The sequence below is a fragment of the Pimephales promelas genome, chromosome 5, assembly GCF_988280905.1.
Source record: "Pimephales promelas chromosome 5, fPimPro1.hap1.1, whole genome shotgun sequence".
In the NCBI taxonomy this organism is placed as follows: Eukaryota; Metazoa; Chordata; class Actinopteri; order Cypriniformes; family Leuciscidae; genus Pimephales; species Pimephales promelas.
In genome coordinates this window covers 13,691,837-13,836,015 of record NC_142773.1, presented here as the reverse complement: position 1 = coordinate 13,836,015, position 144,179 = coordinate 13,691,837, and the positions used below count along the sequence as shown (strand labels likewise).

The 144,179-nt window shown below is 38.4% G+C and overlaps 2 protein-coding genes across 3 annotated transcripts; both read right to left on the bottom strand.

Annotated features, from left to right (window-relative positions):
• Positions 1 to 23,460: 23,460 nt before the first annotated feature.
• npc1 (Niemann-Pick disease, type C1) lies at positions 23,461 to 57,084 on the bottom strand. Its single transcript, XM_039651885.2, has 25 exons — positions 56,926 to 57,084; positions 51,632 to 51,757; positions 49,828 to 49,934; positions 49,435 to 49,598; positions 48,106 to 48,273; positions 47,689 to 47,938; positions 43,927 to 44,012; positions 43,159 to 43,526; positions 40,010 to 40,236; positions 39,478 to 39,578; positions 37,700 to 37,802; positions 37,394 to 37,583; positions 35,059 to 35,241; positions 34,724 to 34,838; positions 34,294 to 34,421; positions 32,318 to 32,452; positions 32,078 to 32,167; positions 31,772 to 31,962; positions 31,198 to 31,313; positions 28,336 to 28,465; positions 27,662 to 27,862; positions 26,871 to 27,102; positions 26,406 to 26,519; positions 26,151 to 26,313; positions 23,461 to 24,720 (listed from the first exon to the last, which is right to left on the bottom strand). The coding sequence occupies exons 1-25, from the start codon at positions 57,031 to 57,033 to the stop codon at positions 24,641 to 24,643; spliced, it is 3,876 nt and encodes a 1,291-aa protein (XP_039507819.2). The 5' UTR covers positions 57,034 to 57,084; the 3' UTR covers positions 23,461 to 24,640.
• A 950-nt stretch (positions 57,085 to 58,034) lies between these two features.
• On the bottom strand, positions 58,035 to 133,574 carry egfra (epidermal growth factor receptor a (erythroblastic leukemia viral (v-erb-b) oncogene homolog, avian)). Of its 2 annotated transcripts, none has more exons than XM_039652360.2 (28): positions 133,310 to 133,574; positions 97,402 to 97,553; positions 97,103 to 97,283; positions 96,699 to 96,842; positions 96,523 to 96,591; positions 95,527 to 95,645; positions 91,280 to 91,421; positions 90,836 to 90,952; positions 84,441 to 84,567; positions 83,053 to 83,126; positions 82,865 to 82,955; positions 79,895 to 80,094; positions 78,760 to 78,892; positions 77,908 to 77,998; positions 77,526 to 77,683; positions 77,348 to 77,389; positions 76,072 to 76,213; positions 75,584 to 75,706; positions 74,011 to 74,109; positions 70,998 to 71,183; positions 68,522 to 68,677; positions 66,172 to 66,247; positions 65,742 to 65,888; positions 65,555 to 65,652; positions 65,312 to 65,476; positions 62,634 to 62,672; positions 61,916 to 62,018; positions 58,035 to 60,581 (listed from the first exon to the last, which is right to left on the bottom strand). In XM_039652360.2, exons 1-28 carry the CDS (start codon positions 133,386 to 133,388, stop codon positions 60,229 to 60,231), a joined length of 3,606 nt encoding a protein of 1,201 aa, XP_039508294.2. In that variant the 5' UTR covers positions 133,389 to 133,574; the 3' UTR covers positions 58,035 to 60,228. The 2 variants fall into 2 exon arrangements, with proteins under 2 accessions (XP_039508294.2, XP_039508295.2); XM_039652361.2 differs by having other exon boundaries at positions 61,925 to 62,018.
• Positions 133,575 to 144,179: the final 10,605 nt, after the last annotated feature.

The following is a 144,179-nucleotide window of genomic DNA, read 5'->3' as shown; positions in this document are numbered from 1 at the left end:
AGTGCAAAAATGGAGGCTCTAGCCCCTTCCAGAGCTGAGATATCGAAACTCAAAAATTCGGCCCGAAAAAAAAAACGACTTTGGTACCCCTTACGGTTTTTTTTTTTTTGGGGCGAAAAATTAAGTTTCTCCAATCTTCCCAAAACTCTGGATTCTGATAGAGGGCCATGAGACTTAGACATGAGTGCAAAAATGGAGGCTCTAGCCCCTTCCAGAGCTGAGATATCGAAACTCAAAAATTCGGCCCGAAAAAAAAAACGACAGTGGTACCCCTTACGTTTTTTTTTTTGGAGCGAAAAATTAAGTTTCTCCAATCTTCCCAAATTCTGATAGAGGGCCATGAGACTTAGACCTGAGTGCAAAAATGGAGGCTCTAGCCCCTTCCAGAGCTGAGATATCGAAACTCAAAAATTCGGCCCGAAAAAAAAAACGACAGTGGTACCCCTTACGTTTTTTTTTTTGGGCGAAAAATTAAGTTTCTCCAATCTTCCCAAATTCTGATAGAGGGCCATGAGACTTAGACCCGAGTGCAAAAATGGAGGCTCTAGCCCCTTCCAGAGCTGAGATATCGAAACTCAAAAATTCGGCCCGAAAAAAAAACGACAGTGGTACCCCTTACGTTTTTTTTTTGGGCGAAAATTAAGTTTCTCCAATCTTCCCAAATTCTGATAGAGGGCCATGAGACTTAGACCTGAGTGCAAAAATGGAGGCTCTAGCCCCTTCCAGAGCTGAGATATCGAAACTCAAAAATTCGGCCCGAAAAAAAAACGACAGTGGTACCCCTTACGTTTTTTTTTTTGGGGCGAAAAATTAAGTTTCTCCAATCTTCCCAAAACTCTGGATTCTGATAGAGGGCCATGAGACTTAGACCTGAGTGCAAAAATGGAGGCTCTAGCCCCTTCCAGAGCTGAGATATCGAAACTCAAAAATTCGGCCCGAAAAAAAAAAACGACAGTGGTACCCCTTACCTTTTTTTTTTGGGGCGAAAAATTAAGTTTCTCCAATCTTCCCAAATTCTGATAGAGGGCCATGAGACTTAGACCTGAGTGCAAAAATGGAGGCTCTAGCCCCTTCCAGAGCTGAGATATCGAAACTCAAAAATTCGGCCCGAAAAAAAAACGACAGTGGTACCCCTTACGTTTTTTTTTTGGGCGAAAAATTAAGTTTCTCCAATCTTCCCAAATTCTGATAGAGGGCGATGAGACTTAGACCTGAGTGCAAAAATGGAGGCTCTAGCCCCTTGCAGAGCTGAGATATCAAAACTCAAAAATTCGGCCCGAAAAAAAAAACGACAGTGGTACCCCTTACGTTTCTTTTTTTTGGGGCGAAAAATTAAGTTTCTCCAATCTTCCCAAATTCTGATAGAGGGCCATGAGACTTAGACCTGAGTGCAAAAATGGAGGCTCTAGCCCCTTCCAGAGCTGAGATATCGAAACTCAAAAATTCGGCCCGAAAAAAAAAACGACAGTGGTACCCCTTACGTTTTTTTTTTGGGCAAAAAATTAGGTTTCTCCAATCTTCCCAAATTCTGATAGAGGGCCATGAGACTTAGACCTGAGTGCAAAAATGGAGGCTCTAGCCCCTTCCAGAGCTGAGATATCAAAACTCAAAAATTCGGCCCGAAAAAAAAAACGACTTTGGTACCCCTTACGGGTTTTTTTTTTGGGGCGAAAAATTAAGTTTCTCCAATCTTCCCAAAACTCTGGATTCTGATAGAGGGCCATGAGACTTAGACATGAGTGCAAAAATGGAGGCTCTAGCCCCTTCCAGAGCTGAGATATCGAAACTCAAAAATTCGGCCCGAAAAAAAAAAACGACAGTGGTACCCCTTACGTTTTTTTTTTTTGGGGCGAAAAATTAAGTTTCTCCAATCTTCCCAAATTCTGATAGAGGGCCATGAGACTTAGACCTGAGTGCAAAAATGGAGGCTCTAGCCCCTTCCAGAGCTGAGATATCGAAACTCAAAAATTCGGCCCGAAAAAAAAACGACAGTGGTACCCCTTACGTTTTTTTTTTGGGCGAAAAATTAAGTTTCTCCAATCTTCCCAAATTCTGATAGAGGGCCATGAGACTTAGACCCGAGTGCAAAAATGGAGGCTCTAGCCCCTTCCAGAGCTGAGATATCGAAACTCAAAAATTCGGCCCGAAAAAAAAACGACAGTGGTACCCCTTACGTTTTTTTTTTTGGGCGAAAAATTAAGTTTCTCCAATCTTCCCAAATTCTGATAGAGGGCCATGAGACTTAGACCTGAGTGCAAAAATGGAGGCTCTAGCCCCTTCCAGAGCTGAGATATCGAAACTCAAAAATTCGGCCCGAAAAAAAAAACGACAGTGGTACCCCTTACGTTTTTTTTTTGGGCGAAAAATTAAGTTTCTCCAATCTTCCCAAATTCTGATAGAGGGCCATGAGACTTAGACATGAGTGAAAAAATGGAGGCTCTAGCCCCTTTCAGAGCTGAGATATCGAAACTCAAAAATTCGGCCCGAAAAAAAACCGACAGTGGTACCCCTTAGGTTTTTTTTTTTGGGCGAAAAATTAAGTTTCTCCAATCTTCCCAAATTCTGATAGAGGGCCATGAGACTTAGACCTGAGTGCAAAAATGGAGGCTCTAGCCCCTTCCAGAGCTGAGATATCGAAACTCAAAAATTCGGCCCGAAAAAAAAAAACGACAGTGGTACCCCTTACGTTTTTTTTTTGGGCGAAAAATTACGTTTCTCCAATATTCCCAAATTCAAATAGAGGGCCATGAGACTTAGACCTGAGTGCAAAAATGGAGGCTCTAGCCCCTTCCAGAGCTGAGATATCGAAACTCAAAAATGCGGCCCGAAAAAAAAAACGACTTTGGTACCCCTTACGGTTTTTTTTTTTGGGGCGAAAAATTAAGTTTCTCCAATCTTCCCAAAACTCTGGATTCTGATAGAGGGCCATGAGACTTAGACATGAGTGCAAAAATGGAGGCTCTAGCCCCTTCCAGAGCTGAGATATCGAAACTCAAAAATTCGGCCCGAAAAAAAAAACGACAGTGGTACCCCTTACGTTGTTTTTTTTGGGCGAAAAATTAAGTTTCTCCAATCTTCCCAAATTCTGATAGAGGGCCATGAGACTTAGACCTGAGTGCAAAAATGGAGGCTCTAGCCCCTTCCAGAGCTGAGATATCGAAACTCAAAAATTCGGCCCGAAAAAAAAAACGACAGTGGTACCCCTTACGTTTTTTTTTTGGGGGCGAAAAATTAAGTTTCTCCAATCTTCCCAAAACTCTGGATTCTGATAGAGGGCCATGAGACTTAGACCTGAGTGCAAAAATGGAGGCTCTAGCCCCTTCCAGAGCTGAGATATCGAAACTCAAAAATTCGGCCCGAAAAAAAAAACGACAGTGGTACCCCTTACCTTTTTTTTTTGGGGCGAAAAATTAAGTTTCTCCAATCTTCCCAAATTCTGATAGAGGGCCATGAGACTTAGACCTGAGTGCAAAAATGGAGGCTCTAGCCCCTTCCAGAGCTGAGATATCGAAACTCAAAAATTCGGCCCGAAAAAAAAACGACAGTGGTACCCGTTACGTTTTTTTTTTGGGCGAAAAATTAAGTTTCTCCAATCTTCCCAAATTCTGATAGAGGGCCATGAGACTTAGACCTGAGTGCAAAAATGGAGGCTCTAGCCCCTTCCAGAGCTGAGATATCAAAACTCAAAAATTCGGCCCGAAAAAAAAAAACGACAGTGGTACCCCTTACGTTTCTTTTTTTGGGGCGAAAAATTAAGTTTCTCGAATCTTCCCAAATTCTGATAGAGGGCCATGAGACTTAGACCTGAGTGCAAAAATGGAGGCTCTAGCCCCTTCCAGAGCTGAGATATCGAAACTCAAAAATTCGGTCCGAAAAAAAAAAACGACAGTGGTACCCCTTACGTTTTTTTTTTTGGGCAAAAAATTAGGTTTCTCCAATCTTCCCAAATTCTGATAGAGGGCCATGAGACTTAGACCTGAGTGCAAAAATGGAGGCTCTAGCCCCTTCCAGAGCTGAGATATCGAAACTCAAAAATTCGGCCCGAAAAAAAAAACGACTTTGGTACCCCTTACGGTTTTTTTTTTTGGGGCGAAAAATTAAGTTTCTCCAATCTTCCCAAAACTCTGGATTCTGATAGAGGGCCATGAGACTTAGACATGAGTGCAAAAATGGAGGCTCTAGCCCCTTCCAGAGCTGAGATATCGAAACTCAAAAATTCGGCCCGAAAAAAAAAACGACAGTGGTACCCCTTACGTTTTTTTTTTTTGTGGCGAAAAATTAAGTTTCTCCAATCTTCCCAAATTCTGATAGAGGGCCATGAGACTTAGACCTGAGTGCAAAAATGGAGGCTCTAGCCCCTTCCAGAGCTGAGATATCGAAACTCAAAAATTCGGCCCGAAAAAAAAACGACAGTGGTACCCCTTACGTTTTTTTTTTTGGGCGAAAAATTAAGTTTCTCCAATCTTCCCAAATTCTGATAGAGGGCCATGAGACTTAGACCCGAGTGCAAAAATGGAGGCTCTAGCCCCTTCCAGAGCTGAGATATCGAAACTCAAAAATTCGGCCCGAAAAAAAAACGACAGTGGTACCCCTTACGTTTTTTTTTTGGGCGAAAAATTAAGTTTCTCCAATCTTCCCAAATTCTGATAGAGGGCCATGAGACTTAGACCAGAGTGCAAAAATGGAGGCTCTAGCCCCTTCCAGAGCTGAGATATCGAAACTCAAAAATTCGGCCCGAAAAAAAAACGACAGTGGTACCCCTTACGGTTTTTTTTTTTGGGGCGAAAAATTAAGTTTCTCCAATCTTCCCAAATTCTGATAGAGGGCCATGAGACTTAGACCTGAGTGCAAAAATGGAGGCTCTAGCCCCTTCCAGAGCTGAGATATCGAAACTCAAAAATTCGGCCCGAAAAAAAAAACGACAGTGGTACCCCTTACCTTTTTTTTTGGGGGCGAAAAATTAAGTTTCTCCAATCTTCCCAAATTCTGATAGAGGGCCATGAGACTTAGACCTGAGTGCAAAAATGGAGGCTCTAGCCCCTTCCAGAGCTGAGATATCGAAACTCAAAAATTCGGCCCGAAAAAAAAAAACGACTTTGGTACCCCTTACGGTTTTTTTTTTTGGGGCGAAAAATTAAGTTTCTCGAATCTTCCCAAATTCTGATAGAGGGCCATGAGACTTAGACCTGAGTGCAAAAATGGAGGCTCTAGCCCCTTCCAGAGCTGAGATATCGAAACTCAAAAATTCGGCCCGAAAAAAAAAACGACAGTGGTACCCCTTACGTTTTTTTTTTGGGCAAAAAATTAGGTTTCTCCAATCTTCCCAAATTCTGATAGAGGGCCATGAGACTTAGACCTGAGTGCAAAAATGGAGGCTCTAGCCCCTTCCAGAGCTGAGATATCGAAACTCAAAAATTCGGCCCGAAAAAAAAAACGACAGTGGTACCCCTTACGTTTTTTTTTTGGGCAAAAAATTAGGTTTCTCCAATCTTCCCAAATTCTGATAGAGGGCCATGAGACTTAGACCTGAGTGCAAAAATGGAGGCTCTAGCCCCTTCCAGAGCTGAGATATCGAAACTCAAAAATTCGGCACGAAAAAAAAAACGACAGTGGTACCCCTTACGTTTTTTTTTTGGGCAAAAAATTAGGTTTCTCCAATCTTCCCAAATTCTGATAGAGGGCCATGAGACTTAGACCTGAGTGCAAAAATGGAGGCTCTAGCCCCTTCCAGAGCTGAGATATCGAAACTCAAAAATTCGGCACGAAAAAAAAAAACGACAGTGGTACCCCTTACGTTTTTTTTTTGGGCAAAAAATTAGGTTTCTCCAATCTTCCCAAATTCTGATAGAGGGCCATGAGACTTAGACCTGAGTGCAAAAATGGAGGCTCTAGCCCCTTCCAGAGCTGAGATATCGAAACTCAAAAATTCGGCCCGAAAAAAAAACGACAGTGGTACAATTCGGCCCGAAAAAAAAACGACAGTGGTACCCCTTACGTTGTTTTTTTTGGGCGAAAAATTACGTTTCTCCAATCTTCCCAAATTCAGATAGAGGGCCATGAGACTTAGACCTGAGTGCAAAAATGGAGGCTCTAGCCCCTTCCAGAGCTGAGATATCGAAACTCAAAAATGCGGCCCGAAAAAAAAAACGACTTTGGTACCCCTTACGGTTTTTTTTTTTTGGGGAAGAAAAATTAAGTTTCTCCAATCTTCCCAAAACTCTGGATTCTGATAGAGGGCCATGAGACTTAGACATGAGTGCAAAAATGGAGGCTCTAGCCCCTTCCAGAGCTGAGATATCGAAACTCAAAAATTCGGCCCGAAAAAAAAAACGACAGTGGTACCCCTTACGTTTTTTTTTTTGGGCGAAAAATTAAGTTTCTCCAATCTTCCCAAATTCTGATAGAGGGCCATGAGACTTAGACCTGAGTGCAAAAATGGAGGCTCTAGCCCCTTCCAGAGCTGAGATATCGAAACTCAAAAATTCGGCCCGAAAAAAAAAACGACAGTGGTACCCCTTACCTTTTTTTTTTGGGGCGAAAAATTAAGTTTCTCCAATCTTCCCAAATTCTGATAGAGGGCCATGAGACTTAGACCTGAGTGCAAAAATGGAGGCTCTAGCCCCTTCCAGAGCTGAGATATCGAAACTCAAAAATTCGGCCCGAAAAAAAAAACGACAGTGGTACCCGTTACGTTTTTTTTTTGGGCGAAAAATTAAGTTTCTCCAATCTTCCCAAATTCTGATAGAGGGCCATGAGACTTAGACCTGAGTGCAAAAATGGAGGCTCTAGCCCCTTCCAGAGCTGAGATATCAAAACTCAAAAATTCGGCCCGAAAAAAAAAAACGACAGTGGTACCCCTTACGTTTCTTTTTTTTGGGGCGAAAAATTAAGTTTCTCGAATCTTCCCAAATTCTGATAGAGGGCCATGAGACTTAGACCTGAGTGCAAAAATGGAGGCTCTAGCCCCTTCCAGAGCTGAGATATCGAAACTCAAAAATTCGGCCCGAAAAAAAAAACGACTTTGGTACCCCTTACGGTTTTTTTTTTTGGGGCGAAAAATTAAGTTTCTCCAATCTTCCCAAAACTCTGGATTCTGATAGAGGGCCATGAGACTTAGACATGAGTGCAAAAATGGAGGCTCTAGCCCCTTCCAGAGCTGAGATATCGAAACTCAAAAATTCGGCCCGAAAAAAAAAACGACAGTGGTACCCCTTACGTTTTTTTTTTTTGGGGCGAAAAATTAAGTTTCTCCAATCTTCCCAAATTCTGATAGAGGGCCATGAGACTTAGACCTGAGTGCAAAAATGGAGGCTCTAGCCCCTTCCAGAGCTGAGATATCGAAACTCAAAAATTCGGCCCGAAAAAAAAACGACAGTGGTACCCCTTACGTTTTTTTTTTGGGCGAAAAATTAAGTTTCTCCAATCTTCCCAAATTCTGATAGAGGGCCATGAGACTTAGACCTGAGTGCAAAAATGGAGGCTCTAGCCCCTTCCAGAGCTGAGATATCAAAACTCAAAAATTCGGCCCGAAAAAAAAAAAACGACAGTGGTACCCCTTACGTTTTTTTTTTTTGGGCGAAAAATTAAGTTTCTCCAATCTTCCCAAATTCTGATAGAGGGCCATGAGACTTAGACCTGAGTGCAAAAATGGAGGCTCTAGCCCCTTCCAGAGCTGAGATATCGAAACTCAAAAATTCGGCCCGAAAAAAAAACGACAGTGGTACCCCTTACGTTTTTTTTTTTGGGCGAAAAATTAAGTTTCTCCAATCTTCCCAAATTCTGATAGAGGGCCATGAGACTTAGACCCGAGTGCAAAAATGGAGGCTCTAGCCCCTTCCAGAGCTGAGATATCGAAACTCAAAAATTCGGCCCGAAAAAAAAACGACAGTGGTACCCCTTACGTTTTTTTTTTGGGCGAAAAATTAAGTTTCTCCAATCTTCCCAAATTCTGATAGAGGGCCATGAGACTTAGACCTGAGTGCAAAAATGGAGGCTCTAGCCCCTTCCAGAGCTGAGATATCGAAACTCAAAAATTCGGCCCGAAAAAAAAACGACAGTGGTACCCCTTACGGTTTTTTTTTTGGGGCGAAAAATTAAGTTTCTCCAATCTTCCCAAATTCTGATAGAGGGCCATGAGACTTAGACCCGAGTGCAAAAATGGAGGCTCTAGCCCCTTCCAGAGCTGAGATATCGAAACTCAAAAATTCGGCCCGAAAAAAAAAACGACAGTGGTACCCCTTACGTTTTTTTTTTTGGGCGAAAAATTAAGTTTCTCCAATCTTCCCAAATTCTGATAGAGGGCCATGAGACTTAGACCTGAGTGCAAAAATGGAGGCTCTAGCCCCTTCCAGAGCTGAGATATCGAAACTCAAAAATTCGGCCCGAAAAAAAAAAACGACAGTGGTACAATTCGGCCCGAAAAAAAAACGACAGTGGTACCCCTTACGTTTTTTTTTTTGGGCGAAAAATTAAGTTTCTCCAATCTTCCCAAATTCTGATAGAGGGCCATGAGACTTAGACCCGAGTGCAAAAATGGAGGCTCTAGCCCCTTCCAGAGCTGAGATATCGAAACTCAAAAATTCGGCCCGAAAAAAAAACGACAGTGGTACCCCTTACGTTTTTTTTTTGGGCGAAAAATTAAGTTTCTCCAATCTTCCCAAATTCTGATAGAGGGCCATGAGACTTAGACCTGAGTGCAAAAATGGAGGCTCTAGCCCCTTCCAGAGCTGAGATATCGAAACTCAAAAATTCGGCCCGAAAAAAAAACGACAGTGGTACCCCTTACGTTTTTTTTTTGGGCGAAAAATTAAGTTTCTCCAATCTTCCCAAATTCTGATAGAGGGCCATGAGACTTAGAGCTGAGTGCAAAAATGGAGGCTCTAGCCCCTTCCAGAGCTGAGATATCGAAACTCAAAAATTCGGCCCGAAAAAAAAAAACGACAGTGGTACCCCTTACCTTTTTTTTTTGGGGCGAAAAATTAAGTTTCTCCAATCTTCCCAAATTCTGATAGAGGGCCATGAGACTTAGACCTGAGTGCAAAAATGGAGGCTCTAGCCCCTTCCAGAGCTGAGATATCGAAACTCAAAAATTCGGCCCGAAAAAAAAACGACAGTGGTACCCCTTACGTTTTTTTTTTGGGCGAAAAATTAAGTTTCTCCAATCTTCCCAAATTCTGATAGAGGGCGATGAGACTTAGACCTGAGTGCAAAAATGGAGGCTCTAGCCCCTTGCAGAGCTGAGATATCAAAACTCAAAAATTCGGCCCGAAAAAAAAAACGACAGTGGTACCCCTTACGTTTCTTTTTTTTGGGGCGAAAAATTAAGTTTCTCCAATCTTCCCAAATTCTGATAGAGGGCCATGAGACTTAGACCTGAGTGCAAAAATGGAGGCTCTAGCCCCTTCCAGAGCTGAGATATCGAAACTCAAAAATTCGGCCCGAAAAAAAAAACGACAGTGGTACCCCTTACGTTTTTTTTTTGGGCAAAAAATTAGGTTTCTCCAATCTTCCCAAATTCTGATAGAGGGCCATGAGACTTAGACCTGAGTGCAAAAATGGAGGCTCTAGCCCCTTCCAGAGCTGAGATATCAAAACTCAAAAATTCGGCCCGAAAAAAAAAACGACTTTGGTACCCCTTACGGGTTTTTTTTTTGGGGCGAAAAATTAAGTTTCTCCAATCTTCCCAAAACTCTGGATTCTGATAGAGGGCCATGAGACTTAGACATGAGTGCAAAAATGGAGGCTCTAGCCCCTTCCAGAGCTGAGATATCGAAACTCAAAAATTCGGCCCGAAAAAAAAAAACGACAGTGGTACCCCTTACGTTTTTTTTTTTTGGGGCGAAAAATTAAGTTTCTCCAATCTTCCCAAATTCTGATAGAGGGCCATGAGACTTAGACCTGAGTGCAAAAATGGAGGCTCTAGCCCCTTCCAGAGCTGAGATATCGAAACTCAAAAATTCGGCCCGAAAAAAAAACGACAGTGGTACCCCTTACGTTTTTTTTTTGGGCGAAAAATTAAGTTTCTCCAATCTTCCCAAATTCTGATAGAGGGCCATGAGACTTAGACCCGAGTGCAAAAATGGAGGCTCTAGCCCCTTCCAGAGCTGAGATATCGAAACTCAAAAATTCGGCCCGAAAAAAAAACGACAGTGGTACCCCTTACGTTTTTTTTTTTGGGCGAAAAATTAAGTTTCTCCAATCTTCCCAAATTCTGATAGAGGGCCATGAGACTTAGACCTGAGTGCAAAAATGGAGGCTCTAGCCCCTTCCAGAGCTGAGATATCGAAACTCAAAAATTCGGCCCGAAAAAAAAAACGACAGTGGTACCCCTTACGTTTTTTTTTTGGGCGAAAAATTAAGTTTCTCCAATCTTCCCAAATTCTGATAGAGGGCCATGAGACTTAGACATGAGTGAAAAAATGGAGGCTCTAGCCCCTTTCAGAGCTGAGATATCGAAACTCAAAAATTCGGCCCGAAAAAAAACCGACAGTGGTACCCCTTAGGTTTTTTTTTTTGGGCGAAAAATTAAGTTTCTCCAATCTTCCCAAATTCTGATAGAGGGCCATGAGACTTAGACCTGAGTGCAAAAATGGAGGCTCTAGCCCCTTCCAGAGCTGAGATATCGAAACTCAAAAATTCGGCCCGAAAAAAAAAAACGACAGTGGTACCCCTTACGTTTTTTTTTTGGGCGAAAAATTACGTTTCTCCAATATTCCCAAATTCAAATAGAGGGCCATGAGACTTAGACCTGAGTGCAAAAATGGAGGCTCTAGCCCCTTCCAGAGCTGAGATATCGAAACTCAAAAATGCGGCCCGAAAAAAAAAACGACTTTGGTACCCCTTACGGTTTTTTTTTTTGGGGCGAAAAATTAAGTTTCTCCAATCTTCCCAAAACTCTGGATTCTGATAGAGGGCCATGAGACTTAGACATGAGTGCAAAAATGGAGGCTCTAGCCCCTTCCAGAGCTGAGATATCGAAACTCAAAAATTCGGCCCGAAAAAAAAAACGACAGTGGTACCCCTTACGTTGTTTTTTTTGGGCGAAAAATTAAGTTTCTCCAATCTTCCCAAATTCTGATAGAGGGCCATGAGACTTAGACCTGAGTGCAAAAATGGAGGCTCTAGCCCCTTCCAGAGCTGAGATATCGAAACTCAAAAATTCGGCCCGAAAAAAAAAACGACAGTGGTACCCCTTACGTTTTTTTTTTGGGGGCGAAAAATTAAGTTTCTCCAATCTTCCCAAAACTCTGGATTCTGATAGAGGGCCATGAGACTTAGACCTGAGTGCAAAAATGGAGGCTCTAGCCCCTTCCAGAGCTGAGATATCGAAACTCAAAAATTCGGCCCGAAAAAAAAAACGACAGTGGTACCCCTTACCTTTTTTTTTTGGGGCGAAAAATTAAGTTTCTCCAATCTTCCCAAATTCTGATAGAGGGCCATGAGACTTAGACCTGAGTGCAAAAATGGAGGCTCTAGCCCCTTCCAGAGCTGAGATATCGAAACTCAAAAATTCGGCCCGAAAAAAAAACGACAGTGGTACCCGTTACGTTTTTTTTTTGGGCGAAAAATTAAGTTTCTCCAATCTTCCCAAATTCTGATAGAGGGCCATGAGACTTAGACCTGAGTGCAAAAATGGAGGCTCTAGCCTCTTCCAGAGCTGAGATATCAAAACTCAAAAATTCGGCCCGAAAAAAAAAAACGACAGTGGTACCCCTTACGTTTCTTTTTTTGGGGCGAAAAATTAAGTTTCTCGAATCTTCCCAAATTCTGATAGAGGGCCATGAGACTTAGACCTGAGTGCAAAAATGGAGGCTCTAGCCCCTTCCAGAGCTGAGATATCGAAACTCAAAAATTCGGTCCGAAAAAAAAAACGACAGTGGTACCCCTTACGTTTTTTTTTTTGGGCAAAAAATTAGGTTTCTCCAATCTTCCCAAATTCTGATAGAGGGCCATGAGACTTAGACCTGAGTGCAAAAATGGAGGCTCTAGCCCCTTCCAGAGCTGAGATATCGAAACTCAAAAATTCGGCCCGAAAAAAAAAACGACTTTGGTACCCCTTACGGTTTTTTTTTTTGGGGCGAAAAATTAAGTTTCTCCAATCTTCCCAAAACTCTGGATTCTGATAGAGGGCCATGAGACTTAGACATGAGTGCAAAAATGGAGGCTCTAGCCCCTTCCAGAGCTGAGATATCGAAACTCAAAAATTCGGCCCGAAAAAAAAAACGACAGTGGTACCCCTTACGTTTTTTTTTTTTGTGGCGAAAAATTAAGTTTCTCCAATCTTCCCAAATTCTGATAGAGGGCCATGAGACTTAGACCTGAGTGCAAAAATGGAGGCTCTAGCCCCTTCCAGAGCTGAGATATCGAAACTCAAAAATTCGGCCCGAAAAAAAAACGACAGTGGTACCCCTTACGTTTTTTTTTTTGGGCGAAAAATTAAGTTTCTCCAATCTTCCCAAATTCTGATAGAGGGCCATGAGACTTAGACCCGAGTGCAAAAATGGAGGCTCTAGCCCCTTCCAGAGCTGAGATATCGAAACTCAAAAATTCGGCCCGAAAAAAAAACGACAGTGGTACCCCTTACGTTTTTTTTTTGGGCGAAAAATTAAGTTTCTCCAATCTTCCCAAATTCTGATAGAGGGCCATGAGACTTAGACCAGAGTGCAAAAATGGAGGCTCTAGCCCCTTCCAGAGCTGAGATATCGAAACTCAAAAATTCGGCCCGAAAAAAAAACGACAGTGGTACCCCTTACGGTTTTTTTTTTTTGGGGCGAAAAATTAAGTTTCTCCAATCTTCCCAAATTCTGATAGAGGGCCATGAGACTTAGACCTGAGTGCAAAAATGGAGGCTCTAGCCCCTTCCAGAGCTGAGATATCGAAACTCAAAAATTCGGCCCGAAAAAAAAAACGACAGTGGTACCCCTTACCTTTTTTTTTGGGGGCGAAAAATTAAGTTTCTCCAATCTTCCCAAATTCTGATAGAGGGCCATGAGACTTAGACCTGAGTGCAAAAATGGAGGCTCTAGCCCCTTCCAGAGCTGAGATATCGAAACTCAAAAATTCGGCCCGAAAAAAAAAACGACTTTGGTACCCCTTACGGTTTTTTTTTTTGGGGCGAAAAATTAAGTTTCTCGAATCTTCCCAAATTCTGATAGAGGGCCATGAGACTTAGACCTGAGTGCAAAAATGGAGGCTCTAGCCCCTTCCAGAGCTGAGATATCGAAACTCAAAAATTCGGCCCGAAAAAAAAACGACAGTGGTACCCCTTACGTTTTTTTTTTGGGCGAAAAATTAAGTTTCTCCAATCTTCCCAAATTCTGATAGAGGGCCATGAGACTTAGACCAGAGTGCAAAAATGGAGGCTCTAGCCCCTTCCAGAGCTGAGATATCGAAACTCAAAAATTCGGCCCGAAAAAAAAACGACAGTGGTACCCCTTACGGTTTTTTTTTTTTGGGGCGAAAAATTAAGTTTCTCCAATCTTCCCAAATTCTGATAGAGGGCCATGAGACTTAGACCTGAGTGCAAAAATGGAGGCTCTAGCCCCTTCCAGAGCTGAGATATCGAAACTCAAAAATTCGGCCCGAAAAAAAAAACGACAGTGGTACCCCTTACCTTTTTTTTTGGGGGCGAAAAATTAAGTTTCTCCAATCTTCCCAAATTCTGATAGAGGGCCATGAGACTTAGACCTGAGTGCAAAAATGGAGGCTCTAGCCCCTTCCAGAGCTGAGATATCGAAACTCAAAAATTCGGCCCGAAAAAAAAAAACGACTTTGGTACCCCTTACGGTTTTTTTTTTTGGGGCGAAAAATTAAGTTTCTCGAATCTTCCCAAATTCTGATAGAGGGCCATGAGACTTAGACCTGAGTGCAAAAATGGAGGCTCTAGCCCCTTCCAGAGCTGAGATATCGAAACTCAAAAATTCGGCCCGAAAAAAAAAACGACAGTGGTACCCCTTACGTTTTTTTTTTGGGCAAAAAATTAGGTTTCTCCAATCTTCCCAAATTCTGATAGAGGGCCATGAGACTTAGACCTGAGTGCAAAAATGGAGGCTCTAGCCCCTTCCAGAGCTGAGATATCGAAACTCAAAAATTCGGCCCGAAAAAAAAAACGACAGTGGTACCCCTTACGTTTTTTTTTTGGGCAAAAAATTAGGTTTCTCCAATCTTCCCAAATTCTGATAGAGGGCCATGAGACTTAGACCTGAGTGCAAAAATGGAGGCTCTAGCCCCTTCCAGAGCTGAGATATCGAAACTCAAAAATTCGGCACGAAAAAAAAAACGACAGTGGTACCCCTTACGTTTTTTTTTTTGGGCAAAAAATTAGGTTTCTCCAATCTTCCCAAATTCTGATAGAGGGCCATGAGACTTAGACCTGAGTGCAAAAATGGAGGCTCTAGCCCCTTCCAGAGCTGAGATATCGAAACTCAAAAATTCGGCACGAAAAAAAAAAACGACAGTGGTACCCCTTACGTTTTTTTTTTGGGCAAAAAATTAGGTTTCTCCAATCTTCCCAAATTCTGATAGAGGGCCATGAGACTTAGACCTGAGTGCAAAAATGGAGGCTCTAGCCCCTTCCAGAGCTGAGATATCGAAACTCAAAAATTCGGCCCGAAAAAAAAACGACAGTGGTACAATTCGGCCCGAAAAAAAAACGACAGTGGTACCCCTTACGTTGTTTTTTTTGGGCGAAAAATTACGTTTCTCCAATCTTCCCAAATTCAGATAGAGGGCCATGAGACTTAGACCTGAGTGCAAAAATGGAGGCTCTAGCCCCTTCCAGAGCTGAGATATCGAAACTCAAAAATGCGGCCCGAAAAAAAAAACGACTTTGGTACCCCTTACGGTTTTTTTTTTTTGGGGAAGAAAAATTAAGTTTCTCCAATCTTCCCAAAACTCTGGATTCTGATAGAGGGCCATGAGACTTAGACATGAGTGCAAAAATGGAGGCTCTAGCCCCTTCCAGAGCTGAGATATCGAAACTCAAAAATTCGGCCCGAAAAAAAAAACGACAGTGGTACCCCTTACGTTTTTTTTTTTGGGCGAAAAATTAAGTTTCTCCAATCTTCCCAAATTCTGATAGAGGGCCATGAGACTTAGACCTGAGTGCAAAAATGGAGGCTCTAGCCCCTTCCAGAGCTGAGATATCGAAACTCAAAAATTCGGCCCGAAAAAAAAAAACGACAGTGGTACCCCTTACCTTTTTTTTTTGGGGCGAAAAATTAAGTTTCTCCAATCTTCCCAAATTCTGATAGAGGGCCATGAGACTTAGACCTGAGTGCAAAAATGGAGGCTCTAGCCCCTTCCAGAGCTGAGATATCGAAACTCAAAAATTCGGCCCGAAAAAAAAAACGACAGTGGTACCCGTTACGTTTTTTTTTTGGGCGAAAAATTAAGTTTCTCCAATCTTCCCAAATTCTGATAGAGGGCCATGAGACTTAGACCTGAGTGCAAAAATGGAGGCTCTAGCCCCTTCCAGAGCTGAGATATCAAAACTCAAAAATTCGGCCCGAAAAAAAAAAACGACAGTGGTACCCCTTACGTTTCTTTTTTTTGGGGCGAAAAATTAAGTTTCTCGAATCTTCCCAAATTCTGATAGAGGGCCATGAGACTTAGACCTGAGTGCAAAAATGGAGGCTCTAGCCCCTTCCAGAGCTGAGATATCGAAACTCAAAAATTCGGCCCGAAAAAAAAAACGACTTTGGTACCCCTTACGGTTTTTTTTTTTGGGGCGAAAAATTAAGTTTCTCCAATCTTCCCAAAACTCTGGATTCTGATAGAGGGCCATGAGACTTAGACATGAGTGCAAAAATGGAGGCTCTAGCCCCTTCCAGAGCTGAGATATCGAAACTCAAAAATTCGGCCCAAAAAAAAAAACGACAGTGGTACCCCTTACGTTTTTTTTTTTTGGGGCGAAAAATTAAGTTTCTCCAATCTTCCCAAATTCTGATAGAGGGCCATGAGACTTAGACCTGAGTGCAAAAATGGAGGCTCTAGCCCCTTCCAGAGCTGAGATATCGAAACTCAAAAATTCGGCCCGAAAAAAAAACGACAGTGGTACCCCTTACGTTTTTTTTTTGGGCGAAAAATTAAGTTTCTCCAATCTTCCCAAATTCTGATAGAGGGCCATGAGACTTAGACCTGAGTGCAAAAATGGAGGCTCTAGCCCCTTCCAGAGCTGAGATATCAAAACTCAAAAATTCGGCCCGAAAAAAAAAAAACGACAGTGGTACCCCTTACGTTTTTTTTTTTTGGGCGAAAAATTAAGTTTCTCCAATCTTCCCAAATTCTGATAGAGGGCCATGAGACTTAGACCTGAGTGCAAAAATGGAGGCTCTAGCCCCTTCCAGAGCTGAGATATCGAAACTCAAAAATTCGGCCCGAAAAAAAAACGACAGTGGTACCCCTTACGTTTTTTTTTTTTGGGCGAAAAATTAAGTTTCTCCAATCTTCCCAAATTCTGATAGAGGGCCATGAGACTTAGACCCGAGTGCAAAAATGGAGGCTCTAGCCCCTTCCAGAGCTGAGATATCGAAACTCAAAAATTCGGCCCGAAAAAAAAACGACAGTGGTACCCCTTACGTTTTTTTTTTGGGCGAAAAATTAAGTTTCTCCAATCTTCCCAAATTCTGATAGAGGGCCATGAGACTTAGACCTGAGTGCAAAAATGGAGGCTCTAGCCCCTTCCAGAGCTGAGATATCGAAACTCAAAAATTCGGCCCGAAAAAAAAACGACAGTGGTACCCCTTACGGTTTTTTTTTTGGGGCGAAAAATTAAGTTTCTCCAATCTTCCCAAATTCTGATAGAGGGCCATGAGACTTAGACCCGAGTGCAAAAATGGAGGCTCTAGCCCCTTCCAGAGCTGAGATATCGAAACTCAAAAATTCGGCCCGAAAAAAAAAACGACAGTGGTACCCCTTACGTTTTTTTTTTTGGGCGAAAAATTAAGTTTCTCCAATCTTCCCAAATTCTGATAGAGGGCCATGAGACTTAGACCTGAGTGCAAAAATGGAGGCTCTAGCCCCTTCCAGAGCTGAGATATCGAAACTCAAAAATTCGGCCCGAAAAAAAAAACGACAGTGGTACAATTCGGCCCGAAAAAAAAACGACAGTGGTACCCCTTACGTTTTTTTTTTTTGGGCGAAAAATTAAGTTTCTCCAATCTTCCCAAATTCTGATAGAGGGCCATGAGACTTAGACCCGAGTGCAAAAATGGAGGCTCTAGCCCCTTCCAGAGCTGAGATATCGAAACTCAAAAATTCGGCCCGAAAAAAAAACGACAGTGGTACCCCTTACGTTTTTTTTTTGGGCGAAAAATTAAGTTTCTCCAATCTTCCCAAATTCTGATAGAGGGCCATGAGACTTAGACCTGAGTGCAAAAATGGAGGCTCTAGCCCCTTCCAGAGCTGAGATATCGAAACTCAAAAATTCGGCCCGAAAAAAAAACGACAGTGGTACCCCTTACGGTTTTTTTTTTGGGGCGAAAAATTAAGTTTCTCCAATCTTCCCAAATTCTGATAGAGGGCCATGAGACTTAGACCTGAGTGCAAAAATGGAGGCTCTAGCCCCTTCCAGAGCTGAGATATCGAAACTCAAAAATTCGGCCCGAAAAAAAAAAACGACAGTGGTACAATTCGGCCCGAAAAAAAAAACGACAGTGGTACCCCTTACGTTTTTTTTTGGCGAAAAATTAAGTTTGTATTGTATACAATTTTATTACAGTTATATGAATTCATTAATTGTGTGTTTATTATATGAATGATTCATATAATTATGCATTTATATAAATAAGGCTGTTCTATTATTATTTGTGAGTGACACTAATACATTGGATTATTTTATTTATTACAGTTTTTCTATCACTTTTGTAAAGTGAAAAGTTAATATAAATTGTAGGCTATTTTTTTGTTTTGATTTAGAGCAGTAAATAACTGCTATTAAAAGATAACAGGGTATCACTGTTTATTGCTGATTTTAAAGCTTACTGAACTTGAACTGATTTGGATATCTACAGTTCTACATAAATACACAACATAATAATGGCCCCTCTGTAATAATTGTGGCCCCTCTTGTGCCCCCCAGTTGAAAAAATCCTAGAATCGCCCCTGCACGTGTGTGTCACATACATTAATAAATATGAATAAATAAAGAACATTTAAATAACTATTTCTATCCAGTTATTTCAGGTACGTGTTGAGTATATTTGCACTCATAGATGTAACTATTAGAGTCATAAAGCTTGAAGTGTGTAGCTGTTGGTTTAGGTGACATTTTGTGGGTTATAACAACAGGATGTGTGGTTTGGTTTTCTAAAGTACAGTGCAAGCTCCTCTTTCTCATTAAGCTAATGAGAGGCTGTTTCTTTGTAATTAATTGTGAAATTAACTTGCAACTTGGTGAAATAATCACGTTGGTCCACTTTTGAAAACGTGTAGATGTCACGGTTTAAACCCCCTCAAACGTGAAACTTACACTTAAAACTTACCATCACGACCTATTGGTTTTCATTAAACTGAGAAAAATGGAATTTTGTTTTATTTACGATCACTGAGAAATGTTCTATTATTTAAAATGCAATATATATATATATATATATATATAAGAAATTCAATGATAATTAACTAAAAGCCTGTTGTATTTGTCATTTACATTAACATAAAAAAGTAAAATAAGTAAATAATCATCATTACATATATTGATAATGAGTGTATACATATAAAAACATTAAATTCAACAAAAAATGCTAAATAAATTTATCGATAATTAATATTAATATTCAATTTAATTTACATTAATAAGGTAGGCAATAATAATGTATAATAAAAAATCAAAATTATATATATATATATATATATATAAACATTCAAATTAACAATTAAATGTAAAAAAAAAAATGATGTATGATAATTAACATTAACACAAGCATGAATAAATTAAGTCTTTAAAAATAAAATTTAAATTAATGTAAATCATAGGCCTACAAACATTAGCCTAAAATAATAATAAAAAATGAAAAAGTTATGTTTTTTAAAAAATATATATATTTTTTGTCTCCGAATAAGATGGAAAATAGCAGAAAGTAGTGTCTAAAAAACGTAAATATTAACAATAAAAATTTATGATAATGTTTAATAATATGAACATAAATACATTATAATTGGTATGATTAATATTTAATTCTAGAAACATTACAATAACAACAAACAAGTACAATATTAAAAGTCATGTGTTAGGAAAAGATCATGAAATTGTATTATTTGTGTCCTAATACGATGGAAAATATCAGGCAAATGAGTCGCGTCTTTCAGCACCCAAACCGTAAGTGCAGGATTTGACGCGCACGTAAAAAAAATGTGCGGCTGGCTTGACCGTGTATTTTCCACGCGCGGCCCACTTGACCGCAGTAACACACCGTGTGTATAACTTCGGCCATTCTCAGTGACTGGGACACTAGCTCTGCTCGTCATCATAGAAACAGATAATCAGATTGTGATGTTTATTCTGAATGCTGCCTTCCTTTCACAGCCGAGCGCGAACCTGCAACTGTCTCGCAAGTGTTGATAGGCGTGAGGTGTAACCAATCAGATAGCGCCGTGGGCGGGACATTGAACAAGTCTGCAGACTCGTGCAGAGCAGAGCCTTGTAGAGCAGCCAAAGTAGCGCAAAAAAATAAAAATAAAAAATTAAAATTTGTAAAAATAAAATTGATTTTTAATCAAACCACGGATCCGTGATAAGTTTTCTGATCCGTCTCACCACTAGTTTAGTAGCACTGATCACTTTGAGGGGGAGATAAATTAATCCCCACCGGGGATAAAAATAATTAGGAAAGAGGCAGGGACACACTGACCAGAAAGGGGGAAATCCCACGCATCCCCTCCGGCAAATCGCGAGACACCCCTCGCTGCAGCCTGTAGCACGATGACGTAGCTGGATGGTCCAATACGTGTTGGACCCTGTAACGCGCGCATGCGCACTAGTCAAGTCAAGTCATCTTGATTTATATATCGCTTTTAACAATTTAGATTGTTTCAAAGCAGCTTTAATTTAATGTAACAGATTGCTTTATAGCGGTTCATGAATAATGTTATTTTACAGCTAGCTAGTTAGTTTTGATTCTGTCGAAATGATAATTTGTTATTAAATTAGGGGATGACACCGTTCTCTCTATACAGACTTTAAACGCGATCCTGTGATAAACGCTGATGGCACATGCACATTAATAATTCATAGGCCTAGTTAGTGTAGAGAGTTGGTGAACAATCGTTGATCTTCCAAGAATACATTTAAATGTGGTCACGAGCGAAGCTCTTATTTTCAGAGCTTTCAGAATAAAACTTTTTTTTTTAATAATTGCGACTTTTTCCTTACAATTGCGAGTATACTTTTCGCATACTGACTTTACTTCTCAGAATTGTGAGATATAAAGTCAGAATTGCGTGAAATAAAGCCTCAATCGCATGTTATAAAGACATAATTGCTTGAAATAAAATCGCATGTCATAAAGACATAATTGCTTGAAATAAAGCCTCAATCGCATGTTATAAAGACAGAATTAGGTGAAATAAAGCCTCAATCGCATGTTATAAAGACAGAATTAGGTGAAATAAAGCCTCAATCGCATGTTATAAAGACAGAATTAGGTAAAATAAAGCCTTAATCGCATGTTATAGAGAAATAATTAGGTGAAATAAAGCCTCAATCGCATGTTATAAAGACAGAATTGCGTGAAATAAAGTCGCAATTGTGTACTATAAAGTCAGAATTCTGACCTTTTTTCTCGCAATTCTGAATGTATAACATGCGAGTTTATTATTACAAGATTTATTTTCCCCATGCTGTTATTATTTTAGCATTTTCCTTACTTATTCATCAATAATTACTTATAATTATTTAACAGTATTATACTACACAGTTTGAACATCATCTCAGTACAATATTGAGCTTACATATCACTTAAAACCAATGCATTCGAATTATAATCAGAGATCGGCACTGCGCATGCGTAAATGACGTCACCAAAACACACATCCATCCACTACGTATTGGACCGTCCAGCTACGTCATCGTGCTACAGACTGCAGCGAGGACCTCTTGCAAATCGCACCCTTACGCCCGTTTCACACATACTCCGTTTACAGTGCGTATGCGGTGAGTGTTGCGGTGCGTATCCGGTACAGGAGCCGCACGCGCTAAAGTGCTTTCACATATGCTGCGTTTGCATTGCGTGAGCTGTACCACAAACACTCGCTATTTTTATTTCAAAATCAGAAGTTATGCAGCAATAGCGTGACCAGTGACCACCAGTCCTGTTATCCCAGTCCTGTTTTCACGTCCTTCCTGGCCGTTTTTTATAAAGTGATGTCCTGGTTTAAAAAAAAAAAAAAACGCTGGAAAAGATCAGCTTTATAGCAAAATATAGGAGATGAGCAGACAAGGAGGATGAGGAGGAAAAACAGGATAAAGAGGAAGGAAACGAGTTCGTTTTTGTACGTTTGTGAGAGGTATTTTTGTTCAATTTGAAGGTATTTCTTTTAGTTAATTAATATTGATATATTTATTTTTCTAATACAGAAGAGACATTATTTTTTAATCATTATTTCATTCATTATTTTTTAAACCAACCTGTCATAATAAAACATGTTGAGTATCCTAATTATGAAATTAATAAGGCATCTTTGAGTAAACTTCGAGTATCATTTGTTTTCTGGGCCATGTGTCCTGGTTTTTGGTAATCAAAATATGTTCACCATATGCAGTAACTTTTTTTAAAATAAAAGTTTTGCCATGGCTTTGCGATTCTCTTTTACAAACTTGAATGGACGCATGCTCGTTTAAACACGATTTAAACAACGAATGTATACAATTCCATGCATTACTTGTATATTAAGATGTCTTAAAGTAAAAATATGAAACAATTAAATACCTTTATGGAACGGGCACACATACTCCGTTTGCAGTGCGTATGCGGTCCGTATTTTTTTCCGTACCCATGTTAACAGGTTAGAGCTTTCACACTGCACGCGGATGCAGTCCGTCGATCCGTTCCAGTTGCGGTGCGTATACAGCAGTGCAGAGATCGTTTCCGTACCGAGTCTATTTCTGCTGTGCTGCAAACGCAGAAATAAAGTGACAGCGCACGATTCGTGGTCAAAATGAACTCAGATTGACCTCGAAATGTAGTAGTTTCACCATAAATGCATTTAATTCAATAAAATGTAGTAATCTCTCCATAAAGGTATTTAATTGTTTCATATTTTTACTTTAAGACATCTTAATATACAAGTAATGCATGGAATTGTATACATTCGTTGTTTAAATCGTGTTTAAACGAGCATGCGTCCATTCAAGTTTGTAAAAGAGAATCGCAAAGCCATGGCAAAACTTTTATTTTTAAAAAAGTTACTGCATATGGTGAACATATTTTGATTACCAAAAACCAGGACACATGGCCCAGAAAACAAATGATACTCGAAGTTTACTCAAAGATGTCTTATTAATTTCATAATTAGGATACTCAACATGTTTTATTATGACAGGTTGGTTTAAAAAATAATGAATGAAATAATGATTAAAAAATAATGTCTCTTCTGTATTAAAAATAAATATATCAATATTAATTAACTAAAAGAAATACCTTCAAATTGAACAAAAAATACCTCTCACAAACGTACAAAAACGAACTCGTTTCCTTCCTCTCTATCCTGTTTTTCCTCCTCATCCTCCTTGTCTGCTCATCTCCTATATTTTGCTATAAAGCTGATCTTTTCCAGCCTTTTTTTATTTCATTATTTTTTATTTTATTTTATTAGGACATCACTTTATAAAAAACGGCCAGGAAGGACGTGAAAACATGTTGGGATAACAGGACTGGTGGTCACTGGTCACGTTATTGCTGTATAACTTCTGATTTTGAAATAAAAATAGCGAGTGTTTGTGGTACAGCTCACGCAATGCAAACGCAGCATATGTGAAAGCACTTTAGCGCGTGCGGCTCCTGTACCGGATACGCACCGCAACACTCACCGCATACGCACTGTAAACGGAGTATGTGTGAAACGGGCGTTATGATTTTTTTTTTTATGCTGATATGCGTCACATAGGCGCTTTCTAACAAGTGGCTAAATGGGACTACAGAAGCTATGCTTATGCTTATAATTGTGCTATTATGAACTTTGCTACCTCAAACATTCTTGGAAAATGCTTTTAGTGAGTTGTCGGAAGCTAATGATTGTTGAAGTCGAGCGACTGCGGTGTAGTTCGTTTAAAGCCTACCTTTTGCTTTTTACTTCTGGCGACTGCATTATGCTTCAAAATTCACAAGTTGTGTTCATCTGTGAAAATTATATTGATGACATAACGTATAAGTGTCATACAATTTTGTTTATCACAGAACTTGTTTTTTGCAATAATCCAAAAGCACAAATGCTAAAGCATACTTTTTAACAAGGGTGGACACGAACTCAAACAAATTATATTTTATTACAAATTAGTATACTTTTTTCCAAAATTCTTCAAATCAAGGACTATTCCCCATAAAGCACATCCTAAAGTTAGACAGTTACATTCATGAAGCACACACACACACAATCAATCTTTAAAACAAGAAACTATGGATAAGTTTTTATAAATTACAATAAGTGGAAATGGTTCTTGGAACATCACATCATACCCAGTAGTCCACATCAATCCCAACTTATCGTCATAAAAAAATAACCATTTATTAGTATGCCAACACATTTGTGCCTCAGACATACTTTAATTCAATAGTGTTCCCCAACCACATGTATGAGGTACAAAACCGGTTTAGCAGCTTTTCTGAAGCTATATTGTGTTAGTAACTGAATTAAGCAGACAAATCCTGAGCAACATGACTTTAAACCAGACTGCGATGCCAAAATGTACACTTATGCTTTGGTCAAATACACCTCAGTTTAGCCTAGAGGCTCAAGTAACTATTAATGCTAGCACTCCCTTTCTTAGCATGTCAATGCTAAAACATAGAACTCTGCAAGTAAACATTTAAAAAAATACAAGTAATGTCTATTATATACCACTGCAACCCATTTTCCCAACTTAGTTAATTAGATAAGACTAAAGTTGTTTTACTGCCTGAAAACCACAGTTCTGGTAGCGCTAGCAGAAAACTGCTAGCCGCTTATGTAACATGTTCTCACCATAGCATCAAAATACAACAAGAGATTGTCCATCGTGGCTCATTGTCAACGGTTCTTTCATTATTTGTGAATTTGACAGTCATCAAATGAAATATGCTAACAAAAAAATGAAAATCACACAAATAAATAAAAATGGTTAGTTATACACATTTATACAAACAAATGTTGCCCTCTTGATACTTTCACCTACTTTGTTGTCTTGGTTGGTTTACCGCAATGACTGCAGCGTTACATGTGGTTACTGCTTGCTTTGGATGTTTACACACATTTAGGGAAATGACTGGTGTCTCTTCCACATACACACTCCCCTTACTGTATGATTTCAATACTGAAAGGATCTTCCACGTCTGTCCTTCAGAGTTTCGGTTTATTAGGAGGGTGTTGAAAGGGAAAGCTTCTGTACACCCAGAGGTCTGCCGAAGTGTGTTGCTAAGAGTGTAACATGGGAATGCAAAGCCCGGAGCCGTTAGTAGATGAGCCGCTCTCTCTCTGAACCCACCACCCTGTTGCGAGCAGCCATTGCTTTTGCTTTATTTACAGATGGGCCTGTGAAAAGAAAGAAACTTTTCAGAATTTCTTTCATCAAAACAAATCATTTTTCATGTTAAGCTTTGTGTGAATAAAGGAGTTAACATGATTATCATTCGGTTCAGAAGGCTTCAGAAATCGAAGGGCCTATAAAATGTTTTATTTATATTTATTTTATTAAAATTCATTTTTCTAACATTTTATTTGCTCTGGATTCTGCTATTATATATATATATATATATATATATATATATATATATATACAATTTTTCTCCATTCAGTTTAAATTGTTATATTTTTGTACTCAGTTTGTGTTTACATAATATATGTGGGTGCACTGTGTATAATTATTTTGTGTGTATATATATATATATATATGTATACACACATATATACACATGCATACATGCATGTGTGTGTATGTATTTGTGTATATATAAATAAATAAACATACACACACATGTACATTTAAGAAAAAATATATTTAAATTAATTATTCTACTAACATTTTATTTGTGCTGGATTCTGCTATTTTTTAGAATAAATAATAATAATAATAATAAAAAAGAAATATATATATATATATATATATATATATATATATATATATATATATATATATATATGTGCGTGTATACATGTATATATATTACATATATAATTTTTTTTCCATTCAGTTTTAAATGGTTGCATTTTTGTACTCAAAAATCATATTTCATTACTTAAAATCATGGAACTTCTACAATTTAACAAATTATTAAATGACAGTTTTAAAATCCCTTTCCCACCTAAAGTTGTTAAACACACTTGATTTAAAATGTAATACTTATAATTAGGGCTGTCAAACGATTAATCACATCCAAAATAAAAGTACACAATAAAATATATAAATATACAAAAATATATAAATATACAATAATATATATATATATATATATATATATATATATATATATATATATATATACACACACACACACACACACATACACACAATAGAATATAGCACCAAGAAATGTTTTATTCCAGAAATGAAATAGTTTGTTTTAATTTTTCTGCATTTATAATTTAATACCAATGTATTCTCAAAAATGATAGAAATCAAATCAATGCATGAAACATTATAACACTTTAAAAGACTAATCAAATTGCCAAGAATTGTAAAATTTTCATTTGATTTAACAAACAAAGTGGTGCACAACAGAGGTTTACTGTTACAATTAAAAGATGGAAGTTGTGTTAAACTTTAAGATCATAATTATCAATATTATTCCTACTACTTGAACTATATTCCTCTGTAAAATAGTAACAATATTAATAGTCACAATTTCTTCAAGTTAAACCAAACTTTTATTTTGACGGGTTGTCTTCGAGTTTCTGTTAGTTTAAATATTGGGTGAACGACTCCTTTTACGGCAAATTATGAATGTTAAAACGTTGTGATTTACCTGCATAACTGAGTAACACCGGCAGGAAGATGAGGCCGTGAGTGGCTCCTAGCAGGACTATTGCAAGAAACATGCGGAAGTAGAAAATCTGGAAGATCTGGGACTTGGACAGGGCGAGAATCAAGATCCCGCCAAATTTAGTGAGGGTGATGCCGCTAAAGACCTGCGGATCCAGATCAGCATGTCAGAATGTGCTTCACTGCACTCATTATGTAGTTTGGGTACGTTTGTGTAGCAGTAGGACACATGACTCACAGAGCTGCCCATGTGTGCCAGCGCCTCCTCCGCCCGCTCCACCCTCGAGCTCCTCGTACTGACAGAGAAAGCCCTCACTATATGACTGCAGAACTCCACGGATATGCCACAACTCTGCAAAAAAACAACAACAGCCCAGACATTTCTCCATAATTACGTGTGCAGAGATTTGATGGCACTGAAAAATCAAAACAAGCATTCAAAAATAAAGTGCTTCAACTATTGGGTTACACTTTATTTTAAGGTGTCAGTACTTAACATTGTAACTGAATAATATTAACTAAACACATGCACTTGCTATAGGGTTAGGGTAGGATTTGGTTGAGGGTTAGTTGCATGTGATTATGCATAATTTACTGTTATTACTATGGCAAGTACATGTAACAAGGACACAGTAAAATAAAGTGTTACCAAATACTGTATCAAAACGTCAACAGACGCACAAAACACTCTTTGTTCACTCACCATGACAAGGTTGACCAATGAGACAGCGTTGAGGCTGATGCTCCACAGCCACATGACTCCGAACATGTTGACCAGGATCATGGCAATGGTTAAGGACACCAGCACTGCCGACCACAGCTCGAAGCCCAAGAGCACCGTAGACACCACAAAGATGGCCAACAGTGACACACCAAGGTTAAAGGCAGTGTCGTGGACGATAGTGAGGTACTGTTCGTAGAAGACGTAGAATATACTGTCCATGCGGGAAAAAAGAAACATACAAATGAGTCTTTTTCTTTGGTTCAGTGAAGTTTTAAGTACTCTCATCAATGTTTTTTTAGCACTATTTTTAACTGCGTGTCTTTACTACATCCTGACGGTAGTTTGAAGTTTTATACAGTTTACAGGCGTAAACGGTTAGTCAATCTGGCTCTAAATGTGTTAGACAACTGACAATCCTAGTATTTATTACATAACAATAATAACTAGAAATGGTAAGGCCTTCAGAATTTTAGGTTTATGATACATTTGTACAATTTCACCACACTTTAGGGAAGTGGGTCACTAAGGATGATCTTTGCATTCCTGAACGTTCCATGTGACTTTGACTCAGCTGCTCTTTTTAAGCATTTGTTTAATAGTTAGTTTATAGATCCTCATTTCAGACTAGCACGGATCTCTTTACAAGTTTGTCTGAGGGGCTCAACAGTAAGGATAGTTTATCCTGATGACACACCAGCACAAATGCAATGCATCTTGGGTAAACTTAAACGACAGAGCAAGCCATCATCTCGTTCTCAAGGTGCGTTTACCTGTAAGGGAAGACGCGGTAACTCTTGTCATGCGGTGTGATGGTTTGCGTGATGTTGTCCGTAAGCTCTCGCACCATCTTCATGGCGTCGATGTAGTCAGCTGATGTTTTTAAGATGGTGTGATAGCTCATGAAGTATGTGGCGCCTACGTCAGTGCCGTTCTCTTTCAGCGCCACAGCAGTGCTGTACGCAGCATGACCGCTGCGCAGGAAAGAAAAGTGTCATTTTAAATTATTGTCTTGAAGAAAAACCCTGTTGTGAGTAATAACTGCAAGTATTTCACAAAAAAAGAATGAAAGTAAAAACATTACAGTTTTTAATGACAGTTTGTGAAAAAGCGAATGCTGCAGGTGCAGAAGTCTCAGTTGACCAAAACATCTGAATGTTTAAAAATAGGTCCTGGATATTACACAGAAGTATGAAGTGGAATATACAGTTGTGTATGTGAGAATCCAGTTTACTGCAACTAAACATTTAAATCATTTGCTAATTGTGCAAAAAATTACTCTGCTTACTGGTAAAACCCAATGCACCCTAAACCCTGAAAATCGCATACAATCAGCTTGTGATTTCAGCAAAAACTTTCAATTGGTGTGTACAATATACATCAGATGGTCATATGGGGGACATGTACTGGGATGGCAAATCTGATCAATAGAAACATGCAAACTTACCCTTTTCCACACTTGATATTTGGGTTGTCCGAGAGAAACATGGGGAGGAAGTGCATGAATTCGGTGCCATTAGGCCTCTGTTTTCCACTAGTTGTCATAGGTCTGCAGTGAACGCAGCTCTTATCCACCACTGATGGAAAATACAGAAATATATCAAGATACAGAGAAAAAGCTCAGTTACACTTTATTTCGATAGTCACTTTAGACATTCTACTATACTATAAGTAACTTTTCAACTACACGTCAACAAACGTCATTAGAGTATTAGTTGGCTGTGGTAGACTGTTAGGTTAGGAGAACAAGTTGACTTGTAGTTGCTAAATTACTTATAGTCAATTGAATGTCTGTTGGGGGACCAACAAAATAAAGTGTTAGCAGATATTAAGCAGACAGTCTCCTGATACTCTAATGATAGTTAGTTGACATGTAGCGGCAAAGTAACTTATAGTTAGTTGAATGTCTAAAGTGGACTATCAAAATAAAGTGTTACCAAAAGCTCAAATAAAAACTCGTCACCACCTTTTGTGTTCCACAGAAGTCATACAGGTTTGGAACTACATGAAGGTAGGCATGGGCGGTATCCAAATTTTCATACCGTCAAACCTCCTCCCTATTTTACCGCGGTATACGGTATTACCGCGTGACTAATTAAAAATTACGAGATAAGGCTCAGACGGCATCACACATGATGACACGTTCAACCAGAGAGTGTCGGTTCCAATAATGCATCTAAAAGCTGTCAATCAACTATTAGAAAACAGGAGATACACATTGTCTCACACCAGAGAATGTGAGCAGAGTGGTGGTATTTCCTCTAGAGAGGGCGGCGCATTTCTGAAGATCACGCGCAACGAGCTCTCGACGCGAGCCGAGTGGAGCCGAGATAAAATTATTTATTAATAAACTAGTGTTTTCTATGTCAGTTGCTGCAAAGATAAAGATTGCATTGACGATGCAAACTGGCATCTTCATGGTATGAAAACACGAATAAAGAGTAGCCTAATGCACACTTCATATGAATAATAGCAGAGAGCAGCCCATTTCTTTTAGCTTGTAATTGTTTTGTTTAAAAGTATAGACATTTCAAGCTTACATATATATATATATATACACTTCTCAGATCATTAAGACATGCATCTTATATGCCGAGTTTCAGTTCATGTATGAATCGCGCTCCAGTCACGCGTCGGCGCGTGTCCTGATTACTATCTTTGCTTTTTATTTATTAGCCTAATCCAGGCAATTCGTTGATGAAAAAAATAAAATAAATGAAGATGCAATTTATTCAAAACGAAATTCGTTTTAAAGAAAGGATTTCTACAAAACGTAATAGTCATAATCATGTCTGACTGACCCATTCCAAATGTTTTCCGATATTGCGCATTTTATGATCTTCTTAGTCATCTCATGAAGTTCCCTTTTCATAAAATCAACATACATAGAAAAACATCATATTATTAAAAAAATATGAAAGGAATACATTTTTTTTTTTCAAACCTAGCTTATATTTAAGCGTCACACGGTCCGTCCCGCTGTAGACTACATGCATGTGGCGTGCATGCGATGGTGGGGCACAATTTTCAAATAATAATCGAATAATACCAGGCAATCTTTAAATATTATTTTTGCTTGAAATGCCCATCCCTGCCAAACTGCAGAAGTCGTGTTCTTCTTCGAGACCAAGTCACTCGGTGCGCAAACTCGCAATCTTTGCCCTCTCTCCCCCACTCTCTCGTCACCACACGGTCACGTCATGAGAACCAGATATAAGCATTTTAGCCATTAAATAAATTGTATTTAAAACATTGCACTTATATAAGAGACAAGGATTCCTTGTCTCCTATTTAAGTGCATTGGTTTTTTTTTTCTGACGGTATGACGATATTGAAAATGATACCGTTGCTATTTTTAGATTCCGCGGTATACGATATTAACGTAATACCGCCCAAGCCTACATGAAGGCGAATAAGGCTGAGTTTCACACTTGGAAGGTTTGGTGTGATTGCTCTTTTAGGGCAGTTCATTTGACTTGAACTGAACTGAAGTGAAGTGCGAATGCTGCCAACGCTGCCTCTGAAAAGATGGGTCTCGGTCCAGTTCCAAATGAACTGTTGCAGTTTGAAAGAAATATGAATGCAACACGGATTAAAGCCATGTAAACGAACCAAAAAAGGACGTGATGTCAACATGCGACCCTAAAAAGGACAGAACGCTCAAGTAAACTTGTGTTTTTTCTCATCACAGATGCAAAGTTGTCCTTTACAGTTCAGTACGGGCATCAGAATCACATCTCTTCGCAGCAGATCTTCCTTTGTGTGTTTGACGGAGGGATTCCTGCTGCCGTTTTGACACTTTTTATAAGCTCTTCAAGGGTTCCCAGCTGGTCAAAATATCATCATACGTACATACAACGAACGAGTTAAAGCCAATACAGCATTGTTTTATATGTTCCATCGCAAAATATACATCATAAAAGTTGAAAATATTTATAAAAATATAAAAATATTTCCATTTTTTATCGTTATGTTCGGAGTTACGCTAAACGAACCAGGACTTCAATGTGTATTTTTTTTTTTGATCCAGACCAAAAGAACTGAACTAAAAGTGTCAACACATTCATTCACTCACTTTCTGCAGTGAACTATTCATTTTAAAAATGAATAAATAAATAAAATTTGATAACTCAAAATGCTTTGATTGTGATATGCACATACATTATGACAAACAATTCCCATTGGAATCTATTTGCAAAGAGTGAGTTCAAAGACCCAAGAACAGTGTGATCTGTGTAGTGGAAACTGATGTCAAATGCACAAAGGTCCTCTGGTCAAGGCTCTGTTGATTCGCTGGATAATGGTTTACCTGAAGCATTGCAGAAAGCTCCTGATGCGTTGTAATATCTGCAGCAGGACGACTGCGGCTTCACCCAGTCAAAGTAGTCATCCAGCCAGGACGATGGGACGTTGCTTATCTTAGTACTGAAATTGCGACACAGGATATTACTATATTGATCTGATAGAGGTTATTTAATAAACTGAAAGCACTTCCTGGGAATTTCCTACACTTAAAAGGAGTAATAACCCTACAAGAAATAAATGATTTGCTTTGTTTTGCTATAGTTAACTCTGAAATCATCACAAAAAAATATTTTGTTACGTGAAATTAAAATGTTAACTGAAACGTATAAATAAAAAAGGGTAAAACATTTCATTTCCGCTTTTTGCCAAGGCATTTAGTTTAAATTGATGTTCTAAAATAAACCAAAAATAAATAAAATCATAAACTACATTGGCATATATAAAACAACAAAAATGAAAAAATTAAGTTAAAATTAAAATTGAATATACTAAAATACAAACCAATTCCTAATATGAATACAATGATACTAAAACACTGGTGTATTGAAACTTTCCCTCACTTAAAAGGAGTCACTCACTAGTTCTTCAAGAGAGAAGCGGCATAAATTTGCTGGACTAGGGAGTCGTTGTTGCAGCCGACTCCGCCACACACCGCGTTCTGGCCCTCCGATGTTTTGTAGTCATGTCCATCCTCTACCACAAAGTAAACGGGCGGCCCGGTGTGCAGGTACTCACTCAGATTCCTAAAGTAATCCAACATATAGGAGTCCTGCAACAGGGAGACCAGGACGATTTGTATTCACAATGACCCCTTTCAGGTTCTTCAGAATGCAAATGTGTGTTAAAGGTCTGTCAACAATGTAAAGAATAGTATATATACGTACATCAGGCATGGACAAAGTCTGCTCAAGTCCAATCTCCACTTTATTAACAACGGCTATACTAAATGACAGCATTCCCACAAACACAGCAACCTGTAGATGAGAAACAAAAGACACTATTTATACATCATTGCCATGTTTAGCTAAACTGGTAGACCAATGTCCTTGGTTCAATTCCCATAAAATGCATACCGTGAGCCAAAAGTATGATAATACAATATATTAATGAGGTTTTACACCTACCACCAGGGGGCGCACCCAATCCTTTAAGATGAAAGGAGCGTATATCTTCTTAAAGAAACGGAACAGACAACCTTCCGATTTCTCTTGCGGTCCATCAGACAACTTTACACAGCACAATATATCTGTCCGATTTGCCTGGGGGAAAAACAAAAACAAGTCGGATATCTTAAATAATTATCAGACAATTCATACTCCGAAAAAATTTTGCGGAAAAATACAATGACATAAAAAGCTAACCATGCTACTTTCAAAAAAAAGTTTATTTGACAAATGCAATATGTTGTTGTGAATTAGAATTTTTATTGTCAAATCCACTCCATTATTTTACATTATGTTTCTAGTCACCAAGGATGATAACTATAACGACAGTTCTATAAGCTATTTAGTCATTATTAAGATATCATTTAAAAAAATTGCACTAAATATAAACGAACCGCAGAGTTCACACCACAACTATAACGATAACAGACCAAAAAAAGGATATCATTGAAACGATACCAGCTCATGAGTGGTAAAAACACTGACAGCCAATCAGAATCGATCCTGCTTTATGAGCTCCAGCATTTAAAGACGCAGGCGACGAAACTGCAGTGCGCGAGTAGAATAAACGGAACAATACTTTCTGCTGGTGCGGACGCTAATATAGTTATCTATATTGTTATCTTCATAGTCATCGTTCTTAAGGTGAACAGGCCTTAGAGAAATAGTTCACACATAAATTCACATTTACTAATTATTTAAAAATCACCCCATAGGCATCCAAGATGTATATGAGGCGTGAAATACACTACCGGTCAAAAGTTTTAGATCAGTAAGATTTTTTTATGTTTTTAAAAGAAGTCTCTTCTGCTCACCAAGGCTGCAATTATTTGATAAAAATACAAAAAAAAAACAGTAATATTGTGAAATATTATTACAATTTAAAACAGCGGTTTTCTATGTGAATATATAGTGAAGTGTAATTTATTCCTGTGATCAAAGCTGAATTTACAGCATCAGTGTCACATGATCCTACAGAAATTATTATAATATGATGCTCAAGAAACATTTATGATTATTATCCATGTTGAAAACAGTTTTTACATTTTTATTTCAGGATTCTTTAATGAATAGAAAGTTCAAAAAAACAGAATTGATCTGAAATGGAAAGCTTTTGTAACATTAATCACTACCATTCAAAAGTTTGGGGTCAGTAAGAATTTATTTTTTATTTTTGGGGGACAGAAATTAGAAAACACTTTTATTCATCAAGGATGAGTTAAATTGATCAAAAGTTACAGTAAAGACATTTATAATGTTAGAAAAGATTATATTTTAAATAAATGGTGTTCTTTTGAACTCTCTATTCATCACAGACAGAATTTTGGGGAGAAAAAAAAAATGGTACACGACTGTTTTCAACATTGAAAATAATATTTTATGTTTTTTGAGCATGATTTCTGAAGGAGAATGTGACACTGGAAACTGATGTGTGATCAGCAACAGTAATGATGTTGAAAATTCAGCTTTCAAATTTCTATTAAAATAGAAAACAGTCATTTTAAATTGTCATAATATTTCAAAATATTACTGTTTGTCATTTTTTTTTCATCAAATAAAGCAGCCTTGGTAAGCAGAAGAGACTTCATTTAAAAACATAAAAAATCTTAATGATCTAAAACTTTTGACCAGTAGTGTATAAACATTGGGAAAGCCACGTGTAATATGTAGGCAGCAAGAATTGTTTAAAAGTGTGGATAAAAAGCTCTGACCAAAACGAATGGTTGTTGCTGTATATTAGTATATGTTTCAGTGCATAAAAAATAAATACAATTGGTCCTTTCGTGTCTGTATCCGGCATGCAAGCTCCTCTTGTAAACAAATGGGGTGGTTCTTGCCGCCGATGTTACGTGTGACATTTCCAACGTCACTTGAGAGGTCCGTCTATTCCTTAAATTCTCCCACAGTTAGAACTGGTGTGAACTTTGACCTCTCACCTCTTGTCTCTGGATGTCCAGGCCCAGCAGAGACACAAAGCAGCTGATCTGCAGGAGGAAGTCAATAAAGACGGCCAGACCAGCGAACAGAGAGAACGTCCTCACCGCAGGCATGGTGGACAGAGCACCTGTGGACATGTAAACACACAAACTATAGGCATCTGGAAAGGGAAGTGAGAATCAAACTGGAACTATATCAGACTGGCTCCCTCAGTTTCTCTTTTTAAAAAGTTTCTCTTTTTCTCTTGCTTTTAATTCTCCCTGATTGTTAATTGATTATTTTTATTGTCCTGTGCATTAAACTTTCTGCTTTGTACAGCACTTTGGTCAGCCCTGGCTGTTTTTAAATGTGCTCTATTGTATTGTATTGTATCATACGATCCAACAATCATTTGTAAGCAGTAAAAGATTTAACTACAGGTTGACATGCCTAAAAAGAAAGCGACGGTCTCGGAGAAGGAAGAGAGGAACATGCTGGGAGCCACATCTCCGAGGATCCGGCCAATCTGATGATGAAGCTCTTCCTCCGGCATTCGCTCATCTCTCTGAAGAAAACAAAAGTCTATTATGAAGGCAAACAATCTCAACCATCAACAAGCTTACGAACGATGAAGTGGAACCAAACTTTTAGGAACTAAAAAATGTTTGCCCGGGTTATTTTAGAGCAATCAGTCAACCGACACCAACAAAACAACCACAGCACTTCTCAGAACGAGTCACGCTTGAGCCAACATCTGCTCTCAGGACATTTAGAGGTCCACGCACCTGGTAGGTTTGCACAATGATGAAGATGTTGTCCACACCCACGGCCAGCACGAGGAAGGGAATGACCTCAATGACGATGAGCGTGAGGGGGATGCCGATGTAGCTGAAGATACCCAGAGAACACGTCACTGAACTCAACACGATCAGGATACCAGCGATGCCCAGAGAGATCTTGGAGTCCACCTGTACCACACATAAAAAAAAAAGCACTATTTCAAATAAAACGATGAGAACGTGCAAGCACTCACATAGAAAGAACAGCCAAAGAAAAGAAAACCATAAATGCATGGCAGGGTTTTTAAAATTTAAATAGTCAACATTAAACCCAGGATAAATTGCTTCATGTTTTACATTGCTCATGTAACAATTGATCCTGGTTATTTATAAACGGACGCTTCACACTGTAGATTCCTAAACCCTGGGTTAATATTCTTATTTTGTGGCGTCGGTGTCATTGAATGGATCACTTGACTGGTTTGTGAAACCCCAGGTTAAAAGCTGTGCTAACCCCACTTCTAAAATACAAAGTGTGAAACATTTCTCTACCCGGGGTTAAAAGCAAAGTTAAGAACAACGATAACCTGGGATTAAAGGATTAGTTCATTTCAGAATTGATTTCCTGATGATTTTGATGATGAAGGTAGTAATGTCTGTCTTCAGTCAAAAAGTAATTATGGTTTTTGAGGTAAACTTTCCAGGATTTTTCTCCATATAGTGGACAATAGGAACTTACAGGTTAGAGGTCAAAATAAGGTGCGGCCCCTTTAAGAGCTGTGCGCTCCTTGTTGAACTGTCGGCGGTATTGTATTGTATGTGCCGTGTGCCTCGAACACCCCTTTTACGGTCTATGCGAACACCCCATGTATTCGGGTAATTCCTGTTTGATGCTAATTTTTAGCTTATTTTGTTTGAGTAACGAGTACACGAGTTCGATTTGGGAATAAAGTGCGAGTTGTGAGATGCCAATCACCTCCGTATAGCCTCTGCATGCAATAACTTCAGTTGTGTGCTATCCCTATTCTTCCTGAAGCAACGCATTAACTTTAGCCTATATCAGTTTCTTTGCGGGGACACCGCCTTCACCTGCCATCATGTCAATCGGCTCGCTTTCGGGTTGAGCTTTCCGCGACTGTGCAACTGGGTTATAGGTTGCCAGGTTGAGGTGACAAACGGGTTGAAATTGTAAATGGTCTGTGGATTGTGTGAATATAATGCATTTAATCAAATCAGGCAACTGGTCAACATTAGACAAACATATTGGTTCGATTATTCATAAAGGAGTTTGGGCCATGCAAATTACGGGAGTTTTCCGGGAGATATAACAAACCGGGAGGGGTCCGGAAGAAAGGGCTAAACGGGAGAAACCCGGGAAAAATGGGAGTGTTGATGTGAAGTCGTGGACGTGCAAGACGAGCATTTGTGGGTGTTTTTTTTTTATTTTTTTTAATTTTTTTAGAAAATGGCCGATCGTTTCACTAGATAAGACCCTTGTTCCACAGCTGGAATCTTGTAGAGCTCTTTGAAGCTGCACTGAAACTGCAATTTGGACCCTGGTTGTTTTACACATTGAAAAATCCTGGAATGTTTTCTGCAAAAAAAAAAAAACTTTTCTTTCTCGACTGAAGAAAGAAACACACGAACATCTTGGGTGAGTAAATCATCAGGAAATGTTTAATGAGAAGTGCAATCTGAAAAACCCTACTATGTTGCAAAGTATTAGCTAAGGGGAATTTATTCATTTGTTTATTAAAGTGTCACTGAAGATAAAGTTATGGTATATTCAATTGTCTGAAGAAATACAAAGTTTTAAAGCCCCTGATTTACTTAAAAAAAATTGGCGTGAGATCACTTTGGGAAAAAAAAAAATGTAATTTAGAATTCGTTTAGGCAGTAGAAACAGCTTGCTAATGTGAACTTCGCAAAACATGGACACTCAAGAGCTGCTTTATTGGAGAAATTGAAGTTGTATTTCTAATTTAAAGCGACACTGACAGTTTTTCAAGTTTAATACTGTTAAGCTGCTCACGTTCAAGCAGGAGTCTGTTGTACAAAGTGCTATATAAATCCAAATAACATGACCTGACTGAAGGGTTGAGCTGCAGAGCTGGTGCACACATCCACGCCAATGATAAGATTGTTTTTTCACTTCATTGTGCGTTTATTTTGTTATTGTATATTCATCTAAAGCTGTTATCGGCAGTGTGGGAGTTGTTGGGATGTTCGCTAACAGTTCATCTCTGCAAAGTTATTTCAAATTCTTTTTACCTTGAAGAACGAAATGAAGTTTGAGAATATCAGGGCTTTCACGCCGAATGGAGAGTTGTGAGGGTCTTACCAGCAAGGATCGGCAGCTATTGATGTGTCCCAGAGCCAGCGATATGTAGACAAACATGATGACGTAGCTGATCACGATGGTGGTGACATCACTGTTGCTCTCGCGGTCGATCTCATCCTCGATGCTGCGCTCCGAGCTGAACGAGATGGTCAGGTTGGGGTTGCTATAGTTCTTCACAAAGTCGATAAACCTGTGGAGGTATGAATAAAGTTACTCCTAAACGCTTGTTATATATTTTTTAATAGTAGTTGTTTTTTAATCACTAAATCTATTCATCCATAACATATAGTAGCTTAACACACTTACACTTTCTCCCACGCCAAAGCTTTGCCTAATTTTTCAGTGTCGTTCAGGTAGTTGTTGACAGGAAATGTGATCACTAGAGCTGTGGCATTGTTGTAGGCATTGTCTATGTATGAAAAAGGACAAAACAGAAAACAACATTATATACTGTAGACGCACATACAAGATATCCAGGTATTGTGGCATCACTCTGCTGTACACACACTGCAAAAATTTAATTAGTGACAACCACATTAAAACGTGGGACTGAATCTGAAATTGCAATGTTTGATATAGTGATAACCACAGCAAGGGATGGGACAAACAAATCTGCCATGTCAAAATAGATCTGTGCATTATGTCTTAAAGAGTATGTGCAATAGACCTGGTTTTCTTTTTTCGTTTTTCTTTCTTTGTTTTTCCATTTCATTAACTTGATTTAATCTTTTAATGCAATTTTTACTTAAATATAACAATATTTGAAGGCTACATGCTTGATTTAATGCGTTAGTATTGTAATTTTCAAACAGTAAAATAAAAACAATAGTTACAACAGCTATTGCTATAGTACCGAAAACCAGTATTGAAATTTTACCAGTACTGCTATGGAGTACCGACTAGTAAATATAATTATATTATATACACTTCAGTTTATAAGTTTGGTGTCAATTTAAAAAAAAAAAAAAAAAAAAGATTAGTACTTTTTTGCAAGGATGCATTTAATTGATTAAAAGTGACAGCAAAGTCAACTGATTTCATTAATAATAATAAAAACAATAATAAGAAATGTTACTTGAGCATCAAACCAGCATATTTGAATGGTTTTCTGAAGGATCATGAGACACTGAAGACTGGAATAATGATACTGAAAATTCAGCTTTGACCACAGGTATAAATTACATTTTAAAATATATTCACATAGAAAAGAGTTATTTTAAATTATAATACTGCAGTTCATAATTTTACTATTTCCCTATATTCTGATCAAATAATTAGCCTGGGAAAACCCAGCCAACTTCCGGCAAATTTAGATTTGCTCTGAAAGTTAGTCTGGCAGAGAGCTCATTCAAGCCCATTTCCAATCCGTCGAAATCGCGGCACCAATCAGAATCGTTGGGGCGGGCTTTACACGATGACGACAACGCTGGGATTTTGAAGCAGATTTTGTGGCTAACATTACAAAGATGGATGCCGTCGTCGAACATCACTCGTTTGAATCAGCTATCGCGTTTGTTTTAAGCGATTTGAACGTTTCCTTTTTGTTAAAAACCGAGCAAAGAACAACACTCGGAGATGTTTCTCCGCCGGCCACGCTCTGCATTCGTCATCTCCTTCATCACTCTGATTGGTTTTAGGTCTACCCGCAACGTCTGCTGGTGACGCCCCTCTGGAAATGATTTGTCTATAACGCTTTGAAAGACCATAACTCACTTACAACTGAGAATGGTCTAGTTTTAACCAGGCTCTCAAATAATTGTAAAAATAATAATAACTTTAAAACATTAAAAATATTCTCCAACCCCAATTTTTAAGTAAGGTATGTTACAAATTTAAAGTCTCCCTGTAGTCTAGTAGTTTGTGACATCAGAAACAGCAGTGATTTCAAACCGTGTTTTTGGTTCACTGCAGTTTAAAGGAGAAAATACTCAGCAATGGTGTTGACTTGAGAATTTGCACATGGTTGGCTTAAATAACATTAAAAACACCACAGACATTTAAAACTTGATTTTCAACACAGAGGGACTTTAAGATAACGGACATGTCTGTTCTTTTGTCTTTATGTTCAGTCCTGTCAAACTCACCCTCATATCCACCAAGAACAAGCCAGGGGAAAACTGGGCCACCATATGTACCCATGCAGGGGTCATGAAGGAGGCTTGTGTCATCCAGGGCCGTGGGAGAACTAGGACCAAAAGCAAAAGATAAGAGAGACTAAATCGAAGGCTAAATCCCAGAAACAATTTAGCATCCTCGTGTATATAATGGCAAACTATTCCAACTCAAACTTTCAGGGATAATGTTAATGACTGAACGAGTTGTCTGACACGTAATGTTGAAGTTGTGTGACCATAGTGTAATCCGATTAAAGCCTACGTTTAGCTTTTTACTTCTGCCGATTGCACTTTGTTAAAGTGCAAAATTCATTAAAGTTGTTCATTTGTGAAGATTATCATAATTAACAAAACATTAAGAATCATAAACTTTTGTTGGTCAAAGAGCTTATTTTCTGCGATAATCCGAAAGCTTATTGTTTTCGTCAAGGGAAACGGGGCGATGCTGTTCAGAGTTGACTTACAAAAATACATCACTATCAAACAAACCAGAAAAGCTCACCTGACACAATACAGAAAATGAGTTTGGTAGTTGAAGTAGATCTCGAACTCGTCCTTATTCACATGATCCAGGACTTCATGGCTGTTCTGGTAGTAGTTTAACACACTCAGGATGGTACAGTTGTCATTATAAGGAGCCAGTGGAGAAACACAGATGTCTTGAAGAGTCACTGTCTCTCCTTTATACTCAGCTGTTAGATTTGTTATTTCTGTCTGGAGATCCAACACCTACATGGAAACAGAGAGAATGATAGAGCAAAAACACTGAAAATATTAACAAAACATCAAATCTCCAAGGCTAATCGCTCAAATTTCATACATGTAACTTAAAGGTGCCATGTGTAAGAATTGAGGTTAAAAAAAAATCCAAAAAATGAGCTAAATGCATCAAAAGAATGAGAAGAAATAAGGTTGATGATGTCATAAAAAAATGACAAGTTATAGTGCTGCAGAGATATTAACCTGAATTAGCATGCTAAATTACTAGCCCCAGCCTGGCAGGTGTCATAATACCAGTTTCGGCCATGGGAGGCGGTATGCGGGCGGGCAACATAACCAACAGCCAAACTGCAATACACGAGTAACTCGCAGGGCTTGTGTGTACTTGAACCTGATGTCAGTCGTGTGGAAATACAGCCAATTACTACATTTCAGTTCAGGGAAGAGTTCAATAAATGATTGGTCGATATTATGCATGAGGAATACATTTTGGTAAGTTGTAGCATACTTTATCTTTCAACAGTGTTCGTGTTCTTTTACCATTAGCTAGTAGAGATGATCGGTTCACGTGCGTTAGGGATCTGTCGTGTAAAGCGCCAATACTGTATTTATTTTTTGAATTGCGTAATAAAATTGACAGAATCTGAGAGCTGAGATTTTTTTATATATCATAACTAACCTGCTATGTCTAATCTGTCGGTCTCCGTGTCCTTTTCTCATGGTGAATTCGTGAGAGTTGGCAGCTCTGAATGGCACTAGCTTAGTCAACATCAGGGAATGCTGTCTGTCAAATTAATTCAAACTGGCAATAAAAATGTAATATAAACAAAACGAATACCGTAAAACTTCAAATAATAGCCCGGACTTTTATTTTCCCATATCGTTGAACTGCATAGGCGTCTATGAGACGGCCTTTATAATTTAGTGTTGAGATGTTGTTCATTGTAGTGCTGTAGCGGCGCGTCGATGATTCGACGTCAAAATTGCGTCGACGTCATATTTTTGCGTCGACACTTCTTTATTTATTTATTTTTTGCATGTTCCTGGCGGTACAGCTTGCCACACTCACGTGGGAGACCGAAACATTGCAGAATAGAGGACGAAGACAACTAGAAGTGAATGTGCTATCCATTAAATGAATCACACACAGTAAACAAACCCTTAAGAAAAAAAATTTGCAATTTAGATGCGCAAACTGGGTGCTGGTGTGGTAAGACGTACAAGCTCGGGCAGATTCGGCTTGAAGTCGTTTCCGGACGCGGCGCCGGGTGCGCTGTTACAAAAAAAAAAGGCATACACACAGCCAGCCACAGTCTTCCTGGTCTTGCGCACCCAACGCGTCATTTTTGCCGTGCGCACATTCGCGCTCGTGCGGACGTGTCGAGTATAAACAAGGCATTACTCCGTGTCTCCGCGCTCTGATCAGTAGGTGCACAAACCTCTCCCGATTCATCTCCAACAGTAGCAGCCTCCGATCGCACCACTAACTCCGCCTCCGTTTCCCTCCTCAGCTGATATTAATATTTAAACATTCTCTATGATAAAAAATGTTTGTAAAAAATATTTTAATAACACGGTTTTGGCGGTTGTAGAGTTATAATGATGGTGTTAGACTAACATTAACATTAGACTAACGTTAGCCAGCTTATAGTATCTTGATTCAGTAAGCTAGTATTTATTTGAGATATTGTTTTTTTTTTATTATTAATTGAGCAGCAGAAAAAATATTCTTTGTATTAGTCGTCCAATTAGTCATTAGATTAGTCGACTAATCGATAAAATAATCGCCCAACTAATCGTTTAGTTAATAATCGTTTACCCCAGCCCTAGTTCATTGAGTCTCTAATCTCTAAAAATCTCCAAATGCTCCACGTGAAACTGCGGTCTTCCAACCTTTTACTATCGTGTCAATTGATTTGATTAATATGCGCGAGGGAGAGAGAGCAAAACAGCGCTCGTTTGTGTTGTTTGAAGACGTGAGAGTGTGCGCGGACGCAGCACAACTCACTTTCTGGAGGTATACTGCCCCCATCTGGTATGGAATATGGAGTATGATTTGATTTTTTTTTTTACCGATGGCACCTTTAAATTCTAAAAACAGACAGTAAAACCTACTGTTTTTAAAAGCATTTGGTCACTTGAGCAAAACCCTTGAATGTCACTGTGACAGGCTCCTACATTAGATTTTAACATATCAAATCTAATCAAGTGGGCTTTCAAGTTATACTTGATTGGTCAGTTATTTAAACTTTTCCTAACAGATTCACCATCATCAGAGCTGCACGATTCTGGATAAATTGAGGATCACAATTTTTTGTTTAAAATAGAGATGACTGAATAAACGACTAAACAAAATAACAAGTAATTTAGTAGAGCTTCTGACAAAATTAATTGCTGCGCTCAATTTATCAACTACTTTTTATTTTAAAAAATCAGTTTGATTGAACAATTCAATGACTCTCTCATTACGTTTTCACTCGTTTCATTACTTGATTAATCAGCTGCTGCATTTTTCTAAGAACTTCTTGAATGAAATATTCAACGACAAATACATTTTTAAACAGTCGCTTGTCGCCACCTACTGATGCAACGATGTAATTCATACAATCTTTATTTGAAGCATCAAAGGGTGATTTTCTCTATTCTGATCGCTTTCGTAGACATCAGTGTTTATATCTGAACTATACATTTCATCTTCTGTGATCATTTAAATGATTGTAAAACAGAAATGATGATACTTCATACCCAAACATGACAACTGCTCTCTCTGGCTCAGCCGCAATGCAGACGCAAAACTGAATGTTCGCACTTGATGACACAATTGATGAATCGTCATTGAGGAATAAGATCGCGTGAGTGTTTGAATCGAGAACGCAATCTTTTACCGATTAATCACGCAGCTATATTACACAGTACTACTTGTTGACTTGCCTGATGGAGGAGTGATATGTCCAGCATGGGGGAGAAGTGGATGGGTGCTCCAGACTGGGGGATAAAGTACCCCGAATTATTCCACGAGGTGGTGATGATGAGCTGCTCAGTGCGGAAAAAAGGTCCAAAGTGCTGGTCGAAATAGTCCTTCTCCTGCCTGGCCCTGCTGCTGGGAGACGACCAGAGCTCCACCGGGTTGGTGGTGATGCGCATGTAGGACAGTCCCGCTGAGCAGATGGACACCAGCACCATGCTGGCCAGGATCACAGTCAAGGGCTGGCGGACACACAGCGAGCCCCAGCTGCTGAAGACAACACGTAGCATGTTCTCGAATCGCTCGCCCAACGTCTCGCAGCAAGTAGCTTCATCTAAGAAATAAGGACCACATTCAGTGAGGAAACGTGCTAAGTGATCATTTTGGCGGATGTTAAAGGTGATGTGTGAATTTAGTTCACACAAAATTCATATGCGATAAGCGGGCTGACAAAACAGAAAACAAAGCCGACCAATGGCTTAAGTGTATGGGTTCATGTACCTCTCTCATTCAACACGAATACAAACGTTTCCACGGTTGCGATCTAACATTTAATTGCTAACCTATTAATTATTTTGTAAACAAAGCTTTGTTTACAAGTGTCGTAATATTCACGCAACACAGCATTCAAATACAAAAAAAAAAATAAATAAAAAAAAAAATATATATATATATATATATATATATATCGGAAAACGTATTAAAATAACTTTAAATAATTATAATTTACATACCTACAAAATCTGTGCCATCAGAGTTCACAGAGTAGGCCTGGTTGCTGTCAAGAATAGGCCCATATTCAGATGTGACCATCCTCCGTCTGTATTTAGATGAAGGAAAAATAAATACAATATGAATCAATAAATAAATAAACCAATAAACTAAAAAATACACGCAACAAAACAAACCTGGACTGAATGATGGATATCCAGTTACTTTTTATGGAAAGTCACACATCTCATTACTTTCATGCATTTCGTTACCGATAACATTACGGTTTTCTCTAGAGTGAATGAATTAAATGTAAAAAACTATTTTACAACAAAAATGAACCTTCTCTGAACTTGACTATGACGCCCTTTTCTTCTAGAAACAATCTTTGTTGCATTATTTTATTGTTATCTCTGTAAAGCTGCTTTGAAACAATCTGTATTGTAAAAAGTTCTTTATAACTAAAGGTGACTCCACTTGACTTTACAGTTACCTTTTTTCACCTGGATGTAGGATTGCTTGTTTTGTAGTAATAATAATGTGCCGTCAAATGATTAAAATATTTAATCGCGATTAATCGCATTAATGCCGTAGTTAACTCACGATTAATCGCACATTTTAATCTATTCTAAATGTCTCTTGATTTCTTTTTGTCCCATTATTTTTTCTCATTTTAATGCACTTATCAATAGGGTTGGGTATCGAGAATCGAGTATCGATTGGAACCGGGACTAACTTTTCGTTTTTCCCGGAATCGCTCAAAAGTTAAAATTTCGATTCCTAGTTTCGATATTCACAGTCCGCCGAGCGGAAGAAGAAACCGCTGAACAACACCAAGGAAGAAGCGTCTACCGGAAGTGTTGGCATAACCACGCCAGTCGAACATGAGTAGCTTACGTGGGCGGTCCAAAGTGTGGCTTCACTATTCTAAAAATAACGAAATCTCTGCAAAATGCAAAATTTGTGACAAAAGGAGTATTCCCTTCAGAAAGGATTATTTCCTTAAGAAAGACCGTTGGTTAGCTAAACTTTTTTGACCCTGCCTCTTAAAAGAATCGGAATCGAGCATCGTTGGGAACCGGAATCAAAACAAGGAATCGGAATCGGAATCAGAATTGTTCAAATTCAAACGATACCCAACCCTACTTGTCAACATGGAAAAGGCTTGCAAGGATCGGCTTGCTTTGTGCAAATGTTTTCTTATTGAAAACAACGTTGGCATATACGGTGTTTCAATTTTCACTTGGATCAAATAATCTCTCACACAATGCAACACTGTCCATCAATAAAAGGGTGAAAGAAATACTGACGAGGTCCTGATATTGACGAGGGGGTGGAGAATTCTCTACACTGTGTGTGTGTGTGTGTGTGTGTGTGTGTGTGTGTGTGTGTTTGGCCATCATCAAGCGGTATTTCAGACTGGACGTGCTGCGATGATAATAGCTCCGTTCACAACGACAAAACACACAGATCACTTTGGTCTTGTCAATTGAACCATTTGGCAACTTTTTAAAAGTAAACTTTCCATTCAGAATCTTATTGGCATCCATTTCACTCGTCATCCACTCAAAACGCAACGTTAACCAACTATTTGGCCGGCTCGCAAGCCCAAGCAAGTGTGTGTGGCGTGCCTGTTGTTTTGTTTACGGTCTAGCTAGATCCGCTTGCGCTTTGGTCGACAAAATGTACAAAAGGTCCTCGCGCAAAGCAAGCCACTGAAATAAACGGGTTTTATAGCGCAGCGTGCGTATGCTGCATCCTGTTGCAAAAGCATGTGAAAAAAACTACAAAGTTTGCTAGGCCAAAAAGACTGTTAATCGTGCGATAAAAAAATTACGCCGTTAAAATGGGTTTGTGTTAATGCCGTTAATAACACTTTAACTGACAGCCCTAATAATTAAAAATGTTTTGGCAAATGTTCAGGTCCTTTCACACCAAAAGTTACGCAAGTAAGTAATAGAGGCAGGCATTTTTTCGGGAATCCCGTGGGTCACAGGAATACCGCAGGATGTGAAACAAAATCACTATGTATCATGGGATTGGGACGGGACAGAAAAAAAAAAAAAAAGTCAGCGGGAGGGACTGGGAATCGTAATAAAACTATGATACCCAACTTTATATACAAATATACAGTTTCTATAAATACATGTTAAACTAAATTATATTTGCCACATCTCTTTATGCTCTCCTGTAGCAGTTGGTGGCTGTAATATAGCTATATATATTTTGGCCGTGAGACACACACATTTGATTGGTTTAACACGCTCACCCCCAATTTCTCACGCTGAAGTGTCAACCTGGCCAGTCAAATGCCTGGAAGATGAGTTTTTCTATACACAGGGTTCCTACACAATTTCCATTTCAAAATTCCATACTTTTCCAGACTCAAATTTCCAGACCTCATACAGATTTTTACGACCATATTTAAAGGGGAACTATGCAGGTTTTGTAGCTGAACAGCTTTGGAGTTATTGGAATGGTTATATGATTTCTTTCTGGTCGAATGGTGGTCGTCTCACAACGGCGCTACATGGTGACGCACTTACCCACAATGCTATCAGCACCGACAAGTATGTTACACTCTGAGTCAAAATGTGTATGCTATCATGTTAAATTTGTACATTTGTACAGTGCAATGTTGTTCATTTTTGTAATTTTGTAAATTTAAATAACTGTAAACCCCTACAGGAACAGAAGGGATGTTCATGTACAAATAACCAGAAAATTAGAAAATAGAGCTAAAGTCATGTTTAGTTGTTTAGTCAAAGATGTCAAAGTCAAAGATGTTTAGTAAAACTCTGTTTGAGGTAGGGGCGCTGTGATGGCAACTGCTGCCTAACAACGTAACAACCAATCACTGCAGACCTAGACTCTGGCAGATCAAGTGTAAAAACGATCTTTAGGCAGCGCTCGCTGGCAGCCTAATCCAAATGCCATGAAAAAGACGATTGCATATTATATACATTTAGAAGTGATTAATTTTATATTTAGAAAACGAAATGGGTACAATAGTCTGGAAACATCAATATTTTTCCATACTGTGATTTACTTTTTCCATACTTTTCCAGACCTGGAAATTACTCAAATCAAATTCCATACTTTTCCAAACTGCGTAGGAACCCTGTATACATCTACCTAGATATCTACCTGTTGAGCCACTCGTGATAGAGTAGTTATGGCGCAAATTAGTTAAATTCTCCCGGATTCTTGAGCGAGCGTACACGCGAGACAGAGATTGTGCTTCAAACCACCTAGCACGCACACAAGGCAGAGAGAGAAAGCGAGAGAGAGACCTTGCGAGTACACACGTCACCTAAACCACCCAGTTTTAGTTATTTTTTTGTAACTGACAGATTCCGGTAAAAAGAAAATCTTCCGGGATTGGGACGGGACAGTATTTTTTTTTGTGGGAGTGGGACGGGAGATGTTTGAAAATCCAATCCGATTATGTAACTCACATTACTTATAATGCGCTACTGACACTGTTACTGACTAATAATTACTAAGAATGGGAATTAGCGGAGACCTGGCAATATATCAAATTGATACTTCTAGGTCATGATTATATTGTGATTTTATTTTTTTTTATGTTCAGTTTGCAGCATACAAAACTGTGATATGTTGTGACTTTACTCACTGGTTTCCCTTTCGCCATCATCAGACTTTTTTTGCAATTGAGTTTTGGTTGAAACAAAATCACTGGGTGTGTCGTTTTGTGTTTTACCATGCAAATATGCAAAGTCGGATTGTTTTAAGGAATTGTCCCTCACAAATCTGTAACTTGCCTGTAACACCACGCTCCCAGCACGACTCCAAAGAAGATGAAGAGGAAGGCTATATAAGAGCACCACATGATGAGGGTCATGGCGTCCAGGCCGAGGATGGTCCAGGGAGGAAGGACCGGAGGAGGCACGGGAGTGGGACCACACGCTTTACTGCAGTCCTGACAGGAGCAGGGCCCTGAGCCGTCATCCAGAGACTGCGTACAGTTAAACGTCCCATTGTTCATGGGAGTCATGCTCATGGTGGGTACATCTGGGGACACCAAACATTTTCAACACCAAAATCAATCTCGAGAATATAAGCTTCATGGACGCGAAACAGATATGGAGTCACAATATAGGTGTTTGAAAGAAATAAAATTAGAGGATTACTTCAAGTAACAATGCCGAAGCTTATAAAGTGCTTATGTGTGCTTGTACCTGAGAAAACCGGCTCAATAGCAAAGGGGACCTGGCCGTTTTTGATGTCAAACATGTACTTGATCCATTTCTGGGGAGTGCACTCGCTGGCGTCTGTCCCGCACAGCAGACTGAGGGCTTTAATGTTGCTGGAGGGAGCCTGGACGTCACTGCAGGCGTCATACATGGCTGTAGAGAGATGTCAAATAAATGGTTACCTACAAGATTTTATACAACAGTTACAATTACAGTTCTCTAATTTGATTGGCCGAGTAATTTAATAGAACAGTGCTGGGACATTTGTATCACTTCACAATCATACAGAACAGAGTATAGAGTGAAGCAGAGTGCAGATATGCTTTATCTGCATCACTCAATACTCTGAGTTTTGTATTTTTGCCTGAAGCAAAAAGCATGTTTTATGAAAGTCAGAGCGCTGGTGCTTTATCTGGCTCCAGGTCAGGATCGAGCGAGGGATCTTTCACAAGCGAGCAGAAGAACACATCCAGAGTGACCAAAGAATGCTTTGAAATGTAAATTAACTGGAAAAAAGTCCTGAAATGAGCTAATATTTAAGACTGGACAACTCAGAACACCATACATGCATGCATGCCTATTTATTATATAATAATAAAAATAAGAACAATCATCATCTTATCCACAACAGTAAAATAACAGTATTTTGTTATTAATCATTTTTGTTATTAATATTATTTTACATTATTATTGTTATAATAAATATTATACATTAGAAGTAGTAGTAGTAGTATTGAAAAATAATTATAAAAATATCTAAAAACTAATTTTATCCACAATTATTATTAATGTATGATAATAAATAATATCAACAATGAATGAATTTTTGATATCATTAATATTAACAGATAATTATAAATAATAATAATAATAATTATTATTAGTAGTAGTAGTAGGTAAATACTATTACTAATAATAATAATAATAATAATAATAATTGTATCCACTAATAATAATAATTATTATAATTAACAAATAATAATATTTTACTACTGCAAATACTAATAGATATATTTTTTTGAAAAAAGGATTATTATTATTGTTATTATTAAAACTATTAGTCATAGTATTAGTAGTATGGAGAATTTAATAAAAACAAAAGTTCAAAGATTGGGAAACAAAACTAAGATGGTTTTCTAATCTCATCGCGTTTTAAAAGCAGTTTAGGACCCATTGTTAGAAATGAGGACTAAGTGTTCTCATTGATCCGCACCATTTCTGAATGGAGGGCTTTACTGAAGTAAGTCACGTTCTGATGTTATGAATAAAGCATCTGAAGCATCAGTAAATCTGGGATCTTCTCTAGTTTCTTACCATTGGCAAAGGTCTGACTGATGTAATAGGACACCTTCAGCACATTGGTTTTGTTTAGCTGCGGGTCTGCAGAGAACTGTGTGGCATTGACGAACTGGCTCTGTCTGGGGCTGCAGGTGAGCTCGCAGAACAGGGTCATGAAGTTGAAGAAACATGCTGGACACCTGGCACACAAAAACAGGGACAAGTTAAAGCTGTTATGAAGTGCATATTATATTGCTGCCATAAACTGGGAGACTCTCCCAATGTAAACTGTGTCAAGCAAGTACATGTTTGGTTTCAACTGAAAATTAATCAATAACCTGCTTGACTCAATAATGGGTCACTGTTCTGTTTCTGATTCACAAAACTGCGCACTGTATATGTATCTTCATAGAGGTATTTCAGCCATACCTCGACAGGTACTGAAGGGGGATCTGGATATTGCTCTTCAGAGTCGTGAGCTGTTGCGTGTCACAGCAAACCTTGTTGTCCTCATAAACCAGCCCAGGACAGAGCTCCTGAGAAAAAATAAATAAATAAAAAAAATAAATAAATATATATACAACTCTGATTAACGAGTTTCTGATTTGAAACTCTGATTAACGAACTAGTAAGTAATTGCGTACAGATGAAAGTGGTAGTTCACTATTAACTAATCAATAACTACTATAACTACTAATGCTTCCCAGAGAACTACTGAAAAAGTTAACAATCTAGTAACCACTCTTAACTAAAAAAAAAACGGGTAACGCTTCCTTTTACGGTACAGTACTTACAGTGTACTTACCTAGAAAGTGCTGGCTAATATAAGGTAAAGGTTCAGGGTTAGTACTAGTTATTACCAAGTAATTGTAGTTACTAAAATAAGTACATAGTATTCACATGGGTAACTGGACTGTAAAAAGAAGCGTTACCAAAAAACTCTGATTAACAAATTAGTAAGTAATAGTGCAGAGATGAAAGTGTTACTACATACTTCTATGGGAATCACTAATTATTTGAATCCATATTCTAAAGTGAAGATCATGGGAGCTAACTAGTAATGACTCAAGTGTTACTACATACTTCTAAAGAAATTTTCTAAAAATCTCAAACGCTTGCAATGACTTTAGTGTTTGGTTGCACAAGTCATGATTAGATCATGTAGTAACACTTGAGTCATTACTAGTTAGTTCCAATGATCTTCACTTTATAATACGAATCCAAATAATTAGTAATTCCCATAGAAGTATGAAGTACCACTTTCATCTGTTGTGCTATTACTTACTAATTCGTTAATCAGATTTTTTTTAGGTTAAGAGTAGTTACTAGATTGTTAATAAACTTTTTCGGTAGTTCTCTGGGAAGCATTAAAAAAATAGTAGTTATTGATTAGTTAATAGTGAACTACCACTTTCATCTGTGCGCTATTACCTACTAGTTCGTTAATCAGAGTTTGTTGTTAGTTAATAATAGTTACTAGATTGTTAATATTGTGTTACTCATTGGTTCTTGAGTAGTTATTCATTAACGAAGGAACCGTATTCTAAAGTGTTACCGAAATTCTTTTTTCTTTTAGATTTTGGGGTAAAACATGACCAGTGTCTATTTTTGTGATATTTTACCATGAATCATTGCTTTTGATGACAATTCATTTAATGAATTGTATTCGACATGCGTCACTGTGTGGTTTGACATGTGAGATATAGAATAGGAAGAACATTTAAAAAAAAAAAAAAAAAAAAGTCTCGTTAGGCCAGTCACGATAGTGAATTTTGTTCTGACAATAAATTGTCAAATAAATAATTGCAATGAAATATTTTATTGTCTGTTTTGCTCGTCACTTACAGTACAAGCATAATACACTGATATATATATACACATAACATATACATATATATATATACACACACACACACACACGCACACACACACACACACAAGCAATGAAATAGGCTCATTTGATTTTCTTTAATGCTGTGAAAATAATACTTTAAGTTAAAATGCATCACTTTTGGTTCAGCTTGAAAATAGCCTAGTGTTACTGTTTATTATGAAGTCAGACCGAGGTGGGGTTGTTTAAATATTTTTCTTTGAAAATGTTCAAAACATTTCTAGGATGTTTTACCTGTTGCTAGCATGTTTCTAATCAGGGCAAGGATTCGTCATCCCTTCTAAACACTACGACACATCATGAAGAGCAGTCCAACAGTTGTAAAGGTGAAGGTCCTCTCACCTGTAGCAGTTCCAGTCCTTCATCAGGTAAAGGTTTAGGAGGGCCTGTGTAATTGCAGTTTAACTTCTTGCCCTCTAGAGTGGAGTTTCCACATTCACCATACCAGATACAGTGCTGGCCATGCACCTGCAAACAAGCGCAAGGAAACATTGGGAACAAGAGTTTAGGAAGTCCAACTCAGTCATACAAAGTATTTATTATTCTGATGTTTAAAGCTAAAAGTTCCTCAAAATCAGGTTTCTTGCTTCCCTTTTTAGTTGTATTGGTGGGGTTACATTTCACTTTATTTGGTGCAAAAAAAAAAAAGAAAATCCATCATATAAACCCACGTCACTCATCGTGAAGGAGTCTCACAGAAACCAGATGTGTGCATTCCTCAGCTATTTCGTCAGTTCAGCAGTCATGTGACTAGAGTTCTGTACAACCGCCTCTCCTCCACCCAGTCTGAACTTACAATTGATGTAATCAAACTCACATATTGTACTACGACTTACTGATTTTAAGATCAACAACTTAATTTTTTTAATGGCAACTGATACAAAGCGTTACAAAGGTCAAGGGTCTGCATTTGGACTGAGGAACTGTCAAGCTTTTGTTGTGCTGAGCCTGAATGTGGAAACAAAAGAGCGTGACTTGACTGTGCATGTGACTGAGGGCCGGACCAACCCTTACGCAGGAAATTTAGACAGCCGAGTCATGTATTTTTCCTTGCTGGACGATACAAGGGAAACTTTATGACTCATGTATTGACATGAAACTCAGATAATTCACATGTGAAATCCTCTACAAAACAAAGATCTCCTAAAAAACCTAGCCAAGTCATCTGATTATCTTTTCTTCAAAACGGTTCCAAACTTTTTAAAGTCGGTTACATAAAAAGATAATCATTCTAAGACTGATCACCTTGTCTGACTGTTAGTTGGTCAAACTAGTTCTTAAAGGGATACTCCACTTTTTTTGGAAATAGGCTCATTTTACCATTCCCCCAGAGTTAAACAGTCGAGTTTTACCATTTTCGAATCCATTCAGCCGATTTTCTGATATTTAGAAGAATATCAGTAAACAGACAGTGTCTGGTCTCATTGACTTCAATAGTATATTTTTTTTCCTACTATGGAAGTCAATGAGACCAGAAACTGTCGGTTTACTGATATTCTTCTAAATATCAAAAAAATCGACTGAATACATTCGAAAACAGTAAAATCCAACTGTTTAACTCTGGGGGGGGGGGGGGGGTTTGGGGGGGGGGTGAAATGAGCCTATTTCCAAAAAAAGTGGAGTATCCCTTTAAGACACAGGCTTAGTGGATATGTTAATGCAACGGATGATACTTATCAGCGACTGATAGGAAACATGACAGACTGAACTGAATCTTCCCTCGCTGTTCTTCTTAGTCATAGGACTAAAAGAAAAGCGTCATAACAGCCAAAATGAGAGACAAGCCCAAGTATTCTATTGTTCACAATTCCTAATAGCTCCAGGTCACTAATAAACTTCATTTAGAAGAGTGCATAAATAAACACATGGCAACAGACTGATTAGTCACATGACAATTAGACATTTTGAAATGAATGATATTGAAAATTTTGCTGAAATTTAGCAAGTGTTTTTGTCAGTAGGCAACAATCGGTTCTATGTTTGAATATTTTAGTGAATACTGTTGATATAATGTGAAAAAAGGACATCTATGCTTTTACTGTGGCTGAAATTGGTTAAAACTACGATAATGTCAGCAAATGTCAATTCCATCCAAAAAAAAAAAAAACAACAACATTTTTTTAAACGTTTGGGATTTTTAGAAATGGCTACATACATTTAAGACGTTTTATACAAATATGGTTAAGATGGGAGCCAGGACAGCTCTAATTTTGAAAACATTTGTATTCAAATTAGATTATAATAATTAAAAAAATACACTGTAAAAGACATTGTTGGTTTAACTTAAAAAAATTAAGTAACCTGGTTGCCTTAAAACTTTAAGTTGATTGAACTGGAAAAAGTGAGTTAATACAATGAAGGAGTTTGATTTAATCATAATAAGTTATCTGAACTAAATAAATTATTTAAGTTGATTTGACAAAAGAAAAAATGTAGTGATAACAAATCTTGAAAATATATTTTTTTACAGTGTATATATTTTTTTTTACTTTTTAAATATAAAAATTTAATTAAGAGTATAATACAAATCTGCATTGCCATTATTCATCAAATAATGTGACTGTAGTATTTTATGTACACACAGATCTCTTTTACACACAGATTAGAAAATGACGAAAGCCTGCGGGTGTTACAATATTGAGGACGTCTGATTAGTTATCCGCTCCCATTATAATTCATTAATTACCAGTAGATAATTTCAATATTTCATTTGCACAAGTATTACATAATACACACACCACTGTTTAACATAGCGAACGCTTGTTGTCTTTTTTTTTTCCCAAAAAGGGGGATGCAAGACAATATATTAATGGTCTTGTCATGGACTCCGACTCAAGTAAGCTGGTCTTGACTACAACAACATTAAAAATATGAGCAGAAAATCTATTTGAAACTATGCTATCCAATCTTTCATTAATTCAAACTAGATAATAAATGACATTATTTTTTGGACATATTGTAAGAAAATTTAAGTAGTACGTGTTGCACAGATGAATACAAAATGATTCCTTGAAAGCCTAACTTGAATTTTGTTGAATTTGCAGTGTTGTGTACAGTAAGCGCGTTTCTGTCCAAGGTTAGAGGTTTTTTTTTTTTTGGTCCACAGCTTATTTTAGCGCAGGTTTTTCAGTATTATTTTGACAGACCAAGGATATTTTTGGATAAGAAGTGAAAGTGTCAGAATGAAGAAGTTACACAAAGTGTAGGCTTTAACCCCTTAACTGTCACCTAAATTAACGGGCAACCTAAATTTACTTCACTCTATTACTATTAAATCCTAATCTAGTCATGACAAACTATATATCGTTGGAAAGGTCCAAGACTCCTAAATAGATATTTTAGCGCTGTTTTTTTATTATTATTATATCACATATTTTAGTAGTTATCATAAATTAGGTATCATTTGAAAGTTTACGAACTCAGAATTCATCCTGTGAAAACCGTTTTGAAATTGGTCGTTGCGTTACCATAGAAACAGTATTTTTTTTTATTAGGCCCCTCCCCTTTTGGACATCATCTTTCATAATTTATTATCAAAACCTTTTCTAATCTTGACAAAATACATATTGTCAGAAAGGTCTGAGTCTCAGTGTTCCATATTTAGTGACAGAAGTGATATTTGGATAGAAATTTATTAATTTGTTAATTAACAATTAAAACAATTAAATTCAATGGAATTCAATGGCACACGGTGGCTATTTTTGGGATAACGCCTAAACAAAATCTCAATAGGAACTTTTTGTGATATCAACTTTAAATTTGGAACACAACTTGATTAGATATATAGCTTTCATTTTATAGTAAAAAATATTTTGTAAAATATATTTTTATATTAAAAAATATATATGGATAAAGTACATTTACCCCCCCTTAAAGTGTGTGATTAGCAGATCAATCTCTCCAAGAATTCATGATCACCTCACTCCCCATTAAAACTCATATGGAAACTCTTTACTTCTGTGTTTTTCAATCCGCAGCAGCCACATCAGAAGCAGAGGAAAATGTCATGTGTGTGCATTTATTGATTATGATATTGGTGCAGTTCTTCAACATAAATGCAGTTTTCATTATGTGATGGGAGAGAAATGCACAACGGTTTCTAATTCACTGTAAAAGGTTTTTACTGCGTTCATCCCTCATCACACGACTACAGGTGTTTTCTTGGTACCGGTATAAACTTTGTTAACAAAAATAGAGTGCTTCAGTTCACACACATGAAGACATCCTTTAGAAAACATTATTTTCAATTGCAAATGTCATTTTAGTTCTGATGTAGCATTAGCTTAGATTAACATGAATTAATGCAGAGAAATTATTAAAGATACTGTAAAAATGATTTGTTGGTTTAACATAAAAATGCAGCTAAAAAATACGAGTTAATACAAAGAACGATTAATCAACAGAAAAGGTATGATAACAAATCATGAAAATTAGAGCCTGGGTTTTAATTTCCCTTTGAATTGTAGAAGTGGCATATTGATAGATTAATGTGCAGTCATTATGAACAACAGATAATATATGGTCTAATACAGGGCTGATTGAACATATTGCCAATCTAGACAATTACACGAATATGAGGTTTGTGTATTCTATATGAATATTAATGAATATGATCAGTTTAGTAAAAAAAAAAATACTCGTTTTGATTAGCTAGTGTTCCTACCAATGAAATCCTAAAATTAGAATTAGGAAATGGGACAAACAAATGAGCTCAACTAGGATCACTTGGTTACCAAACACTCGTGATGTTTGTCTCAGGTTACAGAGAAATTATATTCTGACTCACTGTCAACTAACATGAGTCAAAAAAAAATCCATTAGAAAAAAAAAAACATGCATTGAAAGTTGATTTAAATGTTTCAGATTTGTTGTGAAACATGAATTGTGCTAAACAAACACTGGCAGCACATGCTAGGGAATGCGACCTCTGAACCTACACGAGATAAGACCCGTTGTTTTCGACTACATCCTAACAAACACACATGAAACACAACAAGTTTCTTTGAAGGGAAAGCTAAATGAAAGTAATAGCACTTGAACTTGGGACTTAGACAGGTAATCCCCTTTCTGCATCTATTTCTAGTCGACGTGAAAGAGTGGTTGTATGTATCTCAAAACCTAGTGAGCTACATAACCCACCTGGACAGCATTTTCGTATATCACAGGATATATATAGCAAATCCTCAAGGCCAATGTTGCCTACACAGGTGGCTCATTAGGTTTTGGGACAATCAATCAGCTTAACAGCTCTCTTCCCTTCCTTTAACAACACCATAACTGCGTTTCTAGACAACTAAACGCTGATCTTGCAGGTTATATCATCATGTGCTCTTGTGTAAATCTGAAATGACTGACAGATGATTTTTATGACGTAAAACAAATCATATGTCCATTAGCTTCGATTGGAGATGAAAAGAGGCCGTTTCGATCTTCTAACGACAAAAATACATTTCCTACAAGTAAAACCGGTGCTTTTGACTTCAACAACACACAACACTTCTTTCTGGGATTTGACCAGACGTGCTCTTCCAACTCTTGGAAACTGTCTGGCTAGTTGAAGTTTGTGCTAGGCTACAAAATACGTACACAAATTACAGCCACGATAACATAAACAAACAGCGCGTCGACACACTTACCCACTGTGATAATAAAATTATGGCCCATAAAAGACAGAAAATCTGTTTTCCCCCCGGGAGAGTCATTGCTCCTCTGTCTCCAGAGCTCTTGTCTAGAGTGACTCTCATCTGCTGGGCTGAAACTGAAGCTTTCTTATTTCCTTCCTGTTATCATCTGACTGAGTATGTGCGCGCTCACGCCACGCGCGCGGGGTTTAGTGTTGTTGCCCCCTGCCGGCCGAGAGCGTGTAACACAGCACAAAGGCTGGGAGCGTTCATGTTTTGACGACGACGTGCCTCGTGAATATTCATTATTATGTGACGCTCGTCAAGTTGATTGGCTTAAAGGTAAACGCTCTGGTTACGACTGAACGCGTGATCTTGACCATATTAATATTCATGAGCCGGCGACAAATTGCAACTTTAATGACTGAAGTAACTTGCTAGCTGACTTTATATTATTTTTTCATGTTCTTTTAGGTATCATAATAAATTGTGCTCTGCTTTCTGAGGTTACTTTTACTTTTTATTCATTTATTTCTCTTTTTCGTAATGGCAGTCAAACGGTCATATGATGAACTTGCTTCTTTCAAGTTCAACTCCGAGCAACAAAAAATTGTGTTCTCTTAAAGGGAAACTTCACCCAAAAATGAAAATTCAGTCATTGTGCTCTCCAAACCTGTATTTCTTATGTATTTCTATCTTGTGCTGAACACAAAATAATATAGTTTACATATTATAAAACTTAATTGGCCTTACTTAGCCTAAATGTACTTCCATATTATTTTCACCCCATACCATGGAAATCAATTGCTACCGTCAACTGTTTGGTTACCGACATTCTTCAAAATATCTTCTTTTGTGTTCAGCAGAAGAAAAAATTCGTACATTTTTGGAACAACTTGAGGGTGAGTAAATGATGACAGAATTTTCATTCTTTGGTGAACTAAACCATTTAACTTGTTCACACATCTGTGATCATAAAAAGCAAGTGATTTGCATACTGTCCCTGTTTAGTTCAAGCATTACCTTATAAATGATTAGAATGAATGATTAAAACAGCTTTGATTGAATTAGCCCTGATTAAATGGCAAGTAAAACACATGATTGCACCACAAGCACTTAACATGTACAGATCACCTATTATAAAAAGAAGTCTTTATTGAATTTACTTCTTATATAACAAAAGTCAAGAGGAAAAAGGACAAAGGACTTTGTCACCATATTTTGAGAGCAAATGCGAATGTTTTCAAAAGAATGATCAAAGCTAAAATGACAGTGACTTTAAGATATCCAACCATATTTCTTTGATTTGTGCAACGTCATAAAGATCATATGTTCTGACTGTGAGATATGCGATTCAACTAGTTAATATAAAGTCAAGCGAGGTACAGGAGGGTGAAACACATGGATGAACAAACAGAAATGGAATATATGAGTGACCCCATATGAGTGTTTTTTATGTCAATGGATAAAATACTCTATTAGATACAATAATGCAAATGTCAGCCTTATATTACAGTTCTGTACATGTACCAGTCATATGTTGGCCTTCGGAAGAGGCTGATTCTGTCCATACACAGATCATCGTCGTAGCCCTGTCCACACAGCCAACATTTCCAGCAAAACATAACAGTTAAATCTTAAATTTAACTCTATTTTGAATTTCATTCACAGCAGAGAGACATTAAACCGCCTCTGAGTTCAGCTTACGTACAGTGTCCAACAGAAAGTATCTGCACACTTGAGTCACGATGCAATATCAAAACAATGGACATTTAAATAAATATAACGCAAAATACACATTTCAATCGGGTTTATTAGGTTTTTTAAAATGTAAAGGAGTAGGTTTGTACGGAGGCGTATTGCATTCACTTGAAGAAAAAAAATCTACTCTGTTTTTCTGAATTAACGAGTTAATTTTTCATGAGAAAAAAAATTTGATCTGTTTTTCTGAATTAATGAGTTAATTTTTCAAGAGAAAAAAAAATATTTTGCTCTGTTTTTCTGAATTAATGATTTAATTTTTCATGGATTTTTTTTTTTTTTTTTTTTTGCTCTGTTTTTCTGAATTAACGAGTTAATTTTTCATGGAATTTCATGAAATTTAACAAGTTAATTCAGAAAAACAGAGCAAAAACTTTTTTTGTCATGAAAAATTAACTCGTTAATTCAGAAAAACAGAGAAAAACTTTTTTTCTCATGAAAAATTAACTCATTAATTCAGAAAAACAGAGCAATTTTTTTTTCTCATGAAAAATTACCTCATTAATTCAGAAAAACAGAGTCGATTTTTTTTTCTTCAAGTGAATGCAATACGCCTCTGTAGGTTTGGGGCGGTAAGATTTTTAAAATGCTTTTAAAATAAGTCTGCATTTATTTCAAAATACAGTAAAAACATAAAAATTGTGAAGTAGTATTACAAATTAAAATGTACTGTTTTCTATCTGTATATATTTTAGTCTGTAGTTTATTCATGTGGTAAAAGCTGAATTTCATATGATCCTTCAGAAATCATTATAATATGCTGATTTGAAGCATAAGAAACATTTCAATGTTAAAAACAGGTGTGCTACTTTATACAGTATATATATATATATATATATATATATATTCTGCATTCTTTTCAGGTTTCTGAAGTTCAAAAGAACAGCATTTATCTGAAACAATGTAATATTCTTATCATTTTTAATGCATCCTTGCTGAATAGAAAAATTTATTTGTTTAATAAAAAATCTTACTGACCCAAAACCTTTGAACAACAGTGTGTGTATGTGTGTGTTCAAACAAAAAGTATTGGATACTTTCTGATGATCGAACGTAGTTCATGTTCAGTTTGTGTTTGCTTGGTTTGGTATTTTGTATTTATAATGCAATGAAATCCAGACATTTGTAAATGTGACTTAAGTGTCCAAACACTTTCTGGGGCCACTGCCAAGTTTTATGATTACAGACACTTTTGAGCCCAGCAATTTTTTTGCTCATTATCATTATCGACTAGACTGAAACCAGATCACTTAAAAGCAGTTTTAGCATGTGTGTCGACAAGCTTGTTCCGTGACATGCCGTTTCAGCACACCAGCATGTTTCTACTGGCATCCACAGATTCAAGTCCTGTTGTCGTTCATAGTCTCTTGTGATATTCAGAGGTTCAAATCCAGCTCAGAACCAAACAAGCGCGTTTGAAAGGTAGCTTTTCAAGGTTACGAACAGTCCTTGACTCGGCGATATGTTTGCCTGTGTATCCACTATAAATAGATGTCCTTCCATCTTTTACCTAGCGAAAAGCGGCTCATTTTAACAGTTGCTCTTCTCCAGAAAGTGCTAGTGCACTTCCAGCCCCATGTATTCTGCATTCTCCGCAGCCGGCAAGTGGCCGTTGGTGTGTGTTTTGAGCTCCAGCGGGCAGAAGTCCTGCTGGTAGTCTGGGTTGTTTATGCTGTTCTGGAGGTTGAAGCCCCGCATGCTGAAGAAGGGCTGGCTTGAGAGGAGCTGCGTGTGGGACGTGTTCAGATACTCGGGTGGGGCGGGAGCAGGGCTTTTAAAGCAGTTGAGGTACTCTTCCTCAGTTTCGTCCAGCGCTGATGATGAGTGCGGAAGCGTGCGGTGGGGTCCTGGGTGTTGGTAAATTGGGTTGTTCATGTTGGACATCAGTGAGTCGTTCTGGTTTATGTATTCTGGGAAAGAGGACAAAATGGGTTAAATAAACATTTTATTCTGTCAATTATTTAGTTACATACCAAAATACCTTAAGGGTATTAGCATTTATTAAAGCAATGCTGCTCACCCCAATGATTTCCCAAACCTATGGAGCTCCTTTAGGGACATTGGTGATGGGAAAGAATATAAGATGGGGGAAATTGTTTTCCTAGGCTTTTTGCATTTTCTCTTGCAAAATGTCAATGTAACTTTTGTTAATAAATGCAAAGTGGGAGCGCAAAACTTTTACAAATGAAGGCAACATTTTTCGGGGAACGCAAAACCTTTGAGAATACAACTCAAAGTTTCGCGGGGGAACGCAAAATTTTGCAAATGAACACAAAGTTTTTTGGGCAAGCGTAAAACTTTTACGAATTATTGAACTTTTGGGAACAAATGCAAAGTTTCCTAAACATTCAAATCCCATTCTGTCACTGTAGAGGCTCCATATAAACCTGTTTGACTTCCTTTCTTCCATGAAAAAAGGAGATATTTAAAAAACGTTTTGCTACCTAACTGTTTACAATGGAAAAATTGGAATACGCTGAGATTTAAAAGCTTTACTGGAGGTCATTATTGAAAAGAGCTGTTGCTCAAGCACAGACTTAGAATACAGCCCACGAATAGAGTGACCTACTATGTGAATTTCAGGTCCCACTTTATATTAAGTGCCTCCAAGTACTATGTACTTACATCGACAAATAATTACAATGTACTTATTGTGTTCAGGTTGAATTGTAAAACACTTTTCCTGCTATTGAGGAGTGATACGGGCAAGGTTCGGGACAGGTGTGGTGGCATGGGTAGGTTTAAGGGTTGGTTAAGGGGTAATGGAAGGGTCAACTGAGTAATTACAAATGTAATTACATACATTAATTACAGCTCTTATTACATGCAGGTATTTTCAAAATATAAGTACAATGTAAAAGCATATATGTACACAATAAGTACATTGTATCCAATTATTAATATCAATGTAAGTACATAGTACTTAAAGCCACTTAATATAAAGTGGGACCGAATTTCGGTCATTCTATAGGACAAAAGCAGTGTGAATATTCTGCTAAATATATCCTTTTGTGCTCCATAAAATAAAAAAGCATACAGCCTTTGACCTACATGAGGGTGAATACATTAAAGATTTTTCATTTTGGGGTGTACTGTTCCTTTAAGAGTACAAAATCAGAATATCCCACAAGGATGTAAGACCAAGACTGACCAACAGAGGTGCTCATTTCACCATAAACTAAAACGTGTCTTTTTTTTTATATCTTTTTGGTCCTCATTCAGCATTTAATTTTAAGAAACTGACCATTCCAACCTGGAGCGGGCTGGAAGTCTCCCTCGAGGAACCGTTCTGTTGGGTCTGGGATGTAACGCAGAACCATGCTGTTCTCCCTTGCCGGCACACCATTCTGAGAGAAAGTAAATGTATATTAGTGTCAACATGGTTAAACCGGTTTCATTTCCTGTAATTAACAATGGGCGACTGCTTATAGAAGACTGCAAAAGCACAGCTGTGGAGAGTTGTGTAATAAGTGGACCTTTTGTCCTGCATTTCATTTTTATATTGCAGGTTTTATGTTCCATGGGTTGATTTTTATTAAAAATGCTATTATTTTTCAATTCCAAATATGAAAATAAATCATGAACACACTCATTTTTAAAACTACGATACTTTAAACATACCATGAAAATATTTATTTATAGTAATTTTCACACAAATTGCTACACTCAGTGTTGGCATCATTTCTAAATCTAATTTCCAGGAAATCTCAAATGATACATTGTGAACATTGTTTGGTTGAAATATATGTTGCAAAAGTCCAGAAGGGCAAAAGTGTCCATTAGTAAATAGGACGGTTTATTAAAATAAAAACTGAAATGCACATGTCATAATCACTGTGAACTGCTACTGCAATCTTAAAATCTATTAAATACATTCTCTATTTATATTTTCCTTTTGATGGTGCAAATTCACAAGCTAGCAAAACGATACAGTGTCTTGATGTCTGACGTGAGTAACTTACCCCGTTTCTGTGACAGTTCCCAATACTGCTGTTGAGACTCTGAAACAAAATAAAAGCAGTCATGTGTTTAGTATCAACCCCAAAAAACAAGTATATATTTGTAACAAACCAAATAGTTTTATCAAACAAACTATCTCAGTGCATCAGTGTAGCATCATTACAAACTTAACCTATACAAAATAATCATACTTTACATTATGTTTGAAAGTGCCCCTATTGTGCTTTTTCAGATATTGTCTTTCATGTGGTGTATAATAGAGCTAATTGTGAATTGCAAAATGCACGAGTAATTGGGCCTCATTCATCAGAATGGGTCATCTGTCCAATCAGAGCAAAGTAGACCAACCAATCACAACAGACTGGACCATCTGTCCAATCAGAGTAGAGTAGACCAATCAAAACAAACTGGACCATCTGACCAATCAGAGCAGAGTAGACCAATCACAACAGACTGGGTCATCTGACCAATCAGAGCAGAGTTTAGAGAGACCGAATCCTTTATAGAACTGTTTCAGACACTGAGAAATGAGGTGATGCTCCAATTTATATTATGAAAAAAAAAATGTTTGACCTTGGTTGCATGTAAACCTATAGTAGGAGACATCCAAAACAAAACAAGAAACCTTTAAAATAGCACGATAGGGGGCATTTTATTTTATTTCAGTGAACAATTGTAATGTGGGAGGGGCAATAAAACATTTATGTGAACTATTGTTCTTTCAAAAAATAGTAGCACAAGACCACTAGTAACAGGGATGTGGCAATAACGTGTAGAAATGTACTTTTATAATTTCTATTAAACTGCTGTACAATGGTTAATCAATTCAACTATAAGATAATGACCGAGGACTGCATCACTCTTTGTATTCACCATCAATCATCGTGAACAAACCAGGCCTGTACACGTTACGAGGAGGACAGAAGCCAGCCTGATTAATGCTCCATAACAAAACCCAGTCAGCAGTTCACGCAAGCATGTCGCAGGTTTTCTTTAGCAAAACACGTTCATAAAACACAAGGAGCGACGAAAAAAAAAACATAAGCTAAATAAGCTACCATCTGCCAGAGAAACTAAAGCCTTAAATGGCTATGCCTCAACGCCTCTGTTATGTAAGACTCCGTCTGAGCTCAAGGCCTTCGTTCTGCCAAAAAAAAAAAAAAATAACAAGTGTTGCCCGTGAAAGCAATCAGACTTGAAAGGCTGAAGGAGCCTTGCACACACTTAGAGGTATAGGCGCACGGCCAGGAAACGCATCTGAACGCTGAGGCCTGGCGAGTCCGCTTGAGGAACGGTCATTAATCAGGAGGAAGCGAGGGAGAGAGAGAGAAGAGGCAGAAGGACAGAGAAACGGGAAGTGGGTGAAGGAGGCCAGGCCAGAAGACAACCAAAATCAGGCCAGGTACATACGCCTCTGCAACGTGAACTCTCTGTTCTTTTGAGTGAGCGCACACAACACTGTCATCAGATTTGATACTGGTACTGCAGGGAGCGTTCAACGGGCCTAGTTGTGCAATTAGTAGTTGAGTCAATTGTTTTATTTGTGATAACGCAATGAAAACACATCATTTTTGGCCAGGCTGTCATACAAAAAAACAAAACAAAAAAAAAAGCTGTAGCCATTGGTATGTAGCTGTAGTTTGACTTTTCTTTTTTACACTGTGTGATTTTTACCCCCATCTAGTGGTGAAAAGGTATACGACCATCCAGTGAATATTAGTTTCTGTTCCTCTCAATTCCGATTTCGTTTTAACTCCTACGCTGGCCAATGTAGTCCAAGATTAACATGGCTTCCAGTTCGACCTTGTCTATGAGTGTTAAATCAAAAGTAAACGCGAAAAGCTTGAATTAACGGGTATGTCCCACTTTGGCTAATGTACTTTCAAGATGGAGGGTCAACATGGCGACCGACATTAGAACCCCTTACCCGTATGTATTTTTAATGGCATATTATACACTCACGAGAATACTTTATTACTTGAACGAAGTAAATATACATTCATGAGCACATATATTTTTGAAAGAACTAAGTGTTTTTAGCTAAGAATAAACTAAAAGAGTTACACAGTGTAGCTTTAAGGTTTTGTTCTTTCCGCATTATATTTTGATGGTTTAATCTTATTTATAGGGTTATTAAAATCATTTTTCGTCAATATTATACTGTTATAATATTATATAATATAATTATATTACAAATAATACAATTATAATTACTATAGTAATTTAATTACAAAATACAATGTTGTATAATAATGTAATATTGGCCAGGATAATGTTGGATATTTAATTGTGCATGCTCTTGAATGTAAAATGTTACGTAAAAATGTTATTTGTAATTTTCAAACTGTATTTTATAAAGTTGTGAGGCCAAAATGAACTAAATTTCTAACTGTGGATTTCAGGTTTTTATACTGTACGAGTACAATATATGTGTGTGTATATGTGTATATATTTATAACAATGTAAAATCTTTGATTATGTCATGTTGTTAAGTAGGTATTTTTTATTGAGAAAAAACAATGTATGATCTGTGTGGTCTTTTTAATGGTGTTTTTTTAATAATACGATCAAACCTGCATATTAATAAATGAGTTGTTGTTTGAAATGACCACCCGGATGTTAGGAAGGGGTTTCATGCGCTGTATATGCAGTGATGTGAGTTTGTGTGTGTGTGTGTTACCACAGAGTGCAGCAGCTGCGTGCGGGACGTGCTGGGGCTGCTGAAGAAGCCATGATTGGGCACTAAATACTCGTCGGCATCCACGGCTTCGTCCAGCTCTCCGCTCATCAGACTGCGGCAGAACTTGGAGTCGGAAGGACTGGGCAAATGCATCCGATCATCACCCTGGAAAACAGTGACAGTGGTCAGATGTGAGCAATGCTCCAGTGGATTCTTCACAAATCAGTTGTGCTTAACTCTCACCTGAATGACCAGATAGCGTGGCGGGTCACGGGCCATTTTGGTGAACTCAGCGATGAGCTCCCTGAAGCGAGGTCTGCTCTCCGAATCGATCATCCAACCTTAATATGAAACCATAAGGATGAAGGCGACGATAACAAAGACTTTCAGAAGTTGTCCACTTCATAATACAGCAATGAATCAAACTTACATTTGACCATTATCATGTACACATCAATGGTGCAGATAGGAGGCTGAGGAAGTCTTTCTCCTTTCTCGAGAACTTCGGCGATTTCCCTAGCAGGAATACCGTCGTATGGCTTTGTTCCAAATGTCATCAGCTCCCAGACTGTCACACCTACAGAAGTGTATCATTCATTGAAAAACTGCCAATTTTATTTCATCCTGAGAGATCCTCAGCTTTGAAAGAGGTCGTATAACCCTGTTCATTTTCTACATTCACATTCCTGGTCATGTTCATTGGGGCAAAGAAAAATAAATAAAATAAAATAAATCCTGCCATAATTGTTTTTTCTTCTTGCTGAATTTTCGTTTTCACTGGAAGTTAAACTGATTTTAAAAGTTTAATTTCTGAAATAAGCAATACCGTTAACTTCTGAGATTGGTGAACTGTCACTAACCATAACTCCAGACGTCACTCTGGTGGGTGTATGTCCTGTGGAGGATGGATTCGAGCGCCATCCATTTAATGGGCACCTGTTAAAGGATATAGATGGACAAGGCAACATAAAATCTCTATTTTAAATCCCAAAATGGGAAGTGAACATATTTGACGCATTCTAAAGATGGACTTCTGATTGTTAATAATAGTAGTCTTGTATAGTTAGAACACTAATAAGTAGAGTTGGGGAAAGTTGCTATGAAAAGTAATGCATTACAACATTGAGTTTACTCCCTAAAAAGTAACCAATTGTGTACTTTACATGGAAGGTAAAGGATTTTTTTTTTTATATGATTCACGCCCTGTACAGTAGAGGGCGCAACTCAAACAAATCTTTCATTCTGGATGGCAAAAATTAAAAAACAATCGAGTGCCGAAGTTACGACGTCACTCTGTAGGCCAAAACGCGGAAGTGAGTTAGCATTTTAGCACTCCTGGTTCCCTAACTCTAAAGTCTATGGAATTTTTGAATGGGTTTTTGCTAAATCGCCTGAAATAAGGTCTGTGGTGAACAAAGCCTCTAAGTATATTCACGTTTTGATCTATGACATAGAACACACAGTTATAACCTGCTTGTGGTTTTTTAAACTTCATTGTGTCTGCTTGTGTTTTTTAAAAAATGTATATAGGCTTCATAATGTATTTTGGATTAACTTGTAAAGATTATCTTGATAGACAAACTTATTTTTTGCGATTTTCCAAAAGCCTATGGGGAAAACGCATAGCTTTTCGACCGAGGGAACCCATGCGCCGCTAACTTCCGAGTTGTGCTACAAAGTGACGCCATCACTTCGGCACTCTATTGCTGCATCCCAATTTGTCTACTTCTTCTATGCCACCAAAATATGTACTGTTTTTGTGAGGAAAAAGTGTGTAGCAGAAGAGTAGGCAGGCAGGCTTTGGGACATAGGCCTACTTCTTCATAATTCATGAAATCATAATTGCGACTTTAACGGACAGCTCTGACGCTTATTTACGGATCCGGTCACTGTTTAAACTGCTCTGTCAATCACCTTTTCATAGTAGAAATCCTCAACATTCAATTTTGTTTCATTTCCTACCATTGCAGAGAGAAATGTAGTAGCATGGATGTGCCAGTCGTGGATCTTTTTATGTGGAGAACTCTCCTCGTGTGTTATAATGAAGTTAATGACCAAACGTATCATTTCAAAAAGTTCACAATGTGGTTGCAAATGAAAGATAATGTGGATAAATTTGAATAAATATGAAGAGTTCAGATGCAAAAGCCTCTAAGTGCCATTTGAAATTTTCTTCTAGAATGATCATTTTTATCAAGCTTGTATGTTTAAGTTCAGTGATTTCACTTAAATGGCAATGATAATTACCTATTAATTGTTATTTAAGTGAAATTACTGAACTTAAATATACAAGTTTGACAAAAATCATCATTAAAGAAGAAAATTTCAAATGGCATTTAGAGGCTTTTGCATCTGAACTCTTCATATATTTTCATCAGGTTGGAAACTGGTTATTAATCACTCAAACCCCTTTATCTAAACCTTTGAGTTCTGGAGCCACCAAACACTGTTGTTTTTGAACACTATTTAGGACAGATAGTATGCAAATTGGGCTACAACAAATGTCTAAAGTCATTTTTGCTTATTGGTATGGTTAATTGGATCATTGAAGGTCAGTAGCAAAAACATTGGTTAGTGAGCTCGTCTGCGATAAAGTGAGCTTAAATACTTAAAGCTACACTGTGTGATTTTTACCCCCATCTAGCGGTGAAAAGGTTTATGACCATCCAGTGAATAGTTTCTGTTCTTCTAAATTCCGATTTCGTTTTAACTCCTACGGTGGCCAATGTAGTCCAAGAGTAACATGGCTTCCAGTTCGACCTTGTCCATGAATGTTAACTCAAACGCAAACGCGAAAGGCGAAGCTTGAATTAACGGCTATGTCCCTCTTTGGCTAATGTACTTTCAAGATGGAGAGTGGACCCCTTACCTGTATGTATTTTCAATGGCATATTATACACTCACGAGAATACTTTATTACTTGAACGAAGTAAATATACATTCATGAGCACATATATTTTTGAAAGAACTAAGTGTTTTTAGCTAAGAATAAACTAAAAGATCTGATTACATTGAAGTAAAAAGTAATCTGATTACATAATTACATTAAAGTAATCTGATTAGATAACTCGCATACTTATAAAGCGTTACCCCCAACACTTTCATTCGTTTTTTTGGACAGTTTAGGAACAATTATTCATCTAGTAAAATCAAAAACTGCTAAAACTCTGTCATCAACATCCACTTTCTCACAAAAGAGAAATAACAGACCTTTCCGCCATCTGCGTGATATTCCTTCTCGTCTGCGTTTAACAGCTTGGCCAGGCCAAAATCTGTGATCTTCACATGTTGAGGGGTTTTCACTAGCACATTACGAGCAGCCAAGTCTCTGTGCACAAGATGGCGCTCTTCCAGGTAATTCATTCCCTAATAAAGCCAGAGAGAGAGAGAGATGCTTAGAAAGATTTCAGTCGACTTGAGTTTATATAATGATGTACTCGTTCAGGCTGGAATGAAAGTTCTTATGTATATTAATATGTCGTCCTCATTAGGTCACGTCAGTCTTTTTCAGACTTACTCTGTTCTTTTCATATGAGAACAAAAGACGACAGCACTAGATATTGTTTACGAGCCACCTACGGTAACTTTAACATCCAAACGGAATTACGTCAGAGTCATGGATGAGACACACAGATGGGAAAAAGTGCACAGATAAGGGGAAAATGCTGTATAGATCATTAGGGAATAATAGGAAACACAACGGATATGGAAAGAATGACTGTGAAAATGGATGATATTCAAACAAAAAGAAAGTCAGGATTCAAGAAGATTAAAACATATTAGCTCAAGCTTTTCTCAGAATGTTCAAGCATCATATCAAACATATCATTACATTTTCCAGTCGTATTCTGATCAACGTTTCTCTCAAAAAAGAAATGTTATTCCCTCAGCAGCGAGGACCAAAAAAGTCCTGTCTGCTTTAAAAAAATCATCACAGTAACTGATTTGCACTTCAGAAAAGAGACACGACTTCACATTTGGAATATGTTGGAGTGGTGCAAATCTGTGAGTTTTATTACCTATTCTTGGTTTAATATCCTGAATAGGCATATCAATTCATTCCAGATCCTCATACCTTCTAGTTTCTCTTTAAACACGATGTATTAAACAAATCACATTCCGTCCCCTCCCATTTTCCTTTTATTATATAGGACAGTTAGCCTGGGAAAACCCAGACAACTTCCGGCAAATCTGAAAGTTCAGTAGCACCTCAATGCAGAACATGAGATCCACAGGGAGGAGTCGGATCACGATCCAAGGGGTGGAGATGGGTAGGTTTAGGGTTGGGTTTAGGGATTAGGGGTGGGTTTAGGGATCAGAGTTGGTTAGGTTTAGGTGTATGTAAGGTGGGAGGAGTTGGATCTGAATCCGACTCCTCCCCATGGATTTCATGTTCCGCAGTGAGGACCATCTCCATTAGTCTGGCAAAGAGCTCATTCAAGCCCATTTCCAATCCGTCGAAATCGCGGCACCAATCAGAAACGTTTGGGCGGGCTTTACAAGATGACGACAGCGCTGGGATTTTGAAGCAGATTTTGTAGCCTACATTACAAAGATGGACGCCGCCGTCGAACATCACTCTCTCGAATCAGCTATTGCGTCTGTTTTAAGCGATTTGAACGTTTCCTTTTTGTTAAAAACCGAGCAAAGAACAACACTCGGAGATGTTTCTCCAACGGCCGCCGCTCTGCATTCGTCATCTCTTCCATCGCTCTGATTGGTTTTAGGTCTACCCGCGATGTCCGTTGGTGACGCCCCTCTGGAAATGATTTGTCTATGACGCTTTGCCAGACCAAAACTCACTTACAACTGAGAATGGTCTGGTTTTAACCAGGCTATAGGACAGTTGTGAAATGACAGGAAATTAAAAGAGGTGGAACATGACTGGGACACAAGGGCGCCCCATCACTTAAAGAGATACTCCACTTTTTTTGGAAATAGGCTCATTTTAAATAGGAAAAATATCGAAACACTTTGGTAATTTTTTTGGGAGAAATGCTAATGGTCTTGTGCACTTCAATGATGTATGCTAAGTTATGCGAAAAATGGTACAGCCAGAACCGGAGATCGGCGGAACGGATTCAAAACTCAACAGTTTAACTCTGGGGGAGTTGTAAAATGAGCGTATTTCAAAAAAAAAAACAAAAAAAAAAGTGGAGTATCCCTTTAAGTAATAAATTAAAATAAACAAAATGATTACAATTAAAATGATGATAACAAAGCATTTAAATTAGGGCTGTGAAACGATTAATCCTGAATAAAAGTTTGTGTTTACATAATATATGTGTGTGTACTGTGTATAATTAGTTTGTACATATAAATACACACACATGCATGTACACATTTAAGAAATATTTGCATGTATATACTCTCTATATAATTTATATTATATATAAATATAAGTGTAATATATATAAATAACAAATTTTACTTAAATATATACATGCATGTGTGTGTATTTATATATACAAAATAATTATACATTGTACACACACATATATTATGCACACACAAACTTTTATTTTGGATGCGATTAATCGCGATTAATCGTTTCACAGCCCTAATTTAAATAATAACACGACGAACTGACATCTCAAACCATCTGTTCATCATCAGATGAAATGACTCACTGGTTCTCAGAAAGGAAGAGATTAAAAAAAAACAATGAAAGATACAATCCATTCACCTTAGCAATCTGCACACACCAGTTGAGCAGGTGTTGTGAGCCGATGTTGTCCTTGTTTTCCCTGACGTAGTCCAGCAAACAGCCGTAGGGCATCAACTGGGTGATCAGTTGGACGGTGGAGGTCAGGCAGATGCCGAGCAGACGACACACGTGAGGATGCTCGACGCTGGCCATCACATAGGCCTCCTATAGATACAAACAAATGAGGTCAGAACCCATGCAACATACTGTATATGGTATACAGCAACACTGACAAATACTGAGGCTGTTTACAGTCCCTAAAGCCGCAGAACTAACAAACGAGGTGCCTTGAGCGCATTCGGAAATATTTGCAGGGACGGAGGCCTGCTTCAGGAAAATAAAAACCTAAGGACATAACAAAAACAATACACAGGGCTTTTCCTGGGTGGTTTAAAGCTGCCAAGACCAACAACCTTTTCCTTTCAAATAATGAGGGAGTGACTGATATCAATTTCAAACTTGATGCAAGTCTGTTAGGATTCGGTTTCTGCAGACGTTCAAAAGGTTATACTGTGTGTTCCCATAGTGGAGTTATCTTTAAAATGCCCTTGAGAAGTGGCCTGTTCAGCCACATCTCATCACAAACCAACGAGAATACTGGAGGAAATTGCATTCTTTCAGTTCGCAACAGAAAAAAAACACACAAACTTTACAGGAATTTCTCCATTGCTACACTCCTCCGGTTCTGTTTCAACTCCACACAACCCTCAAGGTTATGTTATATTTCAGCTGCGCTTGCCACTGGAGACTAAGGCCTTTTCTGTACAATCATTATCCCTAACTAGAATGACAAAACAGATCGCACTGTCTGTGTTTACTGAGATAATTAACTGGGTAACTGGATCACACAGACACAGTGCAGATGCATGTATTATCACATTACAAGCAGAGTGTGTATTTGATTTTAGTGAAATACATAGCCAACTTTTAAATGTTGTCAAAATGTACAGAATGTTTTCATTCACTAGCTGAAGCAGGCTTGAGTAATTAGAACAATATACAACAAAACCTTTCCAAATACAGTATGTTTATCACAAAGTGATTAATAATCGTTCTAATTTTCAACTTCAACATATAACATATTTACATTGTTTTATTTAAAAACGAACAAACAACTTTTCTGAAATGTTTTTTTCATGAAAAGTGTTAGATAAATTCTAATTAATAACCAAATGTTTTTTTATAATACGTTGACATTTAAAGTGGCAGAAATACATTTCTGGTGAACTATCCATTTTAACCCTCAATCAGGTCATGGGGTCTATACGACCCCAATCGACTTTTACTTAATAAAAAAGTTCCCTTCATCTCAGTGGAATAATATTTTGTGATTTTTTCTACATTATCTATCTATACACATACACAAAAAACTGGGCTTGATTCGGTTGTTCTGAAGCTATGTAAAAAAAAAAAATTACACTTCTGGTCTTCGGGGTCAATATGACTAGCCTGGTTCAACCAGACTCTAGTTCATTTCATTTCCACATGAAATTGAGCGGAAGTGCGTAGGAGGGCGCAGCCAGGCTACAATATGACCCCACATTGAAATGAATGGGAGATGTGAAAAACAAACAAAAAAAAAAACTAAATATATTTTCTTCATGTGTCAAAAAAAACTCAACTACAGCTAATGGTGTAGTTGAGGATTTTTGTGGTATATGGATACAAAAGTACTTTATATCTCCAAAAACACAGCATTAATGAATAGATGAGAAGTAAACAAACAAAAATGGTATATTAATTGTATGATTAAAAATTTATATTTTTTGTACAATTACTCAATCAATTGTTGGGGTCATATAGATTCCGAAGCCCAGAAGTGTAAACAGGAAACGAAGACCATTTTGAAGGTTAAGGTCATTGGTTCTCAAACAACACATTCCTGCAGATGTTGTGTTTTGTTGGGTCAGTATGACAATGACAGATTTGTTTCTAAACACTAAATCAAACAGTCAACTTTTTCATTTGTTGCGCAATTTCAGCCAGCCTTAAAGTCAACATAAAAATCATTAAAATCTCCATGATTTTAATGGAATATTGCAGTATTCAATTATTTACCTGCCCTTTTGACAAACAAATATACCAAAATGTATTTGAAATACATGTATTTTATGCTAAGTATACTACAAATACATTTACATATGTATGTACCTGATATAAATACCCTGAAATTGTATTTTAGTACTTAATTAGTATACGTAAAGTCTTTAAATTTTTTTTATTTTTTTTATTTTTTTTTACTTAATCCAGTTTAGTTATCCAGAAAGAGGTCCAACTAAAGATATACTTAAATATATTTGACTGAGCTAAAGTGGAACTATTGCAATTTTTCTTTAGGTATACTTTACATATCTTGTATTTAAGCACTGACATTATACAGAGATCATAATACCCTTACTAATAGGGATATTAAACACATACTAGGCTTAATATTAAGAAATGTGCATTGTGCAATAAAGAAGTACTCCAAGTAAAGTATTTCAGTAAGTCTCAAATGTGCAAGTCAGTAAATATGTTAATGGTTTTGTAGTATACTATGTATTTTAATCAAAGTTTTTTTTGGGGGGGGTAAAGTTTTTGTTTTAAGTTTTTTAAAGGTGTGCACATCATTATTTTATTTTAAATTCATGTTCTCTCGTAATCTTGAAATAACTTAAATAACTAAATAACTTCCCCTCCCTCATGCAGCTCATCTCTTCTCTTCTTTGATGATGTGTTTACTGGCGTGAGGGCGGGGCAACCTGTCAATCACATGAGATTGACCAATAGCAAACCACGACCATCCAATCAATTCACAATGGACAAAATCAAGTCCAGCCCTTTTTTCTTATCGAGAAGCTGTTTTTCTCAGATAGGAAAGAAAAGACTATCGCAACTTCCATTTCATGCTTACATTTAGATATTTGGCTTTAATTATCTGATCTAATAAAAAAACAGATATGACATAACAATTCACACTTTTATTCACACTTCACAGTATTATAATACTCACGTCCAGGATCTCCTTGTTTGCTTTGGGAGACGTGGCTTCTCGTAAGACCTTAATGGCGACGGGGATCTTCACACTCTCTCCTTCTGGAACCCACAAACCCTGCAGCAACGTATATTGGTCTTAATATTTCATGAGTAAAACCCAGTGTTTTGTAAGCAAGTTTGAAATCATCCTGAGATAAAGTTATGATGTTTATGTCTACAAATCAACAACAAACAGACCTTATGCCGGTTACAGACTACATAATATTTTTGTCTTCTACAATAGTCACAGTGTCAGGTTATGCGAGAGCCCGCCTCTAGTCACTTCTGTGTTGGAATCAAGAGAGACCGGAAGGTTGCCGCTTGATCCCGACGCAAGAGTTGTCGTTTACGAATCACCACCACGACACCCTAAGTCGTGCAAAAAATCACCTGATATCGCGAAGTCATGGACCCGGCTTTAGGCCGGATTCACATATAGCGCCTAAAAACGCGTAGAAAACGCCGGGCGCGCCACATTCTCCTTTTTCCAAAAAGCTAGGGCGGTTGCGCTCTGGTTGGTTCTTGTCACGTGACCTATTGTACGCTTATGGTGCGCTTGCGGCATTCTGAAAAGTTGAGATGTTTTTATCTCGACGCGGCGCGGAAGCGCTTGGAAAAAACGAGCGTGTCGCACCGCGACCGCGTCGCTTCCATTATGAGCGCGCATACCACGCGCCTACATTTGAAATAACGAACTTGAGGCGTGATATGTGAACCGGCCCTTAGTCAGGTTAGTCACCAAATTGCACCACGCCACGCCACATCTAGAACAACTCCAGGTAACGCACACCAGACGCGCACGTTCTAATCGCACGAGCTAAATTTTTTAAAAACTCCTGGTAGAAGAGTTGCACGATGTGTGAGTTTTAACTTGATCCATTTTTTTTATGTTAATTGAATAATAGCTGATGTTTGAACATTAATAAAGTAAAAGTGTCTATCACGTTAAGTCTGTTATCCATTGTCTAGGCAACTATGACACAAAATACAATAGTATTTATTTAGCTAGCGTTTCGCTAACCCGTGTGAAAACAGCACAGGGTGAAGCCATGTACATTAACGACGATTTGAGACAAATAAATGTAAATTTAATATAAAACTATGTAAATGGCGCTCTGTGGCGCGGCAGGGTTTTGAACAAAGTCCTGAGCCGTAATTGGGCGCCACGGACACACGGAGAATGGCGCAGCCGGTGTGTGTACACTCGTAGAGAATAATATGTTCGAATTTTAAAGACATGGCGCTGTGCGACGCGATGTGCGACCCCCTTTAGAATCTTTACAATGGCAAGCACTGTGTCCAAGATTAACCTTTTCCGAAAAGACGTTTTACCAGCTGAACAATCGCTACGTTGTTAAACAACAGTGCTATACATTTAACACAGTGTACTTCTATCACTCACAGCCTTGTTTTCATTCCTGTCAAAAAGTAAATAAGGTGCTACCCCCATTAAGGTCTATTGCGCTCAGAAAATTGAGAGGCATCAGAAGAGGAAACGCAAAAAAAAGTATTTACATACACATACGCATCCCTAAAGAGAGGTCAGTCACCTTGTACACAGTGCCGAAAGCTCCGGACCCAAGCACTTTGATCTTCTTGAACTCCGTCTCTTTGAGGATTCGCAGCAAGGCCTGGTTGGGGGCTTGGCCGCTGGGGGTCAGAGGCTCCACTAGCTGTAAGGGACAAACAGAGTCAGGAAACCTCCCCTCCACACTCAAACACACATCCTGTCCTCCAACGAGCACGGGATGACACGGATCTGCCTGTACACATATGCACTATTACCTCAATGACTGATTTCCATCAGCTTTCGTACTAGACTGTTGACTTTAAAACTGCAAAGTGACTTTATTGCATTGATCTCGCATTCTTTCAGCTTGTCTGAAGTTACTATATCTGACTCTATTCCGAAGCTATAAATCATTCAGCTCTTTCCCACAGACATCAAACTCTGCCAAATCTCTTCTTTCTGTGAGTGTTTGGATGTTCAACAGTAGATATTCAGAATATTTATATCCTGGTAGTCTTGCGGTCTGACCTCTCTTTCTTGCAGGAGTCGTCGCAGGGTTCTCTTCCTTCTGATGTGGCGTCTGCGGAAAAGTACAGCCACTCCTAGAGCCAGGATTACAAACGCCAGCAGACCTCCAACCACTCCAGCGGCAATCATGGGCAAACCCGAACTACCGACCAAAGGAACATGATTGAGTAACATGCAGTTGAAGATGGTCCCCTCAACTATAATTTCTCTCTCTGCTATTTAAACAACGTGTTGCAGGATGTGAAAATGAAAACTACGTTGGGTTGAAACTAGCCGAAAAGACTTGTGTCGCTCCTGCCACTACAAAGCTGTTAAATGTATGATTTTTTTTTATTGTCTCTCACATTTTGAAAATCTGGTAAGATTTTAAAAATCTTTTAGTGTGGGCCAGCGTTAAGTTAGTTGACATTTAGTTGCAAAGTTACTTATAGTTAGTAGAATGTCTAAAGTGGACCATCGAAATAATGTGTTACCGGATGAACGCTGTTGTATACATAGAGTACACAATTACCCATTTTCCACCAAAAAAAGAACTGGTTCGGAACTGGTGCTGGTTCAAAGTTGGTTCGGAGTTGGTTCAACTTGCGAACCGCTTCAGAACCTATTTGTTTTTCCACTGACTAGAGCGCCCAGGGAACTACGTTGTTACGTCACGGTGTACGTCGCCATACGTCTTAGCTAGAAACGCTTGCAAATACAACATTACTTTCGGATTATCTCTAACTCGTATACCAAGAAAGCTTTAAAAACAATTGAAATATGTAAGTATTTTAATCTTTTCATTTGATATGTAATTTTTTCTGATAGGTTATATACCCATGTAATTGTTTCTTTTTTCTTTCCATTTATTTGTTCTATATTGTGACTTTTCTTCTTTGCTTATAATGTCTTCAATAAAAAAATTACAAAAATAGAAACGTTTGCGTTAACTTCAAGCATAACAATTACAAAGGCGGACTCCATCGTGTTTCTGCAAATGTTTCTCTTGGCTTTGCGATCCTATATTATGGTCAGGAAAGATGTTTAGAACACATCTAAACCCGCCCCAGCCCCCGACGTAAGCATGACGTGGTAAAAGAACGGTTCTAGTCCAGCAAAGAGTTGGTGCCGCTTTGGAACCAGATCTCCTGGCCGAGAACCGGTTCTTTGGCTGTCGAAACACAAAGAACTGGTTCGCGCAGGCACCGGCTCCGAACCGGCTCTCAAAATGCTTTGGTGGAAAAGGGGCTATAGAGTATAGAACCACAAAGCATTATAGGTTGGATTTGCATCTCACCTTTTGAAATCTTTGCAGTCTTTTAGATCAGGCCCATTACATCTGCAATGCAGAATAAAATGCAAGAAATCACAACTAGTACATGTTGCGGTCCCTAATGAACCTGGTTGAATTACACGAATGATCGTTTCATTTCATTACATTCAAATGAATGCATCGTATATGAAGCCTCTCTCACCCCTGTGTGCAGTTCTCATGACAGGACTGGCACACACGCATCTCGTCAGCATATTTCCAAATGAGTATGTATTTCTCTCCCGGTACGCCTTGCGGGCAGCGTGGTACACAGTGCGGCCCATCTTTGTAGTTAGCACACGCTGTACATTTGTCGGGTCCCTTGTTGGACAAAAGTTGGAAATTAGATGGCAACAAGCAACTTTTCCACAGTATTCTAGTGATGTGAATTTAATGATGTGTCTCCATGACACTACTGGGCCAGAAAACATTGGTTTGAGAGACTGGTGTGCTGCCATCAGCTATTTCAAATATAAGGATACACACTGTTTACTGGCTCTACTGTAGCAGAACATGCGGTGCTGTAGGTTTGGTTTGATACTTACAGGGCCGGTGCAGGTCAGGGTTGCATTCATGAGCAGACATTCAGGGTCACAATCCACACACGTTTTGTTGACCTCATATTCACGTGGCTCACTATATAGACAAAAATGCGTTCAGTTTAAATTATTATTGAAATAACCAAATAATCACTTACAGCCAACAGTTCAAATACACTAAATTGTTTTTCAACATTTCCTGTCCTATTTCTCTCAATAATAGACCAACAAAAGAAAGCTAATCCATCACTCCATCAATCAATCAATCACTCACTCAATCAATCAATCGATCGATCAATCAATCAATCAATCAATCAATCAATCAATCAATCAATCAATCAATCAATCAATCAATCAATCAATCAATCAATCAATCAATCAATCAATCAATCAATCAATCAATCAATCAATCAATCAATCAATCAATCAACCAATCAACCAATCAACCAATCAATCAATCAATCCATCCATCCATCCATCCATCCATCCATCCATTTTGTTTTGGAAATCGCAGTTTGAAAATCACTAGTTTTGCTGAAGTCACAAACAAGCTTGAAACCAATCAGGTCAACGTGTGATCGTCAACAAGTGGATCTCTGAGCTGGTGTGAGTGAGTGGAGGCAGGGATAATTTGCATATTCATAGATTTGCGTATAATAAATGAGGCAAGGGTGTAGCGTTACATTCAAGTTATTTTAAGGCATGAAGATATTTTCTTTAAATATTAATTTCGGTGACCAAAGCTTAAGGGATTCAATTATTGACTGCAGGGGGACTTTAAGAGACTTGGCCACTTGTAGAGTTGTTATGTCAAGTTTGAATATGGATTAACTGAGAAGGCATAAGAGTCTCACTCACCCAGCCAGTAGGTTACAGGAAGCCACACAGTGTTTTCTACGGCTGTAATGCTTACAGATGAAGCACATAGTGGGACCAGGACCCCAGCAGCCATCAGCCGTGCACATCTCATCACACGTGCTGCTCTGAGTCGCTGTAACACACAGATTCGACATCAACCCAAAGATATAGAGAACATTTCTTTAAAATCAACCTTAAAGGTCTGTAAAAACGAAAAATAAATAAATAAACAAACTTTCCATTAAAAATGGATGCTTAAATTTGAAGAGATAGCTCGCCCAAAAGAGAGAATTCTAGTATTATTTGCTGTTTGCAAATCCATATGTTTTCTAAAAAAAAAATTTCTGCTGAATTTAGGAGACATTTTGGAGAATCTTCACACAGCTATTTTCCATGCAAACAAATCCAAACAATCCCCATACAAGTAGTCCAAACAACATAAATCATTAATGTCATATGCTTTATTCAGGAGATGCAAGAACCAAATAACTTTGATATCACAGATGTCCAATCTTTGGGCATATTTGATGTCAAGTTATTAAAATTAACAATTAGTTTTTTTTTATTGGATGTTAATGTTTGTGCAATGATATAAAATGTACCTTAATTTGATATTACTACAAAGTGCATGTTTTAAAATTGTGCATAAGTGTGAAGAACCAGTAATGAAAGTGTACTCAATTTGCAAGTACTTTATATATATATATATATATATATATATATATATATATATATATATATATATATATTTGAAGTCCACTATAAGTGCACACATTTAATACAATTAAGCACTCTTCGTTTTCACAAGGATTTGGTTCATATCAATGCAATGTCATTTATTTATTGTTGGGTCTTTGAAATTCATGGCAATATTAATCAATAGCATAATAAATTATTTGATTTTCAGCACATTTTAATTCTGTCCAAAGCTTGATCAGTATGAACAGCATTTGGAAAAGGACTGTGTGAAGATTCTTTAAAAAAAATCTCTTTTTGTGCTTCACTGAAAAGACAACCACATCCAGTGCAGGCTTGGAGTGACACATGGGTGAGCAAACTCTCAACAGAATAGTCATTTTTTTGGTTGAACTGAACTAAAATTCTTTGACAGGTGTTATTGTGAGAATTAATTTACCACAGACGGCACCATCAGCATTTGCTAACACTTTGGCAATCTGATTTTTAGATTTGAAGAGGCGTTTCCAGTGTTCAGGGCTGGTGTAGCAGAGATTCTCATTCGCTTGGATAACCACGTCACCATCACTGATCTCCCTCAGGGACCGCAGGCCTAAATGTGTGATTTCAGTTTTGGTGACAGCAAAGCTGAATGCACCTCTGTGGGAACAGGAGAGAAAGATGGATGTTCTGTATATGCAAAAGAGACTCAACAAAGTGATTCATTTTGAAGCAGCTGGCTCGTATAGAATTTGGAGTAATCCGTCAACATTCTCTGAGAATGCCAACACCAGAGGAACCTTTTAACAGTTCCTAAAATTATGGCGAACGTACCCATGTTCGCACCGTAGGAACTGGGACTTTGGGGGAACTAATTTAGCTCCTACTTCAGAGTCGGGTCTAAACCAGCACTAAAGGAACTACTGTACCAGAGGCGGACAGAGTACACCGCTTCATTACTTGTGTAAAAGCACAGGTGCCCCTAGCTAAATTTTACTCAAGTAAAAGTAAAAGTGCTACAGTCAGATGTCTACTTAAGTGAAAGTACTGAAGTTCTTGTTTTTAAAAATACTTGAGTATCAAGAGTACATTTTCTAAATATTGCATTACCACTGCCACAATGCTTATTTATGTACAGAAACGTCCTGACAGTGAGTTATGAAAAATGCTGCCCTACAAAGCAAAAAGGCAGTAACTACGTAGAGTGCAGAACTGAGAAAAATGACTTTTGCTAGGGCTTTTTGCAGTTACTGTACAAACCACTACCATTTTTCTCTAAAATGACACGCATTTAAGATAAGATGTTTTGTTACATAACAAAGGATGCCTTGAATGTCATGAAAATTGTAATAATTAAAGCTTTACCAAAACTGCAGTTACTGCCTTTTTGCTTTGTAGGGCAGAATGGTAATACGTAGGAGAATGTAAAAGGACTTAAAAAAGTAAAATCAAGTCATTTAAAAAATTTTTCTACCATGTTGCTTTATTTAAAATTTCAGAAAATTGCAGAAAATTCAGGAACTTGAAATAGTCTGGCGGGTTCGGCCACGGTTCGGCACATTCCTGGAATGGACCTGTTGCGTCTTCATCGATTATTTCGTCCATGGTTTCATCTGTCATCAAAATCGGACCACGTAGTTAACTTTGGCGGAAAGTTGAAGGTGATTGCTGATAGTAGTGTTGCACGGTGCACCGATACTTCCAAAGTATCGCGATACTCGGAAATTAAAAACCTCTCGATACCTAAATTTATTAGTATCGATACTTTTATGAATGACCGCGACCCAGATTTGTAAGATACGTATTTCATGTTGGTGTGTGCCACGCACGCTTCCAGTCTCTCCCTATGAACGCAGCAAAGAAGCTGCAGCTGTCATGAGACACTACTGCGAGACGGCTGCATGCGCGAGCACACGTGATACAGTGGCCGCGTGTCAGTAGGGGAGTGGCAATCAGGAGAGTCGGATCTTTTCCCGGTGGGCCGGTGGTGTTTCAAGGCCGCGAGGGCCGGTCTGATAGTTATACATTGCAAGTTATTGGCAACACAATCCAGAGGTCTCTGCAACGGCGATAGTTTGAAGCGCGCGTCCGTGTGAAGAGGTGCGCGACTGCGCAAGCCGCAAAAGACACTGTATCCAACTGATGGCAGCGAAAAAAAACGGTGCTTGATTAAAAAACAACAACAACAGATTTTAGCACTATATCTCTTATTTAATAGCGAACTAAATGAATTATCTACTAGTTAACTGGAGATATATCATTTATTTTTGTATTAGGTGTACAACTTTTCCCCCAACTTTCATAGATAGCATAAATAATTTGCAAGCTGCTAAAATAAAGGATACAAAACATCAGCAAAATGATCTATCGGCTATATGATTATAATCAGAGCATGTGCATGTCAGTGATTTATTTATGTTAGGTTATTACAGCATTAAAGAGCACAGACCTATGCAGAGGAGGTGCATGTGAAACGCCTTGTAAGAAATACTTTCCTTTTCAGGAAAAGTATCGAAAAAGTATCGAAATCGCAATACTTGACTTGGTATCGGTATCGAAACAATAATTTTGGTATCGTGACAACACTAGCTGATAGGCTGTCCCAATCAGTGGTGCCTGCACAATCCAATCACGTTTGAGAGGGAGTAACAGGTACTCACGGTTATGGATAGAAATGTAGTGGAGTAAAGAGTACAATATTTCCCTCTCAAATGTACTTGAGCGAAAAAAATGATACTCGAGTAAAGTACAGATAACCAAAAATTGTAGCTACTTAAGTACTGTACTCAAGTAAATGTACTCCGTAATTGTCCGGCTCTGGGAACCACCAGTGACGTAAGTTTACACTGATTGGCTGAATGCAAACGAAACAACAGCACTCCCCCCCCCCCCCCCATGAAAAAATGGCAGTTTACACACAGTTTATAGCCTACATATTTACTCCAGAAACTAACTTTACGAACATGGAAAACAGTGAGATATGGACCTCTTTACCTTAAGGAGAAAATCCAATGCAACTTTGAGAGGACCAAGTGAAACATGATTATGTATTTCTACTTATCTAACGACATCAACCACAGGGCATATGCTATAATACGTTTTCATATACGGCCTACTTTTTTCAGTTCTATCTAATAACGTATTAGACATTGCTTTTAAACAGATAGTAAACTAATGAACATGGAGAATGGGAGCACTGTGTGCTCAGGCTGGTGTCTCAGCGCCGACAAAATAAAAGTCACAACTAGAAGTGCGGATTACTTCACACCAGAGTTCCTACTGGCAGTGCGTGTGCAACCTGGAAAATGGCGCTGGTAGAAACTTTTACTTCTCGGGGATCCACCGGAGTGGCTAGTTCCAACAACTAATTTTCTAGAATTACCCAGTGCGAAAGCCCCTTTTGAAACTACAGTATTTTCTCTTGACTTACTGCATTCTTGTCCGTCCACGGATGACCTCAAGGTTTTCAAAGGCGCTGAGGGATGACATGTTTATCGGCCACAGCTGAATCACCAGGTAGCCTTTGAGTTGGGAGAAGAGGAAGTTTATGAACACTAAAGGTCGCCTTCACCATTTTAACCCTCATAAATGTCCAATGTTAAACCACTGCATTCTTACCAGTGATTTCTTTTACAGTTCTGAACACGTTGAGCTTGACTGGGTCCAGTTCTGTAGTATTAGTATGCTGGTCACTGCAAAAAAAAAAAAAAAAAAAAAAAATGAATTTCTCTCTGGTAAATCAAAAAAAGATGATTGTCAAATCCTAACAACACCATAAGAAGATTGATATCAAAGAGTTTGTGGAAAATTTTCCTCTTTCCACTTTCTACTAAATAAAACGTTGCAACTACATGTCAACTAAATCTCATTAGAATATTAGTAGACTGTCTGATGGTCCAGAGAGTATAAGGCTCAATCACAATTCACCCTTTGCCTCTCCCCCCTGGCCCTACCCCTCTGTTTTGCGCGTTCAAGTCTAGGGGTAGGGAGTCCCGATTCTTGTTGAGATCGTGGGGTAGGGCTACATAGTTCTCGAAACAGAGATTTTTCAGAGGCACACTCCAAACGGAAGGCTATGAGAAAGTTCACAGCACCAGATGATACCACAATGCCCCTTTATTTACTCTTATAATAATATTATAGTCATTTAAATTAAGAAATTGTATAATAAATTACCTTTCCGAATCAGAAAAGACATACATTTCGAGGAAGGAATGTTATAATCATCATGTTTCCTCAAAGTTAGGAGCAGCTGCGCTGATTGTCAGTCATTGTCATGGAGAAAAAACTCTGTAATGGCAAAGCCATTGCCGACGACTGATAACGTATCGGGTTCATGAAGGGTTGTTCCATTTCGTAGGGGAATATTTCAACCCTTTGTAACTCTGTTTTAAGGGCCAAGGGGTGAATTGGGATTGAGGCCCCGTCCACACTACTGCGTTTTCGTTTAAAAACGGAGACCTTTTGCTACGTTTGCACCTCCCGTCCACACTAAAACGGGAAAAACGAAGACCTAAAACGGAGAAGTTTAGAAACGCTGCGTTTTGCGTTTTGAATCTCCGGAGGGCGTTTTAGTGTGGACGAGACAAAACGGAGGAGTTTACAAACGATGACGCAGAGGCTCACGCTCGGCTCTATGATTGGGTGTCATCAGTCATGACGTATCTTTCCCTGATTCGCCAATCACTGTTTATACCGGCGCGCGCATGCCCAGTGTTGATGAATGGTCACGTGATCCACGTTTTCAGTCGTTTTAGTGTGGACGGAGATAAATTCTAATACGCAGGTAAAACGCTAGTGTGGACGGAGATCGTTTTCGTTTTAATTCTCCGTTTTTAAACGAAAACGCTGTAGTGTGGACGGGGCCTGAGTAGGGTTGGGTATCGAAAACCGGTACCAAGTTTCCAAAATATTTGAATGATAATTGTCTTTAAGCAACGTAGAATGGCACTCATCATTGTGTAGTTCATTCTTTGCTATCAGAGAGTGTAAAATATCATTCTCACCCTTTGAATGTTGTGGTGAGGATTGCAACATCTCCGCTGATTTTTGTGCAGTTCTCAAAGGAGTCGATGTTGCTGGCATTGATTGACAGGACATTGGTCAAAGGCCCCATTCCAAGCCCGTTGCAAACTAAGGGGTTGTTAGCACACACATTAAAAATTAACTGCAACTCCTTTCTTAGGTGAAGAGCTAGCCCTGAAGGCAAAACTAATTTCAGTACTTATGCTACCAGTAAAAACTTGACTGAAAATATAGGCTTTGAATTATCTTAAAAACTTAAAAAGGACTTCAATTACTTCGATCAATTTCTATAAATTATGCGTACTGTCTTAAAAAAAAAAAATGTAATTATCAAAAGTTTTAAGGGTTTGGGATCTGCAAAATTTTATTTTAAGAAACTAAATAATTAAATATGTTGAGCCAGTATGAAACTTTTATTCACCAAGGTCATATTAAATTTATTAAAATTGAAAGTAAAGACATTTAAAATATTACAAAATATTTCTATTTTAAATAAAAGTTGTTTCTCATGAACTTTCTATTTATCAAAGAATCCTGAACAAAATTTCCACAGTTTCCACAAAAAAATTAAATAATAATTTACAGGTTAAATAAGTTTTAACTTATAATAATATTTTTTTTATCAAACCCAAACCTATAAACGATAGTGTATACACACAGACACTACAATAGTTTATCATTTTTATGTATTTTATTTAGTTTTAATTACATATTTTTAAATCTACATTTACATTTGAAGAGTTCAGATGCAAAAACGTCTCAGGTTACGACTGTAACCTATGTTCCCTGAGAACAGGGAACGAGACAATACGTCGAATGACGCTATGGGGGAACGCCTCAGGCGTGACAGGTGTCTGAAATCAAATATCAACTCACAGTAATCAGGTTGACCGGCGACAGCCCGTGCATCATCAGCTTGAATGATGAGCGCGTCAATCTGGATGTATAAGAAGGGCGCCTTGAAACCGTGACAACATCCTATCGTCTGAAGGGACTGTTGCAGGCAGGCCCCGAGGCATGGCAACGAGACGTATTGTCTCGTTCCCTGTTCTCAGGGAACATAGGTTACAGTCGTAACCTGAGACGTTCCCTTTCGAAGGGAACTCAACAATACGTCGAATGACGCTATGGGGAACGAAATACCCACTCCGCCATGCTGAGGGGAGTGCATGCCGAAAGGCAGTGACAACTGTCAGAACCAGTAATTCCAAGGAACACTGAAATCACTCACCCTATGTTACATCGGGCTGTCAGTGACAGCACTCCCTACCGGTCATAGCCCAAGCTAATGAACCAAGAAAAACCAGAACGTAATAACCTGAGTAAATCAGGGCCAGCTCAAAGGCTTTAGGACCACAACTTCAAAATAGAAGGGGTCCCTTCTAGGGAGTGTGGCTAGGGGGCCAAAGGGACCCCCAGCCAGTCACTATTCAGGAGAACACTCCTCCTGAAATGCCCACAGGCTGGCCTGGTGATCTGTACTAAGACACACAGTCTGGCCATAGCCTGTCCGTCCAAGACAGAGCCTCTGGAAATTGCCTAGAAAAGGCATCCAAAAACTGAAGGCCCGCGAAGCTGGCGGAAACCATCGAGTTTCGGATCACAGAGATGGGATCCTCCGGAGAGTGTGACTCAACCTCGAACCAATGGGAATCGTACACTCAATCCACGAGTTTCCACCCAGTGCTCGCTTTTGAGCACTGAGGAAGTAAGAGAGGGATCAAAATCAGGAAGGTCAAAGAGACCTAAGACCTGATGACCCCATGTGTGGGGAGCTCCGATACATGAGGGCTCATGTCAGGAAGGCCGTACGTTGTGTGGCCTGAAACCCAACGACCACAGCATGTGGAAGCTCATCCTTCAGGAAAGCCAGAGGCTAGAACCTGACAGACCCACAATGTGGGGCTACCTTCGAAAAAGGTCTAATGAGACCTAAAACCACCAGTTGTGGGAGATAGCTCGAACAAGGGAAGTGCCTGTCGTAATGTATTGCGACAAAGACACATCTAGAGTGGGACCCAAAGTGAAGAACCGGAGTCTGAACCACATAAGAAGGGACCGAAGCATACTGCGCGTGACCCTCACCATAAGAAATGGATTTTGAAAAGTGCACAAGACATCTCGTCGGGTGACTTACCACAATAATAGGTGAAGTATGGGTTTGTGTACTTCACTCTGAATTCAGGAAGGCCTGGTGAGGCCTGTAACCCAGCAACCACAATATGTGGGAGCTCATACCCAGGAAGGCCTGTTGAGGCCTGTAACCTGGCGACCACAGTGTGTGGGAGCTCATGACCAGGAAGGCCTGGTAAGGCCTGTAACCTGGCGACCACATTGGGTGGGAGCTCGTACTCAGGAAGGTCAGTGAGACCCAGCCTGGTGACCACAACCTGTGGGAGCTTACTCCACCAAGTGGAAGCTACTTCTTCCAGAAGTTAGCCAGAGAAGGGCGTCCCTGTAGCCAGTGACAGGACGCCACTTAAAGTGGGACCCAAGGGAAGACCGGGGTCTGAGCCACATAAGAAGGGACCGAAGCATACCAAGCGTGACCCTTACCATACAAAATGGATTTTAGAAAGTACACAAGACATCCCGTCATGTGATTTACCACAATAATAGGTGAAGTAGGGGTTAGTGTACTTCACTCTGAATTCAGAAAGGCCGAACTTGAGGCCTGTAACCTGGCAGCCACAACAAGTGGGAACCCATAATCAGGAAGGCCTGACAAGGCCTAACACCCGATAGTCCCAATGCATGGGGAGCTCACATTCAGGAAGGCCGCTGAGGCCTGCAGCCTGACATGTGAAGACTCACCACTACAACTTAGCGACCACGAAAAGTGGGGGTTTCACATTCAGGAAGGCCTGGTGAAGCCTGCAACCTGACATGTGACAACTCACAACCAGGAAGGCCAATGAAGCCTGAAGCCTGGTGACCACAGAGTGGGAGCAAAGTGCTCAGGGAAGGTGGTGAGGCTGTAGTCTGGCTACCGCATCATGTGGGAGCCCACATTCAGGAAGGCTGGGTGAGGCCTGTAAACTGACTACCACAGTATGTGGGAACTCATAACCAGGAAGGCCCCTTTGAGGCCTGTAACCTAGCAACCACCATGTGTGGGAGCTCATCACCAGGAAGGCCTGGTGAGGCCTATAACCTGACCACCACAGTATGTGGGAACTCATAACCAGGAAGGCCCCTTTGAGGCCTGTAACCTAGCGACCACAATGTGTGGGAGCTCATAACCAGGAAGGCCTGGTGAGGCCTGTAACCTGTCGACCACAGTATGTGGGAGCTCATAAACAGGAAGGCCTGGTGAGGCCTGTAACCTGGCGACCACAGTATGTGGGAGCTCATAACCAGGAAGGCCTGGTGAAGCCTGTAACCCAGCGACCACAGCATGTGGGAGCTCATAACCAGGAAGGCCTGGTGAGGCCTGTAACCTGGCGACCACAATAAGTGGGAGCTCATAACCAGGAAGGCCTGGTGAGGCCTGTAACCCGGCAACCACAGTATGTGGGAACTATAACCAGGAAGGCCCCTTTGAGGCCTGTAACGTAGCGACCACAATATGTGGGAGCTCATAACCAGGAAGGCCTGGTGAGGCCTGTAACCTGGCGACCACAGTATGTGGGAGCTCATAACCAGGAAGGCCTGGTGAGGCCTGTAACCTGGCAACCACAGCATGTGGGAGCTCATAACCAGGAAGGCCTGGTGAGGCCTGTAACCTGGCGACCACAGTATGTGGGAGCTCATAACCAGGAAGGCCCCTTTGAGGCCTGTAACCTGGCGACCACAGTATGTGGGAGCTCATAACCAGGAAGGCCTGGTGAGGCCTGTAACCTGGCGACCACAGTATGTGGGAGCTCATAACCAGGAAGGCCTGGTGAGGCCTGTAACCTGGCGACCACAATGTGTGGGAGCTCATAACCAGGAAGGCCTGGTGAGGCCTTTAACCTGGCGACCACAGTATGTGGGAACTATAACCAGGAAGGCCCCTTTGAGGCCTGTAACGTAGCGACCACAATATGTGGGAGCTCATAACCAGGAAGGCCTGGTGAGGCCTGTAACCTGGCGACCACAGTATGTGGGAGCTCATAACCAGGAAGGCCTGGTGAGGCCTGTAACCTGGCGACCACAGTATGTGGGAGCTCATAACCAGGAAGGCCTGGTGAGGCCTGTAACCTGGCGACCACAGTATGTGGGAGCTTATAAACAAGAAAGCCCCTTTGAGGCCTGTAACCTGGCGACCACAGTATGTGGGAGCTCATAACCAGGAAGGCCTGGTGAGGCCTGTAACCTGGCGACCACAGTATGTGGGAGCTCATAACCAGGAAGGCCTGGTGAGGCCTGTAACCTGGCGACCACAATGTGTGGGAGCTCATAACCAGGAAGGCCTGGTGAGGCCTTTAACCTGGCGACCACAGTATGTGGGAGCTCATAACCAGGAAGGCCTGGTGAAGCCTGTAACCCAGCGACCACAGCATGTGGGAGCTCATAACCAGGAAGGCCTGGTGAGGCCTGTAACCCGGTGACCACAATCAGTGGGAGCTCATAACCAGGAAGGCCTGGTGAGGCCTGTAACCTGGCAACCACAGTATGTGGGAGCTCCCACAGATGTCTCTCCGTGGCCACCATAGCACCGACAGAACAGCAGATTGCTTGGTGGCCCGGAGTCCCGCAACAGATCGGTCTGGTAGGCCTGAGGACCACAAGGGCGTGCAGAACCGCACCTGCCTGACCTGCTGCCGTGTACGCTCTGTCATTCAAGCATGAAGATGTCTTGAGCAGCTTGGATGACAGGGTCAGAGCTCTTAGTGAAGAGGACCAACCAGAGACGAGATAGTTAGCCAACGTCTCGTCCACTGGCGGCCTCGACACTTATCCGTTCTCCACGGCTCCCTCCACAGCAGCGAAACTAGCCCGCTGATGCAGATAGAGACGTGAGGAGAACGGATTCTTCCATACCCTCTCGATCCCAGCGTGGAGATCGGAAACGAATGGAAGGCTCATCCGGGCTGGTGGCTTATGGGTGGGGAGGAACCAGCCATCCAAAATACCATGAGCGGGTTCCTCCCAGACGCGCCTCCACTGCAACAGCAATCTATCTGAGGCGCGCCCCATAATGTCAACCAGCTCAGCGTACACTGGGCAGGAGGGCTGAAATGATTCGGTCTCAACCAAACTGACATCCTTTTCTATATATATATATATATATATATATATATTACAGCCAACTCCTGCCCTGCCCAAAGAGAACAGTTACAGATTCACCAAAGAGAGAGAGCGCTCATTTTCTCTCTTCTTAGATGTTCAACATTAATCTGTAACTCACCCTCGTCAGCTGGTAGATCATCCGCGAGGTTAACGCCCCTCTCCCGATAATCTGCCAGCTCCATCTGAAAGCTCCACGAGCTCAACCGCCACTGAGCCTCAGCCCGAGCGGGAACCGGAACCGCGGGGTTCAGATGCCGCGCCCACTTCCCTCGAGAAGTGGGTCAGACGAGAGCAGAGAGTTCTGAAAGAAAAACTCTCAGTTCGCGCAAAAAACTCCCTCGAGAGCTTCCCGCGAATGCTCTTCTCTCAGGCAGAACACGCACAGATCGTGTGAATCCTCCGGTGTCAAATATCTGGACACAAGTCGGCACACTCGCGCAAAGTGTTTCTCCACGTCTCTGCGCGCTTAATCGTTGATACTATCAAACAGACAAACAGTCCCTGAAGACGAAAAGATGTTGTCACGGTTTCAAGGCGCCCTTCTTATACATCCAGATTTACGCGCTCATCATTCAAGCTGATGATGCACGGGCTGTCGCCGGTCAACCTGATTACTGTGAGTTGATATTTGATTTCAGACACCTGTCACGCCTGAGGCGTTCCCCCATAGCGTCATTCGACGTATTGTTGAGTTCCCTTCGAAAGGGAACCTCGAAGTGCCATTTGAAATTTTCTTCTAGTAAGATCATTTTTATCAAGCTTATATATTTAAGTTCAGTAACTTCACTTAAATTGCAATGAGGATTACCTATTAATTTTCATTTAAGTGAAATTACTGAACTTGAATATATAAGCTTGATAAAAATGATCATTTTAGAAGAAAATTTCAAATGGCACTTAGAGGGTTTTGCATCTGAACTCTTCATTTATTCATTTAGCTGACACTTTTATCCAAAGCGACTTACAATCGTTATATATGTCAGAGGTCGCATACCTCTGGAGCAACTAGGGGTTAAGTGTCTGTATTACCCTGTATTATATTAAAATACAGACTAATGTGTTTAAGTAGAAAAAAAGAGAAAGAAAAAAACCCAGACGATCTTTCCTCTTAAAAAAAAAACATCATCTTGTTACAGATCCTGACCATCAGTCTCGACCGTACCTTTTGGACACAGGCCATCACACTTCTTACATTTCCGAACTCCACCCTCATCCACCTCATAGGTGCCAGGGCTGCAGGTTCTCACACATGCCCCATGGTCTGTCACGACATAGTTATCTGAGAAAAACATCAAACCATCGGAGTCATTATCCACAACCAACCAGCAACACAATCCTAATGCATCAAATCATTCTGTCACAGTTATCCTGCTCTCTGAGATGTTATTCAGAAACCAGAGTGTGAGTTGCAGGCTCACGATCCGCACCAGAGGGATTGGAAAGTGTTGTTTATATTTTAACCCTGAACACCTAAAACATTAATCTCCAGAATGCAGGCCTAACAGCTTTGACTTCACGTGAAAGATACGTATAATTCGAATTTGGTCGTGTGTTCAAGTGAAAAACAAGTGATTCGTGTCCCATTCTGACTATAGCCTGGTCTTACGTGGACATGTCTTGACACACGTTGCCCCAAAGCTGTACTTCCCGTCGGGGTTGGGAGCGAGCTGGTGGGTGTTGGGGTCGTAGAGCATGAGCCGTGGACATGCGTCCTTACATGTCCCTTCATCCTGGAAGTCCTTACAGGCCTGCAGAACACAAACAGCATTTCCCATGAGCGCACTAGTCCCAAATCAACTCCATTGCCCTTGAGGTTTACTGCAGCTGTGCACTTCATTGGTAATGAATGTTTCACTCTAACACATGTTTCCAGCCACTAAATAACTTGTTTCTTGTAGTTTTTAAAAGCTTATATATCGTAGGACATTTAAGTTTTGAACAAAATAAATTAATACTTTTATTCAGCAAGGATGCTTAAAATGTATCAAAAGTGACAGTAACAAGATTTATTATGTTGCAAAATATTTAGTTACACTTTATTTCACAGTACGTGTACTATAGAGTACATTAGTGGTGTTAACAATAGACCAAACCCACGATTCAGTTCGTATGACGATTTTTGACCCACGATTCGATACAAAGCGCGTGAGAGGAGAGGAAAAAATAGTGATTTTGCGGGAAAAAAAAGAAGGACATTTTTATTAAATAATAAAAGTTTCTGTTGTTTTCCTACACCAGTTCTTGGTAGGGGCATTTGAGTGCGATTTCACTTTTTTCATTTTTAATAGTGTGTAATGTTGCTGTTGGTGCATGAACATTATCTGCAAAGTTGCAGCGTTGAAAGTTCAGTGTAAGCAGAGATATCCCCTGCGTCCCAATTCGCATACTATCCGTCCTAAATAGTATTCGAAAATAGAATTAGTCCGTCCCAAATCGTAGTATGTTGAAATGAGTGTTTCAAAAATACCCGGATGGTCTACTTTTTCCGGTCAGAATCCGAAGTGTAGATCGATGCACACTCTAACGGCTGATATTGCCCACAAACCATTGCGCGTTGGACGAGGATTCGGTTAGAACTACAAACACGAGTAAAAAGCGTTAAAAAACTACAGACACGTAGTCGATACGGAGGACGCGCGAGTCCCCGCGGTTGTGTAGAGAGGTTTAGATAAAGAGCTTTGAGTGATTAATTATCAGTATCTAACCTGACGAAAATAAATTTATTCAATGTTGTCCACATTATATTGCATTTGCAGCAGCATTGTGAACTTTTGTAAAGACATGTTTAGCCATTACGTTTTAAATGCATCATTATATTCAAATTGCAAACACGAGGAGAGCATGAAAGACCCACAACTGGCAGATGAACGTGCTCTCCGAAACGGTAGGAAATAAAATTAGATATAGAATGGAAGATTTTAACTGTGACAAGATGATTGACAGGGCAGTTTACGGTGACAGGATGCACGCAGCACGCGACAGAGCTGTCCGTTAAAGATGACGTGATAGTATGTCCCAAAGCTTGCCTACTCTTTTGCTACACACTCAAAAGTATGTACTTTTTTGTCACAAAAAGAGTACATACTTTTAGGGCGTAGTATAAGTAAGCGAATTGGGACGCAGTAATCGTCTTTTAAAAATCAGGAAGTATATTGCCTACAAAAACGACTCGATTGGGACTCCAGCTGGGTTTTAGACGTCACTAACCCACACATTTACATCAACCCTTCCTCCGAGATATGCAAAAAAGGGCATGGCCATATTTCTGCGGCTCGTTGAGTGTGTTGTGTTCATCCAGCTGTCAGTACGCTGTACTTCGTCAACAATGGATACAATATATGTTTGATTATGTTCCTGAAAATGACGATCATAATTTAGCTCTCTGTGCTGCGCATTTTACGGAAGACAGCTTCCAGAATCTCCACGAATTCAACAAGAAACTGTTACTAAAACATGAAGCAGTTCCAACTTTAAAACTAGAGGCAGCAGTTGTTGGGCCACAACCTGTAAGTAGGCTAAGAATTAATCATTTTAAATGTATTTGCATGTATAATTTTAGACCTAATGTTTTAGTTTTATCAAATGCCAGCGCTGGCTTTATAGCCACTTACTTATGCTATTTTGTGCCTACGACAAACGTGAACAAACATTTTGGACCTGAATTTATATATGTACTCATTTTGTAAATGTATTTTTCATATATATTTACTTGATCAATAACGTAAACCAGTGCCAATGCTGTTTGTGTATACAGTAGCCAGTTAGTTCGATGCTATTGTGTAAAACAAACGTGTATGAAGTTAAAAAAATATATAGGCAAATTACCATTCAGAAACGTTTTGTAAGAGCCGTGTGTGGGGAGGTTCTGCTTGACTCTCCTCATCGCCGCTTTCTGGGTCTGATTCTGGCTCAAACTGATACTGCAGTATCGAGACCATTATCTACATTTGACAAGAATACACATGCAACTTTCGCCCGTAAAGGTAATGAGCGTTACGTATCTGGACAACGTGATCTACAGTTTAGCCAATCACAACACATCGGCCCAAACTAACCAATCTGAGCCCACTGCCTGTTTCTGAGGGAGTGGTTTCATAGACTCAGGAAGTCAACCGGTCTTTCAAATGACAGAGGATAGAGGCTTACAATAAATTTATGAAAAATAAGACTTAAAAAAAAAAGAAAAACCACGAATACATGTTAAATTGCACCCCATAAACACAATCATGCATAGAAAAAAAGCAGTAAACCACCCCTTTAATAGATCTGATAGATTCTGTGCATTTTGAGCACTTTTTTTGTGAAAACATATTTATTTCATCCATCAAAATTAACTCATTAATTAACATGCGCGGTGGAAAAAATATGTGCCGCTTGTGTGCCGCTGCGGTGTGAAACGGCGGTTACAGGTAAAATGAAAGAATTATCCTCAGCTAAATTTGTGGTGTAGGTCTACATATTTTATAATGTGTTAAAGGGTTAGTTCACCCAAAAATGAAAATTAAGTAATTAATTACTCACCCCCATGCTGTACCAACCCCGTAAGACCTTCGTTCGTCTTCGGAACACAAATGAAGATATTTTTGATTAAATTTGAGAGCTGTATAACTACCACATTGGCTCCTAAAGGACTGCCTCTTGACGGCCCAGAAAGTCAATGAAGAAAATGTTTAAATATCCCAAGTGACTACCGTGGCTCAACTATATGTTTATCAAGCGACGCGAATACTTTTTGTGCGAAAAAACAAACAAAAATAACGAGTTTATTCGACTATTTCTTTTCTTCCTTGTAGGCCAGAACGAGACTTCCTTATAGATTTCCACGACGCATGCGCGAGAATTGCGATCTGAAGTAGTGAAGGCTGGTGTGAGCAGATCGCAAATCTCGCGCATGCGTCGTGGAAATCTAAGGAATTCTCGTTCTGGCCTACAAGGAAGAAAAGAAATAGTCGAATAAACTCGTTATTTTTGTTTGTTTTTTCGCACAAAAAGTATTCGCGTCGCTTGATAAACATATAGTTGAGCCACGGTAGTCACTTGGGATATTTAAACATTTTCTTCATTGACTTTTTGGGCCGTCAAGAGGCAGTCCTTTAGGAGCCAATGTGGTAGTTATACAGCTCTCAAATTTAATCAAAAATATCTTCATTTGTGTTCCGAAGACGAACGAAGGTCTTACGGGGTTGGTACAGCATGGGGGTGAGTAATTAATGACTTAATTTTCATTTTTGGGTGAACTAACCCTTTAACTTCAAATAATATGAACAGTAATTTCTGCCTTCTCACAGCACGACAGTGGTTCGTGTTATGACAGTGCCTAGTTATGACCTAGTAATAGAAATTGCTATAATAAGTACTGCATGTACATGAGAAAAGGGACTGTATACCAAATATAGGCCTATATATTTTTTAAAAAAGTGCTATTCATCAAGTGGTTTCTACAAAAATCAATTAGCGCAACTGTTTTCAACATCTAAAATAACAAGAAATGGTTCTTGCAGCAAAACAGCATATTAGAATGATTTCTGAAGGATTATGTGACACTGTAGACTGGAGTAATGATGCTTAAAATTCAGCTTTGATCCCATTTGAATATTTATTCAAATTAAAAATGATTTTAGTTTTTATTAACACATTTAAGCGACTGTGAATTTCTTAAATCTTGAGTCATACTGCAATCATTATTCACACTAGTTCAGTTCATAACTATCCAAACATTATGTCTACACCTAATTCACTAACTATAGTTACGCTAATTATAGCATACAGTATGTACTAAATGATAAATGAGCAAACAAGTGAATGAATGGTTGGGAAATGAATCTAACACATCTGCACACGCGTGTTTCTCACCAGGCAGTCGGTTGGTTTGGGTCCAGTGCAGCCAGCAGCACAATGTTCATTGCAGCAGTCCACAGGTTTGAGTCCCTTACACCTGCCCGAGCACTGCTCCGCACAGATCACCTTAGTCACTGGATTCATAGAGAGAAGGAACTTTAGAGATGCTAACAGACCTGTCAGTGTTCGCTACATCACTACAGCTGAGCACAGCAACAACAATTAAATATTCGTCTGAAGAGTTCTCAAAACAGTCCTTCGGGTGTCAAGTAGTGGATCAACTAAACAATCTAAAGAGGAGCTAAAGAGGCAAATTAAAAAAAAAAACTACACTCAAAAAGCAGAAATCACTGCAAAAAAAAAAAAGAAAAATTCACTGCATTTTGCAGAGGTATATGAGTTTTTATACTTTTTATACTTTTTTTTCAGTTACTTGTCCAATCTCGTTTACATGAATGTTGAAGCTAAGCGTTTGTGGATTTATCATTAAAGTCTGTTCCCTGTTGTTCTAATCTCCTTTGTCATATGTGTTCCTTGCAATAACTCAGGGTGACAACAGTTTTAAAGTTTTAAAGAGCACAGTGCACGACAAATTAAGTTATTGTCTCCTAAAAAACAACAATCAATTTTGAACTGCTAAACTCACTGTCTCACTGTTTGAACTGTCCTAACTCACTTCCTGTTACATACCTACATAACATTGTAGCCAATTTGACCAATCAAAGCGGAGTAGACCAATCACAACAGACTGAACCATCTGACCAATCAGAGCAGAGTAGGCTATCAGAAAGGCGTGTTTAGAGAGATCTTAGAATTCTGGTTTTCAGAAACAAACTTTTGAATAGTAGTGTGAAGTGTCTTTGTTTCCAGTCGCTAGCTTTTAAAAGGTTTCTGTGGTGTTGTTGTTGTTTTTAAACACTTCTACATAGTATGTTTTCACTAATTTAGTAAAAAGCCTGAAAGTAGAAAATCTTTCAGATTCAGTCATTAGAGTAGTTTAGGACCACTTACTTGTTTGACAGTTTTGAGGGCCAGGGCCCCAACAGGAACCATTGTGACAGTCTGGGTCACACTTCTCACCTGCGGGAGGTAGAGTAGAACATTCTTAATCAACGTGCAAAATTAATTAACACCATTTAATATGCATGTTTATATTTTAAAAATAATAAGAATCTTGAGGGACTTACAGTGTCTTGGAAAGTTTGGTTTGGTCTCCTCTTTAAATTCAATTTTAGGATTGCTCTTCATGTTCAGAATATCAGTCCACTGGATGGTCTCCACATGACATAAATGACTGTTACTAGTAAATTTTATTCCACCCTTCAGTATTTCTAGGAGGGAAAATGACAGTGTTTGAACAATGCATTAATGTACTGTATGACAAACTTCACTAATAAGAGTGACAGTGGAAATTTAGGTCTATTATTGTTTTCCAAATAAAACTTTCAGCACTAGGCATGGAGATTAATGAATGTTATTCCCTCTATAAAACAAATGTACGAAAGACATACAGGTCAGTCAGAAGCATGTGTTATTCTCATTTGGAAGACAAAAAAAATAGGACAAAGATCACTTTTATATAAGCACATACCAGTTAAGCTAGTCAGTGGTAACTGATTCAGTCCTATGCTGTTGTTGGAGTTTAGTAGGACGGCCAAGGCAAATGTGTCGTTAAAAAGGGAGTGGCCACGAATGATGCGCAGATTCTCAAGGGGAATGCTGGGAGCCGAGTTGAGGCCAATAAGAACATACCCACCAACTTCTTGGATGCTCTAAAAATTAGAAACAATAAAACATTGGTATATACGTAGATGACTTACAATAACCAAACAGTAAGATAACAGTACAGTAGCACTGAACATAGTGTTTGTAAACAGATATATATCATACCCTGAGAAAAGACAAGTCATGGTTTTCTGTCATATATGTGATTTCCAGGTTTTCCAGAACCACGGTGCAGTTGCTGTACATTTTTACCAGGATCTGATAATGGTCGTCCACTGTTCCCAGGAGGGTCAGTTTGTTGTTCGCTCCCTGACACACTTAAACACACAGAGAAAAAAGAAAGAACAATTAAATCCACTGAGGCCTTCATGGACAAAAAGCAATAAAACTCACATTCCAATAGAAGCAAAAATGTTTTTGGTAATGCAATTTGTTTATCCATTAAACCTCCCAACCAAATGATTCATTCAATAATACACATGGGGTCAGCAAGATATTTTGAATTAAATTAAAATAATTTCATTCTGCAAAGATGCATTAAATTGATCAAAAGTGACTTTTATTAGGCTGTTACAAAATATTTCTAGTTCATAAATGCTGTTTTTGTAACTTTCTATTTATCATAGAATTCTTTAAAAAAATCTATTACAGTTTTCTCAAATATATACATATATTAACTAAGGATTTTAATGTTGTTTATACGTGACGTTTTTAATATGATTCAAGTCAAATCATGTGACAACACTATTGCTGAATATTTTCTCCTTAAAACTGCAGTGAACCAAACACAATCTCAAAAACAACAAGGTTTGAAATCTCCAGTGTTTCTTATGTCACAAACTACCTTATAATAATAACTTTATTTTTATATAGCGCCTTTTAAGCAGCTTCTCAAGGCACATAACATAATAGAACAAGCAAATAAAAATAAAAGTGATAAATAAGCCCAAGTGATCTTAGGAGCAGTCCGAGTGGAAATATGCAAATGCTAAAGATTAAGGGGCCCAAAATTGAACCTTGAGGAACACCCGTCCAGACCTATGGTACAGACAGAGCCAACCTCAGACCAGAAACCACTCATGCAGACAAACTGTTGACAATCAGAGAGATAAGATCTAAACCAGATTAAAACAGTCTCAGAAACACCAAATACCTTGTAACCAATCACGTTAATGTACAGGGCGAGCTTTAGCATATCATTAACTACCGTCTCAAGAGAAGCCATACTGGTATATTTGTCTGTTAATAGAACACAATATGGTACATTTAGCAAAATAGCGGGTGAATTATGTATATGATACATATTCTTGAGCACCAAATTGGCATATTAAAATTATCAGCTTTGCCATCAAAGGTAAGTGTATGTATGTATTTTTTTAAAAAAAAAACATAAAACTGTCTAAAACAGTTATTTTATTTGTAATAACATTTCACAATTTGACTTTTTCTTGTATTTTTAACAAAATATATGCAGTCTTGGGGAGTACAAAAAGCTTTATACACAGTCCTTTAACAACAATCACAGCCTTCTTGAGCCTTCTTGTTTTTCACATTTGTGGAATTTTAGCCCATTTTGCAATGCAAATGTGTCCCGATTACACAAATTAGATGGAGTGTGTTTGCAGGTCAAACCACAGGTTTTCACTTGAATTCAGGTCTAGGCTCTAGCCAAGCCATTTCCAAAATCTTTATTTGAGACAAATAAAAGACTAAAATGATTGTAATAAATCAACTGCAAATGCTTGAGCCAGTCAGCCAGAGCCAATCCGAGGCATGTAGGGTGTCTTTTGCAGCTAATGAACCAATCAGAATTCAGTCAAGGTGGGCATTCGTTTTAAGTGCTCTGAGCAGCAAAGGAAAGACTCTGCGGTGGGCCAAGATAAATAATGCTTGTGGTAAAGAGAGAGCTCGTATGAATTCTACAAGAACTTACTCTTTCTCACACTCATCTGGGAAAAAATGATTCTGGTCTATATTGCTGCAGAGACACCATTATGAGCTCTGATTCTGAAAAAGGCAGCAATCAAAACAGATAAAACTGTGAGGCGTTGATGATTAATGACAAAATGATTATCAACAACCTCTATTTTGCACCACAAGATATCCCCAATGAGACCAACATCTTGGCAGTTTCCACTAATAGATGCATCAGACTGTAAAATTGTGAATAATTGCATTACTGCATAAGTAATAATTAAGTTATTGTGCAACAGAAGACAGTCATATTCAAAAGTGACTTCATAAGACATCACTTGATAAGCTGGAAAGGGTGATGGGAATTCCCACTCATTTGAAAGAAATTAGCATTCAAAATGACAAATATGACAGAAGATAGTAACCTCAATACAAATACAAAATATTTAATCAAAAGTGATGTGTTCATGCTTCTGGTCTGTTCTGCTACACTCCTTTCTCTACCTCCTCCTCAGTGGTCTTCAACGGTGGTGGCGGGGGCGTAAAAATTGGGTTTAAAAAAAAAAAAAAAAACTCAGAAAAAAAAATTATCTCATCATTATGGAAAAAAAGAAAATCTATTGAGGGTGAGTAAATGACTTAAGAATTTAAATTTCCTTTTTAAGGAAAATGAAAATGACATTTTCTGTTTAAAAATGAAAATTCTGTAATACTCACCATAAAGCATGAATTTCTTTCTTCTGCTGAACACAAAAGAAGATATGTTGTAGAATGTCGGTAACCAGACAGTTGATATACCCCATTGACTTCCATAGTTGATGAGCCCATCAACTGTTTGGTTACGGTCATTCTTCAACATATCTTCTTTTGTGTTCAGCAGAAGAAAGAAATTCAAGTTTTGTTTAAAAACTAACTTTAGCTGGACAATAACTTTATTCTAGAGCTACTGTAAAGCCAAAACAATCTCTGTGTTACTTTAATTTCCTATTATCTATATTATTTCCTATTAAAGCTGCTTTTAAACTATCTATATTGTTAAAAGTGCTATATAAATTAAGGTGACTTGACTTGCTTGAAACAATACCACCAGCTTCTAGTTTTGCCTTGATGCCTGTCTACTTGAGGGTGGGTAAATGACTTTTAAAATAAAACTTTTTGGGTGAACTACCCATTTAAGGTTGCAAACTGCAGGGTAAAACAAAGTTAAACAATTGTGAAATGTAAAATAAAAGACCATGTTTCAAATATAACTCATCTGTTATTTGTTAAAGCTAAACTAATATGGCAGAAAATTTGGCAGAACCAAAACCATTTGACAACCACTGCATTAGTTAGGCATATATGGTCCAATGTCAGTGGTTGAAAGGGTTTTTGTGTGGGTGGCAATTCAGTTCTTTAATAGGCTTTGATAACAGTGAGGCCAAACAACTCAACTAGTCTCAGGTCAAAGTTGTTTCCAGTTTTAGGATAAGCTAGACTCCACTTTCAAGATAAACGTAGCTGAGACAGTTTATAGAAGCCAGCTTGAGACAAGGAGACCAGGAGCTGAAGAATGGAGCTTTATAGTCACACAAGTGCAAAAAGCCTCTCTCTATAAACACTAAATGGATGAACTGCTCAACACAAAAACCCCTCCTCCAAGTCTTCTTAAGAAAACTAGTATTGTACCGTGAGATCAGGTGTTGACGTGGCAGGTGAGATTTATCACAGAGGATACTCGCTATTGTTGGGCCGCATTCTTTAACGTGTCTGTTCTTGAAGGAAAAGATAAAGCTTGTAAACATTTGAAAAACAGAAGTCTCAAAAGTCATCTTGCTTAAAAAGGATTTAAAGTGAAAGTTTACCCCAGCATAACTAGGGCTGGGCGATATGACGATATATATCGTTACGGCGGTAGAAAACGTCAGTCGTAACAGATTTTTTTATTCCGTGTATACCGCGAAATGTAAATAAGTGGGCGTGGTTAACTCCTGTGCAGCGCGCTGAGATTAGTCAAAGAAACATGGAGAAAGCAGATCAAGAGGATCCACAAAGGAATTACGTTTTCTAAAGGGTTGTTAACGTAAGGCAGCCATCAACTAGAGCAGAGCAGCAGCACTCAGGCTACAGTTTAGACGAGTGCACGTTCGCAACGGGGAAAGCATGAAGTTGCTTGATAACAACATTTAATAGGCTATATCAATATCATTACGAATAGAAATAACCTTAAATAACGTATAGTTATCCGCATCTTTCCTTCTCTTATGTATAGTTACTTTTTAAACATGAAAATCGCATTCAGCATGAATGAACATCCTGCTTGTTAAAACGAATGTATAATCCTGTTTCTGAGGCAAAATTTATATATTTTTTAACTCCAAACAATTGCCTACTGAACCAGTTGATAAAATCTTCCTTTGATTCGATCCGTGATTACAACTTGACTCTCAAATTAATCGATCGCATTTTGTTGACACAAAAGACGCGCGCGTGCACATGCACTGAGAGGGAGCGCGCGGTGTTCACCGGGCTAGGGTCTAATAACGACGAACTGTTAACTTATAGGTGTGTATAATTTAAACTACTTAGTCAACACTAACAGTAGCTGCTGTTTGGTTTCCATATTGCTGCTCTCCTTCTAGTCACTTGATGAACTTGACTCTTCTGAACTCCTTTTGATTAAAGCTCAGGGTGACGGGTTGCCAGATATCACAAAACAAGCCCCTTAAAAACGCAGTATAATAAGCACATGTGGTAAAAATATATTATAATTATATTATATATATTATAATTATATTATAAACTGTTTGATGAAGTAAAGCAATGCATGAGATTGAAAAATTATTTAAAGTTGAAATGCACCTTGTATTTAATATCAATCGGTTGTGGGAAGTCCATCTAAAAGTTGATGAGTGTTTTTTGTTAACTATATTTTGCTATGAAAATAGTTTACCAAATAAAATAAAAATAAAACAAGGTGACGTACTTATCATTTCTAAAGTATTTGGGTTTATTTATAATAGAAAGCCCTTTTTGTCTTTTTTTTTTTTTTTTTTTGAGGATAACTATAAATGACTATATCGTGAAATATATCGTTACCGTGAAATAAAATTAGTCATATCGTGAAACACAATTTTGGTCATATAGCCCACCCCTAAGCATAACAATTCTGGTGTAATTTACTCAACCTCATGTCATTCTTCTGCAGAACACAGACATTTTGAAGAAATGTTTTTAAAAGAATGTTTGACCATATAATGAAAGTAAGTGGGGTACAAAAACAAATCCTTTTGACTTTCATAGTATGGACAAAAAAAGAAATTCTAAGGGTGCTCCAAAGAGGATTTTTGGGGCCAATCACGATCACATGAAGCATTATCGACTGATACCGATCATAGAAAGTAGTTTCGGCTGATACCAATCACAGGAAACAGTATCGGCTGATACCAATAAGCAGTAGTATCAGCTGATACCAATCACAGGAAACAGTATCGCCTGATACCGATAAGCAGTAGTATCGGCTTATACCAATCACAGGAAACATGTTCAGTTGATACAGATAAGCTGGAAACAGTATCAGCTGATACTGATAAGCAGCAGTATCGGCTGATACCAATCACAGGAAATAGAATCAGTTGATACCGATAAGCTGGAAAGAGTATCGTCTTATACTGCTAAGCAGCAGTATCGGCCGATACCAATCACAGGAAACAGTATCGGCTGATACCGATAAGCAGCAGTATCGGCTGATACCAATCACAGGAAACAGTATCGGCTGATACCGATAAGCAGCAGTATCGGCTGATACCAATCACAGGAAACAGTATCGGCTGATACCGATAAGCAGCAGTATCGGCTGATACCAATCACAGGAAACAATATCGGCTGATAATGAAAACCAGCAGTATCGGCTTAAACCAATCAGAGGAAACAGTATCGGCTGATACCGATAAGCAGGAAACAGTATCAGTTGATACAGATAAGCTGGAAACAGTATCAGTTGATACAGATAAGCTGGAAACAGTATCAGCTGATACTGATAAGCAGCAGTATCGGCTGATACCAATCCCAGGAAACAGTATCGGCTGATACCGATCACAGGAAACAGTATCGGCTGATACCGATAAGAAGCAGTATGGGCTGATACCGATCGCAGGAACCAGTATTGGCTGATATTGATCCCTAGAAGCAGTATCGGCTGATACCTAAGAAGTAGTATCGTGTGATACCGATAACAGGAACCATTAATGGCTGAAACCGATCACTAGAAGCAGTATCACGGATAACCTGGTTGAGGCCTTCTTTTTATCATGTAGCCTTATTTATATTGATGCTCCGATCAAAATTTTACAGGCACTAATTCATTAATACAGACATCAAGGATGCTGACAGTAAAGACTTGTATAATATCACAAAAGAGTGGAAAGGCAAGAACAGAAGAGGGCTTCTGTTATAAGAAACAGCTCAGTAGGAAAAACTGAGGGTGAGACAACAGGTTCCCTGTGCTCTGCTATACTTTCATCGCAATGAAACGGTGTGTTTCATAGCACAGAGTAAAGCCATCAACCCATCGCCTACACACCGGACAAGATAAATTCATAAACAGTGTCTTTAAGAGTGTTATCTAGGATGGCTGATATGGAGTTACTCATTTCCTGCGTCAGTCCCAGGCAGAAGAAAGGCCTTCTAGAGCAGATGACTTGGGTTGGTTTCACTGGATTTTGCATAAAACATATGACTCTATGAGACAGTAGGATGTTTACCATTAACATAGATCATGTGATAAAGAAATTATGACCAGAGGTAACGTCACTTGTTTCATTGTTAAAGATTGAGTTAGCTCACTTCCTTCTCGCAATCCTTCTGGCCCAGTGCAATAATAAGGCGAGGCTTTACCTAGGCTGGCTCAACTTCAGTAGGTATACTGTTCCTCTCTGCATATGACGTAAGTGTTTGAATGTTACTTTTTGCCCCTAGCTGTAGGTGTGCTCAACATCCTTCATAATGTGTTCCCATGCATCCACACAGGGTTACCACCAAGATGAACCTTAGTCATGTAAAATTTGTTGCAATATACAGGAAGAAAATGCAATTTACTTAAATGTCTCATTGAAGAGGGTGTGAGCGTGTTTTGTTTCTTTAGCATGTTACTACAAAATTCTTCCGAAAAGGCTTGTGAAAATGTTTGGGTGGTTAGTAGCCTATGACACAATTCCTACTTCAAAATGGCTGTCATCTGAGATTCTATTCCCCTTCCTCGATGTCTGAACTGTATTAACATTGAGAAATAGCATAGGTACTACATTTGGTTAGTATGAATGAAATTCGAACGTATTACTGTGTATTTGCCATTACAGTGATGTGACCTATTAATAGTGACCTAGTAAACTGTCAATCAGATGTACAGCTCAGAATCTCACAGATGGCATGAAATAAAAGCTGTGATAGTCTTTTCATTCCTGTTGTGAGCTATTTTGGAGTAAAATGGATTCTTGAACTAGAAAAAATGTTGTGCGGGACTTGATCTTGTCCATTGGAAATTTATTGGATGGTTGTGGTTTGCTATTGGTTGATCTTATGTGATAGACAAGTTGCCCCGCCATCATGCCATTAAACGCATCATCAAAGAAGAAAATAGATGAGGTGCAAGGCATGACGAGAGGACATGATTTTCTTTTTTTTTTTTTTGACATGTATGGATAAATCATGTATAATCAATACTAAAATATTCCATAAAAACAAAAACAACAAAACAAACCCCCAAGAATTGTCAATTGTGACTTTCTAGTGGCTTTAAATTTGCACCAAACTACTGAATGTATCTTTAGGACAAAAAGACAGACTAAAATAATTTCAAAGACAACATAAAATGGAACAGATCATTTCCGTTAGTGTCATTACCTGGAATGGTATTAGCTGTTCAAGTCATGTAATTGAGTTAGATGAAAATAAATCCACTGTTATGAGGAAACAGCATGATTTCTAATGTAATCATATAAGTCATTATTTATTATTTGGAGGCACCTGTAACATCAAATTAAAATGGTGATTCTTTTATTCAGAAAACACACTGGCCTTTTCAGTGTGCCATTCAACTGAACATACAGTTGGTATAATTAGTTTTTTTTTAAAGAATTTACATGATAAGCCAATTTATTAATACAACTAATAACAATTAATAACACAAATATGTTATTTGTTAGAATAAAACGTATTCAATAAAAAAAATACGAAAAAATAAAATAAACAATTACACCAAATTAACAAATTAAATTAGGAACTCTCGGTATCAAATAACAAATTAAGATAACATTAATTTAGATGATTATTTCACAATTATACCACCATTGGTTTAAAGTTTAATTTGTCCGTCTGGAAGATATTGCACAAAAATGAACATGAAGTGTATTTTTTATTTTATTTTTTTGCTTGCAAGAATACAGGCAGATGGTTTTGTATCTCTGAATATGAAAGTCTCTGAATCATCCTTCTTGGATCTAGAGCTCAAGGCTTTAGGTTTCAAGAGCAGTTTAAACCTCTCAGGACCACTTCCAGTTTTAATGGGGAAAATAAAGCATTTCCTCAGGTCTTCCTGTGCATTAAGCCCACACTTCCCTCTCCTGCTAGGACCGAATTGTTTGAGGCTGAGGAGAGGAGGTGTATTCCGCTACATATGGTGCAATGTAAACAAAGATAGCATCAAAACACAATGAAAGATTCTCATGGGTGTAGATGACAATAATCTATTCTGTGTCTTTAAAGCTAAATTCTGGATTCCATCTGGGAGTGGATCCAATGAGTGGGATATAGATTCAAAACTGTGGAGATGTGGGGGTGTTCCAGATCAGGGACTTGAAGAACACACAGGAAGAAGACGGAACAAAGAGAGACACACTCACACACTCAAAAAACCAACACCACTACCATTTGAAAAAGTGGATGGCAATAAAGCAGAGAAACCAAAAAAAAAAAAAAATTGTCCCATCTGACATTTCAGGAAGTTCCTTGTATGGGGTCGGTCATTGCGTTACCCTAAACCCAGATGCTATAGCGGCCTCTGGGGAGGGCTAAGGGAGTAAGAAAGAAGGATGGAAAGGGCGGAATTGAGAGAACTGGGAAGAAAGACATGTGTTTGAACCGAGCCAGATGCAAAACACCCACGGAAGAGCCATGTATTTTATTTCACAGAGTGTACTTTAAATGCATTATTGGCTTTTCTACCAGAAAGCGATACTGTGTTGATTTCATTTCACTCGCTGTAAAGCTTCCTCCTCTGTTGCACACGAGTCCGGACTCCATAGGCTTCAGTGTTGGGCGTAACAAACGTAACAATGCTACACTGTAAAATCGAGTTAGACTTACTTAACAAAAGCATGCAAACCGATTGCCTTTAAAAAAACTAGTTACTTACACGAGAGTGCTAGCAACTAAAAAAGAACAGTAGAGAGTACTTGATTGATAATTTACTTTAGATTTACTCTTGACTTACTCTTGATTTAGAATAGCCACTATTGTTGTGTTGGCATGCTGAATGCTGTTTGTGACTCAAGCATGGTCAATTACAAGATTATTAGTTAACATGAAAAATTGACTAGCTATTAATTATTGATTATCAGCTTTTAAAAGCAACCTATTTATTACTTCCCTTCCCTTAACAGTCCTTCCAGAAAAAACGTGGAGTTTTTTTGTGATTCTTGCGGGCAAAAATCCTTGATTATGCAGCCCGTTTTCTTTAAAAATGCGATGAAAAAATTAAAAAATTGCAGGAACTTGCAAAAATTGGGGGAACTTGCAAAAACTGCGGTTTGATGAAAAAGAGAAAAAAAGTGATTCCCCAAACACCCTGTTTTCACTAGGCAACTACCTTAAAGTACAGAGTCCTTTCTTATTACTTCCTTTGTTAAGCAAGCATACAACATCATAGAAAGTTCTGGGAATATTTAATTTCTCATCTTGTTTTATTTCAGACTGTAACGAGTGTACAGTAAATAAGGTGTGGCCCATTTAAGAGCTGCGCGCTCCCTGTTGAACTGTCTGCAGTGTTATATTATATGTGCGCCTCAAACACCCCATGTGTGCGGGTAATTTCTGTTTGATGCTACTTCTTTTATCTTATTTTGTTTATTAAGTAACGATGTGACAGTAGAACATGTGACAGACAGTTATACGAGTTCGATTTGTGAGATGTCAATCGCCTCCATGAGTCTGTCTGGCCTCTGCAATAACTTCAGCGGTGACCTATCCCGTCATGTGATTGCGTCACTTCATAACGTTCCCATGGAAACAGGGGAAATGGCTGCTCTTGCGTGAAGCAAACGGAACATTTTTCAACTTTCTGCTAAGATATATTTGACTTTTTTGCAACGAAAATGCGAGGATTATGAAATCATGCAAACCCCGCATATTTTGAACGGAAATTGGCTATTTATATATATTTTAAAAAATGCGGCCCCCGCATGAATATGTGGACTTTGGCTGATTATGCATTGAATTCAGTGATCGCATAATCACGTTTTTCTAAAGGGACTGCTTTAAAACCAAATAACTGTGATTTCTTGTTGCATCGCTGCATCAATGGGGGAAAATTACAATAATATAATTGAAGTGCCCAACCATAGGGAACACTGATCACCATAATGGTGAGTTCAAACAAAAACATTTTAGCAAAACGTCTCCATTGGAAAATAACATTTTGCCTACTCTTTTTCATCTACACAGAAGATATAAATTTAATCTGATGGACACTGTGTTCTTAGATATTGGTTTTGTTCTTTGTTTTAAGAACTGTAAGGATAATCAATTTAAGGTCATTCATCTCGCAAAGCATCACACTTTTTTTTCTATGAAAACTCATGAGAAAGACAAATAAGGACCTAAACTGAGGCAAATGTTTATCTCTCTTGGAAAGCGCTCCCTAACAACTCGGTGTACATCTCCAGTTACACTTTGCAAATCTTTGACTTTGTTTATCCTGAGGCCCAGGGCTGGAATGCTGGAGAAAGGGACTTTTGAGCACCTAGTTGTAACATTAGCACGCTAGCATTTCGCATTTTCCTTGTGGACTTGTGATCAAGTTGCGTTGAGATCACGTCTGCAGGATTTCATGCAACTATGGGCCATTCCTAACTTGGTGGCTTTTGCGCTTAATCAGTAGAACATTATAACTTGCAGATATTAGGAACCTAAATGGCACCAAATTGTCAAAATGTCCCAAATTAATCTATTGGAAAGCTACAAAACTGGTGAACATTCATCTTATGTTGAATGTGTGAACAAAACGTGCCCATTCATGATACTCAGATCCGTTACCAATTGAGTTGCTAATGAGATCACTTGTGCTTACAGTTGTGGGATTTATTCAATATTTTGGAAGAACCAGAGGGAGCCAAGAGCTGATTCATTGCAATGGTTGTCTTCTTTCTGTCCACAGATGTGATTTGTGTCTCTTTCTTCTCAAGAAGTAAACACTGCATCTGTGTTTTTATAGTAACAAAGATGCACTGTTCTCATCAGCGTCAAGCTAAAATCACAGACTGATTTACAACATTATGTACAACCTCTTTTGTTGCTGTGTATGGCTGGATATGAGTTGAAACAAAGTTCCATCCCAAATCCAGCAGTTCATTCCAAATGGTGTATGAAACCCAACATTAGTGTCCACAGGGCCGTAATTATGCCATCAAGTCTGTCATAACCCTATAACATCAGATGACTAGGCAAAGTTGAGAAGGACATTATATTTTAATACAGCAACCAGCGAGCCACTGAGGTCAGTAGGGTTTTGAAAACTTCAAAGTGAACTTCCAGAAAATGTGTCATTTCAAGTAAGTGAAGAAAACTGTTTTATGAGTCAAAATCCCTGGCTAGCTTTTGTCCTTATTTCTTGAGTGTGAGGCAATGTTGGCTAATGAATTTGCTAAAGCTTAAGCTTACAAGTTTACTTATTATTCCAACTCTGCACCAGAAACACACTCTGTGCAAGGGAAAAGAAGAGCACAGTCCTTCAATTATTGTGGCATTATTGGACCTTCAATTATCTGTGCCATTAAAGGGTTAGTTCACCCAAAAATGAAAATTAAGTCATTAATTACTCACCCCCATGCTGTTCCAACCCCGTAAGACCTTCGTTCATCTTCAGAACACAAATAAAGATATTTTTGATTGAATCTGAGGGCTGGATCACTCTTCCATAGACTGTATAAGGGACTGGCTCTTGACGGCCCATAAAGTCATTAAAGAAAAGGTTTAAATATTCCATGTGCCTACAGCGGCTCAATTATAAGTTTATCAAGCGACGAGACTACTTTTTGTGCGAAAAAAACATAAATAACGACTTTATTCCACTATTCCATTACTTCCTTATGGGCGCATGCGCGAGAACTGAGACGAGGACGTTCTCATTCGTCTACTTCTTGTTACCGGCTGCTCACCGCTTAGGAGTATAACCGCCCCCTACCGTATAAGATGATGTGCTGATGTAGCTGGAAGCGCAAAACTTTCTGTTTACAAGCAGAGGAAGATGCGCGCTGTACATACGCTTTTCAATTAGCGTATTTTCCACACTATAAGGTGCACTTAAAAGCCTTTAATCTTCTCAAAAAACAACAGTGTTCCTTATAATCCGGAGCGCCTTATACATGGATCATCATTTTATACGGTAGGAGGCGGTAAAACTCCTAAGCCGTGAGCAGCCGGTAACAAGAAGTAGTCGAAGGAGAACGTCCTCGTCTCAGTTCTCGCGCATGCGCCCATAAGGAAGTAATGGAATAGTGGAATAAAGTCGTTATTTATGTTTTTTTTTGCACAAAAAGTAGTCTCGTCGCTTGATAAACTTATAATTGAGCCGCTGTAGGCACATGGAATATTTAAACCTTTTCTTTAATGACTTTATGGGCCGTCAAGAGCCAGTCCCTTAGGAAGCCTATGGAAGAGTGATCCAGCTCTCAGATTCAATCAAAAATATCTTTATTTGTGTCCCGAAGATGAACGAAGGTCTTACGGGGTTGGAACAGCATGGGGGTGAGTAATTAATGACTTAATTTTCATTTTTGGGTGAACTAACCCTTTAAGCAAAATGTGCAATTATTCCAGTAGCTAACTATAAACAGAGCAACCGTTTCAAACATTTGCTCTGGGTCTACAGTAAATAATCTGAAAAAAAAAAACTGACAACAGAAGAAGACTTTTGTTCATTTAAATGTTTGCTGCAGCACCCCTTGTGACACTGAAAAAGCAACACATATTGAACATTTTCCAAATGCAACAATATGTGAAAGTGAGCGGAGAAGCATTTACATTTGCATTCATATTGTTGCATAGAATATTTTTGTGTCTTAATGACCTCAAATGTGCAGTAAGAGATTTCTGAGAAACGCTGTTGATATTTGAAATCACCAAAGCAAACACGCCCCTATACCCAATCGGATCACATCTTGATAGCTCCACCCCCAAATTCATGAACACGCTATACAACACAGGCACCTTCCTACTAATGAGTGTGTCCGCCCCTTACTGCTGATTGGCTAGTTTGTTTTGGTGCTCGGTCCGATCCCCCTTCCAATGTTTTTCAGAAATCATTACTGCACCTTTAACAGTAAGTCATGAGGGTCTACATGGGTCCACTATGTGTGTGTCTGTGCGTAACACGGTAGTATTCATGAGGCAAAAGTGAAATTGATGTTGAATTGAGGCAAAATAAGAGGCAACGGTCTCAACGAAATCTGAACATCATTGAAACTAGTGATGCACTGATGTGAAAATTGTGGCCGATACCGATATAACCGATATTAATACTGCTGTTATGGCCGATACCGATATTTACCGATGTCGATATTTGTATAGAAAACACATAGAGAGGATTAGGGCTGCACGATATTGGTAAAAAAATGACATTACAATATTTTATTTTTCTGCTATATATATTGCGATATAAAAACAATTTCGCAGATGACTCAAATAGCTCTATTTGGAAAGAATGAATCATTCTAGAATGACTGGGGTGGTTTTGGCATAGAGTAAATCTGCATAGAAACTAATATTAATAGAATGTTAACTAATGTAATTAACTAGCCTCTTGAATTCAGTGAGTGTTCGACAGATTAGTTGTTTTAACCATTCATTTAAGTGAATCGGTTCAAAAGGAGTCATTACTGTAGTTCGCGAATCAGACGTGTCAACGGACCACGGCACACGTTGTGTGACTATCCAGACAGTTTAGGACATCGCACAAGATTTGTCTCAACACAATTCTATCAAATTCATTTCATCACTAGATAGATTTTTTTTTTTTTTTGTTAATTGAAAGTGTGGTTTATGTCATCTGAATGTGTGGAAAGCTTTTCAGAGAAGATAAGGCAAGGTTATTTTAGCACAATTCACAACCAGTGCAGTTAAAAAAAAACAAACTTTGATCTTTCGAACTTTTACCATCATGTATTCTCAAAGACATTCAGTCAACTCAATTCATTAACATGCATGAGGGAGGGAGAGAGAGCAAGACAGTTAGAAGACGGTGAGATTGCTCGTGCGCGACCGGGGCTTTCACTCTCTCTGCTCGTTCTCTCAGTTAAACAAATGCAGCAGTCAGTCATCTACATCACTCACCGGTCAAATAAGGCTTTGGCGGGACAACGAAAAGGCTGACAAAAAACAGCGCGCAAGTTCCAGTCTTGTTGCGCTTGATGTTTAAACTGACAGGAGTGCGCTGCGCTTGTGCAAAAACAAACACCCCCGTCCCAACACTCACATTCACACACACATCAAATACACAGGAATTATTATCGACCTGTTCACATAAGCCCTATTTTGACATCGGAACGATACCGATGTGTAAAAAAAGTACCATATTGGCGGCTGATATATCGTGCACCACTAATTGAAACGTTCATTAATCGTCATTGATAACACAAGATATAAGGGTAATGTGTTTTGGCCGACCACTTGTGATCATTGAAAACGAGTCATGATACAATAATAAAATCATTATAAAATCATAGAAATTACGTATCATAATACGTTGAAATAAAAATCTGCGTCTCGCTCGATTTCCGGGATATTGCATATAATTTGCGGGCGACAGAGAACCACTATCAATATGTGGTAGATTCCCGACTCTTCCGGGAGAGGTGGAGTATCTGCAATTACATCAGCTCTAAGCCCTCAGCAACTTACACACACATACTTTTACGCTACAAAACATTTTATCATTACAGGAAAGAAGGTTATAAGAGCTGAGAGAAAACGAGTGGGAAACATGGACAAAATTGTGGTCACTTTCCCATTTTCCCCTAGCCCTACTCTGCAATAAAAGAGTCTACTACACCATTTGTTGGATAACCCACACATTTCACACATCATTCCAGCCGGAAAGAGGCAGCTGCATTTCGGGAATCCCCTGTTGCCCTGAACCTTTTCCACAAACTACAGAGCAGCACACAATGAATCTGAGAGGTGACAGCTAACCACCAACTACAGATGTATCATTAGGACAAAAACGCAAAATAACGCTCTTATTGAGTATATTTAAGAACATCAATATGTATTTGTATGAATATGTTTATTCCACTGCCCTTACAACCTAGATTTCTGAATCATTTTAACAGATGTTCAGGCATTCAGAACAAGATGTGATGTTTTTGATTAGGAGTATGTGAGTGACCGAGGGGACGGAGCTCTGATTTAAAGAGTGAGAGTGCATTGGAGAGCACAGGGATGAGCTTCCTGTGTGCTGCTCCCAACCGTTACTCATCATTAACTCACTGTAGCATTCTTCATTTCACGTTATGGCACACGTGGTTTTGCTCACGCAGATTAAGAATGACTCTCTTCAAGATTCCCGAGATACACGCTATGTTTCGCAATAGCAAAAAGGCTCTTAGTGTATTTTTGGCAAGCCTCTGAACTGTGACCAATCAGTTTTTTCGCTCAGAAATCCAAAGGGGTTTGGATGACACATTAAGGAGTCATGTTTAAAATGCAGATTATGTGCCAAAAACTGTGATCGACAGTTAATCTCAGGAAATAGTCTGAAATGAGTAAGACCTGAAGTTGAAATGCCATATATTTCACATATTGCAGTTTCATGTAGATTTAACCAATGTCTTTGCAACAGTCATCTTTTCCATTGAAAACAAGGCACCGGCCAAGGCAGAGCTCTCAAAACAATGGCACTATTTGTTTAAAACTACAATCACATCCTCAAGTCAGTTGTTTTAAGCCCACCCCCTCACTGTAAACTCAAAAGGGTCGGCGGCCTGCCCTGTATCACTCAACTGGGCATAGAAGTTGGCTAGGAATAAACTTTTTCCAAGATAAATTCAACTTTGAAATGGTCGGACTTCCACTGGTGCAATGAAACATGAGATGATGTGTTGGGAGAAGCAGACAATAATGACAGCCAAAAGCTTTGTGGTTTAAAGAACGTTCCACTGTGTGATCAAAACTAAGATCATGCACCAATGTCTATAATAACACAATATTGTGCAACTCACTAAAAAAAGAAACTAATTGAGTTACTTGTTGTGGTATTAAGTAATGCATTATGTTACTTTTGCATGACTTTTTCTCACCTAGACTGGGCTTGCTTGCTTGTTTTTTTTTTTTTAATAACAAAAAATGTATAATTTTGTCAAATGTAAAGGACAAAAGAGAACTGAATAGGCCTCAGCACAAACAAACTGTTCAATTGTTCTGACATTGTGATTTAGGTCAGGTGAAACACAAATATGATTTATTTTATGCTTATTGGTATGGGTTATTTGAATCATCGAAAGCCAGCAGAAAAGACAATGGATAACAAGTGTAATTATGTAATTATTTGTGTAACTTGTGTAAACTTTCATTGTAGGCACATAAATGTTCATGATTTTCTTGTTTGTTTTTGCAAACTGAGGGATGAGTTCACTTTATCTTCTGCTGTAATCATTCGCATACCACAGATGTTTTATTCAATCCAGAGCATTCCATTAAAATTTTAATTTAGACTTGAAAGAGAAAACAAACTGTTTATTATTAGTTACAAAATGTTTCTATTATTACTATAAATATAATTAATCTCTAATTGAATGTCTAAGTCTGTGGTCACAACTAAAAATCAGTTGAATAATTTTCCTTGTTAATTTATATTGATGGTTTTCAGCGGCATAAGTGAAGAATGCTCACGTGCCGTAACTGGATTACATCAGTCAGAACAGATGTTCGCCCGGCTGCAGATGTGGGGATCCTTCCTGGGAAGAATGCTGCATGTTGCACCAGCATGGACCATGTAACTTGGCTGGAGGATTTGTTTTCAGATGTGCTTGAGGTTAGCAAATAGTCAGGTGTGAAATAGCACCTTGCGGGTTTTAAATCAAAGAACATTACCATTTGTTTCATGCTTTGCATTCTGCAGCTGCTGGACACTATCAAATCTTTGCATGACAAGAAATTTCACGCATGTACGTAAGAGGATTAGGGCCAAGCAATAATAAAAAAATTAAACCATCTCGAGATTAAAGTCATTATAATGAGAGATTAAACTCAATATTTAATGAGTTTATTCTCAAGATTGTATTTCGACTTTTTTTCTAGAAATTTAACTAGTTTTTTTCTCAAAACACGACGACTTTATTCTGGATATTTAATGAGTTTATTCTCAAGATTGTATTACGACTTTTTTCTCGAAAATTTTACAAGTTTTTTCTCGAAACATGACGACTTTATTCTCGAAATTTAATGAGTTTATTCTCAAGATTGTATTATTAAATTTATCTCAAAATTTAACACGTTTTTTTCTCGAAACACAACAACTTTATTCTCAATATTAAATGAGTTTATTTTCAAGATTGTATTATGACTTTTTTCTCTAAATTTAATTTTTTTTTCAAAACATAACGACTTTATTCTCAATATTTAATGAGTTTATTCTCAAGATTGCATTTAGACTTTTTTCTCGAAATTTAATGAGTTTTTTCTTGAAACACGACGACTTTATTCTCGATATTTAATGAGTTCATTCTCAAGATTGTATTTCGAAATTTTTCTCGAAATTTAACGAGTTTTTTTTCTCTAAATACAACGACTTTATTCTCAATATTTAATGGGTTTATTCTCAAGATTGTATTATGAATTTTTTTCTCTAAATTTACATTTTTTTATCGAAACATAACTACTTTATTCTCAATATTTAATGAGTTTATTCTCAAGATTGCATTTAGACTTTTTTCTCGAAATTTAATGAGTTTTTTTCTTGAAACACAACGACTTTATTCTCAATATTTAATTCGTTTATTCTCAAGATTGTATTTCGACATTTTTCTCGAAATTTAACAAGTTTTTTTCTCGAAACACAACGACTTTATTATCAATATTTAATGAGTTTATTCTCAAGATTGCATTTATACTTTTTTTTCGAAATTTAATGAGTTTTTTCTTGAAACACGACGACTTTATTCTCAAAATTTAATGAGTTCATTCTCAAGATTGTATTTCGAAATTTTTCTCGAAATTTAACGAGTTTTTTTCTCTAAATACAACGACTTTATTCTCTAATTTTAATGGGTTTATTCTCAAGATTGTATTATGAATTTTTTTTCTCTAAATTTACATTTTTTTATCGAAACATAACGACTTTATTCTCAATATTTAATGAGTTTATTCTCAAGATTGCATTTAGACTTTTTTCTCGAAATTTAACAAGTTTTTTTCTTGAAACACAACGACTTTATTCTCAATATTTAATGATTTTATTCTCAAGATTGTATTTCAACTTTTTTCTCGAAATTTAACGAGTTTAATCTTGCATTATAATGACTTTAATCTTGAGATGGTTTGATTTTTTTATTATTGCTTGGCCCTAATCCTCTTCCGTACTTATGAAACCTAATTCGCACCTTGAAAATACTTCAAGCCTTTCTTTTTAAACAAAGGATCTTTTATGGAAGTTGTAACTGTGAAGTTTGTATACAAAATGTAGGGGAAAATTAAATGGTAAGGGGGAAAGTTCACGAGGGTCTCAACCTTGCCTAAATTTCATAAACAACTAAAAATATATATTCATTGTACATTATGGGTCAATGCAGTGGTGTCCAAAGTCTTAGACTACATTAGTTGCAGGATGTTTGACATTTTAAATGAAGAAAAGTTAAGACAAAAAATTTGAATAAAATATTTAAACTGCACAACTATAGATAAATATGTAAACATGTGATATTGAGCTTGCGTATTATCATCAAACCATGCAGGATAACAAATCTGTGGATTCATGCAGCTTGTGAATAGAATAGAATAGAATAGAATAGAATAGAACAATGGGTAATAACAAATATCACATTAGAAAAATGCAAAACAGAAGCATTATCACTATGGTGTCAGACCTGACGTCAGGGTAAACTGGCTTTAAAATCCTAATGCAGCTCAGTGTTCGGGTGGCATTGTATGAGTGGAAAACTGTGGAATACGCTCATCGCCTGCCTCAAATTCCTCTCATAGCTTTGGCTAGCCACTACGAAAACAGCCTCTGGCGTTCATGACCCCGTGACCCTTTAACCATTATGAATCCTGGATAATAGATAAATATGGCTGTAAAACCAAAACAAGATTTTTAAATGAATTCCTTTCAGGGATTCCTTTTCAGAATAAGTCTGATGAGAGAAATTAAATGCATAAAACAATGTCCCTGGTCCAGTCAGAGTTAATCTGCGCCTGGACCCAATCCAAGCTTATCTCTAGAGAGATGTTATCAGCGTCCCGCAGAGACTCTACACCTATCACTATAAATGATTCAGATGAATTGCTTTGCTCTGACGCATGAAACATCCTTCCGAGCTGTTTTAATGTCTGCAACTATCTCTTTTGAAAGCAGTTTGACAAATGCAGTAGATGCTGATGTCCAATTCACTACTGTTTTATTTAGAAATGTTCTATGGGAACAAAATGAAGAGTAATCCATTACTTTACTTTTTCCAGTGGAAAAGTAATTAAACACAGTTACACTACAATTACTTAGTAATAAATCTAATCCAACACTGACAGTAGAGGACAATTTCAGACAAAATAAAAATAATCTGCACGCTTCACATGAAGAGAGTTTGTGTGCAATTCGTAGCTTTAATGATGGCCGTGAGTGATATTGTTCTTATTCCCTCATGGGCTTCCTGCATTCTTTCACGGCATACTTTCACTTCGCATTCAGAGTAAACATGACTTGGGAGGATATGTAGTAAAATTCCTCACCAACAGCATGATGTCATCTGAGGGTTTTGTACAATATAAAACAACATACAGTACAATATAGTGTTCTTATGCACTTGTCTCACTCTCAACTCTCAGCAAAAGAGATAGGCCTACCTCTTACATTACTATTGCTTTTTGGATGACAACTGTTAAGAAAAAGGCTTATATCCTTTTGTCAGGTCTGTTAACAGGTTCTGTCTTGTTTAGCTTGGTGAACACACCTGCAATCTAAATACAATAAAGGCTAGTTTATTGTCAGAAAGGAAATACACAAGGAGGCCTGGACATTCGTACATAGCTGAAAATGCAGGGCCCATTTTACTTCTTAAAGGCGAACCGGATCTTTTTCTTGGCAGCGTGCCACTATTCAATTGTTAACCTGCATTATTCTGAACACTCAAGTCTTTCAAACCACCTTACGTTTCTCAAGCCAAAACATAAAACACCAAGGAATAGCTGCCAAAAACACTTCCCCAGCAAAAGAACTTCCAAAACATCAAAGTGTTGTAGTGATCGTACAGTTTGTTTATAGTCTACGTCTTTTTACTTCTAACAATTAAAAATTCATCAAAGTTTATCATAGACCTTCGAAAAAACAAAGTTTATCATAAACTGTGATGGTCACAGAGCTTACTTTCTGCAATAACCTAAAAGCCAGTGGAAAAATACTTGTCATGGGAACCAGGGTGATGCAAAAAGTATCGGAAGAAGATCAGTTTATGACCACGGATGGGTCCGTTATCTTAATGCACTGCCAGTGTGAAATGAAATTAACTCGGTTAATTCAACTAATGATGAAGAATTGCACAAACTCAAATCTTTTCATTACTAGAGCTTCTGAGCAGGACCTTTCCTATCATCACTCTGTCTCTGTAAATGACAGAAAATCCACAGAATGATTCAACTTCCTGCTGGAGGAGATCTCATCAACACGGCATTAGGTGACTTATTCTGACTCTCAGCATGACTGTTATTGCTTAACTCTAAGGTTTGTTCATTTAGGGGATTATTTAGTTTCAAAGGGGTTAGGAAAATAGGTTAATAATCTTCCTTTACCGCAGTCTTTACAGTAAAAGGGAGTAATATTGTAAGTGAAGTCATGTGTATACAAAGCATTATGCTGCCAACAATGGCGGTAAATCCTGTTTCAAAGTCGATGCTAAATCATTGAATAAAGGATCTTTTGTGTTACATGCACATGTCCCCATGGAAACGTCAATGTACTCAGACTTGTTTCTGGCCTCAGTCGTGAGGGCAAAATGTTTCCCTTTCTGTTTCCACTATCTGTCACTTCATATTGGTCTCATATTCTGAATTCGCATTCGCCATAATTATGTGTTGAGGTTACAGGGCAAGTCCTTGTTATTACTTTTAATTTAGTACATTTTGTGTTTGTCTTGGTACTGTCAAATGTCTTTTTTAGTTTTTATCAGCTATACGACTATCGACTGATCCTGTTGAACTTTTTAGTCAAGTTAGTCTAGTTTTAAGTAAAAAACATTTTATGCAAGAATGGTTAACTGATAATCACTATTAATTTAACTCAAAATCTTGAATATTGATTGGTTTCAAATTATTTTTTACAAAACCCAACCATATTCAGTATACATCATAAAAACTGGTAAAAAAAGTGTATCTATTTTTGGTGAAGTAAATACTACTGAAAAAAAAACAACAACAATGTAATTTACATGAAAAAGTTAGTTCAGGCAAGAATAAAAATAAACTAAGTAACTTCCATATCAGTACTTAATTCAAGCGAGTAGAAATGAATGTGTAAATATCAACTCAATAAAATTAAGTAAAAATTACTCAACTTTTCTGATACTGGGGTTCCCATCATGCACTGGACCTTGAATAATTAATGAGGTCCATTTTTCACTGGTTTCCAGCTGTATTTACACTGTTTTATCATTGATTTTTGTTGTCAGTATTAGTAACTTGCCATTTTGTGACATTTCGAGTACATTTTCTTGCTCAAAATGACACATTCAAATACAAAAATGACCCATTAAATGTTACCGGCATTGTGCATTGTCTACCAAGTATTGAGGTCTTTGCATTCACATGATGCATAAAATCTGACATGATGTAATATAAATTACTTTGATGATCTAAGTAAAGCACATACTATAAATGACTAATTAAATTCAATATTATTGTTTTAGTGAAATGTAATGCAAAGGCAAAGGAAATTTCAACTAAATCGATATTAATCAACCTTTTACCAGCCAAGTTAAAATTACTTATTTTCTGTAAAGTTTTCTTAATTCCATATTCCAAGTAAATTTAACTTAAAGATTTCTAATTAAAGCTACTGATAAATATGTTTATGTTTTTACTTTGTAAATTTACTAGCATTTTCTGAGTGAAAAAAAGTTGCCTAGCTTTTTTCAAGTAAATCCTACTCCAATTTTTTTCAGTGTAATAATTGGTTCTGCTCTTCTTTGTTGAAGAAAATACAGAGATATTGGTATTTTTTTATAATTATTTTTTTTTGCAACAATATTACGTTAATTAATTTAATCTAGTGAGGTCGTTGTCGTCTCATCATTTTGTTTTAGTCGTGGAAAAAAAAAGCTAATCAACAAACATTTTTCGTCATAGTTTTCATTAATGAAATGAAAACTGAGAAAATGTGTTCTATGCCACTAAAAAGACTTTTAACACAAAAGTTTCACATTTTTCAGCCTTGAAGTGGTACTTCACAAGAATCTCATCTCATGTAATGGTTCTCTAATTACATCTACAGGCACTAATGTTCCCCCAAACACTATGGCATGCTTTGCCTCATTCATTATGAAGAGTTGCTGTTCTGCTTGGAGGATATTGGTCAAATTAACCAAAGTATTATCTAAAGGAGAGTGGGACGTCTGGGATTAGACCTTGCAGGCGAGACATGCAGTCTCGCTTTGGGACTACCATAACGCACCTCTAGACCAAACAAACGCAGTCTGATTAAAAAACACTAGTCCACTAGTGTTATATAAAAGAAATCAAGAGATACGGTTTGCAGAAACCAAGGCTAATCATCAGGCTGTCATAACATGAGTCAAAAATGTCCAAGAGTAGAGCAGGATGGATATGAAGCAAGACAACAAATCCCAGTAAACTCTAAATGAGCCATTCACTTGTTTGTACTGCAATCTGGATTTCTTCAGTTTTGAAAGCATTCATGTGAACACATGCCTTTGGAGGTTTCCATGTCAGTTTTGTCAGAGCATCTGATATCCCTAATGCACATTTGAAGAGGTTTAGACAAGAATGCCTTCGGCAAAGTGAGTAAATAACACAGCGATCGCAGATATGAATATGTCAACATGAGGATGTGCCGCGCAGTGATGAATTAGTTCCGTTGGTCTGAACAGTAGAAGACTTCGGTGAATTAAAAGAGAGTAGGAAAGAAAGAAAGAGGAAAAAGTGCAGCTGTTCTCACAAGTCTCAGCGGTAGAGAGCCTAGGGCTGGGAAAACCACATCCAGCAGGGCCTGCATCCTAGATGCATATCACTGAAGTGCAATTTCAGCAAGTTGACTGGGATAGGATGCCTTTGATTCAAGAAGATTTTCTCATTCTTGATGTATGCCAAGATAAATGACACTTAATTATGATTGGGATGCAAAATCCATCAATTTATCTATTAGCATGGAAATTTTTACCATTGTTAGTTGGAAATCATTTAATTTCCATGTTAAAATACAAGTCAACATCATAAATGCAAGCACATTCATGGAATGCTATCGATTACCTCAGAAAATGATTTTGACATTGTGACTCCAACTTGGGTTTTTGTTTGTTTTTACAAAGTGAATCTAATTTTTTTTTTTTTTAAGTAGTTCAAATGTAAATATATATGCATAGTTACAAGTATAGCTTAACACTAAACCAAACCCTAAGCCAGATTAATATTCGGTAAAGTCCGAATATTACACTGCAATGAAAATATAAATATATATATATTTTTTAAAAAGTACTTTAAGGGTGTTTTCACATTTGGTGTTCGTTTTTTTTTTTTGTTCTTTTCAAAAAAGAAAATTGTACACTTAGTACTAAGTTCGCTTAGCGTTCCAGTCATTTTTAAGACTGAATCTGATGCAAAACAAACACAAAAAAAAAAACAGCTTTTATTAAGTATTGACCATATTTTGCACTAACAAAACAAATCACACCAGGGTTCGTTTTAATTGACCAAACATGACAAGTGTGAACACACCCTAAAAGACCTAAAAATAGACTTAAACTCCCAAACACACACTGTAAAATCTAACATTGTTCTTACTAAGAATTTTTTGTTAACTTTACTTAAAGTGCAATAATTTGTTGAACTTACTTACAATTTCTTAGTAATCTGTACTGTATGCATGTGTGCTTTCGTTACTCAGAAAAACCTTGTAAACATTACTAGACTGGTTTGAGTACCATTTTCAATTTGCATTCGCTCATTTTCCAGTCATCTTGAGTGTTATTTTCAATACACCTAAATATTTTTGGGAGAACATCAAAATTCTTTAGTTGACTTGTTGATTTCCCTTTCTCACCATTATTGTGATTGATGTTCCCTTTGGTTGGGCACTTGGAACTTAATTTATATTATTGTTCTCTTCTAATTGTTTGCAGTGATGCAACTTGAAATCATAATTATTTGATTTCAAAGGAAGTGAAGTAATTTATATATATATATATATATACTGTATATATACACATATACAAACACACATACTTAAATTAATTAATAAATTATATATAACATAAATATATTTCATGTATAATAATGATCTTTTAACATTTTATTGCTAACGCTTATGGCATAAATCTTTAATTGGGTTCCCTTTATCCCTTTATATTTGTGACAATATCTTGCAATTTTGGTTGAGTCACACACAGACTTCAACATTCAGCATGCAAACCACAACAGTGGTAACATTTAAAAAAAAATAATTTAATTAATTAGACATTACAATTTTATTTGCTGTCTCTTTTCAGTATAACCCCAATAACGATAACAAATAAAATTGTAATAAAGCCAAAAATAGTAAAATAAAGCAATTAATTTATTCATGCCGCAATGCACTCTGGGAGTACACTTCCTCGGTTCACAGATACTGGAAAGTAAAAGATCAAGTATAGTATAGAAATTATTTTAAGTTACTGGAACTCTCTTGTAAGTGTACACTACTAGGCATGCACTTGTTAGTACTACATATTATTCCTATTTCACTTTACTCAGTTTTTTGAGTGCAATCGGTTTGCATGCTTTTTTCAAGTAAGGTATACTAATTGGATTTTACAGTGCAGTTTGTATCGGAGTGGGATCTTGAGTTCAACTTTGGGCTGGGTTATGTCCTAACCCCATTGCCTTTCTCTTCCTCCACTTTCCTGTCAGTTTTAACTGTCCTATATAATAAAGGCAAAATGGCAAAAAATTAAATAAAGCAAAGTTTTTGTGTCCGAAGGTGTTTGTGTTCTGCCTCGGTGGCCATTCACCTGAGAGCAACAATACACCAAACAAAGCATGTTAACAATAAGATCCATTACAACTCACTTCGTACAGGTCTACTAAATTTTACACCATGTCCTATACTGTGTTTTCACAATAGAAGTGTGTAGACTAGAGGGAGTGTCACTGATAGCTATATCACCTATCCCAGGGCATCTAAGGCCTGTTCGGATCAAGTGTTGTTTTGAAACGTGATCATCCATGGAGACACGGGAGGTTATTGAGAGCTGAATGTTTCACTTTAGCTGAGGGAGATTTCCTTATAAGCTCTGCCTCAAATGAAATGTTTTATGAACATAAGTTATAAATTATGGTTTGAAAGGCCAGTCAGATGTGGTCAGGTTTGGGAAGAGGTGAATCAAAATGGTTGCCTTTGCTTAAAAACAGCAAAACACATCTTTCTTTCTTTAGACAGCAATTCACTGACTATGCACACAGTACAGCTGAGATGCTGAGATTTCAATTGGAAAACACAATCTTGATATTTTAGAATAAAAGACTGTTCCAGACTTCAAAATGGGCCACTGTGTCAACCACGAATATGTTACGGTCTCAATAAACAGCGTTTTGTTTGCCACCCCTCGCGTTCTTGCATTAGTGTGCATTTTAGCGTATGTGCGTCAGGAGCTGCTGGCCTAAAACTTTCATCCTGTTTCTCAATGTTTTCCTTTACCGTTTTCTTTTTTCCCCCCCCTTTAAGGTTTGCTAAATATACACCTCATGGAATAATAAATGGAAACAGCACTTTTTTTCAATTCAAAGGGTCTGAGAACAAGCACCTGAACGTCTAAGAATATTTCTAAAAAAACAATAACAACTATTCTACATCCTCCCAGACTGACCGTCTAATACACAGAGGTCACTATATCAGATGCGAAGGGTTCATAAGCAGTGTTATTGCTATAGGATCACCGGCACTGTTTGATCAATAGTCAAATATTTGAGTAACTGTTTGACGCTTTACACAGTACAGGCTCTGTTTGCTGTGTTATTGCTTCTGTCAAAATCCTGTACAATGTGTTCCCTCCAATATTACACCTCAGTGATTTCCACTAGTGAACGAAATATGACCGCCAATGACGCACCACACAGTCAATGTTGTGATGCTGTAATTTTTACCAGCTCGATTCATTTAATAAAACATACATTTAAAATACAGTGGCATGATATAAGCATTGTTTTATTTTTGATAATTTTGATATCTAATTTTTATCATTTTAGGGGCATAAATACAAATGTCATTCAAACCAAAATACATAAATAAATTTAAGAAATATATAAATAATAAAACAATAAATAAACTCTTTAAAATGGTGTTTTTGAGATTGAAAACCTTATGTAGCCAAATATTATCTCTAAATTTTGTTAAAATATTATTAATATTTCAAAAAGTATCAGCAAATCCAAGTTGTCTCTTAAAAAATCAGACAAGTTTACCTTTTTAGGTTTAGGATAGTTAAATATTGTGGGGTTGTTTTTTTGTTTGTTTGTTATGTTGTTTATATATATATATATATATATATATATATGCATGTGTGAGTGTGTATATGTGTGTGTGTGTGTGTGTGCGTGTGTGTGTGTGTGTGTGTGTGTGTGTGTGTGTGTGTGTGTGTGCATATATATATATATATATATATATATATATATATATATATATATCCTTTCTAAGAACTTGACAATTAGTTTTTAAACAAGATTTTGTTCCCTTTCCCTACCTTGGAATAAATAAAAGGAATTATAGTGGTCTTTTCTATTGGTCAATTAAATGTGATGAGGAATCATGTGGGATTTGCAGAAACGGCAGCTTCTCACGTGAAGCCACACCCTACTGAGATGTCAAGAAAGACAAGGAACGTTGATTTTTTTTTTCCAGCCTGGATTCCAAGGTCTCTTTCCACCATAGTGGCTCACTCAATAATGGAAATACTATAAACTCCATGACGTGCAGGTTCAATGCGCCATTTCCGGGGGACATTCATGAGTTTCCAAACATAGACTTCACGTGAGCCGGCAAACGTCACAGAATTAGCTTGACAATTAGCATGTGTGATATAACATGCAGAGACGATGAGAGTCCATGTGTGAAAGAAAGAAAGAAAGAAAGAAAGAAAGAAAGAAAGAAAGAAAGAAAGAAAGAAAGAAAGAAAGAAAGAAAGAAAGAAAGAAAGAAAGAAAGAAAGAAAGAAAGAAAGAAAGAAAGAAAGACTGTCACAGGTAATCACAGCGTTTATCTCTAAATAGATTCTGTCCATTTCAAGCTCAGTCACTGTCATCGCAATCAGCGCACAATCAAACTGTCAGAGCCGCCACACGACTGAGAATGACAAAGAGACTCAAAAACATGACACTTCTGTCACACTGCTCTTTCCTTTATAGCAGTCGCATGGAGAAACATTCAAAAACTGCTTGAAGAAAACCCTCATTGTTCTCTGCCAAAGACAGAGAGTCAACTCCAGCAAAATGAGGCACTGACTTCTTCGCCAGTTTTAGGAAACTGCTCAACAGTTTATCAAAGCAGGAGGTCTGCTTTTTTCCCGACAAACTCGTTTGACTTTCTCCGCAGCTCTTGAAACTCCAACCGCTTCAGCAGATGTGGTTCTAGGAAAAGCCAATCACCGGGGAGAGGCATCAAGACCCAGAAACAACCAGCCTTCACATGCGGAAGGCCCCTTAGTAACGGACAGTTTTTTACAATCGCCCTCCTGGGAACTCAATGTGAAGCCATGAGTGGGCTCCGGTAACTCATGAAAGAGCGTTCAGGACGGATGATGAAAACTTAGCAGAGGTGGAGGAGGAAGTATGCAGATATTAAAGACAGGAAATTGACGCTGGGCATTAGGTTTTGCTGAGAGAAATCACAGCCGGCCGTCTGCAAAACCAATCACTGGGTCATGCAAAGCGTGTGCAAACAGTGTGGGAGCTCGATGACAGATGAGGACAATGAGACTGCAGATCAGCATTGGTGAAGAGATTGGGATGTTTTTTGCAACTCAGGTTATAGTAAACAATAAGGCACACATAGAATAAACATTATTGAGACAAAAATTCATGACCTCAGTAGGTGGAGACTTATGTCAATAGAATCAAGAAAGAAGATTGTCGCTGGAGAAAAAAAACTGCAATTTCCATTTGACACTGTATTTATGTAGAGGTGTATAATCATTTAAAAAGGAAAAATTATCCAATGGAATCTGAACGATCTGATCTGATTTTGCGTGGTTCACATACTGTGAAAAAGTCACGTAAAACATCAGATGTTGTTATAGGAAACATGCTGAAAGTCGCTGCCGAAACAATGCTGTGTTGTTGCAGTACCAGTACCAGATAGAGCAGAAAATTACAATATAACGGAGATATATTTTAGATCACAAATAATCGGATTTGGACTTGACAGTGTGAACGTAGCCTAAGACTTTCGTTCATCATTCGGATCACAAATGAAGATCTTTTTAATGAAATCTGAGAAATTGCGGTCCCTCTGTTGACACCCTATATGCAAGAACCAATGAGGTTCATTCTTGTGTTAAACAGCACGTTTGAGCTTCTGTAAGAACCAATGAGGTTCATTCTCGTGTACTTCTGCGAAAAAAGGGGTGGGGGAGCAATAGGTCGCAATTATTACAATTTTGTTATATTATAATCTTAAAAAACACAAAAAATTAAGACAATAAAGTACAACATCAAACTGACATATTTTTGAGTTTGTTGATTTTTACAACACAAGTACCAGGACCCTAAGTTCTTCCATTGTTCCCTAGGTTTAGACATCAAAAAAAAAAATAATAATAATATATATATATATGTGTGTGTTCGACCGAAGAAAGAAACCTAGGTTCTTCCATTGTATAAAAACTGACTTTTTTTTTTTAAATATAAAAACTGACATTTTTTTTAAAATATATATATTGTTTTGTGTGTTCCACAAAAGAAAGAAAGTCAGAGTTTTGAAACGGCATGTAGGGGAGTAAATGATGAAATAAATGAATAATTAAGCTGCATGGAAAGTCCTGTTGTCTAGCCGTCTGAGATTGTAAGACACCATGACCAATTTGTTGTCTATCTGGCTAAGTGCTCATGATGATGATAATTGTAAAATGAAAAGTTAATGGAGTTTTGAAGTTTAAGCATTTTTCTCTTGTTCTTTTCTCAAAATTATGGAAAGCATTTTGAATTAGCCAAAACTCAAGTGGCAAGTGGCAGAAAACTTCCGTTACCTTAAGCTTTGATGTCGCTAGGACCATGCTGTCCCTGTTGAACTACAGAAAGGATGCAGGCTCAAAGCATTAATTTGCAACGGTTTTAATTTACTGAGAAGTTGTTAGAGTCAGAGACAAAGAGAAAGAGAAAGAGCCGTCATCGCTGTTAAAGTCGCATGACGCCAACAATCCAGTGCCAAACACAGTTCCCATGTCAATTAACAGACCACGTTGTTCCAGAGAATCCAACTGTGTGTTATTTCCATTTATTCTTATTTGCCATGACCGTGCGATGAAATGATGCCTGGCGGATTAACACAACGGTCCTCCATCTTGGAACGTCCTGAGGCGGGGGAGTAGGGTAATGGGAAAAAGAGCAGTATCACATCTCAAATTCATCTCACAATTAGGGGACAATACAGGGTTGATGTATTTCCCAAGATCACTGGCTAAACAATTCACAATCCCAATGGAGATCTTTGATGGTCTCCAGCCATTAGAGGAAGAACTGAAAATGATGGCTTTTCAAGAAGGATAAGTGACTACAATAGAGGACAATCGAATTATGGTGCATTTATCTGCTACATAACAAATCAAAAAAAATATTTATCATAATAAGCTGAATTAGCAGACCTGAGGGACATGGAGTGATGTGCAGTCTGTGTTTTGAATTTGAACATTAGGCGAGTCTATAATTATGCAAATGGTCTTTCTTTAATAGATTTTATGAGGTCTCAGCATTGGCAAGGATATCAGGGTGTTTTCCAGAGAAATCTGAATGGTTTGATGCCTGGGGCCAAGGCAAAACTCCCACAAGAACGCAAAACAAATCCAAGTTTGACCTTCATCATTAACAGTTCCAGGAGAAAAATCTGAATTTTCAGTTAATGAGAGAGACCCGAGATGAACAGGAATACCACGTGGACAGATAAACCTGGATAAACGTAAAGGAATTGATGAAATGAACAAAAAAAAATGAATTTACTCATTCAAAACAGACTTCCTTGAAAATATTTTGCCAACCAACAAAATCTTTGTCCCACCAAAGGCTCCACACTTTTGGTTTCAAAACGCACCTGTATTCCTCCGTTTTGAACTTCCACATTGCAGACTGATCTCATGAAATGGCGTATGTATGACACGCCAATTCGTATTTCCATTTTTGGCGTGCTATCAACACGCATTATCACTTTTCAGCGTGTTTATGAACGCCGTTGACTTAACGTTATTACTGTATATATAAATATATGATCTACCCCAACCCCGTCCCTAAACCTACCCCTCACTGGGGTTAATGGCATTTATGACTGTTCCCTTACCATCCTAGGAAAGAAAAATATCGCTCCCCAGATGTAGATCTACATTTTGCTTCGTTTCGCTCGGACATTTAACAGCGTGTACAAACATGCAGAATCACTCTGATGTTTAACGGCGTAGACATACACGCGGATACGTGCGGATAGCTCAAAATGCGTAAAGAGAACACGCCACTTGGCTTAAAAGTGGTGTGTATGTTTACCCAAAAGTCATGATGTCATATTGCACATTGAGACAACGTTTTTGTCAACGAAGACGGAGCTCGCCCATGTGGAAGTTTTTTCGTTGCAGTGTTGACTGTGAAAAAACATAGGTATTTAAAAACGATGAAAAGTTTAGTCATGTGACGCATATCGTACAGAGATAAATGGTTATACCGGCATTGTAGTGCCTGCTATACTTTGTTGCTAATGAGCAAAGCTCCTTTGTCTTCATATTGCATTGCAACACTGAGGGGATATTTTGCTAAAAGGATCTTGCCAGAAGAATAATTGGTAACACTGAGATACTACAATAAAGTTTCATTTGTTAAAGTATAAACTACATTTACATGTATTCATTTAGCTGACGCTTTTATCCAAAGCGACTTATTTGCTATATGCTATGTCAGAGGTTGCATGCCTCTGGAGCAACTGAGGTTAAGTGTCTTGCTCAGGGACACAAACTAACCATGAGCAACACATTTGATCCTGTATTTGTTAAAGGTAGTTAATAAAAATCCAGCTGTTCATGTTACTTCACAGAGCATTAACTAATGTTAACACATTTGTTATTTTAATAATGTATAAGCAAATGTTGAAATTAACATTAACAAAGGTTAATAAATGCTGCAGTGCAGTTCATTGTTAGTTCGTGTAAACTAATGTAGTTCACTAAAGTTAACTAATGAAACCTTATTGTAAATAAATGGTATGAGGATGAGTAGGTAATGATAGACGTTTAATATTTGAGTGAACTATCCCTTGGACACTCTTGAAGATCATGCTCTTATTCACTGATACTCTGGAAAGTTCCTAAGCACGCCTTACACAACATGCCAGCGACTGGATAAGGAAGGGTACAGCACATGAGGACTGTTTTGTTTAGCTGTTTTGAAATATTTAGGAGATCTGTCTTTTGGCTCACAAACACAAGCAAGTTGCAAATGATTAGATGAGGCCTGACTCAACAAGAAGACTCTTCGATGAAGACACACAATCAGACTGTAATCTGACGCACTAAAGGTGTTCCAAGAAAGAATTCCCAAGATTAATCAAAAGATTAATGTTTGTGTGATTACAGTATGAAACATTTATCCTGCAGACTTTTTAAATTCTGAATGTTTTTACAAGGAACTACAAAAAAGGACAGTTTATACACAAAAAAAAAAAATGAAAATGAAGACTGAATATAGTGCTTTATTTAAAGCACCTTCATTTTTTTCACATTTCCAATCTTCATATTAATAATAAACAGCATTTTTTTTTTAATTTCAGCTATAAAGTAGAGGGAGACAATTGTGTCATCATTATTGTGCTTAATATAGTTCAGTGTTGTTTCAATACAGTTCAGTAACTGTCAATGTTGAAAGGTCATCAATTATGAAATTAGTGCAATTCAGCTATAAAAGTGTCATAAGTCAGCTCAATTCTGTTTAAAGTTGATTCAAATATAAATACCATATGAATACTTTCAGTATTTCCTCACCAGTTTTGACAATATCATTGTGTGTATGTTAAGAGTGATGCAAAAACTATTTGAAATCCAATTTGAGCAGAGCATTTAGACTCAGTGAAAATCTGTCAATATCGCATTGGAATTGCATTTCAAACCACATCCAAAATTGTTTTCATGTTTTTTTTTTTTTTTTGCTGTCCAGACCTTCAAAAACCCATCTAGATCTGGATTTTTGCTGGCAGTCTGAACATAGCCTAAGCAATTTTTGAAGAATGTTTTGTCCGAACAATGAAAATCATTGGGGTCCAATGTTGTTTTGGACCCCATTGACTTTCACTGTATGGAATAAAAAAAGTTTTTTTCACAATATCTTGATTTGTGTTCCATAGAAGACATAAAATCATACAGGTTTGGAACAAAATGCTTTAAGAAACTATATTATGATGAAAAGGAGGGTGAAATACTAGTGTTATACTTGTTAATACTTGTTCCTTTGGACTGTTAAATGGAGAAGGATGACCTCACAAGAGATTTTATCTGAACTTTGTGAGAAGAGCAGTATTTTACTAAAAAGCATATTAAGACTGAATTTTCTAGACACACTGTACAGTACATAAACATGCAGACAAACCTCATTCCTACACATTTACTACTAAACCAGCCAAAGCCCCAGACCCGGCAAACACAACTAAAGCTCCTCTCACACGTATGTGTATACTTTAACTCTGAGTCACCTCTGAGCCGTCTGGATGAGAGTTAGTGTCTGAAGAAGACCTGTGAGAACAACTCTCTCAGATGGACTAAGATTAAATCTCAGTGCCTCTAGACAAAACCAATTTAAACATACAATGAAGGCAAGTTATTAGGGACTTTCTCATTTTGGAAGAAATTGGGTCCAATGAAATTTGAATAAAACCCAAGAAACTAGAGTTTAAAGGGATAGTTCACTTTGAAATTACTTTTTGGTATGTTTTTCAAGGGCATCCAAGATGTAGTCTTTGTTTCCGCAGTTTTAAAAACGATATAAATACTGTTCGTTTTCTCACACAAACTGCTCGTTTCGTGTCTTAGGCCATCAATGTGTACTTACATTTACGAGTCATTAAATCATGTTTAATTTGGACTTCTCTGTGCATGCTCTTTGAGGTGGTGACCATAGACCTGCATTATATGACTGACAGACAAGAACGGTTTGACCTAAAAATATCAAAATTGAAACTACTGCGGAAACAAAGACACCTACATCTTGGATGTCCTTGAGGTAAGCTAAAACATACCAAAAATTAATTTCAAAGTGAAATATCCCTTTAAAGAACACAAGCTTTGATATGACAACTTTTGCTGTAACCATCCCCTTTTCAGAGGAAATTAGGAGTTGTGTCTGTACTATTGGGGATTTATGCTTTGAAGCTACTTTTATTTAGGTAACAAAGTACAATAAGGAAATAATGTCAGCATCCGTACCCACATTTGGCTCTGCACTGGTGATTGAGGTGACCACCTGAGAGACAATGTTCTAGGTCACAGTGAGGCTGGACTGTATCCAGAGGTCAATCCCAAACTAAATGAAGGAGACACTTGAAAGTCTACGCTGCACGTGGCCGGACTGATGACCAAATGTGGGACATTTTACAGAAAATTCAAATATAGCTCAACACGGTGCACCTTGGAATATGGGCCAGTAAACACATTTTTATCTGGTATTGAGATGGATAGTCTATGAAGACTAAACAGCTGTTTTGTCTTAAATATAACAGATAACTGCAGCATTTCTCTGACCTTGTGTGAGGCACAACAGAGAGCCCGAAGACATTATAGGACGTCACGACTGTCCTCATTGACACTATAATACTCGTCCTCTAAACCACTATGGGGTCTGGAAAACTGGCAATCAGTGCATTTCACAATGATAATGAGTGACCATGTAAAGCCACTTGTTCAATATACACCCATATAAATTGCAAATGTAGTAGGTACCCAATTCAAACAAACAAAAATCTGCATGAAAAGATAACGTCAATGATGACTATAAAACAGAACTTATATTAAAGAAAGGTGATTCCTCTCTTGGCACCGTGACTGTAAACCTGAATGAGTCCTAATGAGGAACCAGACTGTAATAAAGTGATTTGTGTGTCCCATCTGTCAGTATTGGCAGAGCCATGTGTTTACACACAGAACACCCCTGAGACCATCTAAATAATATGCAGAGTGACATATAAACACACTTTAATCAAATATAATACATGTGACAAACTCTAAAACTAACATCATAGATTAAATAAATGGCTTTAGTTAATTGGATTCATATCAAAGAAAATGAACATTAGCACACATTTTAATGAGCCAAATATAATACTTAATATGACTACTTTTTTTTTTTTAAACCGACAAAAGTCATTTCCAGGGTTGGAGATAGAAATCCTTCAGGAAACAACTACACATTCAATTAAAAAAAAAGTCAACACATTAAAATTAAAAACGGAATTTCAAAATGCATAACCTGCTCCTGCTCACTGGAGTTTTTCAACCACTTTGAATTTATTTATTTAAAAAAAATCAAATTGAAACTTAAAAGATGTCAAATAAATAATGTAGTAAATGCTGAGATCAACATTAGGCTAACTAATATTAATAAATGCAGTAGAAGTAGCTTACATTGTTAGTCATGTTATGTTAAAACCTGTAAAGCGTCACCATTATGAATAACCGTCACCTTAGTCAAGTTTTTTCATACTTGTCGGAATATTTCGACTCGAATAAAAACCTGTCAATTTGCCACATGAAGCACATTTTAGTTTATTATTAAAGCTGTTTTAGGCTGAATAAGTAGTTCAAGGCAATATCCTCTCCTCTTCGCCTCAACTGTGCAATATAAATCACGCCAGTTCACTAATGAAAGAAAAGAAATCACAACCTTATTAAAAGTATGGGGTGGGGTTATAGAGCCTTAAAATTGGGTTGGTAAGTCAAAAGTTGAAGGTTCAAAACACAGGGACTGATCCCTGTGTGAACTATAGACTCAACCTCAGGTTGCTCCAGGTGGACTATTATTATCTGTAAATGTTACGTTCAATAAAAACGTAATTTAAAAGACTAACAGAGTCCAGTGTAAGTTCTCTGTGGGACAGTGAACACACACTTCCACTGTTCTCACGCTGACTGACTGAGGTTCCTCTAAAGCGCACGCACATCTCTGAAGGTATGTGCGACGGTCCCATCAATATTTACCGGAGATCATTCAAAGATGAAGGTTTAATCTTACACAACAAGCCGTTTCATAATAGCTACTGAGTGTCTCCTACCTTTCTTTTCCGGCGTCGCACAGAAGCTCCCTGAGAGCAGTAAGGTAAAAATCAATCCGAGCTCAGTTGGTCCTGCCATTTCTTATGCTTCAAACCTCTCAGACTTCACTTCATAGTTTAAAGAGCTCTTCTTTCAGGGGGTTTCTAAATGTACAGAGATCTTTCTTCTCGTCTTCTTGAGAAAACTCGCTCGACTTGGCTTGTAAACTTTGACAGCTCCTCCTCCGCGCTCGCGAGCCTCGCCAGTGATAGAGTCGCTGGACAGAGCCGCGCTCGCGCTCGTGACGTCAGCAGCGGGGAGGATCGTGCGCGTGCAGTTCAGACGGTATGCTTCAGGTAGAGAGGCTGCTACAGTACTTATTGATCTGAGAGTTTGTGACATATTCATGTACTCTACCCCTATACTCACTCTCAAGCCATATGTATATGACTTCTTTCTTACTTTCTTTCTTTGGACCATATAAGCTAACACCTGGGATTAGCTACAATAGGGCCTAACTTTTGCAATTTCAAGTCACTTAAGTGATCATGTATGATATTGAGTTCACCCGTTTATTGATTACCATTTGAAATACCCTCAATATGCTTATGTGTCCCAGTTTCAAAAGGATTTCAATAGCTTAAATGCCCAGATTTGCCAAGATACTGTGTAATCAAAAGTCAGGGATTTAATAGGAACTCCAACATCTCTTGTCCAGGACCAAATTATCTGAACTGTTCTATCCATATTAATTGTATTGTTGTATAGTAATACTGTATGTTAAAACTTTCTAATTCATTTCTAATCTAAAGGAATAGGAGACACATCAGAGTTGATTTGTAAATTTATAAGAATAATAATAACTGAAAAATTGTCCTGATCGATGACAACGTATCGTTTCTTTGAAAATAAGCATACATTTAGAACATTCATTCAAGAACACAGCATGACAGGAAACAGGAATTTGAAAGAATGATAAACAGGTTGTAGGACAGATGGCGTAATCTTCAAATTGTTCTTTGACATAATTCCTCAGGCCTCTTTATCGGTCCGGAAACCTCCCTTTTCTGTTCTGAATTGTCTATTGAATCCTTTGAGAAATGAGCGTTTAGACATGGCTGCATTCATTTGGGTTGCCACAGTATCCAGACAGTGGTTGGGGATGGAAAGCATCCAGGGAGTTTGTTCCCAAAGGTCACCAAAGATCAAGTGACCACAAAGAATCCTGTGTTTCCCACTCAAACTGCAGTCTTTCTTGAGTAAACTGACCTTTTACATCTATTTATGTAATATTTGTCTGAAGTTATTTAAAAATGTTATTCATCAACTCATCCAAAAAAACAGCTTAGTTTTAAAGTCTTCTCATTTGTAAAATAAAATAATAAAATAAATATTAATCCTTACAAACAAGTCAATTGATTTAATTGTGCACATTGGGGGCCTGTTCACTTCATTCATTTTTAATGATCGGTTATGTGTCTGATTTGTTCAAACTGTTCCATTTACACCTGGCCATATGAATGTGCAAAACACAATCCAATCACAATCCATTCAATTCCAGTGCTAAAGTATATGCAAATTTAGCCCACGTCAACTAAAGCAGCAGATATGCACTGCAATTTACTTATCATCAGTTAAAGCAGCACTATGCAACTTTTTCAACCTTTATGATATTTTTCCAAAACCCTTGAGATGGTACATTGACTTACAATAGGTTGAATGACAGGTCTGCCATAGCCTGACGTGGTCTCTATCGCTTTTACTGGCACTCTGTAACTTCGGGGAGTGGGTAGGAACCCGAGCACAAAAAGAACTACAAAATTCAACTGCTTTACGGCATACGTCACTTCCCCCACTTCCTCAAATTCCGACGCGAGAGCCCAACAAGCGTTTTTTTTTTTTTTTTTAACCTCTGTATGTTGTCATGGCTGAAGCAGCAAGTAAAACCAAAAAGCCAAAGGTTTTGTCGGAGGACAGTAGAAAGAGAAAAAGGGAGAGTGGCAAAATAAAAGGGTGGACGAGGATCAATATTGGTCCAGCTTTTATTTTAATATTGGCGTGAGCCAAAGTAGGAGGATGGGTGCCCGACCGATCCAAGAGGTCCTCGCTCCTAAAGGTAAAATTTTTGGGGTACGCCAAAATGAGCGAACGAGTGATTTTTTTATATTAATACTATTTTAAAAACATTACTTTTACTCCACAAAAGCATAACTAAGTCCCCCGACTCCGGTCCGGTGCATCAATCTTCCACCGCCTAGCAAACGTGAAGTGCATCAGATTGGTACTGTTGGTAATGTGTTGTGTAGCTTCGTCCCTCGCCGCATCCAATGTAGACTGCATTGCTTTCTCTTGAGGGCGCTTACACGCACCAGCTCGAGACGTGAAAGTATACTGATTACTGAGTTTGGTAGGGGCTACATTATTGCAAGTAAATAATACATGATTAGACGGACAAAATAATCGGTCAGGATAACTATCCTATGTCTGCAGGCTGATAGTCATGTTTGTTACTTATTTTTCTCGTGAAAGTGTAACACTTTATTTTACGACCCGCAAACAACTGTGTAAGAACACCGAAATTACGGTGTACGTTTCTGTAATTATAGTGTACTTCCGTGTAAGTATAAGGGAACAATATGTTAAGTTTGGGGTAATAAAGGGGTAACAAGCACCACTTTAATTTATTTACAGCCTGCAGGGGTTACACTTACCCTGTAACTACACAGAACAAGGGGGTAACAAATGCTACTTACTATGTAGCAATACAAAACAACACTATTTGCACTGTAATTACAGAGAAAGGTACTGTTATCAAGAAAACAAAACAACAACAACTACAACAAAAACGTTTTAATTACATTTAAGTGTCATTGCAATTCAATGGGATAAGGTAAGTACCACATGGTACGGTATAAATTAAAATCATAGCAGAAACAAATTATTTTGACTTTTCTTGTAATCTAGTAAGAAAAGCCAATAAACTAAATTATGATCATAGTATATATATATATAGATATATAATTAATATATAATTATAATTTCACAATTAGATGGATCTTTTACTAGTTCCATTTCCTGCTTCCGGTTCCATTCCGTTACTCACAATTTTGCCTATGCATGCATGTGTTTATGTGTATTTAGATTAGATATTTTTGTGATTTACTTAATAAAACATGTGCACAGTACGTATCTGGTTCTGAATTTTGACTACTAGTACTGTACAGTAAGAAAGACATTTCCCTCTCCCAGAAATTAATATTTCTTAGAATTAATAAACAATTAACATCACAGAGCGAACAGGTGGGTTGATTATATTACACATTTTTACTACATTAAGTAAATTCTATCAACTGATCCAAATATTCATAATTAATCATAACAAGTTATGATTTATTATTAATCTTTGCCCTTTGAGCTAACTCTTTACAACAGGATGTCCGGGAGACGTGTGTGTCGCGTTCTTTAATGGTCCCCCTGAACAAATGCTGTGACGCCAAACCCCCTCATGGAAGAAGATAGCTGTTGTGTTTACAACTGTGACAATGAGTGCTTACCAGGATCAATAAAGGGTGGATTTCCAAAAGTATGTGACGTTCAGGGCACCCTGATTGCAGTAAACTTGCACAACGTTCTTGATTGAATGATTTATTAAAAGCATACGTTATTGTAGGGACATTGACTTTACATTTTCACGCCCGAAACATGACGCAGAACCAAACTAACTGTAATAGAGCATCAAAGTCCCGCCCACAGCCGGTGCCGGAAGTAAAAATTCTACACAATTTCTCCATTGACATTTGAGATATAAGCCATAAAAACGTAACCATACATAGTAGACTTAAAACCAGCTACGGCTGTTCTAAGCGATTGTGCATGCTCATATAAACACCAAAAGTTCATGGGGCACTAACCTTGTTTTAAGATAAATACCTTTTATTCGCAATGTATTGGATAAGTACTTCATTACCCACAATCCCGAACAATCCCACAGTGATGCATCTGATTGGTGGAAGTCGTGTCACGTGACGTGTCTGAAACCCTGGCAAGGTACGTGACAGACCGAAGATCGTGTACAGTAATGACGTAGAGCTAGTTTATTGGTCGCACCTCTGAGACGCCCTCGCGCCATTGGATGTGCAGTTGCTGCAGCACAGCCTATGAGCGATCCAGATGCTCAATGTTTAAGCATGTGGAGCTGCAAATGCGTTTGCTTCAGTAAATCGAGGAAAATGAGTTTCCCTGCACATTCACTATATAAAATTCACTGGAGGAAAAAGTTCACGTGCCCGTCGTCAGATTTGGAAGTCACCCAAAGGCTCTTTCACAGTGGCTTCAGTTGACTTTAGTGAGGCGCGGTGGTTTATGGGATGAGTAGTTCCTTTGCTCGGAAATGAAAATATGTAAACAGTCTTGTAGCCTTGAATTTTTTTGGATTTTCTCTTCGTTTTTTTCACTCAAAATGAAATGTTGTATGCTTATGAGTTCAGCCGGAGGTGGTTATCCTCAGACATGCTCTAATACTCTTTAGATATGGATTTTACAAAATGTCAATGGGAGAAATGAATGGTAAATGAATGCTGTGATAGAGTCCAGACCTTCTGCTGTACATAAGACTATAGGCTATATGACATGGTATAGCCAGATTTGATGACGCTACTGCAACACGCATCACCACAAAGAGTAGGTCTTCAGTCTTCAGGAAGCCAACTTGCAAACTGCCGCAAATGAAACTGAAAGTTGCAGACGCTCAAATCTCAATCAATTTCATTGATTTTAAAATCAGTTGATGATAAATAAATTGCAGTGCTCTGCTGCTTTCGTTCACATGGACTTTGGACCTGGATTTTTTTTTTTTCATTTTACGGAGACACATTTATGTCGCTAAGTGAAAATGGAACCGTTTCTACAAAACTGATAGATATCCAATCAGTAAAAATACAAAAGGTGAAATCCAAAAAAGTCTTTTTAGTAATTTTGAGAGGCAAACTTGAATGTACATGAATTTCTTTCATGTGATTATATGCAATACATTATTCATTTCAAAAGCTGATTGTGATGAAGTTGAAGCTCAGGTTCAGTGAGTGTGATGGAAGAAGACAAGGGGTCGGCGAATACTGGAGCTCGTGTGCTTTATTTTTACAAAAATACTCTTTCCATAGCGCCTCACCCAGATAGCAAACTGACATTGAATCAACGTGGAAATATGACATTGAAACAACGTTGATCCGACATTGTTTTGCTCATCGAATTAACGTTGAACCAACGTCAGGCACGTCATTCTTTCAAAACTAACGGAAAATAAACTTGAAATCAACGCGTTGTTTCAACGTTATGAAAGCAAACCAATTTTCGATTTTCATTTAGCTTTGAAGAATGCCGCGTCTGACGTTGGTTCAACGTTAATTCGATGAGCAAAATCAACGTTGTTTCAATGTCATGAGAGACGTCGTTTCCACGTTGATTCAATGTCAGTTTGCTGTCTGGGCAGCGCTTGTCACAATAAACTCAAAACAGTCAAAGTATATCAAACTCTTTCCCGCTGTTCACAGCTTTCCTGTCTCTGACGTGGCCCTCTTCCCGCTGGTTACAGCTTCTCTCAGACACGATCAAGGATCCACTTCAGTCCCAGACACGCACACAAGCTCCAGGCTCTCTCTCAACTAGGCATGTGCCGGTATCAAATTTTCATGCTGCGGTTAATTGATCACGGTATACGGTATTATCACAGTATTTTAATGAAATTATATTTTAATGCTCAAGAAAAACAGATGCATTGTGGGTTTTTTAAAAAAACCTCAACTTGTATCACAATGTGTAATTGTGATTTTCAAAACATATGGTAACTAAACCAAATTGTTTAAAGTTTAGTGACAACATGTTACAATGACTGGTAGGTTACTGTTTGTATTATTCAATTAAATTCTTGGATTTGATTTCAGTCTTAATTCAATATTGACTCATTTGGATAAATATTAGGTAGGCCCCAGTCTGTTAATGTTTCTCAAGAAAGAAAAAAAACTCACATAATGCTGTAAACATACAGAGAGAAATTGAATATAATATTTAGCAAAACACTCCTTGATATTTTTTTCTAGTCAACTAATGTGCTGGTCATTAAATGGCTTTCCTGAGGTAAATGTAACGTTTTGTGACACAACTGTTACTGACCTGCAGTGTTACTGACCTCTTTCCGTGTTTAAAAACACTGATTGATCGTTATTATGTACAAGTAAATATACCTTTCGGTAAGTCATACTGTATCTTTAAATAAAAACGAAAGTAACATGATGATCGGTTTACTTGAACTGAGGAGCAACGATCTGTGATGAGGGCTTTATCAACTTCAATTTATCAATAACAACTTTCATATCAAAAGTAACCTGCTCTGTCTAGTCTGTCGGTGTCAGTGTCCTCTTTGCTCTGTGATTTGCGTGTGAAAAGTGTCAATTGCGTTAAGCGCCTTTCAGACAGGACGCGGAATGCGCGACGCTGGCCGCTTGGTTGAACGTTGCCCTTCAGATACAACGCGATTTGCCATTTTACAAATAAAAAGTTTAACTATTTTAACTAGTTTAACTACTATGAACTTTAACACCGGCGTGGTCGATGCAGGTCGACGCAGCAACAAAACATCCCTGCGCGTCGCGCGCGTATTCCGCGTCCTGTCTGAAAGTCTCAAGCTTGAGTCTCAAGCTGAATGTCTGAGAGTTGGCAGCCCTGCGGGGATAAATCGTCGGGAGCGTTCCGCCATGCTTCTTCATCATGTGAGGATTGTTTACATTAGACTAGTGCGCACTGTCGCATGCACACAGTGCTTATACATGTGGGGATTGTTTACATCAGAGTGCGCGCGTGTTCTGCGCAGCACGCAGTGTTTGAGCGGTTGAAGGAAAAAAAGCAGCTAATGCGCGCTTTAAAAGTCTAAATTCGAATCTATTATTTTTCACGGTATTTTGAAGAGCCCGTGATAACAATATCGTGCATATTCATTACCGCGATTTATCGCATTACCGAATACCGGCACATGTCTACTCTCAACTGTCGCGTCCACCTGGCCCGCTTAAATACGCTCTCCCAACGCCAATTACTGAAATCACAGACAGGTGTTTATCATTTGAACTTGACCCGCTTACTTCTTGCTCGGCTCCTCCCCTGCTCTCCCGCCGCAGACAGCGCTGAACCACGACCCCCACACCACATACCCCCAACGCCTGACTCAAGCCGGGGAGCCCCGAACAACCACGCCCGGCTCAGTCTCAACATGGTGCTGTATGAGATCTGTTCGCCCAGGGAGAGGCGAGAACACATCCGCGAATTCCGCTTGCAGATGTTGAACATCAGCGATCTGGGACGGCGAGAGAGACCACAAACGGCCAGAGGAGAGGATTGTACTTTTATATTCGCCTCTGGCCCGAGATCCTCCTCCCCGCTCACCACCGTCGCCAGCATCGCTGATTCCACCTCATTCTATTTTTTAAGGAGATTGAGGTGGTATATTTGATGTGTTCCCCCCTATCTAAACGAGCAATCTCATAGTTAAGATCATTAACCCGCCGTGTAACCACAAATGGTCCTTGCCACTTGGCGAGTAATTTTGAGCTGGATGTGAGATGTAATACGAGTACTTTATCTCCCGGTGCAAATTTACGTAGTTTAGCCCCCCTGTTGTACAACCGACTTTGTTTATCCTGCGCCTGCAACAAATTCTCCATAGAGAGCCACCCCAAAGTGTGGAGTTTTGTTCGCAGGTCCAGGACGTATTGAATTTCGTTTTTGCTATTCGAAGGTCCATCCTCCCAAGCCTCCCTAAGAACATCCAAAACCCCACGGGGCTGGCGCCCATAGAGAAGCTCGAAGGGGGAAAACCCCGTGGAGGCTTGGGGGACCTCCCGTACAGCGAACAAGAGGGGTTCTAACCATTTATCCCAATTTTTGGCGTCTTCCCGCACAAACTTACGAATCATGGATTTTAATTAAATCGTTCCACCAAGCCGTCTGTTTGTGGGTGATAGACGCTTTTCGCCGATATGTTGCGAAGCGGTACTGCTTCAGGGTATCGCGTTGCATAATCCACCAGGACTAATGCAAAGCGATGCCCCCGTGCTGATCGCTCTAATGGCCCGATGAGGTCCATACCAATTCTCTCGAAGGGGACCTCAACTAACGGAAGGGGGCACAATGATGCTTTACTATGGGCCGGAGGGTTCACTAACTGACATTCCTGACAAGACACCACCCAGCCATCGGATTACAATGAGCCGCCTGGAATAGCATTTCCAGACGGCTCTTAGGAACTAATAACTGGGTTGTATCTTGCTTTGTCTGGGTGTCCTGGGTTACCCGATACAACCTGTCCTTAATCATGGCAAAATACGGATACGTGAGCGGCTGATCTGGCCGAACCTGCTGGCCATCGATGACTCGGACCTGCTCAAACGCATTTTTTAGCATGTCATCTCGGGTCCGAAAAGATGTTATTTTCGGCCACGCTCGGTTCCTCCGGAACAGCCTCCGATGGTCCCGGCACAGCTTCGCCAGCCTGAACAATCGCTCCCGTCCGGTGCCTTTGTTTTTGCCCAGGAGCACCCGCACACAAACATGCCAAAAAAAGATTGAAATTCCGGCCAATTGGTTGCCAAAATTAGCGGGTGCCGGAGGTGCGGATTAACTGCCACCTCCACACTATGCTTTTGTCCCCTAAATTTGATCGTAACTGGCACGACAGGATAACCCATCACCTCGCCGTGCACACACAGCACCATAACCTCGCGGCTCTTATCCAATGCCACTGGCTGAATCAAACTTTGATGGATTGAGGTATGGTTACAACCCGAATCCACCAAAGCGTGATTCGTATTCCCCTTAATACTTACAGGTATCTGATACAGCCCAGTCTGATCGGGGGAGGCCTGTGGCGCATAGGGGACCCGAATCAAGGTGTCCACCTCCATCACGGGGCGCCTGTCAATAAAATGGCCCGGATCCCCACAGCGCCAGCAGGCCGGCCCAGGCCTCCCCGCCACCCCGGTGGCGGGAAGCGGGTCAAGGGACTGGCACGAGGAGAGCGCGGGGCCAGAGGACGAAGGAGCGCTCCCAGATGGTATTCCTCCCCGGGGCGGTGCACACGTTGCCGGAACCGGCTCGGTGCTCGGGCCAGACCTCCAGCGTGGCGCCGGTCGCGGCGGGATGTCGCCTCGGGACCTGGGAGCAGGGATGGGCGAGAGAGAGAAGGAGAGGGGAGAGAGAGAGATGTTGGAAGGGGCTCGCCGACCCCAGGGCACGCCACCAGCTGGTCCTCCGCCAATGAGATGGCCTGGTCCAGCGACGTCGGCCGGTGGCACTGGACCCACTGCGCGGTCTTCTTCGGTAGCTTAGCGATGAACTGTTGCAGTACCACCAGCTCAATGACTCCTTCGACGTCGCGTCCCTCGGCCACCAGCCATTTGCGGCAGGTGTCCCGGAGCTACTGCGCGAAGATGAAGGGTCGGCCGGCTTCCCCCAACTCGAGGGACCGGAATCGCTGTCTGCTTTGCTCTGGTGACTGGCCGACCCGCTGCAAGATGGCGCGCTTGAGGTCTTTGTAGACCAGGAGGCTGCTGACTGGCAGTTGTTGAGCTGCGAGCTGCACCTCCCCCGACAGCAAAGGGATGAGGCGCATCGGCCAGTCGCATTGGATCATCCAGAGGTCCCATCTTGTGCAGGGTTGAAGCTCAGGTTCAGTGAGTGTAATGGAAGAAGACAAGGGGTCGGCGAATACTGGAGCTCGTGTGCTTTATTTTTACAAAAATACTCTTTTCACAGCGCCTCAGCGCTTGTCACAATAAACTCAAAACAGTCACAGTATATCAAACTCTTTCCCGCTGTTCACAGCTTTCCCGTCTCTGACGTGGCACTCTTCCTGCTGGTTACAGCTTCTCTCAGACACGATCAAGGATCAGACACGGTCAAGGATCCACTTCAGTCCCAGACACATGCACACGAGCTCCAGGCTCTCTCTCAACTGTCGCGTCCACCTGGCCCACTTAAATATGCTCTCCCAACGCCAATCACTGAAATCACAGACAGGTGTTTATCATTTGAAATTGACCCGCTTACCTCCCGCTCGGCTCCTCCCCCGCTCTCCCGCCGCAGACAGCACTGAACCACGACCCCCACACCACACTGATATTGCATACAGCAGCCCAATTATCTGCCAAATACTTGCGTCATGATATTTTAACAGGGCAAGGAGCCGTCCACACAGAACAAGTTTTGGCATTTAAAACAACAACAAGCAGTAAGAAAAAAACGGCAGGCTCTTTCATCGCAGTCTCACATCCAAATTGTACATATTATATGAGATTGTTACACTATATAGACACAGGAGAGGAAGAATGATGGTGAATGGTGATATTTATTGAATACAAAGGATTAGATATGATGAGCAGGGTAGTGGAGTCCAAAGGGTCATCAAACAAGGTGCTAGAAACAGGGAGATGAGTCCACATAACACAAACGAACATATACAATGTCAGACAAGGATCATCTTCTGCTTCTTTTTCTTTTAGAGTTTAACTGGCGGTTGGCAAACCAACTTAAGATGCATTTACCGCCACCTACTGAACAGGAGTGTGGTTGTCGAGAATAGTCAGAGGGAATTATTCACCTATGCACACCTGGACAAGGATCTGAGGTGAGGAGTGGGTCTTTATAGTGGTGGTGATGATGGTGATGATGATGAGGTGCAGGTGTGAAGCGAGGAGATTGCTGGGAAATGAAGAGGATGGTGGCGAGGGTGATCTGTGACAGAGGTGTCTAATTCTTACGATCTTACTCTTACGAATTCGTAATATTTGTCTAAACCTTAGTGACAGGTTGGTTTGGGGGCGGGGTCAGGGTTAGGTCATTTGT

Coding starts and splice junctions, on each gene's coding strand:
- egfra (XM_039652360.2), bottom strand. CDS start 133,388: ATGGCAGGACCAACTGAGCTCGGATTGATTTTTACCTTACTGCTCTCA. Junction 96,843..97,102: donor ACCACTGACTAGCTTAACTG/GTATGTGCTTAT, acceptor TTTCCCTCCTAG/AAATACTGAAGGGTGGAATA. Junction 77,999..78,759: donor TCCTGTAACCTACTGGCTGG/GTGAGTGAGACT, acceptor TTGTCTATATAG/TGAGCCACGTGAATATGAGG.
- npc1 (XM_039651885.2), bottom strand. CDS start 57,033: ATGAGAGTCACTCTAGACAAGAGCTCTGGAGACAGAGGAGCAATGACT. Junction 49,599..49,827: donor CCCCTTCAGTACCTGTCGAG/GTATGGCTGAAA, acceptor TTTGTGTGCCAG/GTGTCCAGCATGTTTCTTCA. Junction 44,013..47,688: donor CTGGGAGCGTGGTGTTACAG/GCAAGTTACAGA, acceptor ATCTAAATACAG/ACGGAGGATGGTCACATCTG.